The following is a 144,179-nucleotide window of genomic DNA, read 5'->3' on the forward strand; positions in this document are numbered from 1 at the left end:
CCTTTTACCGTTCTTTTTGTCTGGCTAGTGCGCTGTTTTATTTTTTCTTCATATGCAGCCTATAAAACACTCATCTCTTTTTAATGCACACCCAAAAACTCCAAAAGGAACTCTAAATATTCCATGCAGCCTATGTGGATATCTAAAGGAAGAAACACGGGACAGAATATTTAAGCACTTTATGGATATGTTTAACATAAAGTTCTGTGCATCGTATGTGACTTTTTTGTATGCATGAAAGAACGGAAGAACTACTGCACTGGAGATTGACTTTTCTTTCCATTTCCTACAATGCAATCAAACTGTTATCTCCATGTACCAAAAGAATTAGACTTCATATCAGCCATTATTTTTAATATCCCCTCAGTGGAGTGCATGGAGTTCACACCAAACTGATAAAAATGTATGTATCTATTTCCATTTTTATTTTTACTTAAGATGCAATTTTTGTGCCCAGCAATATATAATGTATTAAAATACATCTTTAAATATATTTTAAAATATAAAAAAACAAACAAACAAACAAACAAACAAAAAAAAAACAGTTTGAAATATTTATATATACACTTTTTTTTTCTTGGTCAACACACACACACACACACACACACACACACACACACACACACACACACACACACACACACACACACACACACACACACACACACACATATATATTGACCTTGATGCCATATATATATAAAACATAAAACAGTTAATTTGCCCTCATTTCAGTCCAAAAACAATACATCCCTAAATGTCACATTTTAAGAAACAACTTTATCTATCTATATGTACATATAACACTTGTTTTTAACACATAAAATATAACACATTTAAAACCATAACCAAACTATAAGATACTAGAAGACTGGAAATAGCATTTTCTTGCAATTCTAAATACAAATCTTTGTATTTCTAAAAGTACAGAATGTACTGTCATGTAAATGTATTTGCTGGTTGCTGATATCCTCCTTCCTCAGATTGAGCACTTTGATCAAAACTTTGATCTGAAGAAGCCATTTCACATGGTCAGAAGATGAGTGAGGAAAAGGCTACTTCCATTAAAAGAGGTATTAGTGAGCATTATAGTGTTAATCCAGGGGCCTTCAGTAACCTGGTAATCTGGATTACAGCATGTGCAGATCATCCTGTGGTTTGGGCTGGTGACCCTTCAGTCCAAGACCATCTTCATAGTGCATTAGCATGTTTTCTGTACCATTTTAATATTTAATCTACTGTGAAGCTGCTTGAGTAAACACTCGTATGCCGTATGCCTTCCTCTGCTCTGAGTTTCTCATTAATATGTAATCTTTTGCAAATGTTTAAGTGCCCCAAGGGGCCAGTAAACACACTTATTTCGCGTGCATAGAGAAATGTGCCATCCTTTCCATAGTTAATTTACTGGAAGTTTTTTACAGGGTTGCTGATCAGGTCAAAAAAACTTCAAGAGATAGTCCACACACACACACACACACACACACAAAAAGATATTCCATTATCATTTACTCGCCCTCATGTTTTAATGTGTTTCTTTCCTCTGCGGAGCATGAAAAAAAAAAAATACTTTGAAGCATTAAAATTTTTTTTCCATTGTGTTTTTTTCGTCCTATTTTTTTTTCTTCATGCGGTGGAAGTCAAAGAAAACTAAAAAACATTTTTCAGTTTTGTTAGCAACATTTTTCTAAATATCTACTTTTTTATTCCACAGAACAAAGAAATGCATACAGTTAAGTCCATCAAAACAAGTTGAATTCAGCTGCTCTTAAGCAGCTCTACAGGTTTGGAATAAGACGGGAATAACATAAACCATTTTTTTGGCTGGAATATCCCTTTAAAGAGTACATTTTAAGTTCAATATATCCAGGGAGAGTATAGAACCTGCCAATACGAACCATTGCTTATGAGAGGAAAGCAGCTGGAAGTTTGTGGGCTTATTTGCCCTCTCCAAGGCTAAGAGCTTCCTGCCGTGGGTGTATTTCAGGTCACCTCTCCATCCACTGGAGAAGAGCTATTAAACATCAAGCAACAGTTTCCCTGAGCATGGCTGGTCATGTGTCAGTGCTCTACAAGATTTTCTCAGTGGCAGATCAATTCAGCTCAAAGCAGAAATGAATATGGAATTTGTAAAGGTACTCATGAAAACAACAATAAGCTGCCAGCACCAGATGTCATGATTAGGTTTTGAACAGATGGTAACAAATGAGGTACCATTAAATGAAACAGACTTGTTCCCAAATGAAATATGAATTGCACTGCAGAATGGTGCATGCATATATATATTCTCTAACAAATTACATTTGAATTGAAATAAATACTAAGCAGATTACCATATAAGGTTAAATTATAATTGCACTACGAGGTTACCAAACTACTGAATTCATATGTATGGTTCCTCTATATTGTTCTACATCAGGTAAAATACTGAATGATGGTAGTTGCATGGCATTTCAATGAATACCATGATGCATTAGGCCTGTATATGTAGTCTAAATGAAGTCTCTTGGGGTGGGCATATTATACCGGCACAGCTGCAGATGTGATGGGAGGTCAACTCAGCCAGTGGCCTGCAGGGACGTGCTGTTTTCACCTTATGGGGCAGCACTTGTAATGGCATGGCCTGTTCTGCATTTACACACCAGGGTAACATGGAGGTTTTTCCTTCGGGTCTCCCAGAAGGTGAAGTATCGTCATGCCTCTTACCTTACAGTAAAACAATATGCAATTCAATTGCAAGGGAATTATATTCATATTATATTCATTTTACAAACATGTTAAAGACACTATGATTATCAATTAAAACGAGGCAGAGGTCGTCTGTAAAAATTAACTGTTATTTGGCAGTGTTTTTTATTCAGATTATAATTGCAGAGACAGCAGACCTGGAGTAATGCGTCTTTCTCACAGGGACAACAGTGACATTACAGAAGCAAAGCCACAGCTGAGGGCTGCCCCAGGCTGGGACCCTGCTCACGACGTTTGTGCTAGCAGCACAGATTCTTACCCACTACACAGCCTGTGTGGGTCTGTATCTGCATATGCTCTGAGGAAAGGGTAAACCGAGAACAAAAATCAATATTTCCCTCTTATTAATGCATGACTAATCCTTCATTCAAATATATTTGGCATTCTCAATTCCACATGCTCTCTCATTCAGTTTAGAGGAAATACTCACTCCAATTATTTCTGTCTATGAATACTTATAATATTTTTGAATATGGGGATAACTGAACAAAAATGTGCGATAGATAGATAGATGGATAGATGGATGGATGAATGGATGGATGGATAGATAGATAGATAGATAGATAGATAGATAGATAGATAGATAGATAGATAGATAGATAGATAGATAGATAGATAGATAGATAGATAGATAGATAGATTTGTCAATGGACAAGTTCTCATGGCTCTGCTTTCATTATGTAAAAAAAGTCTCTGTCAGTTAATGCGAGACCCAATCTGACATAAGATGTTTTGAAATGAGATGCTTTTGAAAGTAGCACATGGCTGAGTGGTTGCCAATGGTGATTAAGTGAAAGTGACCCATATAGAAAACAAAGCCTAGTTCTTTAACTGAAATACTAATGGTAGACACAGCACATAAAACACATGATCATCTAAAATCATATTCCTAGTTGTAGTAAACTTAGAATCGGTCTAATTAAGTTTTCCCATTTTAAAGAACCCTATAAATGAATATGACAAATAATTTTATGGGAATAACTGACTCACACAGTTAAGTTATAACATTAATACATTTCTAGGGTCAGAAAGAAATGGTAATGAAACCTACATCATATTTTTGTGTGAGAAATCTTAATTAACATTGCAAATGTAAAAAAAAAAAAAAAAAAAAAATAAATGACTTTTTTACATGATTAATTAAAATACCTTCATTCGGTGTTCAACAAAAGCAAGAAACTCATACAGATTTGGAGGGAGAGTAAATGATGACAAAAATTATTTTTTTGGGAAACTAAGTTTAAAACAAAATCAGTGCTTCTAAAACCTTGAGATAAAGAAAGAGTCTAGAAAGGACTAGAATTAGGCCTGCAAATACTTTAATTTTAAAATACAGTAAAAGATGAATGTAGACTTGTTTAAATGCTTTGGTTGTTGTACTGGTATTCTATTCCATCTGTGTAGTCCTCATGGGACAGCTCTTTCACAGGGGAACTTTGTAAAAAAATATTTAGCATCTCTTCTAAAACATTGAATAATGATTTTTTTAGGGTCTATTTGATGTGATGCACACAGCTCAAAGCCTAATTATGTTTGAAGCATCTAAAATAAGAATAACAAGTTCAGCCCAAATTTAAGCTCTTGTAAGCTTTGCTTGTTAACAAAATAAACCTTATAAGCCACTCAGCATCAACACTTCCAAGCAGGGTTAATGTTATAAGGTGCTCCACAACTAGTTGAGAGGTATTCAGATTAGTAAAGGAACAACTATATTTGATGCAGACCTTTTCAGCCATGCCATCAGTGTAATGATTTTGGAATATCAGCTCTGATTAAATATTGGACTGCATGTTCTTTTTTTAAAGGTAGCACTGCCACCTGTTCACTATTACAAAACATTTAGCCTACTGTGGAGAGGCATCAAGCATAGCACAAAATAGAAGGTTAAACGATTTATTATAATTCTATATTATATGAAAAACATTTTAAAAATAGCCTAATATTATACATTTTATAAAAAAGTTATTGGTATAGCTATTAAAAACAACCTACTTTTAAGAGACCTATAAAAAAGGGTATCAAATGGTATCTGCCAACCAATCACGACAGGTTTGGCTGATCTTCCAGGATGTGAGTGCTAGACTGATAATTTCACTGGCAAGCATTTAGCTACTCCTATTTAAACTCGTATCACGGATGACGGGCGAATAACGGATCGCTGCTGCCTTCGGAAAATCTCGGCATCTCCATCACCATCACTATCAGCATCATCACCGACAGCGACGAACATTACACGAGAACAGCTCCGGCGCGATTAGAACGTTCGGGCGTTTGTTTACATTCAGCCTTCGGAGAATCCGTTTACATTGCTCTCTCTCGGAATGCCTTTGTGACGTCATGGAGGTAGACGTTCTGTTTGGAGTTTTAAAATGACCACCTGTTATGTTTCAAATGGCATTGCACGTTGTGCAAAAAGAAGAAGAGAGGCGACGTTTTAAATTCATGCGGACATAGCCTGCTGAAGCCTTCTAATCTCCGGCAGCGCAACTAAAGCCGTTTAGGGATCCATTTAGTGATAAGCCCGACTGCTGCTGTCTGTCTGCATCAACAGGGAACATGGATGGTGAGGAATTTGCAATGACGAGAGCGATGATGATGATGATGAGTGCACTTGTATGACTGCTCTGCTCCCGTGGAAACTAAAAGACACTATCATCCAGCGCGTTTTTCACTAGTTTTGTGGATTTTCGGTGAAAAACCTATCCGTAGCACCGCGCAAACATGGGCAAGGACGAATGCAAGACCATGTTGGACGCGCTCAACAAAGTCACAGCTTGCTACAGGCATCTGGTCATCGCTTTGGGGAGCACATCTGATTCCCAAAACCTCAGAGAGGAACTCAAAAAGACCCGAAACAAAGCCCAGGAGCTGGCCGTGGCCAACAGGACTAAACTCACGGCTCTTCTGAAAGATAAAAACATCAGCAAAGATGATCGAGCTGAATACGAACGCCTCTGGGTGCTCTTCACCAGCAGCGTGGAGCTCCTGGAGGTGGACATGAAACGGTCCTTGGAGATCGGACAGGATTTTCCTCTTAAAGTGCCAACGAGACACCTCATCCAGACGGGAATGACGGGCAGCACCACCACCGTGGCGGCTCGAGCCATGAGCGTCCAAAACATGAAGTACGAAGCAGACGCGAACATCGACACCGTGGACCTCAAAGAGCTGGAGACCGAGATCGCTCAGGTGGACCAGATGATGGAGGAGATGGAGATGAAGGTCCAGGTGGCCCCGTGGGCAGTCGAGGCAAAGCAAGAGGCAGGAGCCGAGTTGAAATCCACCGTCAGCGTTGGGAATTCATCGGTTGGTGTCATCTCCATCTGTGAGGAGGAACCCAAAGAAACGGTGGAAGGAGAAACTGGGCTGATGAAAGTATTTGCAGTGATCATTTTCACCGCGGTTTTGCTCATAGCTGGAATTCTGGGGTATCTGGTGATTAATCTATAATGGATGAAAAAGATCTATCTGGATGACAGTGGCTCAGGGCTTTAGATTTTCTTATGGAGGAAGCAACACGTTGCTACGGTTGGTCTGTGAAATTGTGGGGTTGATTTATGATGCTCTTGGTGTGGAGATAAGCAGATCACCTCAATGGGTATTAGTAAAATGCATCAGTGTTTACTTTAAAGGGAATACCCAAAAGGAAAAAAAACTCTAGTGGTGGTCTATCATGAACGGTTCCTCAACTCATGAATGTAAAAACTGGACAGATCACAACCAGAAGTAGGATTGTCTCATAAAAGCTTTTATTTTAGCAAATTAGTATCCTAAAATAACTGTCCCTCTCACTATCTGGCAGGTTCACCACTCGGTAAATGAATACTACAGCTTTTGTGACCCTCTGTTAGAGCATCGGAGGGCTGTGCACATTACACAGGTATTTCTTTCACAGTTTATATAGGAAGGTGACATATATTTAAGGTTGCTCATCATGTTTCTGCAGACCTCCTGAGGATTCACGCCAAGATATTCTTGTTAGTCCTTCTGCAAGCTGTCGGTTTATGTTTCTGAAGATAGCCCATCTTTGACTGCTTGTGCTCTTAGGTGTGTTCTGAAAAACGGTCTATTATAGTTTATTTGTATATATGAATTGTACTTATGTTAAATGAGTGTATATACAATATATTTATTATAATAAATGAAGTAAATGATGCTTGTGTTTTGTTTGGGTTTCAAGGCTGTTCTCTTCAGCAAGCACTCAATGGGTGGTGTCTCATTCCACACTGCCTTCTATCTTTTCTTTAACCTTATTTAGCCATATAGTCTGATCTCTCTGGTGTCTCGGAGGCACTTTAGAAAACCATATTAGTGCTGATTTATCTTACGCAATCAGATCTTGAGTGAAGCTTATATAGTCATTGTTATTTTTAAATTCTGATCCACTTAGTTTAGTTTTTTTAGTCTTCAGGATTAAGTTGGCAGATAATTCTTGCTGAACTAATTAAAAAGGTGTTAACAATTTACTTGTGTAGTCTTACAGTGTTTCTGCGCCACAGGCCATACATTGTATTTTTGACTTTAATGTGATTAGCTGTTAGTCCTCTTTAAACCAAAGGAAGATTTGTACTGCGCTGTGCACAAAGCATCCTTTACTGCCTAATGGTAATATTGTGTGTTTTCTGTTCATAAACCTCATTCCTCATGTAAATTAAATTATATGTCTGTTAAGGGCATGAAAAACTTTGTCTAAAACTTTTCCACTCACAGTCTGTTAATTTCATCATAAGCATCTCCTTCTACAGTGTAACCAGCTTTTACTCAAGTTTGATTGATTAATTAGTCTCCCGCCGTGCCGTGCGACTCAGGAGTCCATAATGATTGGAACAAACACTTGTTGAGTGGCGCCCTGGAATGGAGCATCAGGTAAGAAAATCGATGCCATTTAAAGGCCAAGGCAGGTATCAAACATTCATTAGGAAAGGCTGAGAGAGAACTGAAACTGCAGCAGTGCTCGTAAACATATGGGATATAACCTATATACAATCATTTCTTTATTTGTCTTTGTGTTCAGTAATCAAATAGAAAGCAAAATAGCAATTTTTGCAGTTTTCTTGTTAGTGAGCATTGAGCATTAAAACAACTAATTTAGCTAGTGAACATCAAAGTAGTGATATAAGTAGAAGCTTCTAGTGCTTTTGGGGAAGTTTGGGGATAGATTGCATGGATGCATCAGTTTATGTTTAGGTATTCAAGTATTTATTACATGGGTTTTGTTTACTTTGCATTAATGAGGGGTACTCACATGTAATAAGAATGATAATTGATAATCACGTGAAATTTTACTTTTGCTCTTTATTTCTTCTGCTGGTTTGATATTGCCAATTTATTGTTTCCAGTATGGATGAACAATTTTTCTCTTACAATGGGGAAATACCAAATAAGGTTAGTTTCTAACTACACAGAAAGATAATATGAATTTATATCAATTGTTTTTGAAACAGGTGGACAGAATATTTACATGCTTTCAGATTCATTAAATGTCATAACTCTTAAAGATGACTTTGTTACCTTATCATTCTAATTGTAGGTTGGATAGAAGTTTAAATTTAGGGTCATATGCATATGGAAAAATCAGGATATCCTGGAAGGCTGTAATAATTTGATTGTCAGACCTGGAAAAACCATGCACTTTTTAGATTATATGCTCTCTCTCTCTCTCTCTCTCTCTCTCTCTCTCTAAACAAATTAATTTGGAAACTGTGTGTGTGTCAAGAAAGGTCATAGATTGATATGCACTGGTAAGATGTATTTTCCAAACCTGTAGAGAGTTACTTCAAATGATAAAATATGAACAGAAAGTACTGATTGCTGTTCAGGGCCTTTTCTGACAACGTTTTATTTTAGATTTTGTTGTTGCTGCACGTTAGTCTTAAAAGCATTAAAATGCTGGCCTGCCACCTAGTGGACAAATACAAAATAGAAAACGTGCACCTTTTTAATACTTTTTTAACTTTTTATCAAACTTGATACTTCAGAATTCACTACAGTACTGCAGTATATCTTACACATTCCATGCTAACCCTTAGTTGTTTTGATAGGACAGTGTTTATTCAGCTGTCTTATTCAGTTTTGACCTGTTGAAAAATGGGTGCTAGTGACGGTGAACTACAGTGAATTGTAGCCTCTTCTTATACAAGGGCTTTATTTGACTGAAAACTGAACAGGTTCACTGAAGGTGAAAATTTGAAGTTGAAACATTAATCAATATTTTAATCAAAAATGATTTTACAGAGCTAAGAGGAAAATGTTTTTTTCTATAGTAAAAGTTTTTAGCAGTCTTTATATTGATTTTATGTTCATGTTTGAATCTTTCAGTTTTTTCTATGAAATCAAGACTGATGTTCAAATCACATATTCCACGTTGCATTTTTGATGTGGTTTCCTCATACCAGTCTATTATTGTAGTACAGCAGTTTACTTGCCCTTAAGTGGCATGTGAAAACAAAAAGAACAAGTAGTTCATTTCAGTTGTCTGTCATGCATTCTTTTCTTGTGTAAGTGGGCAGTTCTTTACGGTAATAAACTGTGGTGTGGATCAGACTTCAGGTTGTTAGCAAAAACTTTGGGTATAATAGAGATATCATGTTTGCTTCTTTTAGGGATTAAACCAGCAATTTTAGCACAATGATATGATTAAATCATACACAATTTATACGTTTCATTCTTAAATGCTGATTAGCTGCTTAAGAAATATTTATTATGATCAATATTCAAAATAGCTGTGTTGCTTAATATTTTCAGGGAAACCGTATACTTTTTAGGATTCAGGGGAATATAACATTTTAAAAGAACAGCATTTATTTGAAATATAAATAACATTATAAAAGACATACTTAAAATCATCCTTAAATGTTTGAATTGTAGTATAAACCTGTCTTTTGAATTGGATATAAAAACTTAAACCCTCTTCTGAGAAATCATGGTTTAAATGTGAAACTCACACTCGTCAAAGCAAAGCTTCTCACACACTTGCAGATCATGTTATTGTCTCCAGTAGAGGTTTACAGGTTCAGAGATTTGCAGTCCAGTGCCAAATGTCCTGTGTCTGACAGCAAAGTTCACTGTGGGTTGGAAAATCTTGATGCAAATAATGAATATCTCTGGATTAGCAGATTATAGGTTGCTGTATATGAGAACATTTCCTGCTTTCTTTGCTCTTTTCCAGTTTCTCGCGTGAGAAACTATATTATCTGAAATAAGATATAAGTGCACTTAGACAATGCCTGTTTGCTTTCTGAAATACCACCAGGTTTACCAAGAGTTCAAGACTTGAACAGAAATTCTTTCTGGACTGCAGACTTTGAAAGGTACTTGCTGATGCATTTACATATAAGAGTTGGAAGCATAGAACTGCATTAGGCTTGAAATCATGTGACAAGATGAAGCTAACACTTTCATTTTTTTTTTTCCTTTGCATGAAGGATGCAGCATGACAGTGATGGAACTGTGTGATGAAATGAAAGATCATCGAAAACATCCAGAAAAGCCTGAAAACCGAGAATTTCAGACTTGATGGGTGGAAAATACTTTTATGATCGATGGCACACGGATTAGATTGAGATCACTTTTTTTTTTTAGAACAAGTCAAACATGATTTTACTACAATTAATAGTCATTTTAGCCTGAATAACCTTATACTTGCAGGGTTTCTGAGAGCCTTAAAGTCTTAATTTACACTTCCACAAATGAAATGTTGCATGCACTGTAAAAGTTTATATCTTTGTCAATATTTTCCAGTACAAATGTCTAAACTTCCATAAATCAAAATAGATTTAATTCAGATGCAAAATGAAGATAAAAGTTTTTTATTTTCTTTTTTGTGAAAAACTGATTTTTTTTTTGTTTATGAACAAAGTTTATGCTTAAAACAAGATGGGGTAGGAAAACTTGTTTCCCCTTTGAATTAAGTTTTCAGATGAATTATTTTGGCAGATATTTGTCATTTTGTTATCATAAACTCACTTCATTTTGATACATTTCTCAGAAAACAAGACTTCTTTTATGCGTAATTTTTGCGTCTACATTGATTTAAGAATTTTTAGACATTTGCACTGGAAAACAAGACAAATATATTGAGGAATAATATCATGTTTGTGCAGTGTGATCAAATCAGGCACAGTAAAAGTTATTTCCATTTTCTAGTTAACCTATTTTTTTTTGTATAAAATGAAACAAATAGTAATTAAGATTGGTTGTAAGTTGTATTTTCAATCTTGAAATGTGAAAAATTCATGTTGTCCATAATGACGTATTGTGTTCCCTTCAATTCATTATCTAATTAAAATTTTTTTTTTTCTAAAAAACTCTTTTAGAAGTTTTTAATTTACTTCAATTAAACCTGTAGAAATCCTGTAGTTATATTATGTTTCAAAAAGCTCTGTATTTTATTTTGATATTCTTTTACATTGTACATTGAGATGTGTATTGGGTTTGAAATGAATCCAAAATAAGATAAAACGACTTTCTGCTTTACACAATCTCAGAACATTTAGTTTATATTTCTATACATTACAAGTAAGTTTCACAAGCTGAATCACATTGTGACAAATGATATCAGTGTCTGACATTAACTGACAGCTGTATTAATGTTCTCCAATTCTCTTTCATGAGCAATAACAGAACAGAAAGTGATACAATAGCTCCAATTAAAAATTCCAATGATCGCCCGTCTGCATCAGAACTTGCTATCAGCCGAGTGTAAGTTTACTGAACAGTTCTTGTGCTGATAGTATCTTATTTTTGTCATACTATCTGTGACTATTGTTCAATAGAGTGCACAGATTCTTTGTGTTGATAGTGTTTTGCGCCTGAATGCTAATGAGTTGAACGCCTGTCAGTGGACTGTGCTTTCCACCCATGCATTTAAAAGTAAAACAAAAACAGACAAAAATATTTGGTGTTGGTTATTTTTGCTTTCATTTTGAGGACTCGTATGATCAGGTGCGATCGTTTCGTCAAGGAGACATGGTACGTAAACATATACTGGAACAAATGTTAATTGATCAGTTCCTTACAATGCAGTGTTGTGCTGACAAGCTTGAGTTTCAGAGTCACGCCATCACATTAGAAGCTGCTTTGACAATTGATGTGTAGCCTCAGTGTAACTCCGCAACCTGATGAAGATCTGCCCCAGAACTAATTACAGCTTGCTTTGTATGTGTGTGTAAACTGGAACTGAACTTGACAGTTTATATGATTTCATTTGAGTCACATGTTGATGTGTTTTTTTTTAAAGGCCAACTGAATTAAAAAAAGGTTTTGTTAAAAATGATTATGGTTATAAATACGTGCATATATACATTGCATACTATATTATTCAGTTTTCTTCTGGATTTTTCATGGTGAGTACATTTCACATTGATTTTGATTTGTTTGGTGTGAAAGGTGTTTACCGTTGAACAGGTGGGTTTCAATGGATCAGTCTCATAAATATTTTCATTCAATTTATTTTAAATATATTTTACATTTATTTTATTTTATTATATCCTGACTCCAGAAATATCAGTACAACACAATACTGTCATTTCAGTCAGCATAACACTTTAAAATACAACCAAATCATACTATATGTTAAAAATTTTCATGGTTATTTTATTTATTGAGCCAATTTGGCGTGAAAGCATTTCTTATGTTCTTATGCCTTTGGTGAAAATAAAAACAGATGAAAACAACAATATACTGTAGAAGCTATTCATTTAATTATCTTTGTGAATATGCATTATCTAAATTATTTTTAAATCAATCTGATACTCATTTTCTTTTCTTTACATGTTTTATTGTCATCAGCAAAAAAGTGCAATATCAGAGATACACACTAATAGACAGAAACAGTGACATTTAGGAAAAATAACTCTAACAACCATTTATGGATTATAAAACAATATAAAAAAAGAAAGGAAAAAAAGAAAAGAAAAAAAGACCAAAGTCATACAAAGCCAGAATCTTCTATCAGTGAGAAAAGAGGACACATTTTTTGTATTCTTTGAGAAGATCCATTAAATGTCATCTGATTTAAGAGCCTGATATTTGACGTCTGATCTCCTGGTTCTGTAGATGAGAACACCACACACCATGCCAACAGCTGCAAGGAGACATCCCACAATGAAAACCAGATTCAGGTTCAAGACTGTGGAGGACACTGTGGAAAAAACACAAAAATATCTCAGTCAATACATCATAAATACTAATAAAATATATGAAATATTTCTATATATTAAATTATATTTAAATATTTATAGATTTATAAATTATAATTAAACAACTAATTTATTTGAAATATGTATTTTTATTTTATTTCAATAGAAAAGACTTTAGAAATATAACACAAGACATTTCATTGAATGCCCCTTTAAAATAGTATGCCATACATAATCATTCTAATCGAATATGTTGTCTTGTTTCTGAGGTTTTACCTTCATGCTCCTCTACGCTCCTCTTCAGCCGCAGGGGACCCTGGGAGACTAAGTGACTGCCGGTCTGGATGGGAGCCTCTCTTCTGTGATGGTGGTGGGCCGGTGGAGCGACTGTGCTGCTGACGCAACCCTGAGAGCAGCGGGTGTTGGGATTGTTGGCCTCGCACAGAATCACCGAACAGCTGAGGAACACCTAGGGAGGAAAAGAGAGATGAAGTCATGGCTGTCTGGAATACTCAATTCTGATTGGTCAGTAGCAGCGTTATGTTTTTGTACAGTATGTTGGCTGCTAAACGACTTTCATCATAATCCAGTCAATCAATCAGCAGGTTTTTACCTGCTCGTGCATTCCGATGAACTGGAAGGCTTGCAGGCCGAAGCGGACTGTTGGCTCGTGGCTTGTGTAGAACTCAACGGTTTCATCCAATATACACCTGAAGAACATAATCGATATAGAATTAATCTGATAATGCTAATGCATCTGCAGCTCATGGTTGATTGTTTCTTACCCGTTTTGGATAATTGTGTAGGGTGTTTGGTAGTTGGGGTCATTGTATGGTGTCGCGACACAGGATTCGACAAAAAGCTCGGTGTTGTTGATTGCAGACTGGGATTCAATCTGCATGTAAATCATCTCCCCAAGCTCATACTCTGCCGGATATGCAGTCACGTCGATTTCTGTGTAGTAGTTTTCTGTTTTGAAGAGTCCGAAGCTGTAGGTGAGGGTACCAAAGCCTTTCTCTGTGATGGTGGTTATGTGTCTGCGTGCGGTGAACTGCAGTGAGATGTTGTTTTTCTTCTCGTAACGACAGGAGAACTCAATCTCCACCTCGTGCTTTCTGGTAATGATGCTGTTCGGGTCATCGGTTGAGAAAATTTCATTCTTGAAAATGATGAACTCTTCATCCTCCTGTAGAAGCGAATGGAGAATGAAAAACTTTTAAACACACCAATGAAACATCAAACATGAATGTCCAAGCTTCTGTTTTCCATACAGCAAAAGTGGATGGATCTTATTACCAAAAGCACCAAAAAACACCTCAAATGATGGAGCTTTCTCAGCTTTCAATGTTCAAAAAGAATTCTGACTTGTGTGTTAAAGGGATGATGGGGAACTAAATTGGTTCGAAAGTACATGAGGAACATTTAATTTTTGATAATTTCTTCCTTTCTTTTGAGCCTATGAGAAGAGTTTTACCTCAATCATGGTACCACAAGCATTGAGGGAGAAGTTTGCCAACACATGAGTGCCATTTGAGTCCAAAGTGCAGGCGGGATCATTGAGTCGCAGATAGTCCTTGTGGAGCCCGACAGAGTGCAGCTGCTCAATTTCAACGACCATGTTGTTTGCAGTGCAAATCACATTTGCTTTCACTGTAAATGTGTTCAGTCATTAGAACTGATACCCAAATTGTGCAGGCAGAACATAGTTGTCCAAGTAAAAGTGAATTACTAACCAGTCTGGCGTCCAACGGTGATGATGACACATCTCATTTCAGACTGATAAACGCTGCTTCTGTAAATCAATAATAAATAGTAATATTTATGGAATGTATGAAATTCAGTTCTGCTAGATTTTAAATATGAATAGTTTACCCACCCGCTGATGCTCTCAGCAATGAAACACACGGGAAAATGATCGCCGAGGTCGTTCCTCATTGGTGTCCATCTGATTGCATACTCTCCAGTGCTCAAAGCGTGCTTAGTTATGTTCAAAGGACCGCTGATAATGACATCAGTAACCCTGAGAATGAAAAATAAACCCATGTTATACACCCATCTAAAAATTGAAATAACTTGATGCATTGATTGCATTCACATGTGTATTACGTTGCATAAGCTGCTGCAGCCTTCACCCGGATTTCCACTTCACGGAGTGGCGTAGCTTGGATTTCATCTCCATTGCGTGGCGTTGGTGACACAAAGTGAGGTATGTAATGTCCCTCAGTGCAGGAAGGAGCAGCTGAATCAACTGCAGTGATACAAATGAGAAAGACACACATTAGCCACACTGATACTAATAATATGTTCAGGTGATTGTTGAGAAAGCCTTACCGAGAAGACTGAATTGCAGAGGGAGCTTGCTGAAAGGTTCGTACGACCGCTGATGTGAAGTCATGGAAGTTGTGTACTCTTGAGGTGGTCCTGTTGTTGTAGTTGTGGTTGTGGTCTGCAGCCACCACCACCATTGGGCCGATGTAGGTGGAGCAGCCGTTGTGTATTGCTGTTGCCACCACCACCATGGAGTAGTTGTAGGTGGAGCGGTGGTCGACTGCTGGTTTTGCCACCACAACCACCATTGTGAGGGAGTAGTTTGTTGCCACCATGGGACAGTTGTGTAACTTTGGTAATACCAGGGGTACGGTGTCGAAGTAATTGACCTTCGGTGTCTTCCACCACTCAGAGAGCATCTGTAAGAGCTGGAGCCATCAGTATAAGCCAGAGTGGTGTGCTTCCTGGGGAAATCCTCCACAATCAGCTCAAATCCGTAGACGCCTGTTGTGGAGGCATAGCTGTAGTCCAGTGTGCAGGCACGCTAATGAAGAATTGAGATGTTCAAATTAATATGTTTTTCCTTATTTTTTTCAAAAACGGTTCTGGTAGCTTTTATTAGGTGATTGATAGAAGCTGCCAGAATACAGGTTTCTTACTGTGTGGAGATAAAATGAAATTACTAAAATAATCACATCTGTTGTGTAAACATATTTTGTAATGAGTAATCATTTTATTTCACGAATGCAACACCACGAACACAACGTTTGCTGTTTTAATGCCGTATTTGTTTTACTTTACTGCTGAGCACGTGGAGGTAAATAACCGCTCTTGCTCTCTCTCCTTTTTGTCTTGTCCGATGCATTCTAGTGAATTAGTTCGTTTTAAACGCTTCTCCTTATTTCGTTTGTAGCTTTAGAAAGTTTGATTCATTCCAGTGAATCTTTTCAAACTAAATAGTGTGAAAGACGGAATCATTCTGATAAACTGTTTCATTCTGACCGTTCTAAATGAACAGCTTTTAAAAAATTCAGCATTTCATTCATAATAAATAATATATTCTTACATTCTTCTCTGTAGGTATAATACCTTGGTCTAATAGGGTTTAGCCTATTCTAGTTTTTATTTAATTCAATTTTGTTTTATTTAGTAGGCTATAAATGTATAATTTTTCAAGTTTAAAGTTTTTCATTCTGATTTGGATTGTCATTCAGAAACACACTAATAGGCTGCAACCATATTTCACAAAGATTCACCCACAGATCTCTGGCCTTCCCACTGGTTCATAGCAGTATAAATTACATTATTCTGGTAATATTTTGCATTTCTTACTTGATCTAGTTGGAAACCACTAGGTTGGTCACATGTGGCACATTCAGAATACTGCTGAGCTCCATATCTACATCTGACCTGGTCACCATCTGGGTCATAGGCTATCAGATGATATTTACGAGGACAGTTTTGGGGTACACTAAAGGATACAAATGTAAATAAACAAATATATAAATATATAAATCATATTTTTATCACATTTTCAAATTTAAGTTTTAACATGCATTCTCAATTGTGTTCAGTAAATTTAAGACTAACCGTAGAAGCTGTAAAGTAGTGGTGACAGGTGAGCGGTTGGGTTGATTGGTATCAGCTCTTATGCCTAGATCTACATGTGCTTTGAAGAACCACGAACCAACACCATTGACTGTAGGCACCCAGCAGCACGAGGAGTCCCTGTGGTACAACGGTGTATTTTAGATAATGTTGAATGTACATTTCAATATTCATTTGAAACAAATTCAGTTACTCACTGCAGGTCAAAGGGTGTGTTTCCATGGATGTTTCTTGTGACAACATTTTCTGATTGGCACCAGCTGTTGGTGTAACCACTTCTGCCGTTAGAGCTTCTGTCGATTTGACCTTCTACACTGCTGGATTCATAGCCACAATCTCCAGAGGCGCAGGACCACCAACTAGACGTACACCAGTCATAGGTTCGCTTGAATCGAAACTCAACCTGTTGACAGAACACCGGTAGAGTCAGAATACTTGTGGGTAGAATTCATTTTAATTTCACTTTTCACATTTGGTGTTATAGATCATTAAAAATGCAAATCAGTGACAACAAACACAGCATTATATCGTAACAAATCATAATATAATATGATTTTCTAATTAAACTGTTCAAATTATACATATAATTTTAAGAGTAATAGTCATCCCAGATATCTCTGTTTAGCCAATTAATGTCAAAGTTCAGAGAGAAATACTCTTCATCAATAAATTGTTTTACTTTATTTTAATTTATTCTTTAAAATTGACGTTACTTTCTCCATCTGATTTATTTCCATGGTTGCTTCTCCCCATTTCTGTCATTGATATATTAATACATTGCATTAGAGTTATATATATTTTTTTACATTTATGTGCAGACGACCAAATCAAGTATAAAATATTATTTTAGCTTATTGACTTGAATTAACCAACCAACATCTAATATTTCAAATGTATTCTTTTGTTATTTTATTCTGTATGCATAAATAATGAAAAAATTATTTCTATTAAGTTCATTATTTAAAATTGTTTCTGTATTTATGTAAATAAAGGGCAGTGTTGCAATTCCGCACTTTTTAAATACAAATAAAAAATAAACTCTCACCCTCATGCTCCCATCTGCATTGGCTCCTTTAGGGCTGAAGGTGACTGAGCCTCCATAGTGGTGTCCTGCTGAAGCAATGGACACCAGAAGCAGAAGATTCAACACCACAGCTGAGGACATCATGGTACCTGAGCCCCTGAGCTCACTTCACCTGTGAGACGCACCTGAGCAGCAGCTTTTATACATCTCAGGTGAGCAGGAATTCAGGGATGGGTTCAAAAGCATTCTCGTGCGATGCAGTGAAACACACACACACACACACACACACACACAAAACAATTTGAGGGTAGTTAATTGCTTCTTCTGAGAAGTCACATGATCAATTCTGAAACTAGCCATTGATCGGAACTTACTTACAGCACACACCTCTTCAATCACATGCAAATTATTACATTGTGATGAGTGTCCACTAAGGGCAAGATGCTATGTGAAAATACTTTTTTTATTGCATAGCTTCAATGTTAAATACTGTATAATTTCCATTGAGTTAAAAAATAAAATCTCATTGCCAAAAAATGGATAACACTCCATTTTCAAGTACACATTTGAGTATCCTTTTGAATATTTTTTAGCTCTATTATCTTTTTTTTCCTCTTAATGATAGCACTCCTACATAACAATGACCTGACATAAGATATAAATCTATTTAAACAATAGATGTTTGCGTTCTCAAATGCCAACCGACTTAAACACAGCGCAGTGAAAGATCAAATCTCAAACATACAACGATCTGAAATGGATTTCAGACATAGACGAGTGTTTCCTGATGCATTTAAAGAATAGCTTGAATTGAAACTCAACCTGTTCATCAAACACTGGGAGAGTCAGAATATTTGTGGGTAGAATGTATTTTCCTTTCTCTTTTTACATTGTGGTGTTATAGATCAATCATTAAAAATGAAATTCAGTGACAACAAACAGCATTATAATCTTAAAAATCCTTATAATATATAATTCATAATATAATATAATTTGCTAATTAAACTGTTGAAATTGTTTTCATTCATTTTTAAGAGTAATTGTTATCCCAGATATATCTGATTAGCCAATTAATCTCAAAGGTCAGAGAGAAATACTCTTCAAAAATAATAACAGTTACTTTATTTTAATCTATTCTTATCCTATTTTAAATATGGCATGTTACGTTCTCTGTCTGATTTATTTCCATGATTGCTTCTCCCTATTGTTGACATTAATTTATGAATACAGTGCAGTGCAGCATTTGAGTTATTTTATTATATTTTATTTTACATTCATGTGTATAGGACCAAATCAAGTGTAGATTTTATATTCAAAAATATTATTTGAAATAACCTGTAATCTGTCATCTGAAAAAGAAGGAAAAAAAGATGTAATCTGAGCATTCCAGGCTGGTCAAAGAGTCTTTCACTATCGATTACTAAGAATTTATTCAAAGTACTATAGGTTCAAGGGAACATGAAAAAAAAAAAAAAAAAAAAAACAAACAGCAACAACAACAACAAAACCTTTATATTGTTATTTGGAAAAAATAAATAAATTTTAAGACTGTCAAGTGCACTCTAACATACAAAATTTCCAACAATATGTATTTTCCATTAACATTTGTTTTATAACATTTTATAATGTATTTTAATTCTTATCTATCCAGCTCTATTTTCAGTGTTTTATGTATTGGAGTAAAATAATTGGTATTTTGTACTTTCTGGATGAAATCAAATTCTCAAAAAGTGTACACACATTTCTTGAAATGTAAAATTTATTTTATTACATTTTATCTATGCACGCAGTTTTATGTGGGTCAAAATTGGTTGCAAAGTGGACCAGATTTAGGCTGATCTGGCTACACAGGACGTCCCAAATCCTTCCAATCTATATTTAATTACATTTAATTACAAAGATCTTGCAAACTCTGTGTTCATGTAGAATGCAGAATTGTAGTTTTGAGAATTCAGGTTACTGTCTGATCCGTATATTAATGAGATCTGATGAATGCCATATGATTAATGACTAATTCCCAAGACATGGAGAAATCTTATATATCATAACAAGAATAGTCCTTTGTCCTACCCAATCTTTAAAGCCACAGGTGTATTGTGTTTAGTTATTTTTACTTTAGTTTCACTTCAGTAAATAACCTGTTCAGGCACAATGTTATCATCATAGAGTCACAGCAAATATACACTGTACATGTCCAATTAGTTTTATTTATTAATTTACATATAATTAAATTGATTTGCATGCAATCTCTAAAACATGCCAGTGCAGTTTGTTAACATTAGTTGATGCATTATCTTTTGTAACAAGGTTCAACACAGTCTCAATAGGAAGGAAGAAGGCAGGGGTCGGCTTGTTGCTGGGACACTCGTTTATTCAGTAATACAAAATAAGAAAAACACGATGCCCTCTGGGCGTAGACAGCAAACGATTGCTTAAACACGGTCAATAACTTCAATAACTTTAAAGCACTGTTGTAGCTTCCCTAGTGCAGCACGAGGTCCCAGCGTGTCTCTCTCTCCTTCTCTCTGCGGTGACTCGGCTTATATCCGGTCTCTCCACGCCAATTACTGCAATCAAACACACGTGTTCGTTAATTGCATTTGACCTACTTACGCCTCGCTCTGCTCCCTCCGTCTCTCTCCCGTTGCGGATTCCGCTAAACCACGCCCCCCTCGCCACATACCCCCACCGCCCGACTCAGGCCGGGGAGCCGTCCGGCCTGCAGCCTCCCCCCCCCCCCCCTCCTGGAGAGGAAGTCAGCCACAGCCATCTGTACACCCGGCCTGTGGATCACCTGAAATTTAAATGGCTGTAAAGCTAGATACCACCGGGTGATCCGCGCGTTGGTATCTTTCATGCGGTGGAGCCACTGCAGAGGAGCGTGGTCCGAACAGAGGGTGAACTCCCGCCCCAGGAGGTAATAACGGAGGGTAAGAACAGCCCACCTGATCGCTAGACATTCTTTTTCTATGGTGCTGTACATCGTCTCTCTCTTAGAGAGCTTCCGACTGATGTACAGCACCGGCCGTTCTTCCCCCTCCACCTCCTGGGACAGGACTGCGCCCAACCCTCTGTTCGACGCGTCTGTCTGCAAGATAAAGGGGAGAGAAAAGTTAGGTGCATTCAGGAGCGGTCCGCCACACAGGGCAGCTTTTAACTGGGTGAAAGCCTGCTGGCACTGCTCCGTCCACTGGACCGTATCTGGTGCCTCCTTTTTAGTTAAATCAGTCAGCGGGCTAGCAGTATCCGAAAAATTAGGTACAAACCTTCTATAACACCCTGCCAGCCCCAGGAACTGTCTAACCTCCTTTTTGGTCTTAGGCCTTGGACAAGTTGCAACTGCTGCCGTCTTATCAATTTGGGGACGCACCTGTCCATGACCCAAGTGGAAACCCAGATATCTTACTTCCACCCGCCCAATTGCACACTTCCTCGGATTAGCCGTGAGCCCAGCCCTCCTCAGCGTCTTCAGGACCGCTCGCAAATGCTGCATATGTCGCTGCCAATCCCCACTGTAGATGATGATGTCATCCAGGTAGGCGGCGGCATATGCAGCATGCGGACGGAGAATTTTGTCCATGAGACGCTGAAACGTGGCTGGAGCCCCGAATAGCCCGAACGGAAGAGTGACAAATTGGTGTAACCCGAACGGCGTGGTGAAAGCTGTTTTTTCTTTGGTCATGGGAGACAAGGGGATCTGCCAATAACCTTTAGTTAAATCCAGCGTCGAGTAAAAGCGAGCCGAGCCTAGCCGATCAAGCAATTCGTCCACCCGGGGCATTGGATATGCGTCAAATTTTGACACAGCATTCACCTTTCTATAATCCACACAGAACCGCACGGAGCCGTCTGTTTTAGGTACTAAGACGATCGGGCTCGCCCAGTCACTGTTGGATTCTTCTATTACTCCCATCTCTAGCATTGCCTCTAACTCCCCCTGAACCACCTTTTTTTTATGTTCAGGTAATCTATACGGCCGGCTGCGAACTACCACGCCCGGCTCGGTCTCAACATGGTGCTGAATGAGATTCGTTCGACCAGGCAGGGGCGAGAACACATCAGCAAAGGCTGCTTGAATGGACTTGATATCAGTGAGCTGCGATGGTGAGAGGTGGTCTCCTCCAGGGGCCAGAGCGAGAGATTGGGATTTTGAACTCGCTTCTGGACCGAGATCCTCCTCCCCACTCACTACCGTCGCCAGCAACACTGATTCCGCCTCAGACCATTTTTTTAATAGGTTGAGGTGGTATATTTGATGTGCCCCGCCCCTATCCGTTCGAGCTACCTCATAGTTAAGATCCCCAACCCGCCGTGTGACCTCAAAGGGTCCTTGCCACTTCGCGAGTAACTTTGAACTAGAGGTAGGGAGTAATACAAGCACTTTATCCCCCGGTGCAAATTGACGTAGCCTAGCCCCCCTGTTGTACAACCGACTCTGTTTGTCTTGAGCCTGCAACAAATTCTCCATGGATAGCCGCCCCAACGTGTGGAGTTTTGTTCTCAGGTCCATGACATATTGAATTTCGTTTTTGCTAGCAGAAGGTCCGTCCTCCCAAGTTTCTTTAAGGACGTCAAGGACCCCGCGGGGCTGGCGCCCATAAAGAAGCTCGAAGGGGGAAAACCCCGTGGAGGCTTGCGGGACCTCCCGTACAGCGAACAAGAGGGGTTCTAGCCACCTATCCCAATTTTTGGCGTCTTCCTGAACGAACTTACGAATCATGGATTTTAATGTGCGATTAAATCGCTCGACCAGCCCGTCTGTTTGTGGGTGATAGACGCTTGTTCGAATCGATCTAATGCCCAATAATTCATAAAGCTCGCGAATAGTACGTGACATAAACGCCGTGCCTTGATCGGTGAGGATCTCCTTTGGGATCCCCACCCGGGAGATTAATTGAAACAGTGCACTCGCCACACTCTTCGCGGAGATAGAGCGGAGAGGCACTGCCTCAGGATATCGCGTTGCATAGTCCACCAGAACTAATGCAAAGCGGTGTCCTCGTGCTGACCGCTCTAATGGCCCGATGAGGTCCATGCCAATTCGTTCGAAGGGGACCTGCATTAATGGAAGGGGGCACAATGGTGCTTTTGGGGTGGCCGGTGGATTCACCAGCTGACATTCACGACAAGCCGCGCACCATCTGCGCACATTCTCGTGAATGCCCGGCCAGAAGAAGCGGGCCATGAGACGGTTTAGTGTAGCCGCTTGCCCTAAATGCCCGGCCATTGGATTACAATGAGCTGCCTGGAAAAGCATTTCCCGGCGGCTTTTAGGTATCAACAACTGGGTTGTATCTTGCTTTGTCTGGGCGTCTTGGGTCACCCGATACAACCTATCTTTTAAAATTGAAAAGTAAGGATAAGAGAGCGGTTGGTCAGGGAGGAGAAGCTGTCCGTCGATCGAGCGAACCTGGTCAAAAGCATTTTTTAGCGTCTCATCGCGGGACTGTTCCAGGGGAAAATCATCGCGCTCCGGGAGGATGTTCCGCTCGGGAGCACTCGGTTCCCCTGCAACAGGTTCCGGTGGTTCCGGTTCAGCCTCTCCCACCTGCGCAACCGCTACTCCATCCCTCCCTTGTTTCCCCCAAGAGCCATCCGAACATAAATACCCCAATAATTCATTAAACGCGGGCCAATTCGTACCCAAAATTATCGGATGCCTGAGGTGCGGGTTAACGGCCACCTCTACTCTATGTTTTTCTCCCCTAAATTTAATATCCACAGGCAAAATAGGGTAATTCACCACTTCCCCGTGTACACACCGAACCCTAACCATGCGGCTATTATCCAATGCCTTCGGATGAATCAGGCTTTGATGGATGGAGGATTGGTTACATCCCGAATCCACCAAAGCCTGATATGTACCCCCCCTGATACTCACTGGTATTTGGTATAAGCCAGCCTGATCGAGGGCAGCCTTTGGCGCGTCGGGGACCCGGATCAACGTCCCCACTTCCATCACCGGACACCTATCGATAAAATGCCCTGGGTCCCCGCAACGCCAACAGGCCGGCCCAGACTTTACCGCCACCCTGGCGGCAAGAAGTAGGTCAAGCGATTGGCGAGGAGAGAGCGGAGAGGCCGGGGCCTGGGGAACGGATCCCATGGGCGAGGTCCCACCCCTGGGAGGAGCCCTGGGACCTGCTGGTGACTCAGCCCCGTAATTCGTCCTCCACCTCGGGGCTAGCTTCGACGGAAGCCCCCCACGGGACCTGGGGAGAGGGACAGATTTAGGGAGAGAGAGGGGAGGGGAGGAGAGAGAAGAAGAGAGAGAAGCAGATGGTAAGGGGTCGCCGACCCCTGGACACGCCACCATTTGGTCTTCCGCCAGCTGGATGGCCTGGTTCAGCGACGTCGGGCGGTGGCACTGGACCCACTGCGCTGTCTTCCTTGGCAGCTTGGCCACGAACTGCTCCAGTACCACACGATCGATCACGTCCTCGACGTCGCTACTGTCGGCCATCAACCACTTGCGGCAGGAATCCCGGAGCTGCTGTGCCATCACGAAGGGCCGGCCAGACTCTTCCAGGGTTAGAGTCCTGAACCTCTGGCGATGTTGCTCCGGAGTCCGACCGACCCGCTGGAGGATGGCACGCTTGAGGTCCTGGTAGGCCAGGAGGTTTTGGACTGGCAGTTGGTGAGCGGCCACCTGCGCTTCCCCGGACAGCAGGGGAATGAGCCGCAGGGGCCAGTCCGCAGGGGGCCACCCTCGAGCCTCTGCCGATTTTTCAAACAGGTCCAGGAAGGCCTCCGGGTCATCCTGAGGCCCCATCTTGTTGAGCGGCAGAGGAGATGTCTGGTCTTTAAACGAAGGGGTGGCCCGGGCCTCCCGGTCTACCCAGCTCCGGAATAGCTCGCGGTCTTCATGCTGGGCCCGGAGGAGCGCCTCGAAGCGTTTGTCCTGCTCCTCCTTGATCGCCAGCATGTGTTGATGTTGTTCCTGATGAAGACCGGCGAGCGACTGGATGATGTCCGCAAATGGCGTACCTGACGGAGATTGCATGGCGGCGATGCTCTTCTTCCTTCCCGGGTTTCGGCACCACTGTAACAAGGTTCAACACAGTCTCAATAGGAAGGAAGAAGGCAGGGGTCGGCTTGTTGCTGGGACACTCGTTTATTCAGTAATACAAAATAAGAAAAACACGATGCCCTCTGGGCGTAGACAGCAAACGATTGCTTAAACACGGTCAATAACTTCAATAACTTTAAAGCACTGTTGTAGCTTCCCTAGTGCAGCACGAGGTCCCAGCGTGTCTCTCTCTCCTTCTCTCTGCGGTGACTCGGCTTATATCCGGTCTCTCCACGCCAATTACTGCAATCAAACACACGTGTTCGTTAATTGCATTTGACCTACTTACGCCTCGCTCTGCTCCCTCCGTCTCTCTCCCGTTGCGGATTCCGCTAAACCACGCCCCCCTCGCCACATCTTTCATTATCTAAGGATAAACAATTATTATTTTTATTTACTGGATTGACATAATCATAATCTTTATTCATCGTTCATATCAGAAATTGTATATTTAAATGTTGTAAAAACAATGTTTATTGTTAGTTTATGATAATGCACTAGCTTACTGCCAACACATCAACAAAGGCGTTTCTTTATGATTAACAATGAAGCCTTTTCAATGTATTTTGATTGACATAACTATAATAAGTCTATTGCTAGAGCTTGCACCAAGCCATGACAACATAACAGCAGCATTATAAATCATAAAGATATTTTTATGTGACAGTTTTAAACATTTTCATTGTTACTTTCACTCTTCTAAAGTGGAATTTAGTTAGAACACAAGTTATAATATTCTAAAACAAAAACTATAACATATATAGATATTTAATATCTTTTTTTACATACATAGACTGGAAGTGTGTTTGTGTGGAAAATGTGAAAAAATGAATGATTATAATTTAATAATAAGAAAAGGCTTGCTGAGGGCTGATTACCAGTGAATAGGACCCAGATGCAATATTTAATAAATCCAACCCTCCCACATTTGCCTGAGGCAATTATTGTAATCATATGTAGCCTTAGATGAACGTGAGCAGAGCAGTTTAATTTTGCTTTATTTGTTTGACTTAGGTTATAATCTATGTTTTATGTTATATTTTGACACTAATCACCTTTTTCCCTCACATTATAATTTATACTTTAAATATTATTTTGCTAATTGTTAATTCCTGTTCATTCATAATGCTATTCATAATGATATATATTCATTTCCCTTATTTAAATCCGCAACTTAAAATATTGTTTAAAACCGTATGCAGAAATCAATTTCAACCAACAATATACTGTATGTAACAATGTCACTGTATGTGACATAATTTAACTTAAAAATTTATTTTTTTTAAATAGTTCAATTATAATAAAATTATTTTGATCCATTTTTGCCTTTATACTTTTAAATATTTTTCTTAACTTGTCCACTATCTTTTTTCAATGACCTTTAAATAAATAAATAAAATGTATTTTAGCAAAAACATGCTAGTTACAAGTCAAATTTACATAAAATAATTTAGAATTATTGTGTATTGTAAATAAGTCAAACCTTATTGAAAAGTTGGTCAGAATAGGCCCATAGTAAGTGCAGGATAGCCAGGTAGTAAATGCATGATGTGCAGAACAAAACAGAAATTATCTTATCTCTAGAAATAGAAACAGCCAGAACAACAGGAACAATAGTAAAACATAACCACGTAAAATAACAATGAACAAGAACAGGTGAACTTAATTGACTAACAGGCAAACACTAGGTCAACAATCACAGGAAACTGGAACAGAACAGAATGTGACAAATACCAACGCATAAAAGTTGGGCTCAGTTGCTTGATTTGTTGTCTTAAAGTGAAAACAAAGCAACTTTGTTTTTCACGCAGGCTGCAGAAATGTACTGGTAACCACTGTCATTCAACAGGTGTGTTGTCTGATACCAGCTGCACGTCACATTTCTTTGGCTCAACTGAATGCTGTTGATTTTTAGCACAAGGGTGTGCTACCTAACAACTCTTTTAGCTTCTCTTTCAATTTCTGTTCATCACAAATGCTTCATTTTGTAAACATGTTTCAATGTGAAAACAGTGGCTTGCTTACATTTGTTTGGTGTCATCTCTTAAACCTTTCATGGAGACATTTGCACTATTATTTGAATGAACTGAATTTTATTACAAGTATGGTTATGTGAGACTAGATCTTGTCTTGGTGCTTGCCTATATTATTACACAGTAGCTGAGTAATATAGCCAAATAATATCTCACAGTTTACAGCATGCATACTGTAAAAAATGAACTAACCTAACTGTCGGGTTAAATTTTTAAAATAGGGGAGAGCGGGGTATGTTGTCACACTTTTCACAACATTTACTGAGCACCATACATCAAAATGGTATAAATCTCATACCAAATGAAAGAAGGAAGTCTTGGGCACATATTTTGTATTCATAACATCTTTATATCTTATCTCATTACAGAGTTGTAGAATGTTGAATAGTGAGTGTGCACTTGTGACAATTTGCCCCATCGGAGGGTAAGTTGTCACACTAGGGCGGGTAAGTTGTCACAATAGATTATCTAAAAATAAGAACACAACTACTTAATTGTGAATATTGATTTTAATTTTTGAACTCAAAACAAACTGGAAATGTAAACATCCGTGCCTGGAGAATCTGGAAAAACAATTATTTCAATCCAAATAATGCACATTTCAAGACCACTTTACTTTGAACTTTAAACTCAAATGTTCTATGGCTTTCACATAAAACCAGATAACTGAATGAAATGCTGCAGATAACTTGCTTAACTTAACATGTTTAACCTCTGAACAAAACAGATGCCCTGTATCTGACTAATAGGACTCATCTCCAGAATCACAATTCTGACACACATAAATTGCCTGGCCTGAAGTGCAAGCATCATGGGCCCAATTGCTGCATTTTACACATTTTACCCAGGTCTCCTTTGGACGACTTTTTGAAAATGGCTCTACACAGACCAGGCAGAAGCACTCTTCATCATCTGATGATGACTCTTGCATGATTTTTCTTCTTTTAGCTGCCTTGTTTTTCATAGGTCCAGATTTCTGCTTCGCTTTCTTTTGAAACAGCGTTTTGCTAGATTGAGGCTTATTCTTTTCTATTTCTAGTTGCTGCTTCACTGGCGTGTCAGTAAGTATTGCTGTTTTGCGTCATTTTCTTCCTTTGCTGGCTGGTTTTCGAGGGCCGGCTTTTGGATATGGCCGAATGTCCTCTGGAGTTGGTAGCCCACTGTCAGCAATAGCATTGCTGGGTAAGGGTGAGCTGGTGATAGCAGAAGCATAACTCGGTGTGCTCGGCACTGCAAAGTTGGTGCTGGAGCCTGACATGGAAGGGTTGGTGCTGGAGCCTGGCAGGGCCGAGTTGGTGCTGGAGCCTGGCATGGAAGGGTTGGTGCTGGAGCCTGGCAGGGCCGAGTTGGTGCTGGAGCCTGGCATGGAAGGGTTGGTGCTGGGGCCTGGCAGGGCAGAGTTGGTGCTATAGCCTGGCAGGGCAGAGTTGGGGCTGGAGCCTGGCATGGAAGGGTTGGTGCTGGAGCCTGGCAGGGCAGAGTTGGTGCTATAGCCTGGCAGGGCAGAGTTGGTGCTATAGCCTGGCAGGGCAGAGTTGGTACTGGAGCCTGGCATGGAAGGGTTGGTGCTGGGGCCTGGCAGGGCAGAGTTGGTGCTGGAGCCTGGCATGGAAGGGTTGGTGCTGGGGCCTGGCAGGGCAGAGTTGGTGCTGGAGCCTGGCATGGAAGGGTTGGTGCTGGGGCCTGGCAGGGCAGAGTTGGTGCTGCAGCTTGACAGCGCAGGATTCTGAATGGGGCGATCTGTGGCGTAGGATGGTGCAAACTCGGTTTCCATAAATACATCTCTGTTGTAAGGTTGAACCCCAGCCACCCTAAAGCCAGCCTGAATGTTTAAGGGGGTTGCAGCCAGAGGATAGGCAATTGCCACAATCCCAGGTATGTCATAAATCGACATTGTCTTCCCAGGGTTGTTCCTCATCCAGGCATCACATGCGCTGTTGATGTGCCTCTTTAGTGGCCTGTAGACAGACCTGTCTAATGGTTGGAGCCGATGTGAGCAGTGCGGTGGGAATGACAGCATGATTATGCCATTTTCTTTGGCATAATTGAGTCCATCAATGGACAGATGAGACTCGTGGTTGTCCAAAAGGAGTAAACAGGGCTTCTCCTTTGAGCACTTTGTTTGTTCACTGAAATGTTTCAGGAAGTCAACAAAGTGTGTGTCTTTCATCAATCCAGAGGAATTTGCCCCTCCTTTGCTGCCAGGTGGCCCGTTGATCAGGAAATGAGCACGGAAGTTGACACGGGGGAAAATAAAGTATGGAGGTATACTATTCCCTGTGGCTGAGACAGCACAGGCCAGTGTGACAAAGGTTCCTCTTTCCGCTGAGGTCAGTGACCCTATTTGTTTGAATCCACGTCTGGCCACCACTTTGTCTGGTTTATGTACAGTGGTGACCCCAGTTTCATCAACATTCCAAATGTCTCCTGGTCCAAATTCATATTTGCGTAACACAATCTCTAAGTTGTCAAAGAAAGCATTAACATTCTTTCTGTTGAAGCTACTTGCCCTGGCAAGGCTAGTTGCCTCTGGCTTTCTCAGTGACAGCGTTGTATGCCGCTTTAAGAAGCCTGTAAACCACTCTTTGCTGGCCTTTTCTTTTTCTGACCACAAAGGTGCAAAATTCAGCTGGTGTGCCACAGCAAACTGGTAAGCAAGCTTTCTGACCTCACTTGGCGACAGACCAAAATAAATGTCAGCTGACCTGGTAATATACTCAACAAGCTGCTTTTCCAAATCAGGTGAAAAAATCTTCCGTGGCGTTGTATAACCAACTATTGTTGTTGGCATGTCTGTCTGACTTTCAATTTCTTCTCTGGTAATCTTTTGACAATACCGAGTCAGAGTACGGTAATTTATGTTAAAATCCTTTGCTGTACTTCTGATGGATTTGTTCCGCAACTTTACCTGCCTGACTGCCTTTAACATTATGTCAGGTGGTGTACTGCCATGCTCTGTCTTTCTTTTATAATTTCAAACCATCTTCCTTCCTGTCTTTCCTTCCTTAATTCCTGATTTTCCTTCCTTCCTTCCTTCCTTCCTTCCTTCCTTCCTTCCTTCCTTCCTTCCTTCCTTCCTTTCTTCCTTCCTTCCTTCCTTCCTCCCTTCAAACAACTTATTGCAATTAGAAATAAATTACAATATCACTATTTATCATGTTTTCTGAGCATGTTCGATGTGTTTGTTTGTACAGGGGCAAGTTGCCCCAAAGTCATTGAGACAACTTGCCCCATACTTACTTGTGTGCTAATGTGGTCTAAATCTCAAGTTTAGCTCATCATATCACTTTAGCTAAAGTATCAAAAGACACGTTACTGTCTCCTCTATTTTGTGCAAAATAATCATTTTAAACATTCACACCTAACAAAGTTGTATTACATAAAATGTAAAGTGATTTTTTTTTACTTTTTATGCAGAAAAATAAGAAAATTGTGCTAACCTCAGATTACAGTGATCTTGACCACATGTGAACAGGAAGTTGACTATAGAAGAAGAAGTCACATAAAGTGGCTATTTGATTTTTGAGATAGAGCCTCTAGTGTTGGAGTTATGAACAGTGTGACAACTTACCTGTGTGACAACTTACCCCGCTCTCCCCTACTTTTTTTTTTAACCTAAAAATGGCTTCATCCAGTGCCATTGTTTTGTGTTATTGTAAAATAAATAAATAAAATGGCTTAATCCATATTTTACCCAAAGTTGGGTTGAAACAACCTAGCAATTGCTCTGAAATAACTTTAAAAACTGAATCAGAATAACATAATTTGAACAAAACAACAATTGTAGCAATGATGAATCAAAATGTTTAATGCAGAAAGTATAAAATAACACTCATTTAAAAGAAATGAGGCATGCTTCCAGTTATTTTTTCATGAAGAATAATACCAACAAAACACATAGAAAAAAAGTTTCAACATATAAAATTGCAAAAACATCTTAATATATAAAAAAACTATCTCACAGAGATTTTTGTGCAGTTTTTGTTTAGTAATTACACAAAATAAGTGATTGTATTGGTTGTAAATTGATGACTGATTTCTGTTACTAAATAAATTGTAGTTTAATCTGATATGGTCACACTTTAGTAGCGGGACCAATTACAACTATACACTAGATGCTTATTAGCATGCATATTACTAGCATATTGTTTTTTTTTTTTGTACCTTTAAAGCACATATTATGCATGACAGTATTTTAAATCCCCTATCCCTACCTACCTAAACTTAACAACTAATTACTAATTATTAATAAGCAGCAAATTAGAAGCGTATTGAATTAGAAACTTATTAAATTCATAGTTAGTGGTCAGTTAATGGTGAAAATTGAGCCCCAAACTAAAGTTTGACTGCTGATATATTCCCAATCTGTTTTAAACTCACATTACTAAAAATGGGTACAAAAAGAAAGAAAAACACACTTTGACCAGAGACTCCCATCATCAGAGCTGTTTGAAAGCACACCAAACAATCTGCTAATTCTGTTTTCAAAGGCAAATACAGCGTTATGCTTTGAAAATAAAAAATAAACAGATCTGACATAACTAAAAGTCGTGTGATGACACAGGTTTGTATCTGATCTTTTTCTCTCTGGCTCTGCTGACGATCACTCCACACACCATGGCTACTGTTGCCACAAGACAAACAGCGATGACAACAAGGTTTAGATTTAGACCAGGGCTTACGGCGACCTCTGAAATGTGAGTAAAGTTTGAAACGGTTAACACCATTTAGTGTACACAATCATCTGTTAGATAAGGTGAATGAAGGATTTGGCTTACGAGATGCGCTCCTCTTCAGCCGCAGGGGACCCTGGGAGATGAAGTGACTGCCGGTCTGGATGGGAGCCTCTCTTTTGTGCTGGTGGTGGGGCGGTGGGGCGACTGTGCTGTTGACGCAGCCCTGAGCGCAGCGGGTGTTGGGATTGTTGGCCTGGCATATGATGATTGAGCAGCTGATGAACACCTAAAGGGGATAAGATAAGGGACAGTGACAGAAGGCAGGGTTAAACAGGAATATTTCTATTTCGTATTGTATCAGAGTATATAAGAGAAAACCCTGCTTTCGGAAAAAAACATTACTATTGGAAGTCAGTGGGGCACAGCAACTGAAATGGAAACTGAAAATGTGTTTTGTTTGTGAGTGTGTGCAACTCTAACCTGGTCATGGAACCCAATAAATTTGAAAGCCTCCATTTCAAACTGGATATATGGTTGGTGACTTGAGAAAAATTTAACTGTTTCATCCACAATGCATCTGAAATTAAAAAGCACTTTATTAATTTGTGCGACAAACTGATTAGACAAGTTTATCATTTAGCATTGGCATGAGTAAAAAGTGCAAATGATCAATAATGTTTGTGGAATCTCACCCATTCTTGATGATGGGATAGGAGACTGGGTAATTGGGATTATCGTAAGGAATAGCCATACATGACTCGAGGAAGATCTCTGTGTTTAGGACTGGAGTGACGGGCTCAATCTTCATGAAGATCTTGTCGCCCACATCATACTCAAGTGGGTAAGATTCTGGATGCCTGCTGTTCTGGAAATTTGCTGAAGCAAAAAACTCAAACTGATAGTTGAATGTGCCAAAACCTTTTTCTGAGATACTGATTGGTGGTCTGTGAGTATCGAACTCCAGAGTAATATTGCTTCTTTTCTGGTACTTGCACTGGATTTCAATTTCTAGGTTATCCTTTCTGGTTATAATGTCCCTGGGATCATCAACTGTAATGATTTTATTCTTGAAGATGAGTTCATCATTGTTCTCCTACAAAGAAACAGATGTTGTTAAATAGTTAAGCTCTGTAATTCATAAGATCTGATTGTAAATGTTGATGATAAAACTGCTCACCTCAATCTTGGTGCCACAGTCATTTAGAAGTGTGTTGGTGAACAGGTGGGTACTGTTAGTGTAAACCCGACAAGACGGATTTATCAGTCTCAAGTGGTCACCATGGAGGTTTTTGATGGAGGATCTCTTAATTGTCACTGACATTGAGTTTTGAGAGCAGGTTACATTTGCCTCAGGTCCTGAAAATTTAGATAATAGACATGGACCCATAGTCAATTTTTATTTCATTTAAGTAAGTTAATGTCATTTTTCACTCATGAATACCATTATCATTCATTAGCCATATTTATTTGGGTCTGCATTATCATAAAATTGAATTAAATTAATGGATTTACCCACCTTTACCATTCACCTTTGCAACAACGCACCTCATCTCAGAGTGGTAAATATTAGATCTTAAATAGAAAGGTTTTTTTTTATCAGCAATCATAATGTGATTATAAAGTGGTAAAAAAAAATACATTCACTTAGTAAAATATACCCATGTTGTCCTTCTGCGATGAAGCAAAATGGAAAATGTTGGCCATAGTTTTCTGCAGTTGGTGTCCAGTTGATCACATATTCCCCAGTGGTGGTTTTGTACTTTGTGCTGTTTAGAGGTCCACTAATGATGACATCAATGATTCTAGATGACAGAAACCACAATAACAAAACAAAAAGTTTAGTAAGTAATAGTAGTAGTGCACAACCATGAATAGGCTACAACAAACTACTGGTGTGGACTTCTGAATTTGGGCAAAACCATCATAGACATCAAAACCTCTTTAAACTCCTGCCCTCTGGAAGGCACTACAGAGCACTGCACACCAATTCAATGGCCAAATTTAGAATAACATACTATTCTACTGCTCTTACTTTCATAGCTTTATATCTGCAAGAAATAATATAAGTAGTAAGCATGGCAGACATATGTAGTAGTATGCTTATATGATATTCAAAATTCAAGTATAAGCTTTAAACTATTTTTTTTTTTTTATAAAAAGTTTTTCTTAATACCTTGAAAAAGATGCAGATGCTTTCACTCTGATCTCAAGCCCTTGATTTACACGAGCATTCAGTTGTTCTCCATGATGTGGAGTTGGGTGGAGAAACCTTGGTAGATATTCACCCTCAGTACAAGATGGTGCTGGACCATCAACTGAAACATATGCACAGTATATATTTAATCAAACATAGGAGTAGGATCATTCTGAAGCATACTTTACACTAAACTTCCCAACAAACATACCTTGAAGCGAAAACTGAAGAGGTATTTTACTCAATGCCAAAGTTGTTGTTTTTGTTGCAGTGGTTGTCATTGGAAATGTGGTTGTTGTTTGTGTAGTAGTGGCTATTGTTGTTGTAGTAAGTTCAGATGTGGTCATTGTGGTTGAATCAGTTGTTGTGGTTAAATCAGTCGTTGTTGGTGACATAATTGTTGACTCAGTTGTTGTAGTTAAATCTGTTGTTGTGGATGTAGGTGTCGTTGTGGTGAAATCAGTTATTGTTGTGGTTGGATCAGTTGTTGTTGTGGTTGGATCAGTTGTTGTTGTGGTTAAATCAGTTATTGTTGTGGTTGGATCAGTTGTTGTTGTGATTAAATCAGTTATTGTTGTGGTTGGATCAGTTGTTGTTGTGGTTGGATCAGTTGTTGTTGTGGTTAAATCAGTTATTGTTGTGGTTGGATCAGTTGTTGTTGTGGTTGGATCAGTTGTTGTTTTAGTTAAATCAGTTATTGTTGTGGTTGGATCAGTTGTTGTTGTGGTTGGATAAGTTGTTGTTGTGGTTGGATAAGTTGTTGTTGTGGTTGGATCAGCTGTTGTAGTTGACTCAGTTGTTATTGTGGTTGGATAAGTTGTTATTGTGGTTGGATCAGTTGTTGTTGTGGTTGGATCAGTTGTTGTTGTGGTTAAATCAGTTATTGTTGTGGTTGGATCAGTTGTTGTTGTGGTTGGATCAGTTGTTGTTTTGGTTAAATCAGTTATTGTTGTGGTTGGATCAGTTGTTGTTGTGGTTGGATAAGTTGTTGTTGTGGTTGGATAAGTTGTTGTTGTGGTTGGATCAGCTGTTGTAGTTGACTCAGTTGTTATTGTGGTTGGATAAGTTGTTATTGTGGTTGGATCAGTTGTTGTTGTGGTTGGATCAGTTGTTGTTGTGGTTAAATCAGTTATTGTTGTGGTTGGATCAGTTGTTGTTGTGGTTGGATCAGTTGTTGTTTTGGTTAAATCAGTTATTGTTGTGGTTGGATCAGTTGTTGTTGTGGTTGGATCAGTTGTTGTTGTGGTTAAATCAGTTGTTGTTGTGGTTGGATAAGTTGTTGTTGTGGTTGGATCAGTTGTTATTGTGGTTTGTAAAGTTGTCATAGGTGCCATAGTGGTTCCATGATAATAAGCATCACGTCGGTTTCTGATGAAACTGATTGGAAATTTTTCATTTGAAGGCTGGTTGGTGTAGGACAGAGTAATCTTGCGAATGGGGAAATCCTCCAGCACCAGCTCAAAAGAATAAACTCCACGGACCGATGTGTGCAAATATGACAGAGAACAGTTATGCTACATTTTGAAGAAAATAAAAAAAAGTGTGAATGAAAAATGAAAGCTGTAACTGAAATACTTAAGTAAAATACTTGTGTGTAGTTTGGTCATCCAGCAAATATGTACATGTTTAAACCCAGACATAAGAACACAGGTCAAGGGTTGAAATAGCTGCTCAAAGGTGTTAATATACTTGCAGTGTTTTATCCAAATTAGGTTTTTCAAAGGATTTGATAGTTTACTGCATATATGTAAGTTTATGTATACATATGGTTCTTACACTGACCAAACTGCCTTCCTCATATCTGAAATAAATTTTATGTCCATGGTTTAGTCATTCCTAATATTTTTATTACCTCATTCAGTGTAAAACCAGCAGGTTGGTTGCAGATTCCACACTCCTGGTTTTGTCTGAGTCCAAATCGGCATGTGACATGGTCACCATCAGGATCAAACGCTAAAAGATTGTACCTCCTGGGACAGTTCTGAGGAACCCTGCAACACAAAACAATATGGCATCATTACTGTAGCGTAGAACTGCATGACTTTATCGTGTTGAATGCAAATCATGAAAATTAGATAAATGCACACTATAAGCTTTTATTAACTCTGTTAAACAGCTGGTTTACCTGAGAAATGGTAGGGTGGTGGATATTGGCGATCGGTTGGGCTCTGAAGTGTCCGATCTCACACCAAGGTCAATGTAAGTGAGAAGACTCCAGTCTCCATAATTTGTGACTGTGTTGTAGATCCAGCAGCAACTGCTTTTGCTATTGTAACATATAAACATTTAATATTTGCACTTTGTTCAGATCTGCATTGTTAGAGAATGATTCGGTTGTTGTAAATATATTTACTTACAGGATCTGGAATGGGCTGTTGGTGGAAACCATCTTTGTTATCACTCCCTCAGACTGACACCAGCTGCCGCCATTTGGACTTGAATCTACTTTACCAATCACAGTACTGACATCATTTCCACAGTCTCCAGAGCTGCATTGCCAGTGATCATATCCATTACAGGAATGGTAGGTTGTCTTGAAGCGAAGCTCAACCTGAAATATTTTAATTATAGTTTGAGTATGCAGTGTGTAATATTTACAACAGTCTATTTACAGAAATGGTAAATGGACTGCATTTATATAGCACTTTCAACAGACCACATGGCCATCACTCACTCACTCACTCACTCATTCATACACCGACTGTGGTGTCAGCCATTCAAGGCACCATCCAGCTCGTCAGGAGCGGCTGGGGTTAGGTGTCTTGCTCAAGGACACCTCGACACTTGGTTAGGTGGAGCCAGGGATTGAGATTAGGCAAATAGACTGGTGACGTAGGTCTGCCCGTGTTTCTCAATACAAAGTACACTGATTTTGAACATGCATCCTCAGTAGTTTGGACTTTGCGCATTCGACTCGGTAGTGTGATGTCCTCGATGTCGCAAATCCAGTAATTCTGCAAACAGCAGCGTACTTGACAACATCAGTCTGCCCGTCGTGGCTACTGCAATTTTCTTCACTGTACATATACAATAAAACGAAATAGGATATCAAATACCACTACCTCCTTTCGTTTTCATATGAACATGATAATAGCAGCAGAAATTTACTTAGTTCAGGGAAATGTGTATATATACAGTCATTACAATGAAGCAAAATATTATTTAAATTTGCCTTTTTTATTTTCATTTTAATATATAGATAAATTGAATACAGACCAAAGATTACCTGTTAGATTTACCCAAAACGAACGACATTTTATGTTTAAACACTAAAGAGACATCAGAGCCAGAGGCACATATCAGAAGGTCTAGCCGAGGTGAGGCTGCTCTATGCGGATACATGAGCTCTGAGCTCCCGCTGATCGCATGGAGCTCACGTCTCCGAAATCGGTGAAACATTTTAGGAGTATTGCCTGAAATACTTGTAAAATTATATTTCATGACACAATAATAGTAATATTTTGAAAATGATCAGAAGAAATGGTGGCTGAAATCACAATGCTGCATGAACTCAACCAATCAGGATGTTAAGCACCCAAGTCCCGCCCCAAAAGTTCCAGAACACTGAAAAAAGTAGGGGCAGGTACTTTCTGATGTGCATTTGTTTACCCGGAACTTTATTAAGTTCCTGGTTCCTGTGGTGGAAACACAAAGAGTACCGGCCCAAAGTACCTAGTTCCTGGGTAAAGTTCCTGCGGTGGAAACGCGGCTTTGTACTATAAAACACTACACTCTAGGGGTAGAAATTAATGAGGGATTTATTATTATGGCAATTTACAGTAGATTTGCTTAAGTTGCATCAGCCTTCTTTTTATGCACTTTTTTCTTTCAGCATTGAGCATTATAATCAATCACACACATTTCTTTTGAGCTTATGGATGCAGTGTCAAATCAGAGGGATTTTTTATTCATCACTGCAGAGAACACTGGATTCCTGATGTGCTCACTGGTAGAATTCTAAATCTACATTCACAAATTTTCTCATCGAAAACAACAAAGTGCAGAAAAGATGCATGTAAGAGAACTACTACCTGCTATACTGTTAAAAAAAATCTAAATTATAAACCCATAATAAATAGTGTGATCTTTTAAGTGAAGATGGAACTGTGTTCTCATTTATTTATTTTATTTATTATTTATCAATGTTTTTTTTTTACTTATCTACCCTAAGTAATATTTACTGACGGATGTTATATATGCGTTTGCTATATTTTTATTAATTGACAACATTAAATTTAGCAAGCTGCAGAATAGGACCACTGAAGCATTGTAATGGGGGAAATAATTCCTTATTCTTAGCACTTGAATAATGTATGTGTAATAATAATTATATTTTGTCAATTTCTGGTGACATTTGAGGATTAAGTGTTTAAAGAGATGTTTTGTTTGAACACATCTTATGTCACCAGTATGGTGATTAGTGTTTCTTAAAGATAAGTTTCTTCAGTTTTGTTGATTGCATTTATAAAAAAATCAGTTATATTCAAGTTTAACCAAATAGCTACTTGATAGAGGTTGACACATGGCTTTGAAGAAATAATGTTTATCAAGCATATGTGTAGCCAAACTTCAAAATGCAGGTTTATTGAATTATTGAATATAAAAATAAAAAATACAGATTCACATAATTTGTTGCAACACAAAGATGTACATATATGTAATTTCTTAAAGTGGTTAATTCAACTTTTAATAAGCTTACAAAGGTTAAAATAGTAGCTTGGTTGTTAAACAGGGTGTGGGAGTAATGAAATACATGTAACACCGTTACATATTTAAAATACAAAATCTGAACAATGTTATAGTTACATTATAAATGGGTGACAATCAAATTACAGTTACATTCAAATAGAATTTTAGATAACCAAAGTGATTACTTTGATTTTAAATGTCAGTTATTTATTTTAATGAAGACGCATTTTTAACGAAATTTAAATGAAATCACTTGCTTGATTCCTGAATTAATCTGTCCTTTTGAATGAATCAAATTATTCCATGACTGTCTTTAAGACAGTGCTTTGCCACTACCTATTGGCAGTTTTAGTTATTAATATTTAAAAAATACTTTCCTCCCATCATTTTTTTTGTATATTCAAAATTTTATATTTAAAACATTAATCTCATAGCAATATTAATGCATTTATAACCATTTTAAATGCATTCATGCAACCCATTTTTATTTAGATGAGGTTAACATAAAAAACAAGACATCAAAGTTAATATGCCCCTTACCTTAAGTGTTCCAAAGTATTCCAAAGTATTTAGATTAAAATACTCAAATTAAGTAATCTAATGAAATAAGTTACAAAATATTTTTAAAGCATGTATTTTCAACAAAACACATTTTAAAAGCAACATTGTTGTCACATTAATCTAACTTTCAAAAATGAAATGAAAATTATAAAAATCATATATTTTTGCTAAATGCTTTAAAATGAAATGCAAATAAATCTAATATTTTGTTTTACACTTTATTATAATTCACCCAACAATGACTATGGCTGCTATTGATACAGTTATAATTCAGGAATTCTCACCTTGTATGATCCATCATGATTCCTTCTTGGGTTGAAGGTCATTGAGCCTCCATAAAAGTGTGATGCTGTTGCTGTAGTGACCAGCAGAAGCTCAGCCAAGAGCAGAGAGGTTAGATGCATGCTGATCAGAAGTGAAGTGTACTGCATCTGGGAACAACTTTATGTTTTATTGTATCTGCTGGAGGAAATGACAGTCTATAATCTGGCATGATTACCAGTAAAGGAAAACACTGCTAAAGAATGATTGGCATTTTTTTTAATCTTTCATCTTTGAAGTTGGACACACTGCACAGTACTGTGACCACAAGACTGAGATATAAACTATGTTAAACAGAAATGGGAATCAGACTCTCAATTAACAGAAGAAGTCTGGATAGATATACTGTATGTGTTACACAGGCAAACACAACAAACTTCAGATCCTGGCAAGAGTTTGGAAATGGAAGGAATTTAATAAGTTTCTTTAACTCCTAAATTAACAGCAACACTCAGAGGCTAACAGAGTCTGGGCCTTTGTTGGCGGCAGTGTGGAACCTAAATGGCTAATCATTTCCAGATTTTTTTGGACATATTCAAAAATACAACGTTACTGGCATGACGTGGAAGCATAAATTGGAAAAATATTAGGGGAGGAGTTGGATTTTTCATTCATGACACTGTACCAGAGAAAAATACATAAAATATCCCAAGGTTACGTATGTAACCCTAGTTCCTCGAGGGAACGAGATGCTGCATCGAACGCTTTGGGGAAATGCCTTTGGCGAGACCGACTCTGAATATCATATGCAGTCTGTACAATGGAAGGGCGTGGCATCACGGGCGTGGTGTCGTAGCAACCAGGAAGCTATAAAAGCACGTGCTGGCTTCAACTTCGAGTAGGGAAGCAAACACCAGCAGGGGTGCCAGAAGTATGGCGATGCGAGGCAGCATCTCATTCCCTCGAGGAAAAAGGGTTACATACGTTATCTTGGGACATTCGTCTTCAGGAACTCGAGCTGCGTCAAACACTTTGGGGAACGATGTGCCCACACTGCCAGAATTCCAAATCCCTACCTAGTGTGTGTCCGTATCACAGCTAAGGCGAGAGAACAGAAGAGCCAGGAGTGGCTCGCATACCTAGATCATAAAATCTGACAAATGTAGAGGGCGTGGACCACCCCACAGCGTTGCATATGTCCAAGAGGGACACACCTGCTAGTTCTAGACAGTGATAAAATACTCTTAGCAAGCAGTCGAAATGGTTCCAGGTTGACCCTCCAACAATGGATCAGTGGTTGGGAATTGTAAACTAAATATACTGTATGGAGAAACTTGCATTTACTGTTACTGACTTAATTTGGAAAAATGTAGCAGTGGGAAAAATGGATTGTGTACACATATCATTGAGGATAAGTTTGATGCTATACTCCAAAGAATGTATGAAAAATGTATTGTCTTGAGGTTGTAATGCCCTTTGTTCCTTTTTTTCATTAAAAATAAAATTATATAATTAAATATATTTATTTTAATATTCAATATACAAACATATTCTTGGACTTGCATATCATAAAATGAATAATACATTTTTTTTTTTTAAATAATTTGCACAAACATTTGAATTGCATATGCAAAAGAATTCAACCACAATCTCGCAGCTGACTCAATTGTTGGTGGCATTGTCTTTTAAATGTTTTTCTTTTTCTTTTTCTGTTCTTACTGGTAAGGTTTACATATGACAACCTGGAAAGAAAGAAAAATAAACCAGTTGAGCTAGATGAGCAAATGAATTCCCATACAGACTGTAAGTGATGCTGAACTTCCTTCTAATCTGCAGCTCATCTTTGTGGAATCTGGACTGGGCCACTTATGTCAATCATCAGCTGTACATGAGGGTGAATAAAACATGTTCAGATCTTATTTTAAGATCTTATTTTTGTTTCTCTATTAAAAAACAATTGTTAAGTTAAATAAGGAGCATTGTGCTTTTAAAAATATATGAAAATCTATATGTAAAACATGGTTTGGAAGCAGTGGCAGAGTTTGGTTCGGTGTAAGTGTCAGAAATCAAATAAAAGCAATATCAAAGAGGAAATCAAGGGAAAATGACCTGAAATTGTTAGTTACATTTCTGAACAATATCACTATTTAAACTCTGAAATATTTGGCTCTGATTAGTTAGTTGTCTCATTCTAGCTGTCAAATATTTTTGAATAAAGAAGGCTAAATATAATGCTTGTTTAACCGTGTAGTTAACCCCAAAATGAATCATTTGCACATTTTAAATTGTTTGTAGATTTTCTTATGATGCAAGTGAGATATATTGTTACTGAACTTGTAATTGTAGTGCACAGTAGGGTTATTATAGTTAACTAAAATTAAAACCATAAAAAATTTGTTACATGAAATAAAATAAGCATGAACTGAAATAAAATAAGATTATATATATGTAAGTGCTGGGCAATGATTAATTTTTTTATCACGATTAATCACATCATTGTCTGAGATTAATCGCAATTAATCACATTGTTATGCACTAAACTGATAATGCAACCAAAAGAATGTGTATTGTGCACTTTTTTCATTTAAAAGTAGGCCTACTGCTATATAAACAAAAGTTTGATAACATTTGGTTTGCAAACACTTTATTTTCCACTTCCTCCAAAAGAACTGCAATTTCATGCTTTGAAAATTTGTGTAACACATGGCTGAATGGCGATTCAATTCAATTCAGTTCAAGTTTATCTGTATAGCGCTTTTTACAATATAAATCATTTCAAGGCAACTTCACAGAAAATTATGTTTCTACAATTTTTAGTAGTAGCTTATAAGTAGTGACTGACTGTCAGTTTGTGCGCATATGAAAGGATTTTTCAGAAAAATTTATGCAAGACGTAGTCAGCCAGACGATAAACATTATTAACAGTAATTATTATATGATGCAGTCACACTTGTAGCAATATTTGTTAGTTCTGTTTGTTGATTCAGGGTTAGCATCATCTGGGGTCCTCTGAGGGGTCAGCATCATCTCTTCTCAGGTGTTCTGGATCCAGACTGGAGCTTGTGTAAATCCTACCACGGGATGTAAAACAGAGAAACAAATAGAGACATCATTAGCATAGCTGCTGTTCCAACAAAGTAAAATTAATTAGCCCACGCTAAAGAATAAGAATGCACATTTGATCAGATGCAACTGCAGTCACAATTTAAGAGATATTATTTGAATGCTTGGTGAAAGAGATGCGTTTTTCATCTAGATTTAAATAGAGAGAGTGTGTGTGAACCCCGAAAATGATCAGGAAGGCTATTCCAGAGTTTGAGAGCCAAATGTGAAAGTCCTTTGGTGGACTTTAAGACAAGGATACTTAAATAGGAAAAATTGACCAAAATAATCAACAGGTGTCCACAGCAATTTTACCCTTTGTCCCACCTCATTCAAATTAAGCATCTGTCCCGCTTTTCATTCGACCCTAATAAATACACGGACACGTCCATGGGCGTACTGTTAACTAGGTCCAATAGTTCAGAGGAGAGCAATAAAAGTGTTAGTCGATAGGCTGAGTCTTACATCAATCAAACTGTTGACTGGTGCACGAACGCCTCAACAATCTCAAATTGAAGAGCATGCGCACTGTTCGGTCAGGTTAAGCAGCCATGGCCAGTGTGGCCACGAAAAAGAGAAGATGCACTTTTAATAGCGAATGCACCGCTACATAGCCTACTCTTGCATTTTATGCAAAGCAGTTTTTCTGTGGGACATGGTGGAGAATACGACGTGAGCGACATTGTGCATGTGAGTACCACAGAAAAAAGCACATCATCAAGATACATGCAAATCAGTGCAATCGTTTTACAATAAACCAAATGACCCACAGTCTGACATAGTTTGGGCAGCAGAAGTGATGAGCATTTATCATGCCGTACATCACACACATTTATATCGCTCGACTGCAGTAACAAGTTAGCCCCAGTCATTTTTCCAGATTCTGAAATAGCTAAGAAAAAGCTGTAGAAACTTTGGGTGATATTTTGGGACAGGTAGTGTCTTAATTATTTCGTCCGTGGGTTTAAAAAGAAATATAGGCAATATATTACAGAAAGCTTGAAATGTCTACTTTTAAATGAACATATTCAAACCAAAATAAAAAGGATACTCTCTGATTATGTAATCCATATGAAATGTGCATTTCTCTGGTGTTCATGGCGAGTCCGCATCGTCAACTTCATCTTTGCAGTGACACAGCAAACACCAGTTTATTACTAAACAATTAAATGAGTCCTTGCTAATTTAAACACATTCATAATCATTACTTTAACCGGTTCTTTGTGGCAAGCCTTATGTGTGTGGTCATAACGCTTATTATAGGCTATAGTCTATTTAAGTAATTAAATTAATATAAAGGGGCGACGCATTTACTACTTTTAAAAAATGTGGGTCAGGAAGCGGATTGGGTACAAAATTTTCTTTTTCTTTTTTTGCGGTCCGAGTTGTGTGCGGGTTAGTTGAAAACATCGGTCGGGTGCGGGTTGTTTATACATTGAACCGCGCATCACTGACTCCTACGTAACGTCATTTCTAAAGGGTAATTCGAGTTGAAGAAAAGAGAAAATAAAACCATATTACTGTAGGTGGTGGTATGTGCTCATGGCTCCAGTCAGCCATTAGATCGAAGAAGAAGAAGAACGACGGCTCAAACCAAAGTAGTTTGAATGATGGATCTGTGACACAGGTACCATGGTTTCGGGAAACAGTCGTGACTAGCTAGTTCCATAATGATGCATCGTACTATGGTTAATCTGCGAGTTGTACGGGAAACGCACCCCTGGTCGGCTTGGTAGCCAAGGTTCACATACAGTAGTCATAAGCCACTATTATTAAACCGGTCAGTATGGTAGTCAAGGCTCACATAGCCATAGGCCACTAGTGTTAAGCCAGTTGGCGTGGTAGTCAAGGCACACATAAATAGTAATTCATCCGGTTCACATGGCTCTTCGGAGCCGCAGCAGTACATATGTCTTTGTCATAGATTTACTTGTTGGGGGGTGTTTTGTTCTTGTTTTGGCTGGTATTGTCCCTTCTATGTCTCCTGCTTTATGGGTGGTTATTTTATGTGTGTTATATTTGCAGCAGCAATATTTCTTACATGCTCACAGCAACCTGTTATGGATGTATTGGCAGTAGCAAGGCTTGGGTTTAGCAGCCGCAGCAGCGTAGCAGATCTATTCTGCCAAGACAAAATACATGAACATTCTCACGTACATTACCATGCCAATCCCTCTGAGAGTTGTCATGACAGAAATACATACACACACATACATACATAATGTACACACACACACACACACACACACACACACACACACACACACACACACACACGCACACACACACACACACAAACAAAGTACCGGTGAAAAGTTTTTCAACAGTAAGATTTTTCATGTTTTTAAAGGAAACATCTCCTCATTTATTTGATCCAAAGTACAGAAAAAAAGTAAAATGTAAAATAGTTTTAACTATTTAAAATTTCAGTTTGAAAATATTTTAAAATGTCATTTATTCTATTCATCAAAGAAACCTGAAACATTTTACTTTTATTTTAGCTAGCATGTTTAGAAAAAATTCTTATTTTAATTAAGTGTAATGACAGTTAGCCCTAAAATGTTTATATACTGAAATAAAATTTAAATCTAAATTTTTAAATAAAGTTTTAAATAAAATAAATAAAATATGACAACTTTAATTTGCAAGTTTCAGTCTAAACTAAATTTTGTGATGACTTATCTGACCGTTTCTGATTGGCCACTGCATTCCTAGGCTCAACATAATCGTATGTGATTGTTATAGTGAGCAACGCTGTAAAACACGTAAAAAAATAAAATACGATGTAACATGAGCAGGTCTAAATGCAATACAGCAATCAAATCTTTTCATTTAATTTAGCTTTTCACTAGTTTCATGTTTCAAGTATTATAGTTTTATTGAAAAAACAGGCCTACGTCAAGCGTGGCCTTTTCAACATAACTTATTACGTGAAGTCACGCATTTTGCTTATAAAGCATATACTTTTTTTTATTTTATTTTATTTTTTAGAAAATTACCAATTGTTTCACTATAAAGACCCTTATTCCTCGTCTGGTATTGTGTAGAGCCCTTTGAGGCTGCACTGAAACTGTAATTTTGACCATTAGGTAGCCGCTGAAGTCCACTGTAAGGAGAATAATCCTGGAATGTTTTCATCAAAAATCTTAATTTCTTTTTGACTGAAGAATGAACGGCGTAAACACCTTAGATGACATGGGGGTGAGTAATTTATCAGGAACTGTAAATTTGAAATTGAACTAATCCTTTAATTCATTTTAAAACGTATTATGTTTCCCTTCTACTTTCACTAGCAGCTCATTATAATGCCCGTGTATTTTTGCATATTGCAGTCAATCATTTTATGCATATGACTTTATATGACATTTAAAATTGTGTTCTCTAATCTGCTGAGATAAAGTGGATCTGTAGAAAAAAAAGAAAAAGGAAACTGGATGCATTTTAAAGACATGTATAATCTTTCTGAAATCTTACATACAAGAATATTCATGTACTTCCTGCCCTGCAGCTTTTCCCCCCACTTCATTTATCATCAGGAAGTTTTGCTTTCCCATAGCTCATCTGATGTAGGTGACATGAAAGTAAGATCATTTTTGAGATTACTTATTATTATTATTATTATTATTATTATAAGAGCATTTCAGCACTGAGCTTATAAGAAGGGTTGCTGCTAAGATGCTGGCCTAACTACATTAGGCCTAGTTTAGATTTTTCTTTTATAAACTTCCACATTAAATAAAACACAGTCATGATGACTAATTGGAAATGCTCCAGTATTTTTGAGATCGTGAGTGACGATCATTGATCATTATCATGTAGATTAACTTAAGTTGATTTTAGATGCATTTTATCCATAATCGTTATTCATATAATTAAAATGTAGACTTTTTCCTAAATTACTTTGACCTACATTAAATGATATTGTTTTTGTCATCTGAAAGAATGGAATAATTTTTATTTGTATATTCTTTCTTTTCATTAAGATTTTAGTGAAGAGTTAATATATCATTTCAGTAAAAAAAATTTTTTTCCATAAGTGTGAGAATATAAAAGGGCTGAATTCATGAAGATTATGTACTTTTGTATAGGCTAGCAAGTCCCATGAAATTTAATATTTTAATGTTATGCAATAATATTAAAATCATCTAATTTACGATTTGCGTGTGATTTATATCAAGAGGGGAAGTGTGTGAGTGACAAAAATGCTTTAATCTCATTCTAAATATTTTAGTTTTATATGTGGGCTGCTTCTCTACTGAAAGCAATACTTTATTTCTTATAATGACTAATGTGAAGCAGTACGTACAATAATGCTTGAATAAACACTTTCTGCACATCAAATTGACCAAGGAGGGTATTTTTGCAAATAACCACACACCGACACAATAAATGCTTGAATGTACAGTTTATTTTAAAACCAAAATTCATTAATAAATGTTTGTTATTACAATAGCCCTGGAATGCCATCTCATTCTCAGTAAGATTATAAGTGAAGTTTCATGTTATCTATAATTACACCCCAATAAACGTTATGTTTCATTGACGAATGATGTGTGAAAGTAAAGGAAGGAAATAAGTGGCAAAAAAAGAGGATGAAAGAATTGGGATAATACCAGCCACACCAATAGTCATTGTTGTGCGTTTATACCATTTACTTCAATAACTGTTCATTTACTGCTCATGTATGGGAAACTGGAAAGACTTTTACAATTTATAATCTGGAAGGATGTAGTTCTCAAACTGGTCACTACAGTATCTCAGAAAGGGGACAGTAGATGCATGCGGTCAATAGATCTGGTTCTTCTGGCATTATATACCAGTATTCCCACCAACACCGCAATGGAGACAACAAAGAGTCCTGCAAAGACCCCGGTGCTTGTGCTCATGTGAAGAAATCCACCATCATTTGAGGCTGCAAAATGAAAGAGCAACATCAAAGACCATGACATAGAAATCATGGCAAACACTTTACAATAATGTTTCATTCATGAACATTAGTTAAAGGAATAGTTCACCCAAAAATTACATTTAGCTAAAAATGTACTCATCCTCACTATGTTTTGGGTGGACTGTTCCTTTAACAAACATTATCAGAGATGAAAATATACCACAAGAAATATATTACTTATTGTTAGTTAACATTAGTTAATGTTAATGGTTAATGTAACCAATGTTAACTAATACAATCAAAGTGTTACCGAAATCATATCACAGTCATTGTTTAAAGGAATGATTCATACTTTCAATCAACTATTCTGTTAAACCATATTCATATACCAGCATTACGAGTCTGTCTCGCCACTTGCAAGGGACCCTGGGTGATGTAGTGCCTGGCAGTTTCTTGGCTCACATCTCGCCTACGTCTGCGTGCAGCTTGGCCCAGGCAACCTTGGGCACATCTGGAGTTTAAGCTGTCTCTTGCACACAGGATCACGGAGCAGCTGATGTACACCTGTCAACATGATTTTAGAGTATTATAGTGAAATGTGCCTGCTAAACACAAACACAGTTGTTACGCAGATGTGTTGTACCTCATCGAAGCCTCCTGTGAACTTGAAGGCTTGGATCTGAAATTCATACTTTGTGGAGGCACTTGGGTAAACCATTAGTGTATCATCCACAACACACCTGAAAAAACACAATCAAGGAACTGAATTACATTATTATTGCCTATTTCAGGAAATTTGGTATTGTGCATGACTGATTTGAAGGTAAAAAGAAAATGCAATATAATACACTTGTTGTTTCTTGATGAACTGAATAGTCTATATACACACTGAATAGTCTTTGCTCTTCAAGCCTGCAATTATTTGCTCAAAAATACAATAAAAGCAGTAATATTGTGCAATATTTTTACAATTTAAAATGACTGTTATCTATTTTGAAATATTTTAAAACACAATTTATTCCTGTTATGCAAAGCTATATTTTTCAGCATTATTACTCCAGTCTTCAGTGTCACATGATCCTTCAGAAGTCATTCTAATATACTGATTTGATGCTGAAGAAACATTATTATTATCAATGTTGAAAACTGTTGTGCTGCTCATTTTGTAGAAAAATAATATTTTTTCAGGATTTGTTGATGAATGGAAAGTTTAAAAAACTGCATTTCTTTGAATTACGTTCTGAATGTCTCTGAGTGACATTTTTGAGCAATATAACGTGTCCTTGCTGAATACAAGTATTAATTATGCTATTTTGAGATCTCTCAGCAGATTAAGTTTTTAGTGGATTAAATGCAATGACTAACTCCAACTTATAAATAAATTACAAATTGTTTTCTCTCACTAATACGTTGTAAACAAGTGTGTTTAGCACTGAAAAACACATCACGTGCACTAATACAAACATCAATCTTTAGCTTCACACTTGTTTTTTCCGCATTACTAAACCACACATGCAGCCACGGTAATTATAAATGGTTCTGAGAAAAGCCATTGTGAGGTTCAATAAAGCTTTGAAGGCCAACCGTGTATTTAAAGGAGACCACCTACTTTGTACAAGGGCTTGAACCTGAAACCTTTTCGTTAGCAGCCCAAAAGCTTAATCAAGCAAAAAAATTTTTTTGCAAAGTTCCTTCAGTGTTTTAAGCATTACCAATGATAAGCTTGGAATACAATGAATAGACTTCTTGGACTAATTATAGGCCTACTTACTCTATCATTAGTTCATGTTATTGCTCATGCGTATGGCTGGAAGACCATAAAATGGGCAACATCCTATTTTTTATTCTAAAAATGATCAAATCTGGTTCATTATAAAGTCTTACCCATCTTTGATGATGTCATAAAAGACAGCACTGAATGGATTGTCTTCAGGAGTGGCTCTGCAGGACTCAACGAAGAGAGTGACCTCTGGTAGAGCAGTACGAGCTTCAATGCCCATGTAGATCTGGTCCATCAGCTGAACCTGCACCGGATACAGGCTGGGATCCACCTGACTGCTGAAGCTACTGTCGGTGAAAACTTCAAACGCGTAACCAAACGTGCCAAAGCTGGATTCAGTGAAGATGTAGTCAGATTTATGGTTGACGTAGCGGTTGGAGACACTGGCCATTTTGGGATACTGGCAGGAGAAGCCAATTTTAACTTGATTGCGTCTGGTGATAACAGCATTCTGGTTCTCGAAGGAGTTGATCTCGTTTTTGAAGACGATGAAATCTCCAGTGTCCTGGTTGGTGTTGAAAACAAAGACAAAAGAGGGAAAAATAAAGAGAATGTAAGGGCCTTCAATGCAACACAAATATTTTACATATTAGTTGGCATACATCAATGGTAGTGCCACAGGTGTTGAGAGACATCGTGCCCATGATGTGGGTCTCATTGGCGGTAAGGGAACAGGTGGGGTCTCGCAGTTGGAGCCAGTTCTGGTCAATACCATCCATTGTTGCTTTACTGACAACAATGCTGATTCTGTTATCTTCACAGATGACTTTTGCTTCACCTTGAAAGATATGATACAGCATTAAGTCACTGGGGTATTTTTTATGTGACTTGCATTTAAATCATCAAAAACATCCAGGGATTAAATTTAACACAATTATGTGAATGCAAATGCTTCTAGTTACGCAGGACTTGCACAATGACTGACTGACTCACTGCATTCTAGTGGACATTAGCATTTAACTTGACAGTTTATCTAACTACCTGAATAACTGGCTCAAGGTTTGTTAGGTACAGCCACAACAACACAATGTACAAGCTAAAGTTGTTTTTAGTGGTAGTGATGTGCAGTCAGTGACTCACCAAAAAGATTTGTTCATTGAAACATTCAGTGGCTCTTTTTTTTGTAAGTTACATTGTTATGTCAGTAAGTGTTGATAAGTGAAAATATTTGTGTTTCATGAGTGAATCATTTAGTCAAACCGATTCATTAAAAACAATTTTGAGTTGTTGAGATGTTGACGACCAGTAATTTAGAATTTTATTAGGCTGCATATTCATGTAAAAAAAAAACCATTAAAGTAAAGGACTCTAGAAATAATATTAAAGCACCTTTTTCTCCACAAATTATAACAAAGCAGCCTAAATAAATTATAGCTTTAACATTAGCACTAGTTGTGAACTCTTTGTATACTTCAAGTTTATTTTATTAAGTATACTTAAGTAAAATACACGTATAGTTTTAAGTACACTTTATGTAGCAAATATACAAATATCAGTGTTCTAGTAGTATACTTGAAAGTGTACTATTTCAATACTCCTTGGGACTAAATTGGCCCACTTTCTAGAATATAAACGTATAGACTTTATACGACTCTATAGACTTTATAAGAATAACAGTGGTAAACTTTGAGTGCACAACTAGTTTACTATGTTTTTAGTTTGTACTGCAAAAAAAGTGAACTTATAGGTATACTGATAGTTTACTAATTAAATACTTGTAGCATTTTTAGTACACTTTGAAGTATAGTCTCAGTAAACTAGTAGTTTTATACTGCAAGTATACTTGTAAGTTTTCTTTAAAGCTGCAGTAGGTAACTTTTGTAAAAATATATTTTTTACATATTTGTTAAACCTGTCATTATGTCCTGACTAATCTGTGAAAAAAATCAAGCTCCTCTGGCTCCTCCCAGTGCTCCTATTGCCATTTGCAGTTACTGACCGCTCCCGGTAAGAAAACAACCAATCAGAGCTGCGGTCCTTAACTTTGTTTGTGTTCAAAATGTAGAAAAAGGTATATAATAAGCGAGTACACCATGACTCCATTTTCCAAACCGTGTTTTTAGCTTGTCCTGAATCACTAGGGTGCACCTATAATAAGTGTTTATATTCGGACTATTTTAGATTGCTTCGGGGGTACCGCGGCGGAGTAACCCAGTACCTTTGTGATTCTTCATAGACATAAACAGAAAGAAGTAGATCCGGCTATGATGTTCTTCCGCAAGACAGCAAGGAGTTCTGTTTATTAACCGCTAGAGCGTCAAAAGTTACCAACTGCAGCTTTAAGTGAACTTTACATCATACTTATATATACATACCGATATATATCATGCACCCCTATTTTAGATTACATGTGGAAACATCTGTTGTTTCGGTTTCTTCTTCACTTGTGTTTTGAAAATTATGTACAGAGGATGTGTAATAGCGTGCCCTACAGTATAACAATAAAAACATGGATTCCCGGAGTATAGCTCAAATATATTTAGAGTTTTTTTTTTAAGTGTAAGTCAAGTATGCATAAATGTTATTTTAACTGAGCAGTACTTAAAACACATTTCTGAGAAGTACATAAAAAGTATACTAAAAGTATTCTTTCCTAATTTTTTGTTTAAAGGAAGTAAACTAATAGCACACATGAATAACCTTTTTTTTTATAAGGGAAACCTTCGAACATTCAGAAGTCATATGCTTCAAAAGGACGAAACGTCATTGAATGAAACGAATCATTAGGTGCAGATGCGCGAATGATTCATTCACTTCGAAAAACATTCATTCGCAAATAATTTTTCTCTGTATTTAAATACTGTATTTAAATTTAAATACAGGTTCCTGCTATTTTATTTACCTGAAAGAACCCTTGCTTTTGCCACAGCCACAATGATGCACCTCATTTCTGACTGACTGATAAAGAAAACACAGACAAGAACTGATAAAAAACTATGCAGAGACCATGAATAATCAATTTAAATATAGAGCCCATTTTACCTGTGAAGTGTGTCTGCTGCGAAACACACAGGTACACGACGGTACAGATCCGTCTCCTGTGGAGTCCAGGTCAGTGTTGCCACCAAAACCCCATTATTCTCACTTGTCAGAGTCTTAGACATATTAGAGGGGCCGCTGACCTGGAAGTCATAGATGCTACACAGACAGGAGCAAAAGAAAGATCAGATAACATTACTGTAACTCAATCAGCAGACACATGAAAAACCTGATTTGGCAAACATTGACATTCGAGCATGTCAAAGTATTTTTCCAGCTGGATCTACTGATAAAAAAGGAATTCAGTTCAATTCATCTACTCAGCAAAATCACGCCACTTAGAAATGAAATGCAATAATTTATTACAAATCTATGACTGTCACCAAAAACTAAATGCAATCGAATCTGGAGGTTGCAGTAATGAAAAGTTGGCTTAATAAATATCTAAGATGAATATTGTGATTCTTTGTGTGATGAACACAAAACATTCTTCAGACCTGCTGTCCGAGATCTGTGCTCTGAGGGTGATCTCATGCACCTCTCCCACAGCGGCATGATGCACATCTCCATGTAAAGGAGTTGGTGTCAAGAAACTTGGTTTGTTCACGCCTGGTACACAACCCTGAGATGGTGGAAGAACTGCAAGATGATGTAGATTGTGTTTAAATACACAGAAATGCACAGTATCAGTGCTACACAATTCACAGCAGACCTGAAATAAAAGCATCCTATACACTCATAAAATTAAATGTTCTTAACTGCAATCCGCGGCAGACATTTAACATCCACTAAAGCGTTTACGTTTTTTTTTATAGTAGAACAAAAGCTCTTTAGATTGATTGTTCTTCACAAGAAAAATGTTTTTTGAAATCTGTGGCACCACTGTCCACTGAACATTTAATGTAAGTGGAGCATAGGTGTTCACTTCTACTTTCTGATAAAATTCACCATTAACCTGTTCATCCACAATTTTTCTTTTGACATGTCTTGCATTGTTTTAGCTTCTCCTACTGACATGCACTCTCTCAAATGACAGAAACCAGTTGTTCAGGTCAATTGAACACAGATGAATGTTGTTGTGGAGGTGATCAATGTCTCGAATATTGGTAAAATAATACTCTAGCTCTATACTGTATATCTATATTCTTTCACATGTACTTTTGACTTCCAATTTTTCTTTCTTTGGGTTTAAAAATACATTCATCAACAGATTAAACATTTTATACCTTTTATCAATAAATAAATACATACATGTATAAATAAAATAAACAAAAATAAATTCTGCACAGACTTTAGACTTTTATATACTAGCAATATATTTCCTTGACTTGCAGTCAGTTGGGATTACTGCATAAGGATTCCTTACGCTGTAAAGTTATTTATCAAAACTGGAAATAAAACTGATTATTACAGTACATTTTACAAGAACATTTTATTTTAGTTTTTCTACTTAATTTTTTTTTACATGTGAATCAATGTAACTTGCTGTTTCTTTGTAATTGTTTGTTAAAAAAATTAAATTTGTTTCTACAACAAATCTTTACTGTACTTTGACAAATTAATATATCTGATATTCTTTCAATTCATTTGCGAGACTTTGTATGTAAAAAAAAAAATATTTTGTTCTTAATGTTTTCCCCTTTTCTACTTAATTTGAATCCATTTTTGTGATTTCTTCAATTTTTTTCTGAAAAGCTATATAGAAGCTTTCAAACTTATTTTATTGCTTGAGGGAGAGTGTTTGTTTGGCCCATAGCAGATAATGTGATTCTCACTCACTTTCAACTGCAAACTGCAGAGGCACTTGACTGAGTGCTGTTGGGTTACTATCACTGAGTGCATTATTGACTGAGGAGACCCCGCTAGCGTCAGTCACAGTTATGTTTGAAATGGCATAATCCTCCAGCATGAGCTCAAACACATGCACACCTACGTCCAGAGCATTTTCTCTGTGCAAAGTGCACGATTCCTACAAAAAAGAATAAACCATGCACATTCCAAAATTATACATTAAAAGGTCAAAATGTGAAAAGGGTCAAGGAACTTAATTTTCCTTTCTTTAAGTTGAAGAGTTTGGCATTAGAAAGCATCACCTCTTGAAGATGAATGTTTTGATGTTGATGGCAAACTGTGCAGTTGGCATCATTAAACCTGCATCTCACTACATCGTCATCTGGATCATGTGCCAGCAACTTAATGCTCTGGAAGCAGTTCTGAGGAATCCTGTGTATTATTAAGACGATGGAGCAAGATTATTTATTTACAGAAATGAATGTGTCTGTAAATGAAAATGCAAATGTAAAATATATATATATATATATATATATATATATATATATATATATATATATATATATATATATATATATATATATATATATATATATATATATATATATTTATTTATTTATTTTTTTTTTTCACGATGTCATTTTAAAAAGCAGACACCTTATGTTTGGAATTACTGCTGAAACAGGGGATCTGTTCGGAGACTGAGTGTCAGATCGACGTCCAGCATCAACATGAGTGCGCAGCGTCCATCCACCGACACCATGAACATTATCCTCCCAGCAGCAACCAGAGGAACTGATAGAGATATTTAATAATATGCATGTGCATTTTGTTAATACATCATTTATTTTTATGTGTTTAAGTACATGAACATATAATTTATGCACTAACTACAAAACTTATCCTTTAACGTACACATTTTTCAGATCATTTGGGATTTGTTTTATTTTTGTATTTATTTATTTGTATGTATTATGTGTATTTTATGATTACAGTGTAAGACTATCAATAACTTAAAGCAGAGCATAGATCTGTTATATAAAAATTCGTCAGAATTACCTCAGAATGAATGGACCATTATTAGTGACATTGGTGGCCATGTGAACCTCTGATTGGCACCACAGATTTTCAACTGCACTGTCTGTCACCACAGGCCCAGTGTTAGTGAGGATGCCACATGATCCACTCTCACAGATCCAGTCAACCTGAGAACCACAGGGACCCCTACTGGACTCTCTGTAGTAAAAGTGCATCTGCCAAAAACACATAGAATAGACCAGGGCCTAGTTGTCACATGATTTATATAAGACATTATATCTTTATATTAGTATTTTTTTTTATAATGAAAGGTTTATTTTTGTTACATCTTGGACTTAAAAAATAAATTAAAAAATAAATGAAAATTAGTTCATTTGGCATTTACTGTAATTGAAATAAATAAGTTTAAGTTAAAGAATTAAGAATAATAAAACTGAAAATAAATTAAAGCGATACAGAAGTGTGTAAAAACAATAAAATGATGAAAGCACATAACAAAATTATTATAAAAATTTTACATGTGAAAACTGTAAAAGATCAACACAAATGTAAACTATCAATAAACATTTATATTATAAAAACATTATAATATAATTATTATTAATAATAAAATAAAATGAATGACAGTAACACACATAAAATACAAAATACATTTAAACAAATTAAAGTGAGATTCATTAAGTTGTAACATTTCAAAACTGGATTTACCTCCACTGATCCATCTGGAAATCTGTTTCCAGGGGTGAATGTCAGGGAACCCCCATAGAAACCTAGAGCTGGTCCCAGAGCGAGAGCCAAGCTCAGGAGCTGCAGCGCTGTGCCGTGTGCCATTGTGTCTGTCGGAATCACACAGTGAACAATGCTATATACTGAGAAATGGGTGGATACTTTCTATTTGTTTGAGTTGTTCTACCAGCTGAAGACAAGCATGTGATAAATGACAGGAATCACCTTCCTTAAAAAGTTACGTACACATGGATAATTTTTTTATTTTTATTATTTTTATTTTTTTTACAAATGTATGCATGTTGAATTATTTTTCTTACTGTTCAAGAAGGTTAAAATACAGTTTAGAAAATATTCTTTTTATACAAATATTATTTTTCGTATACTATTTTTTGCAGTCTGCATTCCAAACTCATTCACATTCCTCAAACATGATACCAGATATTTAAAAGGCTTTTCAGAAAATCATTACCATCTGATAAAACAGAATATTAGGCCATTGTTTACTTAATTTTATGTCATTTGAAACGGATTCTTTTTTTGCATGTAATACAAAAGATGTTAAGCAGAATGATTCAAGTCTTAATCGCCTTGCATTTCATGTGTGAACATTTCCACAAAAAGAAACAGACACTGATACAGTCAGACCATAACATTCCCCAAAATCTCCTTTTTGTGATCAAAGGAAGAAAGAAGTCATAGGTTTGTAAAAACACTTTTAGATCAGCCTTTCCTTTAGGGCAGGTTGTGACTTTTGAAGAGCATGGTTTAGAAAATTGAAGACGAATGTTGACTTCTCGTCGTCTCATGAGACAGCGTTCATTTATCCTAATGTAGCCTACAAACCGCCGCAAGTGGCGATTATCAAGGTCCAAGCACGGCCCATTGAGCAATTGATGTTGAGAAGACATCAAAGTTGACATCAAAAAACAGGTCAAATATTCAAGTCCAACTGACCTCAAAAACTTTTACTTTACATTACATACATTCAACCAATTTCAGTGTGGGATTAACTTCTTATTTTTCACCCACTGGAAGAAATGTACTTAAGTTTAAAATTAAATTATGCTTTGTAAACATATTCACAGTGTCATTACACACCTTGACAAAAAAAAAAAAAAAGAAATAATAATAATAATTATAATATATATATATATATATATATATATACAACTCTGGTCTCAATGTTGAGATACTGTATGTAAATTAAGCTATTTAATTAAAATGTAACATTATTTCAAATGGAATTGTTTAATATACATATTCATTTACAGCATCTTAATTATTATTATTTTTTTTTTTACCTATTTACTGATCATTTTTAGCTTTTTTTTTTAACCATATGTGCCTGTCCCACACTTTTGAGACCTTACAGCAATAATGAAAATGGCTTTTATTATCACACTATATCAAAGACAAACAAGTCTAGTTTCTCTAAAAACAGAAATGAGCACGTGAGCACATCGCTGACAGACCACCTCACAACCTCACTCACAAGATATTTTCTGTGCCAGTATTCATGAAGCTTAGTAATTCTGTACTGTGAACTACATCTTAAAAACATGTAATTCAATATTTAGTTTATGTCAATTAAGATGCTAAGAGTTAAAACTAATGTAGTAGACCTTGCTAGCTGCCATAGAGCCTCAATATTAGCAAAAATGTCATTTCCGCAACATGTCTTTACTGCATCAAAGTTATGTGTTGCAGTAAAGGCCTTGTGTTGCGGTAGAGAAAAGTTCAAGGTTTATTGTATATTAAATTTCAAACATTCAATCTATTGTAAGTTATTATAGCACCACCTATGGTCTGATCGGGGGGTGTGTGTGCACCTGAGTAGAAGGGGAGATCTGGGACCATCCTGCCAAATTTGGTGTTTCTAAGACTTACAGTTCTGGCTGGCCAGACACTTTTAGGGAAGAAAAAGAAGAAAATCAGTATGAAAACAGTAGGGTTCCGGCTCCTTCGGTGCTTGGACTCCTAATAAGGTGACGGTGTTAAGTTGCCTTTGAATTAAACAGAGCCAACTGCCTTTTAATAGACTTGTTTACTCAGAAACAATAGCTTTGGACACTTTTTATCACACCTCATATGAAAAAGTGGAGAGGAAAAGAGTGTGAGAGAATATAACAAATAGCTAGTAATTTTTGTTTTCAAATTGAGTAATAAGAAACAGTTGAAGTGAACAAAAGGGTTTTGTGTAATGCAGAACATCACCAGCAAATTTACCTCCTGCTGCGTTTGTCTAAACAGTCAAAGCGTTGTTTTATTCAGTGTGAATAACATTCCTGGAGACACTTTCAACATCTTCTGTGACTGTATATGATTAAAGGGTTAGAATAGACAAATGCTATGCATTTACATGATCAAAAACCTGTTGTAAAAACATTATCATTACTATCCACTTGACTTTATAATAATAATACTACACAAAGTACGTATGTGTGTGAATGTAATAAGAAATGACTGAATATTATTTCATTTTTGTATACGATTATATACAATGCCTTGTAAAAGTATTCATAACCCTTTGTATTTTTGTTTTATGTTGCAGCCTTATAATAAACTGCTTTTTAATTTACACTCCATATAACATAATGACGAAACACAAAATAGATTTGGATCAACTTTGCAAATTTATTAAAAAATAAAACACTGAAATAAGTACATAAGTATTCATATCCTTAAACACAGTAATTAGCTGAAGCACCTTTACAGCCTCAAGTCTTTTTGGGTGAAGTTTTGCACATCAGCATTTGGCAATTATCTGCCATTGTTCTTCTTCTCACCTCTTCACCTCTCAAGCTCTGTCAGGTTGGATGGGGGCAGATGCACATTTTCAGGTTTCACCAGAAATATTGTCCTGTTGGGTCATTATCATGTTGTCTCTGCAGTTGATGAGCAGAGCTGGTTTCCTTTAAACATGATGCTAGGAGTTGAGGTTCATCAGACCAGAGAATCTTCTTTCTTACACTCTGAGGGTCCTTTAGGTGTTCTGTTGCAAATTCCAAGTTGGTTTATATGTGTTGTAATGATAAAAACTCCATAATCATCGTGAAGAATGAGGCGGGAACCAGCGGACAATCAAAATGAAACTTTAATTACAAAATAAACACAAAACAGCGCATCAGCCCCTCATGGACGACTGATGAGCACAAATAAAAACCAAAACATAAATAAAGCCCAGGCCTGGTCCTCTCTCGTCCTTCACTGTCGTCGCTCCAGTTTTATATCCTTCCATCTCCTCCGCGGGACTCTAGACCGGTGGGTCGAGCAGGTGTCGCTCATCTCCAATCACTCCCCCGGCCTTGCTCCTTGTTCCCACGGCCCCCGGCCCCGCCCCACTCCTCATATGTGTCTTTACCAAGGAGAGGATTGAGTTTGGCCACACCTCCATAAAGACTGGATCTGTGGAGTATTGTAATGATGTTTGTCCTTTTGTACGTTTCTCCTATATGCATATAACTCAACAGACCATCAGTGACCATCAGCTTCTGTCTAACCAAGGCCCTTCTCCAGGGGCCTTGTTGCTCAGTTTGGCAACTTCTTCTTCCACTTCTTCCATTAAGCATAATGGAGACTACATGATACTGAGAACCTTCGATGCAGCAGATTTTTTCTGAAATCTTTCTCACATGTGTGGCTTGATGTGATCCTGTCTCTGATCTGTACAGGCAGCTTTTTGGATCTCATGACTTGTTTTTTGCTCTGATATGCATTTTCAGCTGTTAGACCTTTTATTAAGACGTGTGCCTTTTCAAATCATTAAAATTAACTTGCCACAGGTTAACTCCACTTGAAGTGTAGTAACATCTTCAAGCAATATAAATGCTCCTTACTTAAATTTCAGGATTATTTAAGAATATTTATGCAATTAAATAATTTCATTTTTTTGACAATAAATAAATTTATCAAATAACATAGAAGTGTGTGATAAATGTCTTTATTGTCAAATGAATGCTTTCTTGCTAAATAAAAGTATTAATTTATTTTTAACAAAATAAACGGTGTTCAAAACGTAATGCCATATTTTTACAGTAACAAAAAAAAGAAAGAAAAAAAAGTATTTCCATTTGCATTTGAAGATATGACCCACACTGCGAATTTCCTCGCCTTCTAGACATTCTTGGAAACATTCTCAGGCACACGCCCCTCCCATGAGAGCGAATCTATTTTGATTGACATGAATATTGACCAATCACAGTAACCGAATGTTTGAAAGGGGCGGGATTTCCTTCAGCTTCATCGCTAGATGATCTGCTGCAGCTCTAGGTGACACGTAACTAAAGGTGCGATTAGGCCGCTTTAAACTTCAGATAATTAGTAAAAAAGTCTGCTTTTCTTTATGTAGAAAACTCACCAGAGCTTCGTCTAAGCACGAGGACCGACTACAACCGTATTAGTCACTTTTTTAATCTGCTGAATGTCTTTGGAAAACTTGACGAAGCGTGAGACTTTTGTAAACATTTCAGATACACAAGTCGCACGAGCAAACGTTCACGTATATAATGTTTCATGAGGAGTCTCGGAGAAGACGGAGTTGTTTCTATACTGAAGAGTGAAGAGAAAATCATTCCCGGGAAAGTTTCTTTGGAATCCAGGAGAGCAGGGAACATGGGCAACGGGGTGTGCTCCAGGAAGCAGAAGAAGATTTTCCAGTCTCTGCTGATGGTCACGGTGGTGTTTGGGATGATTTACGGCGGGATGTTTTCTTACGAGATGCACAAACAGCTGAAGAGGACAGAAGAGATGGCTGTGAAATACCAGCAGCACCAGGAGTCTCTTTCAGCTCAGCTTCAAGGTAAAATAAAACCCACGTCGTCGCCATGACGTCACGGCGCTGTAAACATTCTAAAAACTTTGGAACTTTGGCAAGTTTTTGGCCAGCAAGCTCTGGAACTTTATTTACTGTGAGCGACCTTGCTGTTGGTTCTTTGATTGTGGTGTTGTGGTTTAGTGGTTAAAGCTCTAGAGAGTTCATCAAATTTTGGGTGTAAATCAGGTAAAAGAATGGAATGTCACATGACACGATAGATGACATTTTTGAGTGCATACTGACTGACTTCTCTCACGTTTTAAAACCTGTTCATGGAATGGGTGGGTGGTGTTGTATATTTTGCACATTTATCTTTAGAATGGAGTGGGTGGGGGGTGGATGTTACACACTTTTAAAATATAACCAAAGGATTGTATAAAATGATTCCATATGGCCATGCACAAATTTAATGTTTTGCCTGGCACTGATGTATATTAAAGAAATGCATTCCTGCAGTTTGCAAACCCCTGTTCATCCAAATCATATTTTGCTGCAAATTCATCTCTGTTGCAGTTCACACACAGTGAGGTGTATTTGAAACTGATCAAGAAAAAAAAAAAGTTAGAAATGTTTGCTTGTTTTGTGTGTGTGTGTGTGTGTGTGTTGCTACTGCAGTGATTCCCTGCAGGCAGCAGCCGCTGAAGATGCTCATTTTTATGCAGAACATTTTGTTGGCAGCTAGCTTGTTTCAACCTGTGCCTAAAATCACAGGCTTTCATTTTATTGTCCCACAGAGATGGGCTTCTCTGTTTGTGTGCCTGTCCAAGCTCAGTATGCTTGCTGCTGAAAGGGCATAAAGAAATGGCCTTAGATCACAAGCAGATCTAGAGAGCGTAACCTATAGTTTTATTGCTTTGCCGTAAATACTTAGGGCTCAATAATAAGATTTTAACAGGTAATATATATTTATATATATTTTTAATCTGTTAAATTTTTTATTCTTTTACCCAAAGAACAAGCACACACACACACACATTTAGTTTTTAATTTTAGAATTATTTTTATAAATAATTATAATTTAAAAGTGATTTTTAATAAATTTTCGTATTTATTCTGTTTATATAGCTCATAATTGTCATGTCAACAACATATAAATATTATTTGTTAAAATTTTAAATATTAAATACAATTTAACTTATATAATTTATATAAATAATTTATTATTTTTTATTTTCCTGCTGTAAATACTTTTTTATAATTTAGATGTGCAATTATGATACAATTCATTATGCTAAATTTAAATTATGCATAATTTATAACATACATTTTTAATTCTTATATATTTAAAAAAATATATATAGTAAAGATATTATAGATTTTTATTATGGGCTTTGGAATGTGAGATCTTTAACCTCGTGGGTCTTTTACATCCATTTTACAAACAGTTTTATTTTTATTGTACCACTAGGAGGTCTAATGTTGAGACTGTGTTTGTGAGTCAGCTGTGATTACTGCCTTCAAGTCATAATCACTGCACAACCTCTTTAATCAGGATAATGAATCAGTACTTGATGTGTCAGTAATGTAATGATAATTGTAATGGGAGGATACAAGACCAGGCTCAAGGGGTCCGAGGGTGCAGACCATGACATCACTTTTAAGAAGCAACCTACAGTTCTGGACAAACACAAAAATGGGGAGGGAAGGCTCAGTCAGACTTCATTTCCTGTGGCATTTCAGATTTTAGAGGAAGGCTGCTGTGCACATACACAGCTCATGTTACATATAAAAAGTCAGTGCACTCTGGGAGCAGCAGGGGCAACCTTTCATTCTGATGCCATTAGAGAGAAATTAAGAGGGTCGAATGTGGCACTCAACGGGTCGGTGGATCACATAGTGCAGAGAAAGTCTTCAAAAATAGCTCAGCTCACTTTACGTTTAGATTCTGATGATTCTGTAAAAGCTGGTAGTTGTGGTGTATCTAGATTTTCTTTTTTCATATTCTTTTTTTAAATCGTGTTATTTTTAGCATGTTATTTGCATGTGAATAGATGCTGTACTTTATAGTTTGCGCAGTAAAATCATTATTTGCATAGCTAAATTTAAAATAAATTAAAGCGTATATATATTTTTATAACATAGCCACTACTATGTTTTGGTGTTAATGTTGGTTTTTGCAAAATAGTTTTTTTTCGTGTATAATGAAAGGAGTAGTTGAAAGTTTGTTTTTCAAAGTTTTAAGTGGCATAATTAAACTGATTTAGTGTTGTATTCACACAGGACACATTATTGCGTTCATAAATAGCACACAGTGCACAACACAATGTTTCAAGAGGCAAAAACACAACATTCATAGTGCTATATATATATAAAAAAGACACATGATATGACACGACAGTCAAACATATTTGTTTGCAGTTTTGCATAGACCAGCAAGTAAAAATAAAAACATCAGCTGTAGCAAAAGATAACAAAAAAAATATCTAAATCACCAGTTTTGTGCAATAAAAGGTTGATGCATTTAAACATGAATGCTAGTATCCACAACTTGTGATAAGAAATGTGAAGGTGGTGAATGATTGTTACATAAGCAATGGCATTAGAGAGGATGAATTTAGAGTTGCAACTTCTCTGGTTGCAATACATTACAGCACAGTAAATCACAGAACAGTGTTGCTAAAAAGTTGCCTTTTACACTGAAGTTTGAGTATAGCTGTATGACAGCACACTACATCCAAATCTTATTCTCTCTCTTGCTTCCTCTCAGTTGTGTACGAGCATCGCTCCAGGTTGGAGAAGTCTCTTCAGAAGGAGCGGCTGGATCATAAAAAAGCCAAAGATGGCAAGTTATTTTTTTTAATAATACATGACCGCATCCATGACTAATAGATGTAGAGGAAATTCTGAAGTGTAATGACATCCTGTAGCTTGCATGATGGATAAACTGGTGCAGCCCAAAGCCACTATGTTATGCCAAGTGTCAAGTTAATAAGGTCTGAAGAGTTTTTGGACGCCTTTAAGCCAAGCGTTTAATGCATGACTGTCATTGCAGTGAGAATGAAATAGTAGCATGCAATACTTAATACCTGTAACACTTGTTTTTGCCTTTTCCTCACAGATCATCTCATGTATAAACTAGAGGCTCAGCAGTCTCTCAACAAAGAAAAGGTATGTTGTTTTGTGAGCTACAGCATAAGGGATGGTTTTCATAGAGTAGAAGTTGTGAAATGCAGGAGAAGTTTTTCAAGAGCTCATGCTCATGCCCTGCAGTCAAATACTCATCTGGTAATTTGTATGTGAATAGCTCATATGTTTCTTGGATATAACAGCCTGTGGCTCTCTGGTATGACTCTTAGATGTGCCCCGATGGCTTACAAAATGACCAGGTTTCTTCGTATTTGTTTCTTACAGCAAGATGCCAGCGTCAGGTTTAATTCTCTGCATTCCCAGCATCAGATTTTGAAGGTCAGTGGGGAAAACACATCTACACAAAAATGATGGTTTGTTGATGTATTGTGAAATATGCATGCCTTTCGTCCCACAAAAAACACAGATGATTCACTGTTGTGTGTGTGTGTGTTTGTGTTTATCATCCAGAACCAGCATGATGATCTAAAAAAGCAGTATTATGAACTACAAGAGCAACATCAGCTAAAAGAAGATGAACACAACAAGGCAATAGATGAACATAAACAGAGACTCGACCAGCTTCATCAGAATAAAGAGTCGGAGATTTCTAAGCTCAAAGGTATTCTGTTCTCAACCATCTTACTCTTAGCAATCACACAGCAACACCCTCGGATCCTAAAAGAATCACGGTGGTGTGTCTCTTTTTCTCTTTTCTTCTGCAGACAATATATATAACCTACGTGAGGAGAACAAGCAGCTGAGAAAAGCACATCAGGAAGTCTATGTGCAGCTTCAGGACACCAGGGTAATGCCGAAAAGCACTATGGGTTTTGCTTTATTTCAGCACAATCCTTCAGGAATAGCACATAATTATTTGTTACGGTTATTGGTATGATTCAAATGAATGGGTGAATCTTATGAAAATTCTCCAAAAATAAATGCATACAAACAAACAAACAAATAACTAAAAATAAATAAAATATGTATATATGAAGTATGAAGAGTAGTATGGAGAAGCTGAATATTTTTTTAAGGACCATTAGGAATTTTTAATTTGTTGCATGTTTAAAGCACTTCAGTATAAAAAAATCATAGTTCGGTTTATTTCTTTATTCCTGTATATTTAATTAAAATGTAGTAAAAAATATTTAAATAATATAATATAAAAAATTATTATATTTCTTTAAAACATTTTACTATACTTATCAATAAAAAAAAACTACAATTACCAATTTAAATAATATTTGATTATTTTAATATATTACAAAGTAGGGAAGAATTGTGCTTAATTGTTATGATTTAGAATTCATTTCACATTGCAAAAAATATGACGGTTTAAAAAAAAAAAATTTTGTGCAATATTTTCTTTTGGCTTGTGAGGTAAAAATATCGCCGTTTTCATGAAATTCACCTGATTATAATTTATATATATATGTTTCCCTGATCAGTATTTTTGCACATCATTCAGTTGTATTTGTACACACTATTCATACAAATATTCAGTGTGGTTGTCCTGAATGCTTGTATCTGAGCGTTGCCTGTGATGGTCCTTCTTGTAGCAACAGCACAAGATCTTAAAATCTGCCCATGACCAGCTTGTGTTGACCCTGGAGGACCACAAGAGTGCGCTAGCTGCGGCCCAGGTTAGGGTGCGTGTGTGTGGAAATGTGCTTTAATCAGGTGGAGTATGTGTTTCCTGTGCATGCATGCTGCTGACCGATCAAACACTGTGCAAGGCACATTCTCAGGGAAATACAAGTGCAATTTCACACAGCTCATGTAAGCACTTTGCAAATGGTGTATATTTATCTCTGCACCCGTATTAATCAGATTCATAGCTGAAAGTAGCATTTCAGGACTGAACCTGTTTTTGCTGCACAGAGAAAATTATTTGCTAAACTTAGCAGGAAATATGGTGAACATGAGCCGTAAACCTACTTATCAATGTGATTATTTCCAATGTTTTGCACTTGAATAATTAGCCTTACTGCCATAACTAGTTGCCACTTCCATAACATAAGTCTATACACAATATGTTTACTAAAAGTAAAATTATTTGCACGCTTTGTATAGTGTAATTTAATTGTCATTGAAGCTCAAAAAATGTAAAATATTATTTTTTTTGTACAAACATACACATAATAATTTTATAAAATTTTATTGAAATTTTAAATTAAGTTTTATTATAAAGTTATTTGATTTTAGTGATTTTAATGTTTTATTCATTTTGTTCATTTGAGTTATATCATTGTATTCTTTTACATTTTTATTTCGGTTTTAATTATTTTAGTACATCAAATTGATTGATACATTCAAATTTTATTTCAGTTAACTTTTTTTTTTTTTTTTAATCAGATTTTTGTTTTATGTTAGTATTAAGTAAAATGCTTTTTCTGGATAGTTTTAGTTGACTATAATAACGGTTTATTATCCATTAGATTTTTTTTATAGAAGAAGTTGTTTTCTTTACAAGAAACTGATTATATTATTGTAATAAATGAGATGCAAATTATATTTTAAGCTAAAATATTTGTCTCCAGTGCATATTTTTCGGCCTTGTTTTGTTTTGACTAATCAAGATCTTTGTACGGTCCCTATCAAAATAGTTAAATTACACACACACATATAAATATATATAATGCAAAAACTGTATGTGCTATGTATTTTCATACTTAACAACATATAGCAAACTCCATTTACATTTACTGTAGGCTGCAACAATTAAGTTGCATTTCCTGTGAAATTTGCATGAGAAATTTTATTTCTGGGTCTTCGTAGCAAAATCAGTGGCCCATGAGGTTAGGATGCTGCCAATGTAGGCAGCATATCAACTCACTAGGGTTTGAATCAGAGCTAATATGTTAACCCAGAAATCATTTTGTTTTCTGCATAGCGCCGCATATCAATTCTGCAGAGAAAATGCTTTGAGTGTGAAAGCAGCACCTTATCCTGCGGATGCAGTTAGACTGCAGCGCTGCTTGCTTGAGCTGTGTCAAACAGGCCTTAGCCTGCATTTCAAGTCCGGTCGCATTCCACAAGGCCATTGTGATCTCTCGCACACACTCTCTTTCTTTCACTCGTTCTACAGAACTTCTTGCCCTGGTTTAGTATGCTAAAATGTGCATGACTCTGATAAGCAAACATGCTGTACTTCCTGTTTACTCGCTCTCGTCTCTGCGGCTTTGTGAAAGCAGATGTACAGATGCTTGTTAATTAGGACTGTCACTATCTGCTTTCTCAGGATGATAGGGAAGGATGCTGGGAGGCAGTGGGTCTAACGTGTGTGTGTTTTTGCACTTGTTCCCACACATCCAGCGTGTTATTTTCCTTCCATATGCTGCCAACACTTGGCATTTAACCAGAAAAGAAGAAACAGGTACCCAAGTAAAGGTGAACTGGGTGAAAGAAAGGTTAGATTAGGATTGCGAGTGTTTGGGTAAGAATTGAGGGTGATAAAACATTAGTGTGGTTTAAAAGAATGTCATTTTGACATCATACATTAGCATTGTGCCACTAACACTAATTTTAATAGCTCTTCTTCCCTCTAATTTGTTTTTGCATCTATTCAAGCTTTTGCATGTCATGATTGTTTATTTGATGCACCAGAACAAGATGCAGCATTGCATTTTTTTTTGTTTAATATGTGCAAGCCTGAATCTTTTCAGACTTTTACATTCAATTTAAATTAATATTAATTTTAAAACCAGTGCAAAAAAAATATGCTATTGAATACTTTGATTTAATCTCTCTCTCTCTCTCTCTCTCTCTCTCTCTCTCTATATATATATATATATATATAATATATATATTATTTTTTTGCAATTAAATAATTGCTGCTTTCTAAATATACTTTTTTATATTAAATTAAGAAGTCAAATTAAGTTTTTGTAATTTTCTAAATTAAAAAATCTAAATAATAGGTTTTTGAACACACCTTTTCATTTTAAAAAGTATAAATATAAAATTAAATATTTATTAAATTAGTAGATGTGTTACACAGGGTTTTATACTGTAAGTAGTTGAAAACATACTAAAATATACTTTTTTTTAAGGTTTTATTTTTAAATCGTAATATATTTATTAAATGATTAAATATGCATCACATATTTAATCACAAAATCCTGGAATCTAGCTTTCTAGTGTACAGTTCACTTTAAGTTCTTAAAGTATTTAGATCATTATTTCTATAGATTGCTTTGGTTTTCTTTCTGTTCTTGGTGTCTCGTTTCACTCATTTCTCTCTTCTGCCTTGTGTCAGGTTCTTGATTTCAGCTTGCTTTGTTTGTTGCCTGTTTCAGTTAACCTCCAAATATTTCAACAGTGTATATGAGGCCTTCATTCTAATGTGTGATGTTGTACTAAATGTGGTTGGTCTGGATGGATTACAGGTTCAGGTGGATGAATTTAAACAGCTGAAGGAAACGCTCAATAAGATGCCCAGTCTGAGACATGCTGCAGGGCAGCCTGAGCCGCATGTAGATGCTAAGCACATCCAGAACGGGAACGCAGAGGAGCTCCATCAGCGCCAGGACCATCAGCCAGAGGTATTAAAGGTGTTAACACATCATGCATTCAAAACGGAGGTTTTTCCCGCTCATGTCACTGGTTTGAATGGTCCGTCTCATGTGGATCTCGTCAGGCGGGGAGACATGATGAAGTTGAGAAGCCTCAGTCACACCACGGGGAGGAGGATGGAGAAATGGGAGGAGCTGAGGAGCGGAGGAGAGAACTGGCAGAGGAGGAGATGGAGCAGGCCGGGCAGCCACAGAAACTGGAGGAGGAGGAATTTGATGTGGCACATAATGAAGTGGAGGAGGAGGAGCCACAGGCCAACCAACCAGATGAAAATGCCCTGGAGAAGGAGCAACATCACGCTCGTCAGGTCAGCACTCCGAAATCAAACGTTAGAGCAGGGATGCCCACAATGACCTTTGATTTGACTAAATTTCTATAGGAAAAAAACAATCAAACAATTAACTGACATGTGTGAATGCATTTGTAAATCTTTGGATATATAACCTGATAATTTGTAATAATGAGTTAGTAAACAGTCCATTGTTTGGCTTTTTATTTGTTTGTTTTTTTATATATATTTTTAGTTTCAAATTTTGGTTTTAGTAATTTTGTGTGATTGTATTTTTGAAATTTTTATTTGTTATTAGTTTTTTACTATTTCTGTTAAGCTTTGATTTCCTTTTATTTCCAGTTTGAGTACGTTTGAAATTTAGATTTACATTTTTTTTATTTTGCCATGGAAATATCCTCAGATGCTGACATGGCATTAAATAAGCAAGTACTCAAACTAGTTATTTTAGAACTTTTTTTTTTTTTTTTCAGTTTCAGGAAGACCATAACCTTGATGCATTTCCTATTTATGGTTCTAATTTGTCTTTTTGCTGTAATATAATTTTTATATTGAAATGTACAGAATGTAAGTGGATTTCACTATAATGTAACATTTAATTTAATACAATATTCACTTTTGGCCCACAATCCTCAATCACGTTTGCTTTTTAGCTCTTCATAGTAAAAATAGTCAAACATATGGGCACCAGTGCATTCGACAAGTTACCAATTAAATGGCAAGCCTAGTACATTACTGTTCAGAAGCTTGGGGTTTTGAAAGAAGTTTATACAGTAATTTGATCTGTTTTCTATCTGAAAATCTATTACAATGGAATTTATTCCTGTTATGCAAAGCTGATTTTTCAACATCATTACATAAGGCCTTCACTCCTCTGTTCTTCCCCCAGGTGGCGCCAGCTGAGGCTCACGCGCAGGTGGAGCGGGTGAAGTCAGCCTACGAACAGCAGAAGGAGCAGCAACGTCTGGCTGCACAGCTGGCGGAGGAACGCAGACAGCTGCACCTGCGTCAGGAGACCCTGCAGAAACAGCAGCTAGAGCAGCAGAAGGAGAGAGAGGAGAGACTGCGTCTGCAGAGAGAGAGAGAGGACCAGCAGAACAGAGAAGCTGATCTCAAAGAGCAACAACTCCAGCAAGAAGTGCTCCGGTCAGACACCCTCCCTGCAGTTATGCAGTTATGAATTTATTTAAAAAAAAAACAGTATTATGAATATTTAAAAGAAGCAAAAACACTATGAGAGATTGTTTGTTGCAGTGATTTCACCAAGGATTGTAGGCAACAAATCACTGAAATGGTTGCAACAGCAATTTATTGTTTAAATAATATACATTAATGGGTCGAAGACAAGACGTTCCATTTCAGTAGCCACATCAAATCAAATTTACAAAAGTAATTATATAATTACATAAAAACATAAAAAATAAAAAAATTTGATGCCTGAAAACCCCCTTTTCTTTTTGATCCAAATTAATAATAAAAAATTTGTTTAATCTGTGATCAATTACATTTAATTTTAAACAAAAATGGCAAAAAACTGTTCCGGTAAGCATTTTTCTGCATTAATCAATAATGCATGTTCACTGGCTTTTTTACAGTTCATTTCACAGAAATCCAAGCCAGGAATCTGCAATGGTTCATTTGATAAGTTCTTTTATTTTTTTGTATTAATCAGGAAAAAGGCACAGTATGAAAACATGGATGCTGATATAGTCCAGGGAGAAGAAGATCCACAGATAGCTGAGGAGAAAGGTGACAATTCATGTGCTCTGATGATGTCATAGCACTGCTACTTTACTCAGAAAAGGGACTTCTTCAATGTCTGATGCAATTTCACTATCTCTGCATTGTATTTTAAATTTTTCTCTATGATTTGTAGAAGAGAATGTGCACCATGAGGAGCCAAGGCAAGATGAAGCAGAGCATGTTCATCAGGAAGATGAGGTGTGTTACCTTATGTTATTGGTATCACATATACATGCACCGGTGTTCAAAAATAAGACTAGGTTTGATTAGGTCCTTAATATGGGCACTGCTAAAATTTTTAGTTTTTTAAATATTACTAATAACCATGTGTGTGTGAATGTGTGTGCTGATGATCAATATGTTAATTTTACAGCATCCTATAGAAGCAGATGTGGATCCTGAGGATGACCCCAACAACCAGGGGGAGGATGAGTTTGAGGAGGCGGAGCATCAGCAGCCCCACGAGGAAGAGGAGGAAGAGGCAGCACCTGTTGGCCACCCTGACATGCACCTGGCCGTAGAGAAGCAGCACCAGCCGCCCGCCGATGAGCAGCTGGTGGTAAGTGACCATGTTTAATATGCAATATGTCTGTGCATGTAGTTCCACACTTTTGTATAAAAGAAAAGTATACATTGATTTAGTTTGAGTTTCACTGTTGTTGACATTATTTATTATGCAGCTTAGGTGGTCTCAACTGAGTTTTGTGTATTTTGTGCAGATGGCTGGAAACCCAGACCAACAGGAAGATGCTCTGGATGAGCAGTACCAGGAGGATGGGGATGATGAGGTCGGATAACAAATGCAAATGCACACACAGTCCTAAAACATATAAGAATTGTTATTTGTTCTGGAACTTTAATGTATTTCTCTCTCTCTAGGCTCAGGATGAGCTGGTAGATAATCAGAAGCGTAAGGCGGTGCAGGAGGAAGAGGGAGACCCGTATAATGAGGAGAATGGAGAACCGGTACAAATGATTTATATTTTGAGGCTTGTTGAGTACAGGTGTGCTGTAAAGTCATCAGATTTACACCTTGAAACAATGCAAGGCAACTGCATCATAAAAGCACACCATAACAACCAACTATGCTTGTGTTATATATTATATACATTATGCATGATTACATGAAACATATTTTTAACTGGATAAATATTTTATTTATAGTGAGTACTAGATGTCCCACTTTCACAGTATAGGTCTGAAAGTTTGCCACTAATGTTTATGTATGTTTGAGGAACTTTTGATATGTAAAATTTTTGTTTGATTGTGTCATTTTCCACGCTGTGTATGCTAATATTCAAAAATGTGGGGTCAGTAAGATTATAAAAAATAAAAGCATTAAAGTGACAATAAATTTATATTTAAATACATCCCATACATAACTATCTTTCAACCAGTCTATATAATTGTAAATGACACAAATTACCAACTTATTGTAGAGTATCAAAAATAGGCAATAATTTAGTTTCTTGTCAAAAAAGTTAAGCTGTTTGCTCCAAGACTGTTCAAACGCTTCATGGAGTCTGTCGCTGCAGTGTATCACACAGAGAGTTATGTAGTGCTCACATGTGTACGTTTTCACTTCTTCTTTTGTAAAGCTGCCGCTGTAACTGTAGACTGGTGGCAGCGCCACAGTTGGGTGAGTCAGATCGATTTCAGCGTCCTCATCGGTGTCCAGTTACTACCATGAGTCCATCCTCCATTTTCACCTCATCTCTTAGATTCAGGGAATGTTTCTTCACATCTGTGCACTTTTAAATAGAAAGGTCACCCAATATTCAAATGTGTCATAAAATATGTTGGTCCAAACCCATCACTTTATTTTTTTCAGTTAAACAGAAATTCGAAGTGGATAGAAACAAGCTACAATATGTGAATATTTTCCATTTCTTTGTGTGTCTGTCCAGGATGAGGCCAGAAATCAGGACGTAGCAATGAAGCAGGATAATCAGCCCGCCCTGCATCCCAATGACGAGAACTACGAAGAAGATGAGGAGGAAGAAGGCGGCAACGGAGATAAACTGCCCGATCGCAGGGCAGAAATGTGAGGTGATTTGAAAAGAAGGACAGCCAATCGCTGCCAGCTGTTTGGATTGGGTTTCCCACCCAATATTCTTAAACATTGTGCCAGAAACGCCTCTGTTGGGTCCTGATGAATAGTAAACCAGTTTCAATCCTGGACTGTGTGGCTCTGAAACGCTCAACCACTTACAGACCAAACGCCCTGCTGTCCACATTTACTGTACATCTTTCTATCGATTCTCGTGAATAAGTCTCATTTAAATGCTCTTCTATCTTGCCTTGGATTTCTTCGGCTGGATGATGAATCTGAAAGCACAGATTTGAACCACCAGAAACTCTTGCACTGTAAGTTTTGCCAAGTGCTATTTTTTGGTTACTTGTGCTCCACATGCAAGATATATTCCATCTTTGAAGTGAAACAGCCTTGTTTTGGTAGTTAAGACTGAGTTTGATGGACAGGCAGCAGTCACCAATCAGCATTGAATCCTCATCTGGCCCCGCCCAAACTTATGGTGTTAATTAATCCATCTTTTTGATGAATAATTCAGGATGGCTTTGGCAGGGAGCTTGGGTCAAAAGATGTCACTACATGAATGTTTACATGTAATTCAAGCAGATAACTGTAGCTGTCCAAAGCTCAAGTTTTTAAAAGTTACTGTATATGTTTATTTACAATAGTTGAATTATATGCTGCCTAGATGTGAACCAAAATCATTCAGTTAAATGAGTGCTTTTCACTAAGTGCCTTGTAGAGTAGAAGAACATTTTTTTTGCCCATATATATTGCCAGGATGAATCAGTTCCTGAAAACTTTCTCAAATGTCTCTGTTATGGAAACACATTTTTATATATATTTTTTGTTTTGTTTGTTTTTGATCGGTCAACTACTATTCTAGTATAAACTAGTACTAGTGCTACTGGATCTGGTCCTCGACGTCTTATTGTCATGGTTAGACTTTAACATGACATCAGACAGAAGAGAAATGAATGCCACATCGAAATGAGAATTAAGACGACACTATTCAGATGTAGATTTTTAATATTTAATATGTGAAGAGTAAAAAAAATGCTGGATTAGCTTAATCAAAATGATTTGTTTTGAATGTATGCTAAATCACTACAATATTGAGAATTTGTATTTATTTTATTTTCCGGGATGCATAGGATTTTTAGATTTATTAATATTGGTAATAAACAAAGCTCTCCTGTTAGGTGTTCAGCTTTAATATTTTATATTTAAAACAAATATCTGTATGTGTATAGATTTTTTTTTTCAAGTTAGGTAAAAGAAAGTAAAATGTAACTTTGTGTGTGGTTTTGTTGATAATGGTAATGTGAGCGGAATAAAATGTTATTTGAAGGACTTAATGCTCATCCTCTTTTAATCTTGCATAAAGGCTGGCGGGCACACTGATGTTTTGATGTGTGGTGACCTTGAGCAGAGAGGAAAAATCTCTTAGTCTGACATGAATTTAAAAATGAACCCAAAGCAAAATAACACTGCTTTCATCCTGCAGTTCCTGAAGACTGATGAGAAGCTGAAGTAAGTGACATAGGGACCGTTTAGATTCAGGCCGCAGCTCTGAAGTTCTTCAGTCAGAGGAATGAGAGCTTAAGATGAAATAGTCCAACAAGATCAACTGAGATCATCCCAAACATGGTTTTCTGCCTCCCATCAATCATAAAAGTACAAAAACTGGTTATATGTTGTATTTTATGTACCAATTCCTCTCTGTATCTTCTGCTATTCTTGATTATATATATATATATATATATATATATATATATATATATATATATATATATATATATATATATATATGTATGTATGTGTATCCAAAATAAGTTTATATAATATATGTGTGTACTGTGTATATTTATTGTGTGTATAGAAATGCATATATAACTATATATTTTGAAAATATTTAGATGTATTAAAATGTTTACATTTAAATAATTTATAATCTATATAATTATTTTTTATAGAATTATACTTTTTTTATTATATGTACATGCCTGTGTGTGTTTATTTATAGAGAAGGACACACAGTGCACACATGTAAAAAAAAAAAAAAAAAAAAAAAAAAAAATATATATATATATATATATATATATATATATATATATATATATATATATATATATATATATATATGCGCGCGTGCAGCTGTGAAAAATGCACTCTGTAGGGAAGCGTGGTTCTGTTCCTGACAAACGAAGCCGCTTCACAGATTTAATAAACTATAATTTTCTCTTCTCTCTTGTTTCTTTCTTCTCCTTCTCCTCAGCTCGGGTTTCAGCGGCGCTGATATTGACACCAAAATTAAAACAAAACACTGAAGCGCATATGAATTAGTGATCACCACTGAAAGGATGAGCTGAACTTCACTGGAAGATGGCGGGTCGGCTACTGAATGTGTATAAAGCCGTGAACATATGCGGTGGTTATAGTCAGTGCGTCAATTATAAAGAGTCTTTCAAGAGTCCTTTTCTTAAAGGAGTTTTTTTTTTTTTTTTTTTTTTTTTGCCTTGCATTGCCTTGTGACTGCAGTCGATCAAGGTTTAAGTCGCACTCATTGCGTCCCAGATAGCACAAGTAGGCCTCAAGATGTCTAATGCTTAACGTGGCTTATAGCATTAAAACAGTGTTTTTAAAATACCAAAAATAAGCATTATTAATAAACCATAATTAATAAATAATTAAGCCATGTTAAGTGTTTTCCTTAATTACACATATATCCTTTGTATTCTGGCTCATCTGCTTGTCTGTACATAGTATGTTTTATTAATAATGTTTACTGAGTTTGGCCTTTTAAAAACACTGTTTTAATGCATTTTTCACGCTAAGCATTTTAGAATGACCCACAATGATATACAAAACAAGGCCAATTTTTTCCAAACCCAACCACTGTTACAGTTTTAATTTCAATCTAAGATATTGTTTCTACGGTTCAGTCCACGAGAACATGAAATGCTTAGCCAACAGGTGCTGTGACATCATCAGTTATCTGCTGCTAACAGTGTCACATGACTGTATCTGATTTAATCTCTGTGCTTCTTCTTCTTCACACACTGTCAGGCGGGCATCAGCTGATACCACCCAAGAACAGACTTGTCTGTCAAAACAGTCCTCAGGACAAAGTGTGAACCGAATAAAGGGTTGGCTGGTCATTGAGCAACCAAATAGTCTGAATTACACGCAGCACGAACAGATGCCTATGATCCGTTCTGTGAGTAGCTGTTCAAATGTTTGATAGATAGTCTAATCTTGGTAAAGTAATCTTGGCTGCTGCTGTCTGAAGTCAATGCAGGTTTATTTTGAATACATGAAATGTGAAGGAAAGGTACAAAAACAGCTTTAATAAGTCATATAAATATATTTTTAACACAACTTTTATACAAGTGCATTTATGGAGCTTTCGGTTCACTCTGACAGTACAGCACACTGGATCTTGGCTTCAGGTTCAGCTGTTTCAACATCAGAGAATGGTACAAAATCTGGACGCTGCCGGTGAAGAGGGAGGCACGGAATCTTCCAGTAGCTTTGGGATGCCATCCAGAACTTGGAGTTTTGGCAAACAAGAGAACACACTGCAGAGGAAACGAATCTCAAGGTTAGATTAGACAGACTTAGAAATTATTCGCTTGGCTCTCTCTGAACCCTTGAAAAGATCTATTACATTTTTGGTCAGCTCTTTTTTAGTAAATTATGATATTATCTTCTGCCATAGCTATTAACTTGGGACATAATGTGATTTTGGAGACAGACACTGTATGGCTTTTTAGATTAATTAAAAGCTGTAATTAGCTGAATAGTTTTAGTCAGTCTGCTTTTTGACAGCAAGTTATTAAAAGCTCAGTGGTGGTCTTCTATATACTCTGGTGAAAAAATGCACTCAACTGCTTTGATTGTGCAAATGTAGTGCACTTCAAATCTTAAAGGTATATGTAAAAAAAATCTACTAGCAGATAATATAATATGAATTCAATAAAAGGCAACTTAAGTGTACTTGAAGATTTCCATGGCTATGTTTCTTTACAAACATAAAAAAACAAAGTTTTCCCAAAAATGAAAATGCCGTCACCCTCAAGCTATTCCCAACCTGTACGAGACATGTTACTGTGTGAAACATAAAAGATATTTCGATACTGTCGATAAATAATTACTGGCAGCCATTGGTCTCCATTTTATGGAACAAAGTACTATGGAAGTCAATGGCTACCACCAGCTCTGGTTACCAGATTTTTCAAAACATCTTATTTTGTGTTCAACAGAAGAAAATTCTTACAGGTTTGGAACAGCACAACACATCAGAAGAAATTTCACAGAATTATGTACTTAAAGGGGTCAAAACACTCTTTAGTTCCTCTATTTTGTACATTTAATATAAATCATTTTAATATAAATTATTTCATTTTAACTGCTAATAAGATGCAGTCAAGTGTCTGAAAGCATCACATTCAGTTCACTCTTAAGTTTGTTAATTAAAAAATATTTCTGTAATAAATGGTAGTCTTTTCAAAAGCAAGCTGACACATACTTTTGGGTATAACTCGAAGAAACATCTTTTAGCTGTGTATTCCTCTCACCGTGAGCGGTAGTCCTCCAGAAACTGGCAGGGGTTGCGTTTGAGGGTCAGAGATCGGAGCGGCGTGCTCCTCAGCAGGGACAGTTCGCCCAGAGAGGAAATACTGTTTTCAGACAGGCACAAGTGCTGGATCTCAGGAACCTTTGGCAGCTGACGAATGGACGTCAAGTTGTTCCGGTGAAGATTCAGGATTTTACATCTATAGCAAATGCACATTCTCAATCAAGTTTTGCTAGTAATATGTCACAATGCTCTATCTCATATACACAGATTGTATCATTGTCATTGCACTAGAGATGACAAAACAGTAAAGCAAGCAGGATTAATGTCTAGTTATCTAGTGTCCAAATAGCCACTGCAATTTACTAAGAAAAAAAAAAGTTTTTGTTTAACTTTCGCAAGAACAAAGCACACCATTCCAGAATATCTGAAGGACAATTATATAATTAAACAATTAAATAAACTTTTTTTTTTCAGAATTACATTTACATATTATTAGAAAAATTGCTATGCAAATTGAACCATTAATAAGTAAGACCCATATCCAAATAAAAAGTTTTTTTTTAATGCTGAGTGTTGATGCTAATACATTATTAACAGCTTCCTTCTTACTGTAAAATAAACGTGTCATATGAGATTACAGCACGCAGCTAAAGTTGCACTACATGTATTTTTACACAGCCATACACATACTGTTACAAAACAACCAATGCAATATAATAGGCCAGCCTCCATGGAAAGATCAAGAGGGAGTGTGTGTTATATGGTCCACACAGATCACAGATCTCCATCTAAACTCACTTAAAGTGTCAGCAGCATTCAGAATGATGTTCACGTGCACTCAAACGTTCAGTTGTTGTAGTGTAGAGGTTAGTTTGGTACCTTGGCAGTCTGACAGAGCTGAGATCTCTCAGTGCGTTATCCACCAGCTGCAGACGCTCCACCCGGATCAGTCTCCTCAGGATGCGGATGAAGTTCTCCAGCTGGTACGGATCTCCTAAGTCCTGATAAGACAAGTTCAGCACCTGGGGTCACAGAGAAAGAACCGTAAACGCAATACGAAGATAACCAGCTGAACGCTAGACAGATTTCGAGATTTCAAGCTCACCAAGTCTTCATTTATTTATTAAATAAGACAGTAAAAACAGGAATTTTGAAGAATAAAAAGTACAGCATTTGACTCTTTTATAAGATTTTAAATGCCTTTAAATGCCTTAAATGCATTTTGACCCTTGCTGAATATAAAGTATGAATTACTTTAAAGATAGATAGATAGATAGATAGATAGATGTCTCACCACACAGTTCTCCCAGTTCTCCTGGAGTCTCTCTTCCCATTTCTGTCCTTCATCCTCCCTCCTCTTCCTCCTGCCTCCTCTGAGAAATATGTCTTCACTGTTAAGGGACAGCTGGTCTTCAGCAGGCCCTGTTTGACGGTTGATGTATGTTCTGTGATTCTATTATGGTAACACTGAAAAAAGATCTAAAAGAAGGGTGACCCCGAATGACCTCTTACCCTCTCTGACCCTGGGGCAGGCGAGCTGGTCTCCACGCACATCATGCTCCTCTAGCAAGTGCCACGAGGCAAACCTGAAGCGGCTGGATGGCAACTGCATGGAACAAACACAATGACAGCATTCAGTGTTCATATAGACAAGTGAGCTGTCAATCAAACCACACTTGACAATTCATGAATGACTTTGAATTGACTTACTGGAGTGGCAACGATGCCAGAGTCTGGAGTCAGTTCCACAGAGAAAGGAGTGTGTGTGTCGCTTAACTCAGAGTAGTGCGAGTGAGACTTGGGAAAACTTTCACTGCTGGTGTTCACTCCAGAGGAACTAGAGCGAGAGCCATTAACAAATATTACACAGGTCTAATGCTTAAAGGGAAACTCCACCCAAAAATGAAAAATAGCCCATGATTTACTTACATTCAGGGTATCCTAGGCATGTCTAAAATTCCTCATTCAGACGAAGACAATCATAGTTGTATTAAAAAATGTCCCTGCTCTTCCAAGCTGTATCATTGCAGTGAATGTTGCCTCTGTTTTTGAAGCTGAAAAAAGGGCATCCATTCATAATAAAACTACCCCAAACGCCTCTGGTGTGCTAATAAAAAACAGCTAAAAAAACAGGGGCACTATTCACTGCCATTATACAGCTCAGAAGAGCGAGGACAGTTTTTAATATAACTGTGATTGTGTTCGCCTGAAAGAGGAATGTCAGACACGGCTAGTAAATCATGGGCTTATTTTCATTATTGGGTGAACTATCACTTTAACGAAGATCACAGTCTAAAATAAAAATTTTAATCACAGTTTCAGTATATTTCTAGCTATAAGTGAATGTTCATTTATAATGGAGTGCAACCAAAGTCTAAATACAAATATTTAAATACAAAAAATGTGCACAAATAGAGACAAGTGCTTGTTTGTATCTCAAAGCCTAGTGAGCCGACTATCTAGAAGGGGAAAGTGTAACATATTAGGCTACATGAAATTCAAGATATTAATCATATGTTGCACGCACATAGGCTGCCCCGGTGTGCTGCCTATGTAGGGCGCTCAGCAGGTTTTGAGACACAACCTGTGTGTAACGAGAGCCTGTGCGTCCTTACATCCGCTGGGCTGAGGTTCTGGTGTAGATTACCGTGAACTATGCACCCTGATCCAGATTAAAGCCACCCACGACACCCGAGAACAATATATCAGAACATTTTAGAGTTTCAGCTCACATTTTAACGCTGTTAATGGCTATTGATGATCTAGTAGTCATGTGAAACCGCTGCCTGTAAATGCACACTATTTTACAAAGTATTTACAATAACATAGCCTATAACACTTGTAACATGGCAATCGTTTATATAATGTGTTTATAATTGTGGCAATATTATAATAATTGATTTTTAATCCATTAATTAATTAGACGTAAAGGTCGATCTGCATGTGACAATTTCCATAAATTATGCAGAAATGTATATCAGCAGTCTTCTAAAAATTATTAAAGCAGAGAAATTGAAATTAAAAGCCATATGAGTCGGCTACGCGTTTCTTATCGGTCCCAGACAAGTGTTCAGAAATAAAACAGCAAATGTGCTCCATATTAGGAGATATTTTTCAAAACTGTTCCTACCTTTCGGACATATCCGTTGGTTCTGACAGATCCCTTTGGCATTTGACACGCAGAGAAGTGAGTTATTTACAAGGAATGCAGTGCGGTTTCCCATTGATGCTGGATGAACAGTGTGCTGAAGTGCGACAGGTGAGTGCGTGTGAGCTCTGCGCATGCGCGAGGATATGCGCACGGAGGTCAGTCAGGGCATCAGTGTGGGTAAGGTTGCACTTCACTGACTTTTGGAAAATGCAATACAGCTGTGAAATGTTAATATACATCTTAACTCATTTTATGCTGTATAGCTTATAGTAATTGTAGGCTACATGCAGGTTTTATGTGATAGACCATTTTGTAGGCTACTTTTGAAACGGAATGTCACGCCAGGACATTTTAAATGATCTGAAATGAATGAACGGATGAATAAATAATTAATAAGAATGTACATTACTCTTTCAGTAAAAGCAAAACTCAAAACTTGAATTGCTATTACAATCAGTCAAACCAAAAAAAAAACAAAAACAAAACATCGACTCTATTTGCAAATAACATGGATGCGCCAGTCGGTGGCGAATTTACCTTTTTGTGTGAATCATTTATTTGTTCAATAAACCGATTCGTTTACAACATTGAGCGTATTATGTAAGAATCATATATGCATAAAGTGCCAAACCAACTTTTTTTTTAAATTAATTTATTTGCCTAAGTTTACTGTAGCCCATCTGTCTCCACAGGTTAAGATCAATCACAGCAGATTGTGCTTTGACTTCACAAAAACAGATGGTCTTCATCATGCTTTGAGTCTTATCTCCTGCAGCAGCACACTTATAGTTATGATGTAAGCATTTCACTGCAAGCATCTCTCATTTTGATAAAACATCAACTATTATCAGTGCTTTAAGTGGGCCTGTATGCACAGGTACTCAGTACCGGCACTTCCAAATATAGCTCTTGAGCGTACTGCCACCTCTCCGTGCGCCCAGAACGTGCTTTTAACGTACCAGTACATTTGCCTGCGCTACCGCTCTTCAGAACGCCCTTCACAATGCACGCTTCCTAATTCTTCCTAGTTCGGAATATGGAGCGTGAATCATTTGAACCAGTTCGGGAGTTCGGAGCGGGTTCGCGAATCATTTGAGTCAGATCGGGAGTTCGGAGCGGGTCCGCAAATCATTTGAGTCAGTTCGGAAGTTCGTGTCGGGTTCGCGAATCATTTGAGTCAGTTTGGGGATCGCGAATCATTTGAGTCAGTTTGGGAGTTCGGAGCGGGATCGCGAATCATTTGAGTCAGTTCGGGAGTTCGTAGCATAGACAGCGGGTTCGCGAATCATTGAGTCAATTTGCGGGTTCGCGAATCATTTGGATCAGTTCGGGAATTCGTAGCGGGTTCGCGAATCATTTGAATCAGTTTGGGGATCACGAATCATTTGACTCAGTTTGGGAGTTCGGAGCGGGATCGCGAATCATTTGAGTCAATTTGGGCATCGCAGATCATTTGAATCAGTTCGGGAGTTCGGAGTAGCCTATAGACAGCGGGTTTGCGAAACATTGAGTCAATTTGGGCATCGCAGATCATTTGAATCAGTTCGGGAGTTCGGAGCGGCTTCGCGGATCATTTGAATCAATTCGAGAGTTCGTAGCGGGTTCGCAAATCATTTGAGTCAGTTTGAATGCAGTAGCTCCCTCTAATGGTATTTTTTCAAAATCCTTTTGCACATTTTATTTATGTTCAGTAGTTCTTTCTAGCTCAAGCAAATCCACAAACTAATAAAAGGATTTATTATTAAGGTCGCCTGTTGACTGCTGTATATAAAACCCCTTCAATATAGTTGTTGTTACCTCAGGGGATGAGGGGAGTCATAAAAAAAAAGAAAAAGAATATATATATATATATATATATATATATATATATATATATATATATATATATATATTTGGCTATAATAGAGTAACGGCACCTCTCTTTTGGGCCACTGAACTAGTTTCAGTAGAGATGAAACCCAGCTGGTCTTATCATTCTGCTCAGTTTGAACACTGCTTTGAGCATCTTCTCATGCTTAGGCAAAGGACAAATATAATCTGACTGACATTTACCATGCAAAACAGCACACCTGACATGTTATGAATATTACCAACCTGACTCGATGTGCATTTTTCCTTTAACAATAATAAAACTGTTATAATCAAGTGCATCAGTAAACTAATACATTATTCTCCGTCTTTGAGGTGGATAGTTATAGTTTTTAATAGAGGTTATTTTGCACATCAAAACTGTGTGCTGACAGTGTGTAAACAGCACAGAGGCTTTCTCTGTATCTATATTTTGCATCAACTCTAAAATTAAGCACAAGGCGACAAGTTGAAGACATTCATCTTTAATTCTGAAATAGAGAATACAGCTGGTATTTTTTTTCATCACTTATTCTCAAAAGCAGTCTCCACCGGTTCGCCTGAGTCTCCATGGCAACAGCTCTTCACTACCTGTACATTCGCAACCTTTCATTAAATCAAAAACTCATATTTATATAATAAGGCATATTAGTATGTCAGCAGTACTTCAGCCATGTTCCAAACCAAAAAAACAGAGGGAAAAGAAATCAAAACACATTAAGTGATATAGAGAAGTGCTCACATTCTTGCAATAAATATCAATGTTTTTTCTACAGAACACAATAGCAAATATACAAGAGAAGGAATACAGGAACGAATGATGCTGGTGTGGAATAAGACGCGATCGAACGTGAATGAAGGGGTTGCAGAGACTTTTCATATTTACAGCTCTGTACTTCCTGGTGCAGTTAAAGCTTACGAGTATCAAAACACAATCACTTTTATCATATAAATATCCCGTTTATATAATATTTTCTGGTGTGTTTAGAAAACCATGGCGACGTAATGAGCTTGCTTTCCGTGATGATGTTGAAAATAAGCGTTAACTCGGTTGAGTGTCACATTGTGAATGCTGGGCATTTACATGTCAAAGTTGTTGTCGAAGGGCTCGATGACTTCAGGATTCATAACTCTGCCCATGAAGAGGATGGATCCTATGAAAACAAATTTAAAATTGTATTGGAAAAATTGGAATGTATCAGATTGGATGTTAAAAAAAATTATAATAATAAAATAAAATAAAAAAGATATATTTATTTATTTATTTATTTATTTATTTATATTTATATTAACATCCAATCTGATACATTCCCAGAACAAATATCAAGATAATACACATTACTAAAATATGTTTTGTGTAAAACATGTTTGTAATTATGTGAGGTCAGTAAGATTTGTAATAATTTTTTATGCTTTTATTTATATTTATTTTATTCAGCAGGGAAGCGTTAAAATGATCAAAAGTGACAGTAACAACATTCATAATGTTGAATAAACGGAGTAATTTTGAAACTGAAAAAGTATATCAAAGTTTCAACAAAAAAATATTAAGCAGCACGACTGTATTCAACATCAGCTTTGCATTACAGAAATAAATTACATTTTAAAATATATATTAAAATAAAAAATATTTTATGTTTTTTTAAATATTATATCACAATATTACTGTTCTTACAATACTTTTGATTAAGTAATTGCAGGTTTGGTGAGCATAAGAGACTTATCTTACCGACCCCAAACCTTTGGTTTGAACACTAGAGTATATATAGGTTTGTGAAGATGGCGTGTACCTGTTTTTCTGTTTCTGATGACGAAGAAGAAGGGGTGGTCAGCCATGACCTGTGGGTACAGCACCAGCGTCCTCGTCAATGCAATCATACCTGTAGAAGGGCAAACAATAGTGAGATATGCAGTGCCAAAAGACATGTATGTCAATGTACTTTTTCCTTTTTTGCTATTTTATAATAAAAAAGTTTTACATTTTTTAATTAAAATGAATTGTGCTGTTTTTGTTAGGCTTAAGATAATTGTAAATGTTTATTATTTAATTAAAAATCTGAAATTTCTCCACAGCCAACAGAGCACATGAGAATTTCAGCTACTAAAAGCATTCTGTATTCATTTATATGATCTTCAAAATGACGCTTAATAATGATACTATTTATAATATAGAATATATAAATAGGTACACTAATTAAGTAATTAATTTGATCTGAAAATGATCCAAACGTAGCATGTATCCAGCGTGAATTTTACACCTCTAGGGAAATTGGCTTGGGATATTTTAATTTCTTTTCATAATCTCACACCTTTTTATTCATTTTTTATGTCTGTGCAGAGCTGAAAACTAATATTAAAAGGATTTAACCAACACTATGTGATGACTCAAATCAGCCTTTCATAAACCTTAATTAAAAAAACACATGTTGAGCAGGAGGGGGCGCTTTAGTATGTGTGAATGTACAAGATACTGTACACAAAGCAATTTACTGCAGTGAAGGCGCTTCGAAAACAGACAGAAAAAAGAAGGACAGGGAGAAAAGCAAAGGACCACAAATGGTAAAACTGTGTAACTGATAAACAGGGCTTGGAAAGACTACATTTTAATTAGAAATGCAAACATTGATTGAAGTGTGGAGGCGGACAGAGTGAGAATATTAAATCCACAATGTTATTAAAGTAAAATAGAGATAAAGGTCACCTGATCCTGCTGCCCCCTCGGCCCCTTCCTCCGTCACCTCCAGGTAAGCCTTCTGCACAGCCTTCCCGATAAACAGATCCTGTCCATCTGTAGACAAGCAGAAAATGTAAATGAAAACAAGACTGAATATGCTTAACAAGTTATTTCCATTTATTCATGAGCTGGTGTAATCAGGGATGCAGAGCAGAGTATAATGAACATACAGCTGAGCTCATTCACAGAGTATAGTTTTATAGGCATTAGGGCTGCACGATCATGACAAAATCATGATAGTCGATTATTCCCTTGAAACTGTAACTGTGAGTATTAATTACGATTATCACAATTTACACTGAATGATGAATACATCATAGTTTGATGCAATTGCATGCAGTATTTTTGAATGAAAATAAACAATGCTTTTCTATAGTATTAAGCCTCAAATATCAAATATATACATCAAATTGTTTTTTTTTAAATGATAAAAAAGTAAAAATATGAATGGTATTTTAATATTATACTAAAAATAAATTAAAGTAATGGGAAAAACACTTAAGATAACGTGTAGAAAAAAACAAAACAACGCATCTTCAGCATGCAGAATAACATAAGTGGACTTTGAATGATTAATATGCGATTTGAACGATTATGTAATTCTGGCATCCATAATTGTATTTAGAAATTGTATTAGTTGTGCAGCCCTAATAGGCATATTTAATACAAAAATAGAAAAAAAATTAATCAATAATAAAATAATAAATAATAACATTAAACATTGAAAGGTGTCAAATAAAACAATAAATTGAACAAGAAAAATCAATAAAATAATATTGAAAACTTGTCAGAAAGGTATTTTTGTATTTTAAAGTCTTTTAATTTTTTTATTTTTTATTAATATTACTATATTTGGTGTGTTTAAAATATCTAGCTGGTGTTGAAGTCACAGTAAATCCTTGTTTTATATGACCTTTTGGTTTAAAATACTAATATAAAAAAAATATATAGGAAATGCTATCACATTTCTACACAGACTGTCAAAACTGACAGTAGATATATATATATTTTTTTGATTGTTAAAAAATAAAAACAAAACAACTGTCATTTTCACCACACACAATACAGAAACATATTTTATTATTATTATTATTATTATTATTATTATTATTATTATTATTATTATATAGTATATGGTAACTAGTAAATATGCTGGAGAATATGTGAGTGAATCACCAGCTCAATGCTGGCTGGTTTCCGGCAGAACAAGTGTGTTACATCCCGTCCTTGAGCATCTGTGTGCGTGTGTGGAATAATGGATCGCTCCCATAAGTCAGTGCGTGTGTTTTATCGATTACCTGTCATCTCGGCTGTCATGGCTGACAGATCGGCATCTTTAGTGAAGATGTTCTTGATACCCAGCTGCTGCAGTGTGTCTCTCAGATCAATCTTTTGTTCCACCTTGAACCTAAATATATCCAAATGATCAGGTCAGTGTGATCCAGAAACAAGAATACAGGTTTACAGGAATCAAATCTAAAATCAAAATCATCACTGTGTGTCTCACCTGGGCAGGTAGACCTCCACCTTCTGCCTCTTGACGTTGTTGGCCCACTCCTCCAGCAGCTGGGCTTTGATGATGGGCTCCAGGGAGGCCAGAGGAACCTCCTGACGGGGCAGAACCATCATCATACTCATGTCTTCACCTTCATAGAGCATCTCCAGCACCTGGTACACTCCACCTGCTTCTGTGGTGCCATCACTGAACTCTCCTGAGGATGGAGAACATGACGAGGTTAGCCATTACTTTATACTCTGTGTTTTGAGAGGATGGAAAGGGCTTCAGTAAGATGAAGGAGGATCAGTGTTATTTTAGTTTCATTAATGTTGTGTATTCTCAGAGTTTTTGTTTATTTTTTTCAATTCGATTATTTGTATATTTTCTGTTTTCACTTTGATTTTAAAGTACTTCTATGTTTTTGTGTTTTTGTCATTTTTACTTTATTTAAATTTGTTTATATAGTTTTTTTTTTTTATTATTTCTTATTTTTAGGTTATTTAGTCTTAGTGCTTTTAGTTAAAAAAAAAATAAAAAAAATAAGAAATGTTGCCTTGTCAACTAGTTGAAATTAAATAGTTTTAATTCTTATAATATTTTATTTCAGTTAACATTCATTTTATTTCTTTTTTTTTCTGGTTTTAGTTTAAGTTAAAAATAATAAACCTGAAATGCACAACACAATTAGTGTGACTTATTATATTACTGTTGTTGTTGTTTTTTTTTTATAATATTTTTTAATTAGATTTTCTTTTTATATTATATCTGCTTTCATTTTAATTTTTGGTCATTTTGTTTTGTGTTTTTGTCATTTTTCTCATATTTAAAAGTTTATTAAGTTCCTTTAGCACATCAAGTTGAAAAATATTGCATTGGAAATGATTTTTCTTATTTTATATTGAACATTTATTTGTTTTATTAGTTTCTTTTAGTTTTTATTTATTAGTTTGTTTAGTTTTAGTTAGCTCTAATAACCCTGGATCTGGTTCTGAAAGATCTTATCTTATCATATTATGACATTTAGCCATAAGTTTTAAAGTTATGATTCTATACCATTTATGTAATGCATGTTTTCCTGTTTTGAAGAGCTACTGATGCAAGTGTTAAAGACCGCTCTGTGTCTCTGAGTAATGCGACTCTGTACTGTATCTCTATCTTCTCACTTTCACAGACGCTACTCTTGCGTTTTCCCTCTCAGTTTGTGCTGTTGCTCTGTTTACTCCTTCAGTGTCTCCCTGCTCCACATTTACCTTCATCTCTCTTTCTCTTTCTCTGTTTTGTCAGAGAGATGGATGAGACAAGCGCACTGCAGTTATTCTGCAGGATCTGTAAGACTCGGCTCAACCAATCAGCAGTGAGCCATGCAGAAACTATATATACTGTACACAGTACTGTTTGTGAAAGAAGTCTCTTATGCTCACCAAGACTAAATCATTTATTTGATCAAAAACACAGTAAATACAGTAATATTGTGAAATATTAAAATAAGTTTTCTATTATAATATATTTTAATATGTAATTTGTTCCTGTGATCAAAGCTGTATTTTTAGCATCATTACTCTAGTCTTCAGTGTCACATGATCTTTCAGAAATTGTTCTAATATGCAGATTTGCAGCACAAGAAACATTTCAATGGTAAAAACATTTTTGCTGCCTTATATTTTTGTGAAAACCATGATATGTTCATTTTTTCAGAATTCTTTGATAATAAAAAGTTTAAAAGGACAGCATTTATTTGACTTAATTAAAACATTAAAATTGCCTTTACTCTTACTTTTGATCAATTTAATGCATCCTTGCCAAAAAAAAATAAAAAAAAATAAAAAAAAATAAAATTACAAATATTTACTGACCCCAAAATTTTTGGATGGTTGTGTTTGTATAGTTAAATAGAATAAAATATTTAAAGAATTATTTGTTATGGATAGAGGGAGCATTGATCAGGCCTGTATAATAACTTTTGTAATTGATTTTAAACTTAGCTTGTCTGCTTAAACCTCTGCAATCATTCTGTAGGAAACTTGTACGGCGAATAACAAAACAAATAAATCTATTCTTAACCTATTCAAGCCTGTTCGTACCGTAGTAGAAATCTCCCTGCTGGTACATCATCAGGGTCTGAACTTCGCTGCCGTCATCCTTGGTGAAGGAGAAGGTTCTGGTGTTTTCTGGTCTGAACTGGTTCTTCCAGCTGCCTCTGAAGTACACTGCATTCGCTAACATGATCATGGTGGAGCTGCTGAAGTCGTCCGCAGACACCAGGTTCTGGATTTTGCCTGCAACAACAACAAAAACCCAGATCGAAATAAATGCTGCACTTCACAATCCTCTCGGTCTCCGAACAGGATTCTCTTCAGTGGCATAAAATCATCTCTCTTCCAAAGCTCTGGGATTTGTGCTGCTCTCTAACAGTCCTCCTGCAAACGCCAAAGCTGACTGTGAGAAAATGGATCTGCCTGGAAATGGCTCGGGAATGTCATTATCATGCAGAATATGATTGAGCTGCCATTATCTGCTTTACTGTCCTCCTTCACTAAAGTCAGAGTAATTCCTCTTAATACCATCTATTCATTTTAAAGAGATTTTTAGTTGAAAGTAAAATCATTCTAAATGGGATTATAAACTATTACGATATCCAGTGGTTAAATGGCATATAATCTTAAAGGTAAACATGGAGACTCGTTTTATATATACAGTATATATATTTCCAGCATCCTTAAGTGACAGTAAATACATATATAACATTATAACATATTTCTATTTAAAATACATACTGCTCTTTTGAACTTTCTATTCATCAAAGAAAACAGTATTTTAAATGTGAAATATTCTTACAATTTTTGTGATTTTATTGTATCTTTTAAACAAAAAATGCACCCTTTGTGAGCACAAGAGACTTTTTCAAAAACAATAAAAAATCGTACAGACCCCAAATGTATATTCAAAGTTTAAAACTATACGTTTTTCTTTCCTTCTACTCCCTCTTAGCTTTGAGGCCATCTTTGCACATCAATACAAGAATAAAACCTTTTTTTGTCAAGTCATTTCATTCAGGTCTTGGTAAATAACAAGGATACGGTTTCAAATACATATCTTTGAATAGATTCTTTCCTCAGTGATGACAGATGACTTACTCTCCGTGTGGTTCAGCACCCAAGAGTTGATGCGTTCAGCCACAGCTGCTGATTGGCTGAAGTCCACCGTCTCCACCTCTGCTTTGAAGAACTTCTTCATGAGCTGCAGGAAGTCCTCGTTGAAGTGAACCCCCGTCTGCAGAAAGAGGGAGTTGGCCAGCCGAACCACGTACTGCTCTTCATCCGTGGACAGGGCCTGGGTCAGGTTACTCAACAGAGAGAACTCCTCATCTGAAGCAGGTGCAGACGAGAAGACAACACTTCTGTATAATGTGCTGCAATATTACAGTCGTGGAACTAATAATGCCATTCAAAACTCAGAATCTCATTGTCAAGAATGTCTCTGGGTAATAATTCACTCTCTCTCTCTCTCTCTCTATATATATATATATACATACTTTAAACTACAGTATTTGTATACCAAATAGTCTGTTTTTACGATTGGGACTGTTTGATTCATGCCTTTATAACCTCAAAACAAGGTGTCAAGGATACGCGGGACTCAGATGCAGGTAACAGAGTTTATTAGCCCACACTGGGCAAACAGGAAAAAACAGAAGAATGGCAACTCCTCAGAGTAGAACAAAAGAGACCCCTCAGCGGGGACCAGTCCAAGCGTCTTCTGTGACGCAACGTCAGGTCTCATCCACCAGAGCGTCGTTGGGGGACGCAGCGTCAAGTCACACCAAAATCCCTGAAGGAAAGGACAGAGTGCAGAGAGGAGCTGGGGGTCAGGTCTCAGAAGATCCAAAAGAGAGGTGAGGCAGGGACCGGAGGCAGAACCAGTCTAGACTGACAAGAGCAGTACCCGGGGAAAGAACACAAATCCAAAAACACGACAAGGCAGGACTAGGCAGACAGGTTGAAACAATCACACTCGAAGCACAAAACAATCACAACGGTCTGACAAAAGACAGAGCACGAGAGGAACTAAAATAGAGGAGAGCTAATGAGGAAGGAGTGGCTACAGGTGTGACGGAACACAGGGAATTAAGGGTAACGAGTGGGAGGGGGAAGAAACACTGACAGCAGAACACATGAGCTGTCAAAACAAAACCCATGTGTTCTGAGACTAGACACACAGACAACAAGACAAAAATATAGCAACACAGACCTAAGTCATGACACAAGGTTTTAAAATGTTTGTGAACTTTCAGCCTAATTTTAATTTCAGCCAAATTCCTCATGAATGTAATGCAAATAAACAAATAAACACCTGGTCAATGTAAATGAAATGTTTTACTTTAGACCATTTATTGTATTGTCTTTGATGTAGAAAATTTGTGTGGAAAATTAGCTTAATTGTAATAACATATTTTTATATGTGTATTAAAAAAATCTTAGTTGTTTCAAAATAGGCTTCATTTTTGTTTTATGCAAAATGTTCATGTATTAATTTTATTTTCTTTGTCTTTCTCTAGATTTCTTTGGAATGATACCCACAACATACTTTAACTCAAATGTTGTCCTGTTATGATTTCTCTCGGAACTGTTTTTTTTTTTTTTTTTTTTTTTTTTTTTTTACATGCCATGGAAAAAATTAATAGGAAATCACCGTTTCGGCTAATTGGAAAAAAGACTCAAAAGTTAAAGATGAAAGAGAACAGTTAACCCCTCATGCTGTTTTGCAGATAACCGTATACCTTCTCTGAATTGACTGTAGCCCACAGCCTGTCTGATCTCCTCTAAAGAAGCGCCGCGGGCGCCCAGTTCCACCATGCCCAGAGCCAGAGCCACGCTCAGGGGCGAGAAGATGATGTTCTCCTCTCCCCCCGTGATCCGGAGCTGGTGGTACAGTCTGACCGAGAACTCTGCCGTCACATCCTCGGGAACGTCTGCCGCCTGGCAACCGCACCCCCGTAGCAACATCAGAGGCAAGAGTCCGAGCAGCAACATGGTAAACGAGGGACAAGCTGAAGAGAGAAAGAGTGAGTCAGAGTGAAGGACATGGTAAATACAACCCCAAGCGAATAAGAGGAATCTATATCATGGAAATATATTCTAAGTTCTAGAATATGCTAATGTTCACATTCCAGAACTTCATTGTTTAGCCAGAACATTACAGAAACTAAAGGCTGGAATATTCCACATGACCTTTTCACCAATTTTTTGCAGTTTGGAAGAGCTGGCAATAGTTGCCTAAAGTGAGAGCCAGTGTGCAGATTTTCAGATTTCACAATAAATGTAATAGTGCATGATGGCCACAAACTCAGCATCAGACATTGATTCAGTTCAGACAGAGGATATTAAACGGGTTTGAGCCACTTTTAGAACACATATTGTTTTCATTTTTACTGCAGTCTGTTCAGATTTTAAAAGTCGTGTCGTGTTTTTTCAGCCTTAATGATTAGAGGTTAGAGGCTTAAAGAACCCAACAGTTGACTGTAGCCATTGATTACCCAATTATGGAAAGAAAAAAATACTGTAGAAGTCAATGGCTACCATCAATGGTTTGGTTACAAACATTCTTCCAAATGTTGTCTTTTGTGTTCAACAGAAGAAAGAACATCATACAGGTTTGGACAGGGGCGTAGAATTAGGGGGAGACTCCAGGGACGTGTCTCTACCAATATCCAGCGAGTGCCAAACTGCCCCTAGCAATAATTTTGATCAAACATATATTTATATGTTTTTGTAATTTTGGACTCATCTGAAACGTCATGCTATTGATATTACCTAAGAAGTTAAATTAAAGTTTTATGTAGAAAAATGTGTGCTTTCAATTTATCAGTGTACAGTGAAAAAAGTGACTTTTACTGAATCCACTAGTAATGAATCTGCTGTATTACATCAAATCATGTTATTCAGCCATGTGAGTACAAGAGGGAAGTAAATTCTTACAGATACTGCTGCAGTTTTAAATTACAAATGCATGGAATTTGTGAATAACTTGTTTCACTCTGCATAATGGAAGAAAAAAAAGGTAAACAGTCTTGCTTTAACACGGGGTTAATGCCTCTGCTTCTCCCTCTGACTGTGCAGCTACCGTTCAATACACCAGCATATACCTGCTCATGCAAGCGAACAAACCCACATATGCACCTTCATCCTCGCGTGTCACAGTCTCCCTGCTTCAGTCGTTGCCTGGCAACAGTGTTTTCCACACAAACTAAGAATGCATGGGAGAATGTGGCCTTGTGCCATTGTGTGATGTAGAGAAAAAGAGAGAGAGAGAGACAGAGAGAGTGTCTGTGTACAGATTGGGATCAAGTGTGTGTGTAGGTAACAAGCATGCACTGCGTAAAACTACAGTACAGTATGTATGTTGTAGAATTTGATGTGTGCGCCATATGCTTCTTGATATTTAGATTCATCTGTTCTCATTCCATCAGCTCGGATTCTCTTGGTTTCAGACCTATGCGCGCAGGCTTGTGTAACTGGACCTGACCCTGGTGACCGAGGTCTGGGCTGAAAAACAGATGGCCGCTTGTGAACGCTGGGGACAAGAGAAGGCACACGTGAAAACAGCACCAGACCTGCCTGGCCTTTCGCTAACCCCTGCAGGATTCTGGACAAAGGTCTGACGGCCACCTGGGAGAAGTCAACGAGACCACCAATCACACTAATGTGCCCAACCAGAAAGAAATTAGCTTAAGAATAAAATCCTAAACTGTCCTTTCTGGTCTGTCAGGTGAAAATTATAAAAAATGATATGCACCACAATTTGAGATACCATTATTTAGGTTAGCATAAAAAGTGAGGAATGAGTTAGACGGCAAAGCTGAATATTTTTCTTAGAGAAACTTCTAGTGTTTTTATTACCTCAAAGCACTGATATCTCAAAGTCAAAGTCTGCTTTTTTGTCAATTCTGCCACATGTACAGCACATTCATACAAGAGAATTAAAATTGCATAATTGTCAGACCCTTGGTGCATATAGTTAACACTAAACACTAACAGTAGAACGTAAAAATGCAGATAAATACAACACTTGATGTTGTGCATGACTAGCCGTTCAAAGCACTTCATAACGGGACGGTAGTCATTGAAGCAGGATGGAGACGGCTTCTTCGGGACTGGAATGATACACGCCCAAGAATGTTGTCAGGACCGACAGCTTTTCGTCGTTGATCCTGCTGAGGGATCTCCTCAATCTGTCCGGGGACAGCTTCATCACCTGGTCACCGGAGGAGGCGGGGTCTTCTGTGCAGTTGTGCTGTTTTGTGCCTAAAAGCGAGCAAAGAAGTTTTTCAGCAGGGAGATGGTGCTGTCACAGGTCTGTGGTGGGGTCTTGTACTAGTCCTTAATGGTCTGTATTCCCTGCCACAGGCTCCGAGTGTCTCTGCTGTCACTGAAACGATGGAGAACTGTCTTAGCCTCTCTGATGCCGCAGGACAGATTGGCCCCGGCTGTCTTTAAGCCCACCTTATCTCCAGCTCTGAAGGCAGCGTTCTGAGCCTTCAGGAGTCTGTAGACCTTCCCTGTCAGCCACGGCTTCTGGTTGTCCCGGATAGTGATGTCTTTGTGATCGTTACATCTTCACATACATTTGGTGGTGGCATTGAGAGTCTCTGTGCTGTTATTGTATGTGGCAGCCTGCTTAAAATCTGGCACTCATATAGAGCAAAGTCGAGTCAAGCTTGTTAGAATCTGCTCAAGTGAAATCAAGTGCCACAAAACTCTTTCTATTCCTTTCGCACACACACAGAGATTGTTCTTAATATGTCGTATATCCACCAAACCGCCTTCAAACTGTACTATCAAGCGCATAGTCAAGACGTTTCTGAAAATGGGGCAGTGTAGGCGACCTTTTCTAGCTCTTACTTTTTCATGCTTTTCATTTTGAGCCGGAGCTGAAAAAGTAGAGAGTAGAAGGATAGAGAGAGAACATAGTTTGTTTGACCAGCTAAGAGCACCATGAAGTGAAGTTGAGTGAAGTTGAAGTTGAGCGAAGATTTTAGTGAAGTTGAGCATGTCTTGCTGGTAAAGTAAATAAAAGGCCAAGTGGAAACACCAGTTTGAAAAAAAAAAAAACAGTGATCAAAAAGTTCAGCACCGAGAAATGAGATTCATTTTGACTATATACTTAGTTTGTTCAGGTCTTAAGCTACATTACTGTATTAATATTAAGGAATTGTCCATATGCATTTGATGTATACATACAGATGTTTTACCTGTATTTTGAATTGTGCAATGCATTGCATTGTGTTAAGGGTTAATGGAAATATCAGTATAAAATAATGGATAATGTTCTGGCAGAAAATTATGACTTTTTTTGTTTATTTATTTACAGTGTGAATATTTCTCGGGGAGAGATGTATTAAAATAAAAATTATAATATTACTTAATATCAACTCAATTTTGTTAAGAAACCCTTTGGATAAATAGGAATGAGAAAATGTGTGTGTGTGTGTGTGTGTGTGTGTTTGTGTGTATGTGTGTGTGTATACATATACATATACATACATATATATATATATATGTACATTTATAAAATTTGATAAATCAAAGGTGGTATGGACAAAAGTCTGAGAAGCAGACATCTCCATTTGTTCTCCTTGTAATCTCATTGCCTTCTAGACGAAACAACTAATGTATTACAGAGATTTCCATGTTGATTTTTCTTTTCTAAGCAAAGCAATATATTATATTTGTCATTTTTAACAAGGTAGGCAAATCTAAGCAAACAAACATTGTTTTCCATCAAGTTCGGATTGGAGCTCTTATGTCCCAAAGATGATCGTTCATTCCTACAGATGGATCTGTCATCATCAGAACAAGAAACACGGTTGGTGGCACCAGAACACTCCATCCACATCCATCAGCCTCCTTTCTCCTGACAGGATGGCCCAGATAGAGCAGAGCATGCTGGGTAAACCGGCATCTCTCTCCTCTCCTGGCTCCAAAAGCCTCCAGAGGACAGACCCAGTGGTGCATTGCTGTTTAGAAGGGGACACGGAAAAAGAGGACGGAGCGGAGAAGGATTTGACTGCAGGTGAAATGTCGAGCATACATTGAGGAATCGGAATGAGACCAAATATTTAGATGCAGAGGAGAAGACACACTAGTTGAGGAGTTAAAGAGCCATGAAGTGACAGCGCTGTGGTCTGGGAACTCCACTGGAGACCAGAGAAGAGCAAGACATGGGTCAGCTTTAATTACACTCTATTAAAGCGATCAACACCCACAGGAACCTGCTGAGCACTGCTGGACAAGACAAAACACTGTTCTTCATCCTCAGATAGAGAACAGATGCATCTATACATGTATTATCTAATAAATAAATAGCATGCCTAAACTTTTTTATTATTATTGCAAAACAAGAACAAAAAATGCATGCAATCTCAATGTCTCTAAAACATTTACTTAAGACAGCTACTGATATATAGTCTTACTGGGTATATCAAATAAATATCTTTATATGCAACTTCTTTAAAAGTGCGTCTAAATGACAAATAAAAACAGCTAGTGTCAGTGACGTCACAAGGACACTAAAGACTTTTTATAATATGACCTGGGCCACAAAACCAGTCATAAGGGTACATTTTTTTTAAATTGAGATTTATACATCTGATAACTGAATAAATAACTGATGTACACATATGGTTTATTAGGACAGGACAATATTTAGGCTAATTTACTGTACAATATCTGGGATACAACTTGAGAATATGGAATCTGAGGGTGCCAAATATATCTAAATATTGAGAAAATCGCCTTTAAAGTGATCCAAATGAAGGCATTTTACTAATCTATAAATAATATATTTACGGTATTAAATGTATAAAATATCTTAAATGGAACATGATCTTTACTTAATGATTTTTGGTATAACATAAAAATTGATAATTTTGACCCATACAATGTTTTGTTGGCTCTTGCTACAAATATACGTGTGCTATTTATGATTGGTTTTCACACATGACAAACAGACATTCACCAAAACAATAAAAACCTGCATTATAACTGATATAGATGAGGGTCTATATTAAAGCAGACCAATAAATAGATCATTTATTTATATATACTGAGAGGGGGGGAAATGTTTTTCATAATGATACGTAATTTTTACTCTGGCTCTTTTGGAAGAATCCATTACCTAAAAAAATAGGGGACAAAAAAAGCCTCTGGTCCAAAAAGTTTCCTGACTCTTGGTTTAGTAGTTTGTTGCATTGCCACCTTTGAAGAGACTGTAAAAAAGACTTTGTGTTTGTTGTCTGATTACAGAAATAATCAATTCTTCCAAGTGAATCAAACACTTAACTGCGAGACTCAAATCAGTATATTTGCTGACTGACTGGCTGTTTATATGACAACATGGAGTTAAAGAGATGCATCAGTAGCATTTTATAACACGCAAATAAAATATGTCGCTGCATTTCTGTTTGTTTAGTTGTTTGCTTCCTGGCCAGTTGCCACCAGTAAAAAGATTGTAAAAAGTCTGTGTTTTGCAAGAACTGTTTATAATTGATTTCATTATTAAAAAGAACATTGAAACAGCATTTCAACTATCCAAAGATTTAAGTATTTACAGGATTGTTAATGAGCCCATTAAGGATGCATAAACGTTAAGAGAAATCTGAACTTAATTCTTTATGGTTCCCGTCTCAGTCCAGTCGAAAAAAGTTCACCTAACCGAACACATACACAGATTGCATGGGTTTAGGCAAGCTCTCATCCTCCAGCAGTCCTGTACCACCCTGCAGGTCAACACATGACGGCATGCATCTCTCATTAGAGGGTTAGCATCTGGCTCGTCCTGACAGCGTCAGTGTAAGAGGCTTTAACCGCAGTATGTGTGTGATGTGATCTCCTTCAGTCTGCACTGGCACAGCTGGAAAATAAACAAAGCCAGTCCAGAAATCACTGCCACCACATAAACCACCAGACAGATGCACGTCGCTCTGTCCTAAACGATCATCTTCGCATTCTTATGCTAGCCACACATCTCTCTTCCCATCTGTCTAAGTCATTTGAAAGTCATTTCCATCTGACCTATGCTTGCACTTCCTTAAAGAAACAGTTCACCCAAAAATATCATTTCTGTCATGATTTAATGCTTTCCAGCAAAAATCAAGCAATTCGTTCGCATAGCATACTGCAATTTATAACTATGACTACATAGTGGTAAAAAAGCACCATAAAAGTTGTTATAATTGCTATATTCCACATCTTGACTTAATAATACCTGTTCATTAACATGCATATTTTTGGTTCCACATGAAGAGAGGATTGGAAAGAGGTGAATACAGAATTGCTTCTTTTGGCTTTACCTCTCTCTGCCAGCAACCCAGAGTTAAAAACCATTTATCCCAGGTTAAAAGGCAGGGTCCCTTCTCTCCATGTGCTGACGAGAGAAGACGTGACTCAGAAATACAGACGTCCTTCAAAATCACCCCCCGAGAGGGCCAAACACTGACAAACCCAATCGCTCAGGCACTGCCAATGCTTCAAATCTCCTCATCAACTCGCACAAATTTAGTGAGGTTTATCAGCAACAGAAGCAGCCTACAATCAGCAATGCTTCCATATTAATTAACTGAAAAGTCCTGTAATTTTAACTACTTAATAATAAAATAAAAATTGTCTGGATTCACTACAGCTTATTTTTTTATCTAATGAAATAAAAAATCAGATTGTTCATGTTCAGATGGTTCATAACAGCTATTTATTAAAATTATATTAAAATATATAAAATATTTAGATTTCAAATATATAATTTTTACTGCAGTTAGTATATGCACATAAGACTACACTCAGAAATAAAGGCACAAAAGCAGTCACTGGGGCATGTGCCTTTTCAAAAGGTACACTTTTGTACTTAAACGGTCCATATTAGTACATATTAGTACTGACCAAATGACAGCTTTTATACCTTTTTTTCTGAGAGTGTATGATACAATCGCATGCCAACCTTAAAAACCTGATCACTTTTAGACAATTTATGCAAGGATATTATAGCAATTAATTTTTATAAATATATTCAATTGAAGCAAAACTACCTTGTGTTTACACACACACACACACACACACACACACTCAAAAGCATACGTATTAAATGAGTGTGATCTTCTCTTTTGCAATTCATCTACACAGTGGAGTGTGATTTTTGTCCATCCTGCTTCCCATCAAACTGCAAATCTCTTTATTATTGCACGAATCGACTGATTATTATGGATGGATTCTGATGATCTTCTCAGAAGCAGAGAATTAATTGCTTGGCAAATAACTGAACAGCGATCAATACGTTTAGAAAGGCCATAACAGATGCTCAAGGAACATGTTCAGAGAGCAACAGTAAAGTTCAATATATTCTGCACGCTTAGTGACACAGCCTCTGAGAGAACGCAGATGTTTTTAATACTCTTTATGCAATCTGTGCAGTCTTGAGTCCAAAAGATCAGTTTTAGTGTGAAGACACAACTACATCAGACCTGGGAAAAAATCCCTTGGTTTATGTAGGCCTTGCTAATGCTAAAACCTGACAATGAGCCATCTCATTTAAGCTATATTTGGCTATATTGTATTGTCAAGTGAAAGTTGCAGGTAGAGTTACAATCTGTTGGCTTACTGATTTATTTTTAACTATGAGTATAAGCAATGATAACTGATGCTTGTGTTATTAACACCATTTTTTAGAAAACATTGTGCAATATTTCATGTCTTGTGTTGCTAACTGTGTCGATACATTTGAGAAAGCACTTGAAATGTCACTGTTATTCATGCTTTCAAATGAATGGCTCATGCACGCCTGCAAACCAGCAATCAATCTGGGAATCAATATGCACTGATTGAATGTGACCACCAAGGAGTTCACATGTATGTGTGTGCTCTAGACCTGAAATATGCTGCAATTCCATTACAACTCCTCGCACCGTCATGCAGTTTGTTTTTTCACCGTTGCTTTTAAGTCTTTTCTCTTCATCCTTCTCCTATCGATCGCTTGCTTTCATTGCCTCCATACTCAAACCGATTGCACTTTAACACCTCATTTTGCCTCCTCCTCTGTCTCTCTCTGTCTCATATAGTCTACATTACACGCTCTCCAGCACACCTAATCTCCACGTGAATGAGTACCACAGAACAAACCGACTATTTTACACCAGCAGGAGCGAGGGGGGTTTGGAAAGGAGGTGCGTCCTCCATTCTGCTCTCCCCGAATGTCTCATTTACAGAAACATGAAATAGGATTTTCTTGCAGGACATGATTTACGCATCCCCTGATGTGGGCATGCAATGCTGTCTGCGGTATCCACATTAAGTACAGACATGTTAATTATTGAATCCAGGGTTTAAAAATAGAAAATGAAGAAAAGAGCCAAGAATGACTAACAAGACTTATCAAGACAACGAGGAAAACTAATAGATGAATAATATTAAAAATAATAATTATCCTGAATTATCTCCAGCAAGCATTGTGATGGTTTTATGTTGATGTTTTTGGTTATTTCTACCAATTGAGATTGTTTTTGTTGCGGAATATATTTCATGTAAAACTGCAAAAGCCTCTAATGAATTAAATAAATGTTTTTATGAATCTGAGCAGAGAAACATAACAGGGAGGTTTAAATGGAAAATTTATAGAACCATCACTTGTTTTTAAAGGACATTCACATATGCAGAACCTCTCTTGTAGCATCATACCAGATATAACATGAATTATAAAACTTGCAGAATTCATTACGTATGGATGTCATTTGGATAACATGAATAGACGATGCGTGGATTTCTCTTACCGTGAGAAGTCAAGAGAGAAATGCTGATGCTCTGGGATGCTGATGTTAAATCCTGCTCGTCTCTGCACCCTCACACACCTTTATTATGAGAAGCAGTCCAGCCCCTTTTTTCTTCTGATTGGTCAGGCTTTAAATCGACATTATTTTGTCTTTTGTTTGTTATATTACGCGTGATTCTTTGTATGAAACTTATATGGTTGCATTAAATGTAACGTTTTAAATATATAAATAAATATTAACCAAAAATGTATATGAATACTGCGATATGGCGAAACAGACGCCAGTCTTTTTTAGGCACATCGTGAGGTTTTTGGTAGTTGTAGTTTTTTGTATAGCCTCTGCGTACAGTCTTGCACCGTTTGAGGTCGTTTTGAGGACTACAAAACGTCAGACGTCGCTTCGTTCTATCGCCTCGCTATTCGCTGATTGGGTCTAACCGACTCGTAGCCCCGCCCCTCATTCTTCAGATTGGTCATGCAGAAAACTTCCGTCTTTGGCGAGCGATTCCACACAGAAAGGAAAATATTCAAAAGAGTTACCTAGCTAATCAGCAGTCAAATAAACACATATACACGAGCTTAACACAGGTAAGAGAGGCTGAAAACGCACTTTTGAACTATAACTTGTAATTAACGGTCTTCATTTCGCTGGGATTTCTATAAAAAAATAATTCGCTTGGGACTAGCAGTCACCTAGCTAACAGAGAGTTTAGCCATCCAGCTAATCAGATCTTCACAATAGATCAGAAACTAAGAAAAGTAATAACGTTTACATTTGTTTGATTTGATGTTTTATTCAATGCCAGATAGCCCATCTTAGGTTAGTATTTTCGAGGCCTCAAGTTGTATTGGAGAGTAAATTCGTTTTAAAGACAGCAAACGTAGGCCTGCTGAAGACTAAGACAAAATATAATTGGTCAACAATCAGGTTTGGAATGACAACATTTACTGTGAATTAGCTCTTGATCTTATACCAGTAATCCACCAGAATCCGATTAGATGGCTGTTATATCATTACAAATGTTGATATCATAGATACATTTCAACCCAGACGTTAGGATCAGGCTGAACTGCGGTTTTAATAAATATGATGACGTCACAGTTGGGTGTAAACCTGAAACATCTCGACAGCTTGAATCAGTCTGGCAGTCGTTCACGACGTTATTTGATTAATGTATTTATGTTTGATTGAACAATTTAGTAAAGCTGTCACTAAGCTTGTTCTTCAGTCGATCTTCAGATCTTTCAAGTGAATGAAATTGGGCTCATTTTTTCACATGTTTTTATAACCCTCAAAATGGTCTAATCCAGTTGTGTAAGAGGCAGATAAAGTTCAATGTTTATATTGTGTGGCAGAATGATGTTAAATCGAGTTTGGAAAATGGAAGGAGAGTTGCTTGTAGAAGATATATATATGGAACATAAAAAAATTTCAATGTATAACACCAATTATATTCTTTAATTGGAATCTTGAGTGGAAGAAATGCTTGAAATTTTCAAGTTTTTTTTGTGCGTCTTTACTGAAAAATAGAGCAGGAGAATTATGTTGAATGACTACTGAATAACTGTGTTGATTCTCAACTGTAATATGTATCGAGCCAGTCAAGATCAGATTCAAAAACTATCATGTTCACCTCATATTTATTCATGAAGGCTGATTTTAGTGGTGAGCTGGTGTGTTGTTTACAGTAATTTGATTAAAAATAATGATTTACTAAAACAGAAACACAACAACACTGCAATAACCAAAGTATACCATTGTAATGCATAGCTGCATTATTTTACGATGATGTGGTTTAATAATTGGCAGAACTTTCCCTCACTTGACACTAAACATGTTGATTCACTCTCTCTAACTTACTGAATCTTTTATGCATTATAAGGTATAAACATAGTTTAGGATTCACTTGCATTAGGGCGTTACCCGTTTCAGTGCCAAGGTCAGACTCTGACTAGAGACACTAAGGAATCAGGTGTTGGTTGGCCTTTGTCAGGAGGAAAGATGTGAGTCATTATAATGCATATGTAACCTGGCAGCCGTGTTTTATAAGAGGAGTGCTGGTATTTCCAACCATAGTCCTGCTCTATGTGACGACGTCACAGCAATCCCTCTGAATGTCACCCAGATAAGGCTGCCTCCCACCGCGGGGCCAATGGCCTTCCGATCAGGTGGGAATGACTCACGGCCTCCTGTCCATTAGTCTGAATCGACGGCATTGAGATAAGCGTGCTTCACTTTCAATGGTTTGTAATGTTCCTTGTAGCTTGAGAGGAACCGTGACCTTCTGCAGATAACAACAAGCGCTATTGTTCCACACGTGTTGGGTGAAGGAATAAACACTTTGGCATGTTGTTGTGGATGTTGAGAAGAAATAAGAAACTATCGAGAGTATCGTAACTATGAAGGTTTGAAATAATTCTAATCCTATGCAAACAAGGAAACCTAGAATACAATTAGAGGAAATATTGGAATCATAATTTAATTTTTATTTTTTTTCAGAGCTGATGAATGATAAAAACAACAAAAGCCAATCAGAATCCATCATGCCTTTAAAGCGGCAAAATAACTTACCTTATTATTCATTGGGATGCTTCTTGGTGAAACAAGCCTTTTTTTGTTGAATTTTATTTATTATATTGTAAAAAATGGACTGTACAATTTTTTTTTTTATATGAGATATTCCAAAATATTTAGCAATTTAAAATTTCTATAAAATTCTTTGTTAAAAATGTTGATGTTACAAAAGATGCAGTTCAACAATATTTTGGAATCTAAAATCAATATATTTCAAATTTGAAGTTGGTATTACAAATATTGAGGTTCCTGTGACTTTTGAAATGTTATACTAAATATAGAATTTTCACAAATTTATAAATTCTTGTCACAGTATTGCATCTATCACAAAAATAGCCACCAAGTATGGAACTTTAAGACTTAGCTTTTGTCAAGATTATAATGATAATGATACGAGACAGTAATGATAATGAATGAGAGATTAAGAATCCATGTACAAAACTGTGCAGCCTGTACTTATAATAAACAGAAGATTATTGTACATTGGTGCGGACACTAATTCTTTAACGTTGTTTGTGTGAATGAGCTTTTATTTACAGTTGAATTGAGTCATGTCTCTCAGTATTGTCTTTTGGTCTGTACAATCCAAAAAGACTAATTCAGAATCTAACCATAAGGCAAGCGCTGGCCACGTGTCTCATTCCTTTAATCTTGAGGCGCCTGAATCGCCTAAATCTCACCGAAAACTTGGCGCTTTCCCATGGCTATCACGTCTACCTTTTGAACGCAAGTTGAAAATGTCATTTCCTTACCTGTGAAATGAAATCCCGCTACCCTTTTATAATCTCTTCCTCATTGGTTTCCCTTTCAGCAATCGTCTGGGCCCCCCTCATCGCGAGCCCCCAGGAGTGGACGACGCTCCCCCCATCCCTTCCCGCACCCTGACAAAGATGACAATGGAAGAGATGAAGAATGAAGCAGACACGACCTCAATGGTATCCATGACGCTCTACGCTGTGATGTACCCTGTCTTCAATGAGGTACGGTGGTCAGTCTCTGGTAGGAGAGTGTTCAGTTATAGTTGTGTTAAAAATAAAGTAAAAACGGTAATATTGAGAAATATTATTACAATGTGAAATAACTATTTTTTTCCCATTTGTAATAGATTTTCTAATATAATTTATTCCTTTGATGTATAGCTAATTTTTCAGCATCATTACTCCAGTCTTCAGTGTCACATGATCTTTTAGAAACCATTCTAATATGCCGATTTGCTGAATCATTTTATATTAAAATAGAGATCTTTTGTAATATTACTAATCTTCATACTCGCATATGTGCACAGTTGACACAGCCTACACGTGCTTCTGTGGATTCATTTATGTTTAATTAGAGGCAAAATCTACACCTACAACCGACTATATTTTAATTTTAAAGTGGTGATAATGACTGTGTATAATGTGTGCGACACTAAAACCAAACAGCCTGCTTTATCTTGCAGTAAATTAAAATGGCTTTTGTGTGTGTCACAGCTGGAGAGAGTAAATCTGTCTGCGGCACAGACTCTGAGAGCAGCTTTCATAAAGGTGAGGAAATATGACGGGATTCAGTCATTATCATTTCTTCATTTTAATGTGTCAGAAAATCCCCTTCAGTCCATCCGAATTTCATCTACATCAGGTAGAAATCGAAAAAGATCCCATTTACTTGTGCTTGATTCTTCAGTGCATGTTATTCCAAAGAAATAACATGTATTCATAATCTTTAATCATAATGTAGGAACATTCTCCACCTCTAAAACGACTTTGCTTTTCTGCACATCACCAAGGCCTCAAAAATAATATTAGTCAGGACTTAAATGGCTATGTAGATAGTGGTTTTTGTTTTCTTTGCCCTCTTGGAAAAGTTCTAAAGGCAAAAACTAAAGCTGGAATCTAAACTGTGAAGGAAATATGTTTAAAGCATTCTCATATGACGGCTAATTTTACATTTCTTATTCAGTAACTTGGCCTATCCTGATTCACTTGATCATAACAGGGCATTTGTATATAAAGATTACATTTTAAACATATTGTACCTTATCATACATAGTAAATGATGATTTAGGGATGTGTATCATTTACTCTTTATCGATATCAATACGATTTTCGATACTATTTGGTGCAAAAAGATATGAAGTGAAAAGTTGTTGAAAATTTCAAGTTATTTTAGAATTGCTGAACTTTAGCAGCATTAATGTTCTTCATTCAAGAGCAGTGAGTTATTTTTTCTTGAGTTTTATTTTATTAACATTTAAAGGAATCGTTCACCCAAAAATTTTAATTGTGTCATCATTTACTGACTCAAGTTGTTTTAAACCTGAATGAGTCTCTTCTTCTGTTGAACATGAACAGTTATTTTGATCTAGATATCACATGCACGTCGAGAAAATCTCGGCCGCATCATTCAGTGAAGGACAATTAACAGAGATAAAACAACACAAGATGTTTGCGCTTGCAAATTCTGCTTTGTAAATAGCAAATTTGCCATGGCGCGAGCGCAGCTGGCTCTTAAAGGGAATGGGAAATGACCCTCTGATTAGTTTATTGAAAATTAAGAGAATAGAGACAACCCGTTTAGACCCGTTAAACAAGTAGTGGATTTGGACACGCCCTGAGTGGACTTGCGCCATTTGTAAAATATAAATATTGTTAAAATGGGGACCACTGTAACAAAAACAACCATTTTAATTATAAGGACCATTTTTTGGTTGATCGTGAAAACCTTGACTAACTTTACAAGTGGATCACAGGGGAGAAAAAGGATGCTACAAAAGTGCACTTTCAGTTTTGATTTGAGTCTTCTGGGTTTTACTTTTCTTCATCTCTCCTGAAATATCTCGCTTACCATGAGATTTCAGCAAGAAAATCATAATTTTTCTGCTTTTGCTGTCTCTGCTGCCCCATTTGGGGCTTTGTAATACTGTTGTGTAACAGTCATATAAACCATAATGTTAGAATCACGAAAGCACACATTTTCATTTTTATTTTTATTTTTACTTATGTTAGTAGTAATATACATAAAATATTGATTAAATGTCAATATTTAATAAAATGAAATGACGTCTCAAGCTTGAAGATATGAGAAGTTTTTATATATTCATTGTTTTCAGCACATTTATAAAATTGATACATATTTTAGATATCAGAAATGCTGTAAGCTTTATTTGTGGTTGAGTTGGACTGACATGTGCTCTCTGTTCGTTGATGTCAGGCAGAGAAGGAGAACCCAGGACTGACTCAGGATATTATCATGAAAATTCTGGAGAAGAAGAACGTGGAGATCAACTTCACTGAGTCTTTATTACGCATGGCTGCCGACGATGTTGAGGGTGTGTATGATCTTCCATAACTTTGAAGAGCAGAGGAACATTGTATATGGTTTGCAATGCAAAGTGTTGTTAACCATGCAGCCTCGCGCCTCTAGGGGGAGCTGTTTCCCCATGAATTAAAACCCAGTAATAACTGGAATGTATTTTTTTCCTCATAATTTAATTCTGTGCTTTTTGCAAGTGTTTTTGACATGTTCAGATTTATACTGCTAATGAATGCGCAGACACACACACAGGGTTTTCCGGGTAATGCTCGTTTGTGTTTATTTGAAATGTAAAGAATAATAAATAAATTATCTTCCAAATTGAATCCAAGCCCATAGTAAAATCCTTGTTTTGCTCTTCCTCTTGTAATCTATCCTCATGTACGCTGAGGTGCTTGACTGCGTTTTACAGAATAATACAGATGTTTCTGGACTTTTATTGTGTTTTTTCATATGGTTGTCAATCAAGATTGGCCATTAAAAGAAGTCATTAAGTGCATCAGATTTTAATGACAGGTTATTAGAGGCAAGTCATCTGTTGTTGCTATAATGACTGAGTGTTTCCTGTGGGCGTGTTCTTTGTGTGCAGAGTACATGATTGACAGGCCTGAGCGGGAGTTCCAGGACCTGAATGAAAGAGCTCGCGCTCTGAAACAGATCCTCAGCAAAATCCCTGACGAAATCAACGACCGAGTCCGTTTCCTGCAGACAATCAAGTGAGAGCGTTATTATGCCCACGATCACACACACATACTAACAAAAAATTCCCCTTTTGCATCATGGCTTGCGTTTCATTACGTCAATTTTTTCGTGTGTGCTTGCCCCGACAGAGTTTCTTTTTGAAGTATTTATATTTAATATTTGAAGAAACGTCTGGTTCTTATTTCACCCCAAACTAAAAGAAAGATCGGTAATGAAGCATTGCAGTAGGTTTTTGTATTAATTTTTCTTCCAAAATCTAAGAATTGTATCTGTTATATGTAAACACGGTAAGTGTGCATTCACCACTATTACTTTTTCATTCTCCAGGTCATAAATATGGTTGATAAAAGCATATAAAGTCACAGGACTGAGACATTCATACAGTATTTTTAAACATTTGTTTAATTGACATTTACAGAGATATAGCCAGTGCCATAAAAGAACTACTGGACACGGTGAACAACGTCTTTAAGAAATACCAGTACCAGAACAGAAGAGTGAGTGACCAAACACACACACACACACACACTGTCATTATGAGATTGATACAGTCAGTGTACTGTATATCATCATCTCTATCCCTCACTTGCTGAAGGAAGAAATGAAAATGGCTTTGTGTTTTCCAGGCACTTGAGCATCAGAAGAAAGAGTTTGTGAAACACTCAAAAAGCTTCAGCGACACTCTCAAAACATACTTCAAAGACGGAAAGTATGGACATTTTAAGAACAACCTCATTGTCTTCACCTTTATTATTTGCCTTTTTCATATAGATTTCTAATGAAAAGTTCTTGGTAGAAAGTTTTCAACAAATAAATAAATAAATATAAAACAAAATACATATATTATTGACAACCTGCCTTAAAAGAATTGTTTATTTTCTTGCATTTAACATTTGAATATTATACTGCATAAAAGCATGGACAAATGCTAAATTTTAAAGTAAAAAATATAACTTATAAGTGATATGCATTTGTTAACAAATAATAGAATAGAAAATTTGGGCTCTGTAACATTTACTTTTTTTTGAAAGAGGTCTCTTATGCACATGAAGGCTGCATTTATTTTTTTAATGTAATTTATTCCTGTGATTTTATTCAAAGCTGAATTTTCAGCATCATTACTCCAGACTTCAGTGTAACATGATCCTTCAGAAATCAATCTAATATGCTGATTTGCTGCTCAAGAAACATTTCTTATAATTATCACAGTTTTTTCCAGGATTATTTGCTGAACAGATACAGTAGAACTGCATTTATAAAATAACATAAATGTCACAATTTAATGCATCTTTAAATCTTACTGACCACAAACTTTTGAACTATAGTGCTTATTGTCGTTACATGACTTTAAAAGTTAGAATCATTTTAGAGCAGAGGCAAAAATGTAATATTCTATGAACTCATAATTTATGTACTTTCAGTCGTTCCATCTTTTGTAAATGAGAATTTCACCCACAAACAGAACTTTTCTGGCCATTTTCAGCTCATCAATCTAATATGCTGATTTGCTGCTCAAGAAACATTTCTTATAATTATCACTGTTCAAATCAGAAGTGCAACAAAATTTAGTGCTAACCTCTAAACCAACTCTTTGCCTGAAGAACCCTGAAATTTCACGGCATAACATTTGTACTTTCATTTGTCTTCTGATCTAATTTGTATTCCTCCCCTCTCTGCCTTTGTTCCAGGGCAATAAACGTGTTTGCCAGTGCCAACCGGCTCATCCACCAAACCAACTTGATACTGCAGACCTTCAAAACTGTTGCGTAGGAGTCATAGAAGTGTGTTTTCTTTTTTTTTTTTTTAAATAACCTTTATATGAACAATGTAAAAAAAAAAAAATCCTTTGGACAGTAATTTATGATTCTTGTCTCCTGGCGGTAACACTTTAGGCTGGATGGCTTCTATTATGGTTTCTAACCCCATCTAAATCTAATCTTCTTCATGAGCTGGAGCGACCGTCTAGCGTTTCTCATATCCTGCGCTTTACAGTCACTCTATCTCACTTGCTTTCTCCATCTGTCTCGCTTCCGATATATTTTCATTCTGTCCAAGAGAAAGCCAAATGCTTGGGGACCTTAACGGGACGGGACACGGGGCGTCCAGACGTGCTTGTAAATGCTGGGGTTTAGCTGTCTCCTCTGATGCTTCAAACTTGAATGAGAGATGTATATTTAATAGAGATTTGGTAACAGAATTGTTCAAATAAACACCGCACATGTCAAACTCAAGTTTTGGGAGTTTTTACTTAATTTTTTTTTTATCCCTATTTCAGCTTCACTATTACTGTTGCTCATACTTAGGGTTACGTTTTTTTTTAAATCCCTTACCTCAAGAATTAACCCTTGGTTGCACTTTGGAAGTAATTGATACTTCGGTTGGGGTTTTTGTCTGGTGGCATTATATTTCAGATGGAAGAAAAAAACAAAACATAGACTGACTTTGAAGAAGATTTTTAATTGCATGCACAAAAATGAGTTATGTTTTTGTCATTTACTGAAATTAAACCTTAAGCCATTTTAGATATTTTACCTAAAGCAAACTTTAAAAGTTTTTTTTAAGTTGTTACTCACATTGAAAAAAAGCCAAGGAAAGCATTGATATTTTTGGCTGCTAATTTTGGATAAGTTGATAATTGCTGTATTTGTCACAATGCATTTTGGGATTGCCTTTCCCACAATTAATTTTGCATCTGGAGTGCCTGTAATGTTTTGATCCGTTTTATTTTATATGATTTATGTCTTTCTAAGTAAAGATATAAGGCAATTCATTTTAAGATTAAATCTATCATTTCATGATTGAGTTAATCAAGGATTCATAGTCTTGTGTGTTTTCTGTAAACCAATTTAAACTTGAATAAGATCCAAGCTTCACTTTAACAATCACATATTGTCTGAAGTGTGTGAAGCTGCTGCTAGGCATTTGGAACTTTTGCTTTACCTGGAACTGTAAAATACTTTGTGTGTTGGGAGTACTGTGCTCATCTCTAACATGCTTTTCTCCAGCGTTAGTGTGAAGGGAGGAATGTCTGGACTCTGGCCATACACAGTCCTCCTGGTTGCCATGAGACATGAAAGATTACTGGTGATATGTGTGGGCTTTGACATTGCTGACAGTTCCTTCTTACTTTCTGGACTTACGTCTACTCATGCCTGGCTTACTTTGTCCAGCTCATGGAAGTGCTCTTCTTACTCCAGGTGCATGAAGTTGAGATTTGCAGCAATGCAGAAATCAGTATTTTTCAACATTTATATGCATACAGCCACTTAATTTGTACATGGTTAGGTAGTAAAGTTTTTCTTGCCACCCAACATGTTGCATTCCCTCTGTTTTATTAGTTATTATTATTATTATTATATTTTCTGTTGAACTGGAGAAAAAATACCTTTCATTTACATTTTCATTAATGCATTGGATGAATGGTTTTATCCAAGTCTTTTTGCATTGCATTCAGCTTTGGAACTGAACCTATGACCTTAGACGTTACTGTTTTAATTACATGAGCACATAAGAAGGTCCTTCAAATGCTGTTTACAATATATTTTACAACTGCCACAAACCAGTTTACTTATGATTGGATTACTGAGGAAGTCATTTGGGAATTTATTAGGAAATTATGAGTTCCTTTTTTGTAAGTTATTCAGAAAACAGCATCATTTAATAGCATGCCTGGATGTCCATAAAGTTTCCAAAAGAGGGTTCTCTTAGCAGTGTAATCGAAGGATCATTCTTGGTTCACCAGAGAACCTTTCAGTGAACAGTTCTTAAAGAAACCATTTTAATAATCTAAAGGAACCTTTTCCACTATAAAAAAGAGAAAAACTTCAATTAGTTTTTATGTTTATTATCTTTTTTTCTTTTCCTTTAGGATCTCAACACCTTGAGAACTTTTGACTTTTAAAAAGCCACTTAGAGATTCTCCGATACTTGCACAGTTCTGAAAATATGTACGTCTGTAGACATCTGTGTGAATATACTATAGATGTACCCATTATATTCTTTTAGTCTCCTGGAGTGGAGCAGTTTTGTCGTTCCTCTTGAGGTTCTTTCCTCTGTAGCCAGACGGCAGTGCATCAGGATCATGCCTTATTCACATCATGTCCTACTGCTTCTCCTCAGGTGTTCTCCCTATTGCTGTAATGCATTATGCATGTTCCCCCGTATGAACTTGAGGCCTTCTCCAGTGCACTTTGATTGACAGCTGTTACGGAGTGAAACCATGGAGACCGCGAGTGTTTGGGATGTCTGCTGACTGCAGAGGACCTTGTGATCATACAAAGGCTTTTCTCGTGAGAGGGAATATTTTTACGTGAGCGGCAAGGCTTTTGAAGTCCACTTTGATAGAGCATGTTTGAGTTTTAAAGCTCTCTATTCCAGCTCAGAATGCATTAGGTGGCTTTTATAGGTGACGTCTGATCTCGGTGTTTACTGAGTCTCGTTTCTGCCGTGGTGTGTGAAACATTAAACTTGTTTTGGCACTGAAGTGTCGAATATCATTTTTGATAAAAACCATTGAAGAGATTGAGTTTCCACCAGTCTCTAAATGAATAACTCGAGGACGTAAAGTAGATTTGCATAAATTGCATAAAAAAAGACTGAGTTAGAAAAAGTTTCCTGATTGACTTTTGGACAAAATTCTTTCAGTCTTTATTTATTTTTTTCTATTTTTATTCATAATAATAATATTAAATAGTGATACATTTTCATCAAGGCAATGTTTTTGTACAGTGTAAAAATAATAAGCTGAAGTTCATGAAAAGTTTCATAATACATAATAAATAATATATATGAATAATAATCAAAGCTATTGTTTTAATGGCTTTGCAAGCATCATAAAATGTATATATTTACTAGTAAACAAAAGTGTATTAACTGGCTTTTAGGGATTTTTTTATTAATTCAATTATATCTTTTTTTGTTTTCATAGAAGTCAAATTTATCAGTAATATATTTTGAATAAGGCAATAGTTTTGCACAATGTACCTTGTTCAGTCTCAAACTGAATTTTGTGAGAAAAATATGCATTAAAAGTTAACACATGAAATAATTATTATTAAAATGCATTTAAAATAAGTTAACTTCAACCTAAACAAAATTCCACTTAAAAGTTAGATTTTTATTATGCACCAGTAATAATCAAACATTATGATTTGAATGGCTTAGCAAGTATTTAAAAATGAGTAAATTCACTAATATGGTACTAACTCATTTTATTACATGCAATATGTAACAAATACTGCTCCTCCACAGTGGAGCTTGATGGTCATTTGGAGTTTGACTATATTCCAATGCATTTCAACTTCCTGCATATCACTTTGAGAAGTTCCCGTTTTCTTTCACCCAGAGGTAATGCAGGTAATTAACACATCACTGCCTGTGAAACATGTTGTGCCGACTCCCGTTTGTGCAGATGGGAGTTTGAAGGACGCTGCATCTCGCACCGCCGCTGTTCTCCACTTCCTGCATATCAATTAATATGCAAATTAGTATTTTTTTTCTTTAATGTCTTTTTGATGTCACACCCAATGAGTTTCAACAGGGCAATTAGAAGTTTTAACGCCTCACTAATATGAAAGATCATATTCTAGCTCTTGCTCTCGTATAAGTGCATGCCCTCCTGTTGAATTCTATAAGAAGCGCTCGTTTTTCCAGCAGGCTTCCATCTTGTCACTCATCCGGTGCGGTGATGAAGGGCCTCGAGCGATTGCTCACTTCAGTGTGTCGGTAGCCGTCAGCACTTCTTTTTGCCTCTCGATTCGGCCTTGTCATCAAATGTGCGCGTGGGATATCGCCTCCAATCTTCAGCCAACATGTAGATGAGTTGTTGACTCCTTTTTTCTTTCTTTGTAAAATTTTGTTTAATATTTTCCCACTCCACGGAAATCATGGCCTGAGGCAAATACTTGTGCAACTTGCCAGGGAGAAGCATTTTCTGGGGGTTTTCTGAAGATGTTATTGACAGACACGCACAACTAGAAGTCGACGTGAGTATTTTGGGCCTGAAGCCAGGATGCAAAGGCTCTGATGCAGGCCGTTATTGTTATTTGTCATCGTTACGGTAAGGGGCTGTAACTCGGCGCTTTATATGCACCTCACAGCATGAAGAAGGCAATGTGCGTTCATTTCTCAGTGTTTGGATACCTTTGCCCTGGTAGATAGCGAGAGGAATGACGGAAAGAATGGAATTTGAAGCAAACAAGACAAACAAACCGAGAGAACGCAACGGAACATGAAAAAGACTGGTTAATTGAAAATTGTGGGGTGCTTTATCTCTGTAGCTGTGGGCGGGATCCTTTTTGAAGTCGCACCTCCTTGGGGAATCGTCTAGTGTTCGGGATTAGACACGCGGCACGTCTCAGTGTGTCTCTGTGTGTGTGCAGTCCCAATCCTGTTGGCACTCTGGCCTGATAGATTTCCCATAATCCCTCTTGAGTATACGGCGTCAGCGTTTGATTTTCTTCAGTTTGGAGTGTTTTGTTTGTTATGTGCACATCCTAATATCACTATATAACACCAGTCTGATACTCATCAAGAGCCAGTGCATCTCTGAGCTCTAGGTCAGGAAGCAGATTTTACATCGGATATCCAATACAGTGGGAAACAATGTCAGTTTATATAACTTGAAATGTTACAAATGTTTCAGTGTATATATAGAAATCAAGATTCATGAATGCTGAAATTAAACTCTTCTTTAACACATGCTAACAAATTGAACAGCATTGTGAATTGTTACCAATAAAACAACATTTCTTTTAATTAATATTCATATAATTAATAAGGGAGTGCACGTCAAGACGTAATTTGACGTGACATGACTGACGTGATATGGGAAGGTTCTTTATTGGCAGGTTTAATGAAAAATCTTTAACATTTATGGATCCACAAATCACAAAAGATTATTTACAGTGGAAAATGATTATTTTAGATGATTAAAAAATAGTTATTTTAAGAACTGATCACTACAAGGTTCTTTTTAATATCCATGCACCATTACATATTTAAATGCAGTTTATTATTTGAATTTTGCATTATTTTCTCTGCTGTTTTTTTCCCTCTCCTGTCTCATTAGTTCTAGGTGATTTAGGGTTTCAGTTTTTTGAAGGTAAGTCTCTGGAGTCACCCCCATCATCTTTACCTGTGTATTGAGTTTGTTTGTCTCCTCCACTCACTGGATCACTCTACACCTGCTGCTTCCTCCTACTTCCTGTCCACTTTGTCATTTTCTTCCTCCTCTTCTCGTTTACTGAACTACCTGCTGCTTTACCTTTCCTTGAGAGAGAAGATGCAGTGGCGGCCATTCTTATTTAATACGCATGAATGCATGTATGTTACATTTATAAACAGCAAGTGAAGAATCTTCATCAAGGGGAAAAAATGTGGTTCCGTTTCTCCAAAGAAGAAAAAACAAAGAGGAAGATGACAGAACCGAGAGATGCTGAAGGAGGGAATGAGACTGTCGAGGTGACAAAGAACAGAGGAGGCGTCAAACAGAAGTGCAGAGAAGTTAGAAGATGAGATTGTGGAGGAAAGAAAGGTTTGGGCTGCGCTCGAGAGAATTTACTCAGGTTTTATTTTTAACATAATCAGCAGGTGATTTTCACTGTTTTACGGTGTGATATTTTTAGAGGAGTTCTCTCTTACCTGTTCTCCAGTGCCGCTAGAGTTATTTTTGCCCATTATCAGCTGGAAAAAAAAGAACGTTAGATATGCATTCAGCATGTCGCTGTAATCTCTCGAAAGCGGTGTCATACTCGGACGGTAGGGGGCAGTGTGGAGCCGCGCATCATATTCCACAACTTTGTGACGTTCGAGTGGATTTCACTGCATTGCGTTGCATCAATGAAATATTTACATAATGATTAAGAGTGTTTAAGCGTCACTATAACTTTTCAGTAAAATGCTATTTAAAAAAGGATCTAAATTGTAAAATTGCAAATGAGATTTCTTTAATATAGCCAAGCACTTGTTTATTCTGAGATTAAAGAGAGATCAGCTGTAGGATTTTATTCAAGTCTGTTAAGGCATAAAAATATATATCCTAGTCTTCTCACGTCAGAGTCTCAGAATAGATTTCAAACTTGCCAAGACACACATTTCAGCAGCAGTGTTATTATAGTATTATATATATATAGGCTTATAGTTTATATAGGCCTGGTGTGAGTCGAAAGAAAGGTGGAGGCATGTCAGCACCAAATCAAGACCAATACTTGACCCTGCATGCCTGCAGAAATCATTTCATGCATGCAAAATGATCTTCAGGATGTAACAGAGGTGTGAGTGGTCACTCAGACTGTGAGGAGCTGACTTCATTAAGTTGGCTTGAGAGCCAGGAGACCAGCTGTGAAGGTGCCTCTTTCCAGAGCACACAAACTGGCATGTCTGCAGTGGTTCAAAGAACATCGCAGGTGGACAATGAATCAGAGGGGTAAAGTGCTCTTCACAGATGAGTTCCAGTTCTGCATGAACTTCCTAGACAGGTGTAGGAGGGTCTGGCATTGTCCTAGGGAGAGACATTTCCCACAGATTGTTGTACAGCATGACAGTATTGCAGGATCATCAGTCATGGTTTGGGCATCTCCATGGGTGGAAGGACAGAGCTTGTCATCTTCGAAAATGGGAGCCTGACAGACCAAAGGTATAGGGATGAAATCCTGAGACCAGGTTTGCGACCGTATGCTGGTGCAGTGTGGCCAGATTTCATGCTTCTGGATGACAACGCCAGCCCACATCGAGCAACGCTGGTGACTGAATACTAGGAGGGCATCTCAAGAATGGAATGGCAAGTCCGGTCACTCGACTTGAACCCCATTGAGAACCACTACAGTCAAGAGTGTAAGCATGTCAGGTCCCTCCAGGAACCCGTGTGGAGTTGCAAACAGCATTGCTGGATGAATGGCAAGCCATCCCTCAACAGAATATCCAAAACCTCATCTTAAACATGCACGGGCGATGTGAGGCTGTGATCAGTGTCAGAGGTGGGAACACTGACTACAGACTGGTTGTCTCCGTACATAACGTTTCTTGTTTCTTGTTTCTTGTTCATGACTTGTTTGTCGCATTTGTTTAAACTGTGCAATTCATGTTTGTTTTACACCATGAACTCAGATTTTTGATCTGCGGTAACGTGCAATAACATCTTGTTTTGTTTAACTAAAAAAAGCTTTCTTTCCTGTTTTGGGTCCTGCTACCAGCTCTGACACTTCACACAACGTGAGTACAGTATAGTACAGTATCCAGTGCATCACCATTATGTCCATTGTGCTAGCTCCTTGAGGCACTCCAAAGGCACTACACTGCTGCGCTGCAGGCAGTAATGTTTAAGAGGCATTTCTAATCCATTGTGACTTGAGGTGAATCACAAAAGTACTGAACAACCAACAGTTTTTTTGTTTTTTTTGTTAGGTTCTCTAGTCTACATGAATGTGTGACAAGCCACTTCACACCTTGTGACAAACAATCATGTCTGGGCACCATCAAAAGTGATGAGGCATGAAATTCCTTTGATGGCAACACTGATTAATAGCAGACTTACATGTTATACATGAATTTTGAACAATACACTTTTTTGTCTTAGGACAAGACTTCAGAAACTTCACACTGGACTTCAAGCAGCGTGGATTCTGTGCCTCTCCAGTCTTCCTACAGGATCCAGACCTTGATTTCCAAGTGAAATGTAAAATTTTCTTTCATCTGAAAAGAATGTTTTTGGGCCACTGAGCAACAGTTATTTTTATTCTTACTCCAGGTGAAATGATTCTGATGTTTTTTTTTCTGGTTCAGAAGTGCCTTGGTTCTAGGAATGTGAAAGCTGTAGCTCTTTTCCTGAAGACGTCTGACTGTGGTGACTCTTGATGCACTGACTCCAGCTTCACTCCACTCCTTGTGAAGCTCTTCCAAATTCTTTAACCGGCTTTTCCTGATAATCTTCCCAAGGCTGGGATCATCCCTGTTGCTTGTGCACCTTTTCCTACCACACTTTTTCCTCCCAGTCAACTTTCTATGAATATATTTTGATACAGCACTCTGTGAACAGTCAGCCCTTTCAGCAATGACCTTCTGTGGCTTACTCTCTTTGTGGAGGGTGTTGATGTTTGTCTTCTGGACATCTGTCAAGTCAATAGTTTTCCCATAATTGTGGTTCTAAACTAGCCCAAGAGGTACCCGGTATTTATACTCAAAATTAATCTAACTAATCAAGCTCAAAATTGAATATTCTATTTTTTGGAGAAACTGAATTTTATTTTTCTAAGATGTAACTAGTAACCATAATAATAATAATAATAATTAAAAAAACTCTTTAAATATTTCAGTTTGTGTGCAATGAATCTACAATATAAAAAAGTTTGCTTTTTTTAATTAAATTCCCCGAAATAAAGACATTTTCCATGATATTGCAATAAGCGATTTGGGTGCTTAGAAAAGCGCTATATTAATGTAAGGAATTATTATTATTATTATTATTATTATTATTATAATATTCTAATTTTTTGAGATGCACCTGTAATGCAGTTTTTTAATTAACATATAAATAAAATTTTTAGGCTAGTTGTTAAAATATATTCAATTACACACTGGTTGTCGTAGGGTTTCATAATGCCATATTATGGCATTTAAAAAGTGTCAAATATCGTGCACACAAAAAAAGGCAGGTGCACAGAACATATCCATGCATGGAAAACCAAACTCACGAGGAAGCATTTTTGCACTGCGAGTGCCCAGAACAGTAACCCAACCCACGGCTCACTCGTCAAGTTACCTTTGAAAACGTTATGGCATAAATCAACTTTATAGCTTCCTCATTGTATGACAACAATTGTCTTATTTGCATCAGTTTTTATAATTAATTATAGGAGGAACATCCTAAAAAGCTGGTACCTAAATGAAACAGGAGAGTTTCATAATTTTCCTCTGGGAATATGAGAGAAAACCAGAGGACAGTAACTTGTCAGTTCTGTACACTAATTGAATACTTGACTGAAACACCGCAGTATTGTGTAATCCATGATGCTCTCGTCCTGCTTCTCAGGTCATTCGTGGGGTTTCCAGTGACGTGTTGGCTGATGGATGTGGGTCAAAAGGTCAGCCAATCTACCCGTTGTCATGGCAGCACTGAGATTTCAACCACAGCGCTGGATGATAGGCGGACGCAAGAGGTCAGAGGTCAATCATACATGGCTAGGTGAAATGTTCTGCAGTGTCACATGCTAAAACTATTTTATACTATTTAATTCTGTAAAACGATTGAATATATATAAGCCATTTAAACAGTGTTTGGTTTGCTAATTGCAGGCTGTGAGCAGGAAGTCGGCATCATATAATCTGAAAAAGACTGTGTTTGTTCAGTTTTTTCTTTGGTTCTTTGAGCATTTGTTTTCTGTGTGTCAGTGTCTGACAGCAGCTTCATCTGTCAGTTTTTCCTCTCATACTGATGGAACAAAGTCGTTTGTTGTTGGTTAAATCACTTTTATTGTCGAGACACTGTTAGCGCGGTGGGTTGTGGGGAGAAGAACAGGTAGAGCAGCAGAGACCACGGTGAGAGGGAAAATATTTGTTTGGGCTTGTCTTTTGCCTGTGGTTCTCAAGCCCTCTCTCTCTCTCTCACACACACACACACACACACACACACGGGATGGTGCTATTTCCTGAGGCAAATCCCATCTCATCATCTCCTCCAAAAGCACAGAATTGTATCTTTTATCTGCAGTCTTTGTCTCTGTCTTGCTTTGTTTCTTTTATCTAAATATTTTCCCTTCTTTTCAATATAGCTGACTCTATTAAGGAAAGTTGATTATGAAATCATCATTATTTTCTCACTTTAAAGTCCTTCCAAACCCCTATTAAATAAAAATTGTAAAATGTACCAAGTTTAGTGTCAGTAAAAAGTGATTTTGTCAAAGATTTACATTTAAAATTCCTGTTTTCTATTTTAATGTTTTAAAATTTGATTTATTCCTGTGATCAAAGCTGAATTTGTCACATGATCTTTCAGAAATCATTATAAAATGATTTCTTCTTTTATTATTATTATTATAAATGCGGAAAACGGTTGTGCTGCGTCATATTTTTGTGGAAACCATGATACAGTTTTTTTTTTAAGGATAATTATTTTCTTTAATGAATTGAAATAGATCTTTTGTAACATTATAAGTGCCTTTACTGTCAATTCTGATGAATTTAATGCATTCTTGCTTAATAAAAAATATTAATTAAAAAAATAAAATCACAAAACTTGCAATCTGCAAAAAATAAAAATATGACTCTGACTGTGAAGTCAGTTACAAAAATACAGGTAAAAGCAAAATCCATACACAAAATTCACACGTAATACTTGTAAATGAATGTAAATGTGTTAAAATGACTGAACTGCTGTGTTCATCATTTTCCATGGTCGACATCTTTCTCGATTATGATAGGAGTTTTTATTCGCCAATGAAGTAATCTTACTAGTCATACTTTTAATATATATCTACCATGGAAAAGTTTAGGGTCAGTAAGATCTTTAATGCTAATGAAAGAAGTCTCTTATGCGTTTATTTGATCAAAAATACAGTAAACCTCACATTTCCAGTGTGGACGTCTTTCTTGATTGTAATGGGAATTTTGTTTCGCCAGACTTAAAAATACACTGCATGACATTTTCCCAGTAATTCCTGTTCTGGATATCATTATTATAGCATTAATTATACCGTTCATGTCCAGCAGTTTTAGAGCCCAGTGTGGAGGTGATTTATTTATTTTTTTAACGTGGTGAATGTCCCTGCAGTGACTCTACTTGCCGGTATAACCACCTCTCATCTCTCATTCCACCCGTGTGCCGCTGTCCTCTAGTGCCCTATTGCCCTCTCGTCTCGCTCCAGGTCATTTTCTGGAAAATAAAACCAGGGGTGTTTGAAGAGGCATCATCTGTTTGACCAGTGTTATTTGGCATTTTATCATAAGGTGTTAAAATCATGATTTTTATCTCTGTCCGGGTGTCTCAGAAAGACACGAAACAGTTTGCATTTATGTAAATAGCAGTCTGTCTGAGTCTATGTCTGTGTGTCTGTGTCGAACACTCGTGCTCATCAAAGTTGATCTCAAACCAATTCGTCGGGGCACTGGAAAGCAATCTGGGAATGATAAAAGCTTCATTAATAGCTGCTCTGGTTTTTATCAAAGCTGGCTGTGTGTTTGTGTGTTCACTTCCTCTCTGTGATGCTGAAATGCATGTTGCTTTCCTCCAAAGGAAACAATACATATTCTATGGCGTAATGAACTCCGGTTCAACTCCACGAATACACACACACACACACACACACACACACACACAATCTTCACACACATCCTTTAATAATGCAGGTTATCTCAGACTGCACAGTTGTTTCAGGAGGCAAAAGCATTTGTTGCTCAATGGTTTGGGGTTTTGGGGTCTTTTGTCAATGATTACATAGACTGAAGGAAATGGTTTTCTGATTGGCCACCTGTGACTTCTACAATGTAAACTTAACTCGATTGGCATGCATGTGCACTTTCTTATGTGCATAATAAAATAAAATAAAACTCAAATTTATATTTATAGTTATTTATATTTAGGTTTTTGTTGTAATTGTTTTATTTTTTATTTGATGTATTAGTTTGTTTTTTGGTGTGTTTTATTTTATTCTTTGCTTTAATTTACTTTTATTTTATTTGATGTATTTTGTTTATTATCTTTTTCATTTATTTTTTTAACAATTTTTTTGCTTTGCTTTTGCTTATGCCTTTATATTATACATTATGTTGTGTTGTTTTTTTATTGTTGTTTTATATATAATTTTGTATTTAATTTAATTTATTATTATTGTATTTATTGTTTTATTGTGTAAATGTTTTATTTTATGTTGTTTTGTTGTTTATTTTGATTTTAAAATTAAGTATAAGTATTTTGTAGTTTTTTTATTTACAAATTTTGTTGTTTTTTGATAGAGAGATTTTTATTATTGTTATTTTTGTTTTGAATAACAAGCTGTGCATTTTATAAGCAGACTTGCATCATCATGTCAGATTTTGCACTGGTAAGCACCACTCACATTTTCTTTATAAATCTAGTTTAAACTGCATTATATTTTTCATAGATTAATGAACCATGTATATCCTACATAGTATTTTGAAAGCTGTAGAAAGATTACACCAGGGTTCAGCCTGTCCTGCAATTGAAAACTTCACAGAACACTGAGGGGACAATTAGAGGGTGATAAAGTGGAGACGAAGAAGCATGCAAAACATTGTGTGTGCATCTGAAAGAGAGGACGCACTGCAGCATGTACGGAGCATAACTAACAAGCTATTTGAAACTTTCCTCCTGTCTGGATTATCCTGATGCTCAAATTATATTTGTTTACTGGAGCGACCCAGGCGAGGATAGCGGCGCAGTGAATCTGCATAAGAGAGAAGCCTCTTTTGACTGTTCCTCTCTTCATCAATATTCAAACTCACTGGGTTTTTCTCTCACACAGACATGGCTACGAGATCAATGCCTGCGGCCAAGCACACGTCAGGACTGTGGCTGCACGGTGTAGTGAATTATCATTTTTCATTGCTCTTCAAGTGTTCGTTGACTCTACTGTAAATCAGACTCTATGATTATGCTTGCAAAAAACAAACAAACAACAACAACAAAAAAACATCATCAAAACAATCATCATAAAAGGGCCATGAGAGTTGTCCATTTATGTCTCATTCAAAAGTTTTAGGTCAATAAGTTTGGAGCGTTTGGAAAGCTGTGACATTACCGTGAGGGAAAAAAAACCATCATCCAAAACAAACCATGGCTAACAGTCAGTTTCGGCCGTTTATTTATGATCCAGAATCAGATCCCGACGCTGAAACTGAACGAGAGCAGCAGCAGCAACGACAGCAGCAACGACTCGCTCTGAGCGGGGCTCGAACCCGGGTCTCCGATGGGAGGCGGACGCACTAACAAAAAGGCAGAGATATTTTAAGCAGTTTTACTCACCGCATGTGGTTCCAACACACGATCGTGACCCTTTTTCGTTGGGACTGCATCATCCTTAAGAAATAAACGATACGCAAATCCGTCGTCAAACTGGGCCTTGTTTGTAAAACAAGCATCTTCGAAATGCAGGGAACAAACAAAAACACTTGCACAACTCCGTTGATGCTCTGTAAAAATAAACTCCATCCACTGGTCCCTTAATGCTGTTTTTTTGGTAATCTGTGCAGGGTTGTCTTGCCCTGGCAACCAAAAACACACTTCTTTTGTGACATTTCGCTCTCGCTCTGATCAGTGAAGTCTGTTGTGCTCTCAGTGCTGTGCTATACGGGAGCGCACGCTCTTCCGGCAGATGTGCCTCAGGACCCATATAAGGAAATTCCGCTCCATCTAACGTCACACAGAGCCATACTCGAAAAAAACTTTCTGAAACTTGTGACAAACCGAAAGGAGTATTTTTGGAACAGAAATACTCCTTCAAACGTACAACTTAATTTTTGAAACTTTGTCCATGTTTAGCATGGGAATCCAACTCTTTAACAGTGTAAAAAACTCAGTATGCATGAAATAGCATTTCACCCCCCCTTTAAGCTTAAAGCTCCATTTTCCATTCATTGTTATTACATGTTAAAAGACCAATGGTTTTATTCAGAAAATTCTTCTTTTGAGCTCCACAGAGTCTTACGATCTCAGACCGAGGGCACTAGTTTGAGTAAATGACAGAATTTTTATTTTAAGGTATACTGTAAAGTACTCCTTCAGTCACACATTAACATTATGAAGTACAAGGTTTAGTGTATGATATTCACTCAGGAGAGTTGAGACGCCGGCCACTGCCTTTTCTGCACACCTCAGCGGCTGCATTAGCACCCTGATTGGAATGGATGACTAGCGAGTACGGGACAGTTGTTTGGGACCTTGAATAAGTATATGGCCAGTGAGCAGATGAATAATGGAAGCTGAGTGCCATGGCTCATTTTCTCCGCACCAGAAGCCATAACACAGACATCTTTAGCATGCCTCGTGTTGCTCTCATGTGATCTGCGTCTGAGTTTGACAAGCACAATGAGAACTTTTTGGAATGAGAGTTTGATGGTGTTTTTTGTCATGAGCTGTGACAATGAGATATAGACAGCGGAAACTTTGAGGCTTGATGGCAAAACCTTTATAACGTATGCATTTTGCAACTTAACTGAGCTGTCAAATGCTCTTATTTTCTTTCTTCTTTCAACCAAACATTTCAGTGAGCAGAATATCAATAGAGTTGACGTTTACCTCTTTGGAAAGGTCGCTCGCTGCTTATTCTTCCTCCAGATCAATTGCTCACCCATGGATGCTCTGCAGTGAATGGGTGCCGTCAGAATGAGAGCTGATAAAAACATCACAAAAAGTAATCCACACCACATCAGTTATAATCTTGAAAAGCCAAAATAATGGATTTATTTCTACAAACACAGAGCTTTTTATTTAATTAATTTTTTTTTTACCTTTTTTAACTTCAAACTGTTGCATCTGAATCAGGAAAGAAATCTGCAGAGATCAAGCCACGTTTACAAGCCAAAACGATTTTAAACAAATATATTAGCAGTATATTATGGATTTGGATATTAGATGCAATGGTTTAAATTTAATACACCTTAATGATCAATTTGTTTTTTACAAATACGCAGCTTTTTCTTCACAAGATGTTAATTGACGGACTGTGGATTCTTGTCATGTTTTTAGCAGCTGTTTGGACTCTAATTCTGACGGCACCCATTCATTGCAGACCATCTATTGGTGAGCAAGTTATAGAATAATACATATCTCCATGGCCATTTTTTGGGTGAACTATTCCTTTAAGAGGTGATTTTGGTCAGAACTAATGGACACAATTTCATATTTCTCTCTCTCTCTCTATCAGTTACTAACAAACCCAGGAAGCTTTTTAGCACCACTTTAACAAACATGAAGAGCAAAGGATGCACATTAGGTGTGTAATTGAATCTTTATTTGTGTATTTTATCATCAGCCGCAGAGAATGAGGAGAAATGTTGTTTGGTGTCTGTCTGCTCATAAACTGACTGAATGAGTAGTGTATTCTGGCAAGCTTCATTGCTGTTCTTCATTAAAAGTACATAAAATGAGTACAACGATCACATTTTAAAACTTATGATTTATACTAATTTGCTTCTGACATAATTCTTTAATTTTTCATATTCAGTGCTTGAAGAAAATCCAGTGCTCATTATGTCTTTATGGTCTCGTTAATTCATGCTTAACTTGTAAATACATTACAATCATTCCGACGTGACTAGAATGCACCGTTCACCAAGTCCTCATTTTGCTCATTTATTTGCTTCATTCTGGACTCTTCTGTCTCTTGTAATTTGACAGACTTCAGACCTTTTTCATGGAGTAGCAGCTTCAAGATGAACACATATGATGATGGTACAGTTGAAGTGTTTATATTGTAAAGGCATGGTGTTAAGTTTGGGTGCAAATTTTGGGGGTTAGAGTGTTTTTTTCTTGAAATAAATGTACACTTTTATTTAACAAGGATGCATTAAATTGAACAAAGGTGACAGTAAAGACATGTATAATGTTACAAAACACTTCCAATTCTGTATACATTCTGTTCTTTCAGACTTCATATTCATCATTGAATCCTGCAAGCAATAAATAAACAAACAGCAGTATCATGTTTCCACAACTGTATTAATTTATAATTAATAATAAATAAAATAAATAATAATAATAATTATATATATATATATATATATATATATATATATATATATATATATATATATATATATATATATATATATATATATATATATATATATATATATAATAGTAAGAGTAAAAGTGTTTTATTCACATTATTTTATATCCAGTGCTATTGTATATTGGGCAAAATATATGTTGTAAAAATATAAAATAACATGTTTTTACTGCATTTTTAATCAAATATTCAGCCAAATAGTTAGTATAATTGAGATATCATAGGTTGATTTTGAATTTGTTTTAAATTATGTTTTTTTGTTTTAGATAAGGTAATTTTAGGTAAGTAGTTCGCCTTAGTAATTTTGTTGTTTGTTTTTGACTTTTTTTGTTTAGTTATTCATTATTATATAGACATTTTTTAAGTCTGTGTAGTTTTTATATCAGTTTTATGTTTAGCTTAATCAAGTTAAACAAAATGAAAATATGGAATGTAATGAGGATCTTACTGAAGTCAAAAAAGCAAATAATAAAAAATATTATAAAATAAAAATTAATTTTATTTTAGAATTTATTTTTAGTTAACTATAATATGACTAAAATGAACAAAAACTGTATATTTGTGTTAGTGAACTTATACATAATCTTAATTCTTAGTCCTAAAAGTTGTTCTTCCATAGGAGGGCAGATCTAGTGTTGTTTCCAAGTTCCTCTGGAGGAAATATCTTCTTTTGAGTCCCACTAAATAAACAACGTCATGATGAGAGAATTTATGTTTTGGGTGGACTGTCCCTTTGACTCCAGGTTGCTTCAGGACATTGTTTCTTACATCTACTGTAAGTTGCTTCAAATGGAAAAGTGTCAGCTGACTTAATGATAATAGTGTAAGCTGATGCACATCTTTCAAGTTAGCCATAAACCTCCCTCTCAGTTATATCCATCGATTCTGCTTGTAAGCACAACTTTGTGACGGGTGAGAAATGTTCCCGCTCATCAGCGTAACTGTTGGATGTCCCCTTTTGTCCTTGAGAGACGAAGCGGGCCTGACATCACAACAGGGTGATTGATGACTCCAGAGAGGGGTGTTTGTCAATTCCTCATAACTTTGCCGAAATATAAATGCTCCTTCCAATGAGGATGGATTGGATATTCATTCTCATTTTACTGCTTTAACAGCTCGTGATAATTTGTGGCCTCACATTTAGCTGTTGGACAGCACGCTTGTTTGATGTAATGGCCTAACAGACCATGTAATGGATTACTACCGCAGTTCAATACCCGTCTGTCTCTTTCTGATGAGATGCAACGTCGTGTTTCAAACTTCTTTGCCTTTTGTAAACTTAACTTTGTGGATGGGGTCAAAGGTCAAGCTGGTTTGTTGGTGTTCTACACTACTATAATATGGAACCATAAATTGCTTTGACAGCGTGTTTTCTTTATAGCAGATCCTTGCATATATAATGTAGAATAATATTTTTATTACAAAAAAAAAAATTTGTTTCTGGTCTGACAACTGTAGTAGACCAATTTGCTTTAATTACACACCACAGCTTCATGTGTCGCAGTATATGTGCTAACGGGTATCACAAAAACGATCTGCTGTCATGACCAAAATCTCAGACTGGTTTAATCAGTGTTATTTATCATTAAACATCCAGAAAACTGCTTGTATTTTAAGATTAGAAAGATGGAGGAGCTGATATTTGACAGTGTACTACCTTTGTGCAGTTTAAATTACATTTTACATTTTTAAGATTTTTAAAGTCAAGTCAGGTTTGTGTTTATTGATTATACAAGGTAATGATTTTTGAATATGTTTTTATGCTTCTTGTATTCTTGGTATTTTTATTGATGCTTTGGTTTACTCCTGCCCAGGGAAAGCAGATGAAATTGAGCTCTGTAGCTAATTCTGGGGTAATACTTTATTATCCATTGTCCCTGTCAAATAAAGAATAAATAAAAATAACTGAATACAGCCTAAACATTTTATTTTAATATTGCTTTAGGTTTTTATTTATTATATTTTATGTATACTTTGTCTTTTCATGTTAGATTCAACATTTTGTAATCAAAAGGTTTTTCTCTTTTGATGGCGAGTTAAAAGAGATGTGTATTTTATTTTATTTTGCCATGCAAAAATGACATTTGTAGTTATTTTTATAATAATTGTTTTATTTAGTTTGCTCTTAAATGTACACATTTACCCGTGAATGGATTTTTTTTTGGAGATTTCAGCTTGATTTTTTAACTTAATTTTAGTTTACAAATATTATTTATGTATTGCTCTTAATTGTAAACATTTCAAAGTGAACCAGTAATTTGGTTGCAGCATTTAAAAAAAATAATAATAATAATATATATATATTTTTTTTGAATGGAATATTTTGCTGCATAATTTTATTACAATTTTATTTGTTTGTGTGTAAATTGCATTTTAAATCCCCTAGTTTAATTTCTTGAAAGAACCACATTAAACACACTTTTGTGTATTATTTGCAGAAATTAAAGTCTCGATTATACAATTTATGTCAGGAACTGACTTATCCATAATTTACGGAAAAGGGCAGGCCATGATATTACCTGAATGAATTTAAGAGCACTTAGAGCACAGCAAGATTCATGCTTTCTGTTTCAAATGCATATATTATTTATGACTGTACATTTCCTGTTAATAATCTGTGTGATGAAATATGGAAGAGCTTATTTACATCCCACATTTCTCCTCTGCAGGAGAACGCGCGTATGGAGTCAGGACAAGCTGTAAATGTGCTGGATGTAGAAATGTGGTAATCTGCTCTTGACAAATAGTGAGATTAACCTCCTACATCATGCTGAGCTGAATATGTGCACTTGAAATGCAGATGCATTTTTAATAAGGGGCCGAAAGCTTAAGTCAGCATTAGGATGACCTCCGGATTCATTATGTGAAGCTGGTAACTTCAGCAAGGTTTGGATATATATATTTATATTCCACTTTTATCCTTTGATCCAGTGGCCTAATTTCATTTTGAGTTTGATTGCAGAGACTTTAGTGACATTTGAAGTTCTTTCACGCACTGACAGAGCAGAAGGTAATGGATCGCTCAGATTTATGAGATTTCCAGCGGATATGAGGAACATCTCGCAACTTGAGAACTACATCAGGGTTAATAACTCCCTGAGGATCCCCGTGAGACCAATTATTTTGACAGATGTAGGGGAATCAGGGAGATTTTCATGTGTATCACAGGAACAAATACTAAAAATGTGTAGCTGCTGTTTTCATTTTATCTCTGTCATGGAAACACAATTAACTCGGTTTACTTAGGTTCACGCAAAAATGAAAATTTGACGAACGTTTACTCACCCTCAGGACATCCAAGATGTAGATGAGTTTGTTTCTTCATCAGATATGGAGTTTAGCATCACATCACTTGCTCACCAGTGGATCCTCTGCAGTGAATGGGTGCCGTCAGAATGAGAGTCTAAACAAATGGTAAAAACATCACAATAATCCATAAGTACTCCACACGAATCCAAACCATCACTAAATATCTTTTGAAGCCAGATGCTACACAAAAAGTGTTTTTGTCAGAAACAAATCCATCATTATGACACTGTAACTTTAAGACAGACAGCCACAAGCTGTTTATTAAATGAGCATCCAAATGATTCGTACCTCCTCTTGAGGATTCGCGTGTGTGTGTGTCTAAGCAGATGTTTAGACAGAACTGCTGGTCACCTGTTTGTCCTTTTATACTCTGTCTGTTTCTATAACAGCTGCTCGGTTTTGGCTGTACATGCAGCTGACAGAAATCAAGAGGATTTTAAAGAATATAGTTTTTATATGACCTTTATTCTGGCATGTTCAAAGTTGCTGAATACTGAATAATAATTGATGTTTAAATGTAGGTGATCATATGTTATTGTGTTTTAGCTTGTTGCATCATGGATCATGGTACCATGATGGTACAGTAGCTGAACAAATTCAGAGTTACAGGATTAGTTTAGAGTTGACAAAACCAAACCTCTCCAATCTGGCTTTGTTGGTACCATGATGCTGTTCGTCAACTTTCTTTATCAACTCAGGCTTTGATCCTGAGTTTGTAGAGCGCGTGCATATGAATGTGTGACATCACTGGCGAACAGCCAATCACGAGCCTTGCAACACAAAGCAAGTTTGATTTACTTCTCGCAAGAGACCCAGCAAGATTCAAAACTAAAGGTTAAAGGTTTTAGTAAAGGTTAAGAGATTGAAGAATATGACAATTTTAAACGTCATATGAAACATGAAAGAGGACAAAATAAAATAAATAATCTTGCTCTATCAGTGCAGTGCCAAGTTAAACTTGTAAACTTAGTTTATACATTTGAAAATATACAGTATAGTGATATAGACTCAAACGTGTAAGGTCAGATTTTTTATTTGTATAAATAGTGCAATCTATTGATACTACAGCTTATTTATATTACATCATCTGTATACATTAATATTTAGTTAAAATAAGCGATTTATAATAACTGTTAAACTAAAATTGCTTGTGTGTAAATTTTTTTTTTATATATAAAAAAGGAACACTTATGAAAACAAGCAGAAATGTATAAAGAGTTTAAAAATGCTTTAAGAATGTACTGTAAGTATGAAGTGTTTGGTGCCTTTTTGTATTTCATATAAACTTGTGTGCTTAAGAACTGATCAACACACTGATGGATGGATTAAACTAGTGTCGTTCATGAGATCAAGACAATCTTTCTAAAAAATTGTGAGAGAGTTGAAGTGTTGTCCTCTATGTTTGATTTGCATCTGTCAGGTATGTTTACTGCTTTGAGGACAGATGTGCTGGAGAAAGTGGAGGATTCATGTCGAGCCATCAATCCACAGTTGAATAATTTGCATGCAGGTCCAACATACCACTTGTCCTGGTTACTCAAGAAGGTTAGAAAATGCAGGATTCTGCTTTCCTATTATTGTCAAGTAAAGACTAAGTCAGAGCCAGAATGAAAGTTCTGAATTTGGTGGTAAAAAAACAAAAACATTTACCAGATATTATTGCATAGTAATAATGTATTATTATTAGTAATAGTAGTAGTAGTTTTAACATTGGTCAACCTTAATGCTGTTTTATAGAAATGGTCAGACATGCAATTTGTAAAGTTGAATAATGTTTGGTAATATTTCTTTCAAGCTTCCAGTGATTGTGTTGTTTTGTAGAACAGTAGCAGAGAATCCAGCTGCATCGGATAGATTTACTCCTCTCTCGTCTCTTCTGTTTGTGTGTGTGTGTGTGTGTGTGTGTGTGTGTCCAGGTGTTGTGTTGTGGCAGGACTCTGCTGAACAGATGCTATGGTGTGTGTCTCTGCATACTGTGATGCTATCACCCTGCCCTTGAGTTAGCACATTAACGAATTCCTGAGATCTCCTCTCGAGCTGTTTGTGTGAGTGTCCATCTAGTCCTCTCTCTCTCTCTCTCTCTCTCTCTCTCTCTCTCTGTGTGTGTGTGTGTGTGTGCCTCTTTGCTAAAATGCTCCTCTTGCAGCAATTTGCTTCATGCTATCAGGATGTTGCTGTCTGATCTGCGGTGCCAGCAGTGTGTTGACTTAATGACATATATTAATAATATTCAGATTTAGAAAGTGTTTTCATGTAATGTGAGTATTAGCATTTGATTTACACTCACTAAACACACAGGTAAAGATGACATGCTAATATAAGTTGGAAAGCGGTTTTGGCTTAACCTACATTCACTTCAACTCCAATCTGTTCAGTCCTCACTCATCAATTATTCCTTTCCGTGGTGAAGCTCTTGCTGCCAGAATGTGTGGCTTTGTGGTAATGATGACAAAATGTGTATTATTACCCTCTACATGCTCTGAAGAAACCATAAAATCACTTTAAAATCAAAATCAAACAGCAATGATTATTAGTATTTTTTTTACAATTATTTATTCATTTTAGTAGTCTTGCTATTTTAAAAACTATAATAATAACTTTTATTATTGTTGTTGCTGCTGGTGGTATTATTATTATTAAATTAAACATTTTATGCTATACTGTTTAATTTTATGTATAACATAATTATATATTATACTATATACTATTTGTATTAGTATTACACTCATATGTGTATATGTGTGCTTTATAAAAAAAAAAAAAAATGATTTAAAGATTTAGACTGAAAGCCACAAAATTTGATTTGATTTCATTGGAAACTGCTGTCATTTTGGTTAGTTTCATATTATATAGTCAGCGATTTCATAAATATTCAGAGTTTCCAAGTTGTAATTATAAGTTTGACAAAAATATGGATGATTTTACTGGTCTGAAACTCCTGAAGTAACCCCAAAATGATGTGCACAGAGCATGTTGTGATACTTGCAGTATCTTTAGAACGATTTATAACAGCTCTGCAGTTAATTAATAAACTTAATGACCTCTGCATTATTGTGCAATGAGTTCTCAGGTGGAGATCTGTAATATATGAAGGAATCCAAATGGGCTACTACAGTCTTTTTTTCCTGCAGGTACAATGAAACAGATGTAGTTATCTTTTTGAAACATGAAGCAATGCAGGATTCGGGAGCTGGAGTATATAAGGCTTCCAAAGCAAAGAGAAGAACATTATAAATCGGGCTACCAAACTCAACCGAGATAAGTTCCCCAACTCGATTTTGCGCGGGAAGCAATTGGGTCAGCGTTTGGTCATGTGCCAGTCTGTGGGAGAAAAAATGGGCGCAGTTCATCAGAGCAGTGATTCTGCCGTGAATAAGACCATCCGTCCGTTACCAAGCAACGGTTCCGCTCGCTCCATCATCAGCGCCGGCCCGGGAGACGGGTGCACAAACGCTGTTATTGATGGCTCCGTATGCCTGTCTAATCTCTTGGCTGACACAGAGGGTTTAAATGACCACAAGAGAAACGAGGACAGACGCCCACGCCGCCGCACGCCGCCTGTGCCCCCACCAGCAGAAGAGTCAATTAAAATGGAGGAACCTTTGGATGGGAGCTAAAAGTCAAGAAGTCAATTACTAACCAAATCATTCCTGTGTGTGACCTATTCCAGATGCTGAGTGCACCTGATGCTTCTGGAGTCCTGATAGTCAGGAGGCGGTCACTAAATGACCCACATGTTGATTACAACTCAGCTACAGTGTAAATGCATGCTCTATATAGTGCAAGTATGCAATGTTTTATATTACAGCCTGTTGCTACCCATCAGGCACACAACATCACAAGACATTGATATTTAGTTAAATTTCAGTTGTGATGTAGGGTGACCAAAATCCAATGTCAATTCAACGTCTAATGTCAAAGTTAATTTGATATCCAATACTGACTTCAGCTGACTTTGATATTTGTTTGTAGGTTGTGTAACCAAAATCCAATGTTAAGTCAACTGTGGGATTCAGTCAATATACGCCCAACATTTACAACAATAATAATAAAAAAAAACCTTATAAAGGAACACAAAATTAACACCCATGGTTTCTGCCAATATAGAGTTCTTACGAAGCAAAACAATCTGTCTGTGCAAGAAACGAAACATTTTTTACAACATTAATACCTGGAATCTATACGTATCCTCTGGAGTGATGTCAAATTATTATTATTTTTGGTGAACTTGATGAACCAGTTCGGACTGAACCAGTGATATGCTCATGTGTGAACCAAAGACTTGCATGAAGGGCTGAAATTAAGGTTTTAGATTCTCATTGTTTATGTGAAAAGGTTAGCTCATTAAGACTAGATTTTTCATTTTAGATGCTTTAGACGTGTAAAATATACATCCCCCTTCCTCAAATCTTGCTCTGGAGGTCCAATGCACTGCAGTGTTTAGCTCCAACCTGATCAAAGTCACCTGTCTGGAATTATCTAATGATCCCAAAGACATTGATTGGCATTGATTAGCATGCTCAGGTGTCTTTTATTAGGGTTAGAGCTAAACTCTGCAGGAAAGTGGATCTAGAGGTCCAGATTTGAGGATCGCTGATATACATGCTTCACATCATTATTGGATAATTTAATAATATAATTGCATATAAGTTTTATAATTGCATGATTGTGTAAACAAACTGTACGAAAATAAATAAATCGTATTTTCCTTTTGCCAGAGGCTTTGGATTACAGGTAATAACGGACTGTATTATTATCGTTGTTATTATTAAAACTTTGAGGCGTACATTCTACTTTACAATAGTAATACATTTATGAAATAATTTCTTTAAGTTAAGCCAAATGTTTATTTTGGCAGGTTGTAGTGACGTGACCTTTGAGATTCCCTATGTACTGTATGATGTTTGGTAAAGTGACTCTCAAAGCTAAGCAGCTCTGGAGATGAAGTTTTTGTGTTCATGACTTCATATAGTGAAAACAAAACATTACACTTGTTTGACTTCATATATTTCAATACTATTTTTTATTTTTTGCAGTTTAATATTCACATAATATTCACGCTAGTCCATAATGTGATTTGATTGAATGTACAGCCATACTTTCATTTGTTCATCCAAATTCATTCCGCATTATGAAGTGAATTCCATTCTCGACTGCATTCCATTATTTAGTTCATATTTTCTGCATCATGGAACTTGCAAGGCGCTATATCTGTGTAGTAAAAAGGTGAGACATTATATGTGCAGTCAATGTCCCTTGAAGAGGACCATTTCCAGAATCTGAATTCATCTTCACATCATGAAATGTATGAAAACCATTAAAGGTTGCACAGACAAAAAACACATTAAATGATTTATTTTATGTCCAAATTCATTGTCATTTATGTTCAAGTTTTCTGAACTTGGACTTGCAAATTTGCACATTATAAAAGACGTTTGAGCATATTGACCTCAGTATGAAATTCTTGTATTGGCAATACAAGTTTAAAAGGATGCAGACTTAAATTAAGAAGAGACACTGTGGTTTACAGTTGTGGGAAACTGATGTAGATTTTACCATTCTGAATTTATAAAATAATAAATAATTTGGCACACCTAAAATCTAATGTGACTATCACTTTAGTCTTCATATTTCTGTTCACTGTCAGCTGTTTTCTTTTCTTTTCTTTTCTCTGGCTCTTCTAAGAGGTATTACATGGGGTTTCTCGATCTCATTACTCATGATGTTCCCACTCATTGGCGTTTGGCCCCATTTTGCCACCGTTAAGACGGGCTGTTAGATGCTGCGGTTTCCCTTTAACTAATCTGCTAAAATGATCTCAGTAATGCATGCTGGATGAATGCTGCGAAACTCATTATCATTCTCGCATCACTCCTTTTGCAAACTCGGAGCTGCCTGAAGAAGCATGTTCAAGAAGGGGGAAAATACGCCACTGCACTCATCTGAAATTCAAATTCTCCCTGCACAAATTATTTTAGACCCAAATTCTCAATTAATTTTTTTCCACAGCGCATAATATATGTGCTGCATACAGCTTTTGGCAAAATATAAAAGCTGTAATTGCCTTAAAGGGAATTTTGTAGCCTTGTGCTTGTATTAGCATTTCAAATTGAGTTATGTGCTTAAGCAGTGGAGACGCTCCTGGAGCTCTTTTCAAGAGAGCACTACCGTAAAACTGCAGTCAGACTCGTTATACTCCAGTATTTGTTTGAACACTTACAAAAAGTGTCCTACCATTTCAAGAATGTTTTTTCATTAGAACAGATTTGGAGAAAACCTCTGCAGTGAATGGGTGCCGTCAGAATGAGAGTCCAAACAGCCGCTGAAAACATCACAAGTGTTCCACACCACATCACACTCCTGTCCATCAATTATGTTTTGTGGAATGAAAATATACATATTTGTAAGAAACAAGTCCATATTTGGGAAGTTTTTACCCTCAAACAAATCCTAAATATTGCTTTCTTCTTGAATGAAATAGCAGAGAAATCTGCACAGATCAAGCACTGTTTACAAGCAAAAACAGTACGCAACCAATCTAAACAAAAGCGTCTGTGGATTTTGATGTGAGAGGACAACAGGAGATGGACTTTTCCACTGGAGGAAGAGTTATAATCGGTTATGGACTCGTCTTTTGGCCCCAAGCAACAAGTTTCAAAGTTAAAATGCCTAAATGACAGATTTGTTTCTTACAAAAATACAGAATTATGCTTATCAAGATGTTAATTAATGGAGTGGAGTGGTGTGTGGATTACTTGTGGATTATTGTGATGTTTTTTTCCAGCTATTTGGAAACTCAGTCATGAGTATTTTGTAATATTAATGTAAAAACTGTAAATTTAATTCATGCACATGTTCCTCAAGTTACTTGTTACTTAAAAGGTGTGCAATAGCATATAGATTATCCTCAAAGCTAGAGACAAACTAAGAACCACAAAAGTAATTTTTAATTCATGCCATCTTTAATATTCTCCCCTGACACCCATTTCAGAAGTGGGTAAATTGGGCAAATAAAATGTCATGTCCTGTAAGATTAATAAACGTTAGGAAGATCTCCTCCGCCTACTGCAGGCCTAACGATCCTCTGCACAGTCACAACATTAACGAGGCGTCAAAGATGGTGTTTTAATGCCCACTCTCTGTCCTTCCTCACAGCACTCACTGATGTGATGCCATTATTGTTGTTTGTTATTAAGCAATTTTATATGAGGGATAGAAAAAAAATACTTTAATTGAATTTCTGTTCAAATCACAAGTGCAATGCTGAGGGGGCTGAAATTTATGCAGATTACTCTGTGTGAGAAAATGCTTCTCTCTCTCTCTCCCTCACACACACACACACACACACACACAAACTCCCAGGAATGTAGTCTTGCATATGCTCAAACAGGAACATCATATTTTATCCTTTGCACACAGAGGCAATGGAAATGAAATGTATATGAACAATTATATTTCTGCAGCAGATCCCAATGTCATTTTAATGTTAAACATTTCCGAGCTTTCATGGGGTTTACACATTATTAGTATTCTGTGTAAAACACACTGTGTTCATATGGAAATCCTACTGCATGTATAATGCAATGGCATGAATATTAATGTCTTCATTAAATGTTCATCTGAAATGTCATGTATATGTATGTACAGCATTCTGGGGATTTGAGGTCAAACACACTCTGTTGGAAATGCTTAGTAGAGAGTGAGGTAGAAGCTGTGAGTTTATTCGGGACGATATTCGTCAAAGGGGTTGCGGGTTTCACATTGGATGAGTTGTTTCTTTAGCCCAGTTGTATAGTTGCTGATGTCTTATTAATGACATACCAGTGGAAATAATCTCTGTTGTCTTCTAGCATGATGACTTCTTGTATTTTGTAGGCCAAGACCTGGAAATGAGCTGACATTTTCAGCTTCCCGTTCTATTGTTCCAAAATGAGTTTTTGTTTTAAAGGTACTGTTTGTAAAGTTTTTTTGATTACTAAGATATTTAGGAAACTTGCTAAGTTTACATACAGTACTTGTTTCTCTAAAAAAGAAAGCTACAGCAAATTATTCAAATTTGAAATATGTGTTCCGTACCGTAATGTCTGTTTTTGTCTTGATCTGCGCCCACTGCCAGTTTACCCAAATGTATTTTGTCACATCAGGTTGCGAGTTGATGGAAAACACAGTGTACTGCAACCATGAAAGCCAGTATATGAACTAGATCACAGACTGTACATGAAGCACCCATCTAAAACATTGCATGACCAGAAGAATATTAAATTCAATTCTTTGATTTCCAGGCGTTCATTCCTGTTGTGCGTCCTCAATTTGGCAACCCCGGGGGGCCGGGCAAACAACACTTTACAATATTTTTAATTTGGACTTACACTAGCTGTTAATACTGCATCCTTAAATGCCTGAATAATTTTTTTGCCAACACAAGCTTTTTTTTTGTTGTTGACATAAATAACATTATAGACATAAATAACATTTATCACTATAATTCCCTATAGGAATTATAGTGATAAAGCATAACCAATAGTCTACCCTCTTAGAAAACCAGAATAATGTTAAATGCTTTAAATAAAGCACATACTCACTAGTCTATTTATGTACTTTGAAACCCTCTGGCATGATCACCTCATAGACTTCCGTTATAACTGTGTTACTGTAAACATGTTTTTCTTTGTTTAAGAACTAAAAAGAAGGTGAACTGTGTAGATTCATAGAGGTGGTTTGTAAGTCAGCTGGTCTATTACCCCTGAGGGAGGGAGGTAGATTATAGTAAGTGTAAAGATAATATGATTGGACCATCCTCATTTGCTCCTTTTTATGCAAATTAATTCTGAAAGCACTTAGAGCTCTTCATTAAGTCGTTAGCATTGGATTGCTGATTCAGATTTTTATTTGCTGTTTGACTGCCAGTAAACATAACCTTTCACGCACTGCAGCTGCTAATGGAGTTGTCATTTTGTAATATATAGGATAACTGTCTAGGATTTCCACCAATTGGGCGAAAAATTGAGCTTTGTTTGTGAAAAGGTGTATGAAATCTTTCCTATACATACCAGATTCATAGCTGTCATAGCTGGACTTTTGACTATTCACAGACCACAGTGTGATATTTGTAGCCAAGAATGGATATGTTTGTTGGAAAACAAACACAAAACATGTGTTTATATGCTTTCATTGATTCTTGCAGGTTTTGAATGACTGCCTCTCAACAAATTGAAAACCTATTTTATTATTATTATTATTATTATTATTATTATTATTATTATTATTAGATTTTTAATATTTTTAATTTTAAGATTTTTGGCTTGTTTTTTTGGGATCTTTTATTTAAATTTACTAATTTATATAAATTTAAAATGTTATTATTACATTTTTTAAATGTGATTCTTTTTGAGGAAGTAAAGTTAATTTTTTATTTTATTATTATTATTATCATCTTTTATCTTATTATTTTTTATTATTTAATTTTCCAATTTTAAATTACTTTTATGTTTTTTATTTATTATATTATAAAAGTGCCATTTTGGATTGTCTTTGGACACTTTTATTTCTTTTTTATATATTTTTATATTTTATTATATTTTATTTTATTATAAAAAAATTATTCAATCAATCAATCAATTAATATATATATATATATATATATTTTTTTGAGCAGGTACACTTAGACATTTTACATTTATTTTTATTTAATTGTATAATTTTATTTTTAAATTAAACGTGCCAATTTGGATTGTTTCAGCCTGCTTTTTTATTTTATCATTAACAATTTAAATTGTATTATTTAATTTTTCAATTTTAATTGTTTTATTTTATTTTTGAACAAGCATACTGTTTTTTAAAATAATTTGATTTGATTTTGATTTGAAAGGTGCCATGAGGTGCCAAAAGGGTAGTTTTGGGCTGCTTTAACCCCTTTATGTGCCATCTTGTCCACAGATTTCACACAGTAGCCATGGAAGATCACTAGCTCAGGTATAATACATGCAACAGGTTGCATTTTCACAGTAAACGCTCAGCGTGGCTCTTGAGAAGTCTGGCAAGCTTCTGGTCCACAGAGCAAAGCTGAATGATAGTAGTGAAACAAAAGAGGAGGGAGTCCATTAGTGAGACGTCAAGAGATATATATTTCAGACGCCTGTCTTCTTCATTTCTGCGTAGAGGTAACGAGATCTGAGACTACTTTTCCTTCTCTGTCTCTCAGAGCGCACATGTTTTTTTGTCTGTCTCTTTGCTCAGATAAGAGTGGGGTTTCCTCTGGACGGCGGGCGATCGGAGAGATAAACAGGCTGAGAGCAAATGGAATCTGAAGAGAACTTGTTCAGGAGACTTTTGTGTGGGAGCACAGATGGGGAAGAGGTGTCAAAAGTGCCTCTTCACGTCTCACTGCCGGCAGAGGCAGATGAGAGGCTCGGGAATGAAGTGGTGGCCTTTACTGGTAATAAGAACAAAACACACTTTCAAGGAGAAGGCACATAAAGAGAAACGCACTGGACTCATACAGTGAACTGCACACTGACGAAGTCTGGACAAAACAGAGTAGTATTTTTGACAGAAGTGAATAAAGACCTGCTTCTCAGTTGTTAAAGCATGATGAGAATTCACATACTGAAAAAAATGTAACCCTTAAATGCACTGTAAGTCGCCTTGGATAAGCATACCTTCCAGATGAAAAAGCTTTAAAACTGACATTTATTTTCTAGCATTTCCGAAGCCTATGCTTTTCCTGAATGTCAGGGAACATTTGAACCTGTGGTTGAAGGCTCAGAGATGACAGGTAGGACATTTTAGAGACTTTAAATCCCAAAGTTACTCAGCTTCTCAAGCTGAATGCTCTGCTGACTAATGCATCAAACTGATCAAATTTTGATAACTTAAAAAAAAAAAAAAAAAAAAAATCAGTGTTGACATTTGATAATTAACATTTAATCACTTATTAAAATATTTTTTTATTAAGCAGCAAATCAGCATTATATAATTATTTCTGAAGGATCATGTGAGAGTGAAGACAGGAGTAATGGTGGTAAGCTTTGTTTGTATTACAGGAATAAAATAAAAACAGTTATTCAAATTTTATAAATGTTTGACAACATTGTTTTCTGTATTTTTGATCAAATAAATATAGCCTTGGTCAACATAAGAGACTTCTTTACAAAACATTAAAACATTTCTTTCCAACCCTAAACCTTTGAACTATGTTGTATTTACATTTACATTTAAATTTAAATTTAGTCATTTTTAGCATTTTTTTTAGCACTTTTATCCAAAGTGACTTCCAAATGAGAACAATGCTGGAGGCAATCGAAAACAACAAAAGAGCAATCTATGCAAGGGCTATGACAAGGTTTGTTTTTGTGAAAAGTGGGCTTACCCTAGCCCTAACCCTAAAACTGTATATTCTATGGCCCTACACCAACCCTACACCTAACCCTAACCCTCACAGGAAACTTGCATTTTTACTTTCTCAAAAAAACTCATTCTGTATGATTTATAAGCGTTTTGAAAAATGGGGACATGGGTTATGTCCTCATAAGTCACCCTCTCCTTGTAATACCTGTGTCATACCCATGTCATTATACAGAGTTGTGTCCTGATATGACACAAAAACAGGAGCACACTTTCTCACACAGGTTGTGATACTTGAACAAAAAAAAGTAATGCACATACTTTAGAATCCGGCCTGGGAGGCAGCATAATATTACTGGCAACATTTGAGAACAGACTTTGCCTCAGGAACTCACTTATAATGCTATAAATGCTGCCTACAATAGCAGCTCAGTAGGTTTTGGAACAGAGCCATTATTCCTTATAGCAATCTGCCATAGCTCAGAGTGTCTGACAAATAAAGATGCACAGAGAGTCTCTTCATGTATGGACACTTATTTGAGTATTTGTCTTTCTGCCACTACCCTCTGTGTGTGTGTGTGTGTGTGTGTGTGTAGCAGGAGTGCATCAGAGGTCTGGGCGCTGAACAAAGAGACAAGCTCATTAGAGTTTGATCTGTTCAGTGGAGTGACTGACTGCTCTGTCTCTTTCTCTCTCTGGCTCTTGACTGCAAGGGAATGTGGTCCTAATGATGTGATTCCTTGTCTCTGATCACCCTCTTCCTGACTCTCATTACCGCAGGGTGGCCAGACTGTCACAGCCCGCCCGTGCCCACATATGCCCACTTACTTACACACACTTCAGAGTGATTAGGACTGTGGCTTAGATGTCTGTGTGCAGTGAAACTCGTTCGCACCGAACCCTCAGTGGACTGGCCTGTGGGGAAGAAAAATCACATTTGAGATCCATTTTATATCTCAGTTGTTTCTCCCACATTAGTGATTCCCATTTGGTTTTGCTTCAGGACCCAGATATTGGGCATCCAATAACAACACAACATAGTAACAACATTGTTTATCGATCATTGCTAACAGTTTTACTGCAGTAAATTAAGTAAATTGTCCTTTGAATTGACAATTATGAATGTGTTTTATTGTACACTGTCTTTGCTGCAACAAAAGATTTTCTCCCTTCTTTAAAGTTGTTTATTTTACTATACTAATTACATAAATACTGTACATAAAGGCCACAAAAGCAAGAACCATTTTTAGAAGCTTTCAGTTAACAGTTCTTAAAATACCTTTTTTGTCTTATACCGTGTGTGTCTGCACTGGATGTGAGTGATGCAGTGCGACAAAATACTACAGAACTCATTATAATCAGTGATCCTGTCTAAACTGGATGCGACGCGACATGTCTGATTTAATAACTACTGATTTAGACACTGATGTTAAATGGAAACCAAATGTTTACTTTTAAATCTTATGCTTCTGAAATGTTTCTCTTGAAAAATACGGAAGGCCGTTACTGCTACTAAATGTAAAAAAAAAAAAAAAAAAAACAAATTATCAAACAATATTTTTTTTTTTCTCAAAATTGTATGATATAAACTCTGTGGGTTGAAAGGTCAGTATTGCATCTTAGAAACTCGCAATTGTGAGGAAAATACTCTGAATTGTGAGTTTAAAAATGCAATTCTGACTTTTCCGAGCTCTGAAAACTTGGAATTGCAAGAAAAAGTTTATACCAAGCATTTATGAAAGAAGTCAGATTTCTGAGATGTAAATTTACAATTGTGAGAACAAAATCAGAATTGTGAGATTAAAACTCACAATAAACTTTTTTTTTATTCAGTAGTGGAAATGGGCATCCATAGGAAAAAAGACATTCACATGTCTCCAGTTTCTCAAAAATGTTCTCTTAATTGTTGAGGATGTTTTTTTGCCGGATGGATGATGAACAGGTGTAAAAATTTCAAACTGATCTACATTTGTAGTTACATGTACATTTTATACAAAGCAACTTTAATTAAATGTTTATTTATTTTGCTTATGCATTTATAATATATTTTTTAACATTTTGAACAATTTTTACATTCTTAAGCCCCATTTACACCATGAACGATAACTATAAAGATAATGATATTAGCGTCCACACCAGCGGCCGATATCATTTGTATCTTCTAAACGCACGTGTTTCTGTCTCTTTAAATTCTCCAGCTCGTTGAAGCAGGATGGGTTTTGATTGGCTGCCAAAGTTTGTATCGTTCATCAGCTGGAAAAAAAAATAAAAATCTAAAAGTGATTCCAAAGATATAGCTTCTCTGTGCCTTTATTGTTATAGTTGTGGTGTGGACCTCAACTTTTCCTTAATATTGAGAACGATTTTTAGAACTATATATTTTTTGTTATATTTATAGTTATTGTGCTCGGTGTGAAAGGGCCTTTAAGGTTCCAAAAGGATTTGTTCCCCGCAACAATTTCATAGCAAAAAGAACCTTTTAGTGAACTTTTATTTTCTATATACCAAATTTACACTGCAAAAGTGGCACAGAGGCGCTTCTGAAGTGGAATTTAGGTGTCTTTACACAGACTCTTTAATTTTGCTCGGAGGTGGCATACTTGCATTTACACGGCATTTGATATTAGGGGCTGAGTCAGAGGTGTCTTAATTTAGTCTGGCTTTTGTGCTGTACTATATCTTCTTTACACAGAATTTTGGGCAAGCATAGAGATGCTTTAACTCAGCTGTGTCAAGATGCCTTTAGAGTAAGAATATTTGAGTAATCTGCTGAATAATTTTTAATTATAAATATCGTTTTGTGAAATGAAAAGGTTTCATAGATATTAAATGTTCTTTATGGAAAGCGTAGATCTTCAGAATACCATTCAGATGCATTCTTTGGACTAGAGACAGTAAACAACCACTTAGCAACATACTACAGAAACCAGTCAGAGCTCACCCCAAAAACAAATCTACCTTAGAGAACATTATGAGACATTTCATACTTGAATGAAAGATGATTGAGAACTCGATTAAATCAGAAAGTTATGAAAGAGCAGCATCTGGGATCAGTCGGTTGTGTTGGACCTGAACTTTGATAGATCTTATTGTGAAGCTAATGACATACAGCCGCATGTCAGTAGCGTATTCAATCTTTCTCTGGCTGATTTCATCTGCTGTGTCTCTCATTGCTCTTTCCCCGCTGTCTCTCTCAATCTTTTCTTTGTTATTTCTCCACCCAGCCCCTATTCTTTTACAGATGCTAGTCAACTTCTCATCTCGACAGCTGTCTGTCAGACCATCACTGAGGTTAATGAGGAGGGAAACACACTCTTTTCCCAAGCTATCCCTCGTCAACCTGCCACTTTCATCATCTTGACGTGAGGGAGAGGCCATTAGGACAGTGACAGATGATTATGCCGACCAATCGCCAGCTGAGATTGATAGATTGTGCATGTGTGTATAGGGTTCATTCATAAGAAGCCACCATTGCAGCCATCTTCAAGGTCATGGATTTATGACTAACCATTTTTATGTTATTCATATTAAAGGTCCACACTTTAACTATATCCGATTAATTGAGTTGCACAGAAGAAAGTCATATAGGTTTGACATGACATGATGGTGAGTAAATGATAACATGACAACATTTTTATTGAACAATATGTATTCTAGATCATTTGTTAAAACATTTAATCTCAATAAAAATATATGGAAAGACAGGTGCGTTCCAGAAACGCAATTAAAAGGGTTTCATGTGTGAAGCTTGCTAATCTTCATGCAGCACTTAAGTGACATGTTGTCCATTATGAGAACAAGAAAATAATTTCAATCGCCCTCAGGCAAGCACCTCAAATTAATGTTTAAAATATTCAACTATTACACGGTGTTGACGAAAGTGTAATGCAACTATTAAACATTACATGTGTTGCATGCGACTGGTAATGATATAACTGTTATCAAGCATGGCTGTGCAAAGTTATAACTAGGCCTTCAGAGAATCTGTGGACTGTTTGGAATAGTTTTTCTGTTGACGGTAAGGGGGAAATATGATAAAATGTGTTAAGCAGAGCTGTGAGGAATTTATGCAAAACTCTTCGAAATGCAATTATAATAAGGATAAATAAATAAAAGAGTAGTATTGGGGGATGTGTTGAATTTTGTGAATGCTGGGCATTAGAATTTATCTTACTATGTTAGTATCTTTCAACCATCATGCAATTCAGTTCATATACTGGCATGGTTAGCAAAGACTGGATGGACACAGAAGATGGGAATATTTATCTATTTAATAATTGCTCCAGACTATAATTTCAACCAGTCTGAATATATAAATGTTTTTTAGAACACATATTTTTTTCATGCATTTCCTAGCGACCAGGCATGTGTTTCTGTGTCAGTTTGTTGTCTTTGGATTAAAATAACAAAGTCGGCAAGTTAAAACTCATAAGTGAAAATAATTCTGATTATGTTATTTCAATACATGTACTTTGTAGCTACTGTAGCTGGAAACTTTTACCTTTCCGTGTTGTTTTTCTCCGCTGGTATAACCTTTCAGAATATTCAGGAACAGTAAATTTCTCACAATCTCTTTGATTTTAGTTTTTTGCAAGTGTTTATCCACCAGATCCCACTCAGTATAATTGTTGCACTCGTATTGGTTATATACATTTAGGTGATTTGCATTTAAAAATGTTAGAAAGAGTATTGGAATGAAAAAGTTATAATAGAACGCAAGGCATAGAAAATCTTTTAACTACTTTTAACTTGAGCTACTACTACTTTTAACTTGTGTTTTTGTTTCTACATTTCTGTGTTTTTGCATTTAAAAACATGAGACAACGGGGAGTAGAATGAAAAGTTAAAATAAGTTAAACTTATTTAAACAACAACAACAAAACAAAAAGCTAGACATGTTTTTCAATTTATGTTAAGTTCATGTTTATTTTATGTTAAGTTTAAGTTCAATTTATTTTTATTGCGCTTGTAACAGTATATTGGATCTGGGCAGCTCTTTAAGTGACAGCGGTCTAATATTCTGTCTGTCTTTCACTCATGGTAATCAAAAAACAAAAGGGAGACAATCTGTCACTGCTTTTGACTAAATCACTTTTGTAACTTTAATAAGAAGAAATATGTATTTAATTTACACATTGAAGAATATGTAGTGTTTTTATAAATTTGATTACTTCACAAAGACATATGTAGCATTTCTCATTTATTTGTTTCTATTGTAGTTTTTTTGTCGTAGTTTAGTTTCTTATTATTTAATAGCTGAATTTCCACTTGCCCTTACGAAAGGAAAATATATTTACCAATATATTTCTTAAAATATATTGTGATATATTGTAATATTTTATTTTCCCTTTTTATTTTCTAATATTTTATATATTTGAATACATTGAATAATATATTGATGATACATATATTATATAATATATTGCAAAATATACAGATGATTGCCGCTTTCAATATATTGCAATATATTGAAAAAAAAAAATATATATAAGAATATATGC

At 36.5% G+C, this 144,179-nt stretch overlaps 9 protein-coding genes across 13 annotated transcripts; 3 read left to right on the forward strand and 6 right to left on the reverse strand.

Moving 5' to 3' along the window:
* The first annotated feature begins 4,754 nt into the window (after positions 1-4,754).
* Positions 4,755-6,898, forward strand: LOC113118126 (regulator of G-protein signaling 9-binding protein-like). Of its 2 annotated transcripts, XM_026287052.1 has the most exons (3): positions 4,755-6,471; positions 6,548-6,625; positions 6,692-6,898. In XM_026287052.1, exon 1 carries the CDS (start codon positions 5,467-5,469, stop codon positions 6,193-6,195), a length of 729 nt encoding a protein of 242 aa, XP_026142837.1. In that variant the 5' UTR covers positions 4,755-5,466; the 3' UTR covers positions 6,196-6,471; positions 6,548-6,625; positions 6,692-6,898. The 2 variants fall into 2 exon arrangements, with proteins under 2 accessions (XP_026142837.1, XP_026142836.1); XM_026287051.1 differs by having other exon boundaries at positions 6,548-6,898.
* Positions 6,899-12,539: 5,641 nt separating this feature from the next.
* LOC113118128 (uncharacterized) lies at positions 12,540-17,971 on the reverse strand. Its single transcript, XM_026287053.1, has 13 exons — positions 17,806-17,971; positions 16,958-17,163; positions 16,743-16,880; positions 16,485-16,623; positions 15,216-15,696; positions 14,991-15,132; positions 14,761-14,904; positions 14,618-14,676; positions 14,359-14,534; positions 13,670-14,070; positions 13,498-13,594; positions 13,161-13,353; positions 12,540-12,886 (listed from the first exon to the last, which is right to left on the reverse strand). The coding sequence occupies exons 1-13, from the start codon at positions 17,926-17,928 to the stop codon at positions 12,744-12,746; spliced, it is 2,442 nt and encodes an 813-aa protein (XP_026142838.1). The 5' UTR covers positions 17,929-17,971; the 3' UTR covers positions 12,540-12,743.
* A 1,158-nt stretch (positions 17,972-19,129) lies between these two features.
* Positions 19,130-24,872, reverse strand: LOC113117991 (uncharacterized). The gene is made up of 3 exons (XM_026286853.1): positions 23,666-24,872; positions 20,568-20,872; positions 19,130-19,133 (listed from the first exon to the last, which is right to left on the reverse strand). Exons 1-3 carry the CDS (start codon positions 24,785-24,787, stop codon positions 19,130-19,132), a joined length of 1,431 nt encoding a protein of 476 aa, XP_026142638.1. The 5' UTR covers positions 24,788-24,872.
* A 5,789-nt stretch (positions 24,873-30,661) lies between these two features.
* On the reverse strand, positions 30,662-34,393 carry LOC113118765 (CUB and zona pellucida-like domain-containing protein 1). The gene is made up of 9 exons (XM_026288182.1): positions 33,968-34,393; positions 33,736-33,877; positions 33,221-33,364; positions 33,079-33,134; positions 32,740-32,918; positions 32,255-32,655; positions 32,043-32,139; positions 31,665-31,848; positions 30,662-31,576 (listed from the first exon to the last, which is right to left on the reverse strand). The coding sequence occupies exons 1-9, from the start codon at positions 34,149-34,151 to the stop codon at positions 31,428-31,430; spliced, it is 1,536 nt and encodes a 511-aa protein (XP_026143967.1). The 5' UTR covers positions 34,152-34,393; the 3' UTR covers positions 30,662-31,427.
* Positions 34,394-46,765: 12,372 nt separating this feature from the next.
* On the reverse strand, positions 46,766-55,682 carry LOC113118129 (pancreatic secretory granule membrane major glycoprotein GP2-like). Its single transcript, XM_026287054.1, has 13 exons — positions 55,554-55,682; positions 54,867-55,060; positions 54,465-54,602; positions 54,110-54,239; positions 53,796-53,985; positions 52,514-52,655; positions 52,020-52,175; positions 51,880-51,935; positions 49,640-49,815; positions 49,142-49,542; positions 47,901-47,997; positions 47,647-47,821; positions 46,766-47,281 (listed from the first exon to the last, which is right to left on the reverse strand). The coding sequence occupies exons 1-13, from the start codon at positions 55,674-55,676 to the stop codon at positions 47,127-47,129; spliced, it is 2,133 nt and encodes a 710-aa protein (XP_026142839.1). The 5' UTR covers positions 55,677-55,682; the 3' UTR covers positions 46,766-47,126.
* Positions 55,683-59,798: 4,116 nt separating this feature from the next.
* On the forward strand, positions 59,799-73,448 carry LOC113118130 (Golgi integral membrane protein 4-like). Of its 3 annotated transcripts, none has more exons than XM_026287055.1 (16): positions 59,799-60,372; positions 63,095-63,169; positions 63,446-63,495; positions 63,739-63,792; positions 63,925-64,075; positions 64,179-64,261; positions 65,016-65,105; positions 67,845-68,000; positions 68,096-68,338; positions 69,210-69,466; positions 69,993-70,069; positions 70,197-70,261; positions 70,437-70,622; positions 70,783-70,851; positions 70,943-71,029; positions 71,971-73,448. In XM_026287055.1, the coding sequence occupies exons 1-16, from the start codon at positions 60,087-60,089 to the stop codon at positions 72,109-72,111; spliced, it is 2,070 nt and encodes a 689-aa protein (XP_026142840.1). In that variant the 5' UTR covers positions 59,799-60,086; the 3' UTR covers positions 72,112-73,448. The 3 variants fall into 3 exon arrangements, with proteins under 3 accessions (XP_026142840.1, XP_026142841.1, XP_026142842.1); XM_026287056.1 differs by having other exon boundaries at positions 65,016-65,099; XM_026287057.1 differs by lacking the exon at positions 65,016-65,105.
* A 1,934-nt stretch (positions 73,449-75,382) lies between these two features.
* Positions 75,383-79,962, reverse strand: LOC113118766 (uncharacterized). Its single transcript, XM_026288183.1, has 7 exons — positions 79,808-79,962; positions 78,388-78,514; positions 78,190-78,283; positions 77,972-78,099; positions 77,557-77,699; positions 76,676-76,873; positions 75,383-75,676 (listed from the first exon to the last, which is right to left on the reverse strand). Exons 1-7 carry the CDS (start codon positions 79,816-79,818, stop codon positions 75,565-75,567), a joined length of 813 nt encoding a protein of 270 aa, XP_026143968.1. The 5' UTR covers positions 79,819-79,962; the 3' UTR covers positions 75,383-75,564.
* Positions 79,963-82,147: 2,185 nt separating this feature from the next.
* LOC113118131 (neuroserpin-like) lies at positions 82,148-99,823 on the reverse strand. Its single transcript, XM_026287058.1, has 9 exons — positions 99,719-99,823; positions 90,686-90,955; positions 89,043-89,273; positions 87,990-88,184; positions 85,918-86,122; positions 85,709-85,818; positions 84,378-84,464; positions 83,467-83,556; positions 82,148-82,830 (listed from the first exon to the last, which is right to left on the reverse strand). The coding sequence occupies exons 2-9, from the start codon at positions 90,936-90,938 to the stop codon at positions 82,757-82,759; spliced, it is 1,245 nt and encodes a 414-aa protein (XP_026142843.1). The 5' UTR covers positions 90,939-90,955; positions 99,719-99,823; the 3' UTR covers positions 82,148-82,756.
* Positions 99,824-100,155: 332 nt separating this feature from the next.
* LOC113118132 (programmed cell death protein 10-A) lies at positions 100,156-108,519 on the forward strand. Of its 2 annotated transcripts, XM_026287060.1 has the most exons (9): positions 100,156-100,305; positions 103,104-103,272; positions 103,765-103,818; positions 105,485-105,602; positions 106,176-106,302; positions 106,707-106,785; positions 106,915-106,997; positions 107,977-108,069; positions 108,181-108,519. In XM_026287060.1, exons 2-8 carry the CDS (start codon positions 103,183-103,185, stop codon positions 108,056-108,058), a joined length of 633 nt encoding a protein of 210 aa, XP_026142845.1. In that variant the 5' UTR covers positions 100,156-100,305; positions 103,104-103,182; the 3' UTR covers positions 108,059-108,069; positions 108,181-108,519. The 2 variants fall into 2 exon arrangements, with proteins under 2 accessions (XP_026142845.1, XP_026142844.1); XM_026287059.1 differs by having other exon boundaries at positions 107,977-108,519.
* Positions 108,520-144,179: the final 35,660 nt, after the last annotated feature.

The sequence above is a fragment of the Carassius auratus genome, chromosome 18 (genome assembly GCF_003368295.1).
Source record: "Carassius auratus strain Wakin chromosome 18, ASM336829v1, whole genome shotgun sequence".
NCBI classification, from domain to species: Eukaryota; Metazoa; Chordata; class Actinopteri; order Cypriniformes; family Cyprinidae; genus Carassius; species Carassius auratus.

Excerpts from the sequence above, each read along its gene's own strand:
- LOC113118126 (XM_026287051.1), top strand. The coding sequence starts at position 5,467 with ATGGGCAAGGACGAATGCAAGACCATGTTGGACGCGCTCAACAAAGTC.
- LOC113118131 (XM_026287058.1), bottom strand. The coding sequence starts at position 90,938 with ATGTTGCTGCTCGGACTCTTGCCTCTGATGTTGCTACGGGGGTGCGGT. Across the intron at positions 88,185-89,042 it reads GGTGCTGAACCACACGGAGA|GCAAAATCCAGAACCTGGTG; the intron begins GTAAGTCATCTG and ends TTGTTGTTGCAG. Across the intron at positions 86,123-87,989 it reads GCAGGGAGATTTCTACTACG|GAGAGTTCAGTGATGGCACC; the intron begins GTACGAACAGGC and ends CTCCATCCTCAG.
- LOC113118132 (XM_026287059.1), top strand. The coding sequence starts at position 103,183 with ATGACAATGGAAGAGATGAAGAATGAAGCAGACACGACCTCAATGGTA. Across the intron at positions 103,273-103,764 it reads TGTACCCTGTCTTCAATGAG|CTGGAGAGAGTAAATCTGTC; the intron begins GTACGGTGGTCA and ends TGTGTGTCACAG. Across the intron at positions 106,786-106,914 it reads ACCAGTACCAGAACAGAAGA|GCACTTGAGCATCAGAAGAA; the intron begins GTGAGTGACCAA and ends TGTGTTTTCCAG.
- LOC113118128 (XM_026287053.1), bottom strand. The coding sequence starts at position 17,928 with ATGATGTCCTCAGCTGTGGTGTTGAATCTTCTGCTTCTGGTGTCCATT. Across the intron at positions 17,164-17,805 it reads ATGCAGATGGGAGCATGAGG|GTTGAGTTTCGATTCAAGCG; the intron begins GTGAGAGTTTAT and ends TTCTGTCAACAG. Across the intron at positions 13,354-13,497 it reads TCATCGGAATGCACGAGCAG|GTGTTCCTCAGCTGTTCGGT; the intron begins GTAAAAACCTGC and ends TTTCCTCCCTAG.
- LOC113118130 (XM_026287055.1), top strand. The coding sequence starts at position 60,087 with ATGAGGAGTCTCGGAGAAGACGGAGTTGTTTCTATACTGAAGAGTGAA. Across the intron at positions 60,373-63,094 it reads TCTTTCAGCTCAGCTTCAAG|TTGTGTACGAGCATCGCTCC; the intron begins GTAAAATAAAAC and ends GCTTCCTCTCAG. Across the intron at positions 63,170-63,445 it reads TCATAAAAAAGCCAAAGATG|ATCATCTCATGTATAAACTA; the intron begins GCAAGTTATTTT and ends TTTTCCTCACAG.
- LOC113118129 (XM_026287054.1), bottom strand. The coding sequence starts at position 55,676 with ATGGCACACGGCACAGCGCTGCAGCTCCTGAGCTTGGCTCTCGCTCTG. Across the intron at positions 53,986-54,109 it reads AAAACATTCATCTTCAAGAG|GAATCGTGCACTTTGCACAG; the intron begins GTGATGCTTTCT and ends TCTTTTTTGTAG. Across the intron at positions 52,656-53,795 it reads TCTGCAGTTTGCAGTTGAAA|TTCTTCCACCATCTCAGGGT; the intron begins GTGAGTGAGAAT and ends ATCATCTTGCAG.
- LOC113117991 (XM_026286853.1), bottom strand. The coding sequence starts at position 24,787 with ATGCAATCTCCGTCAGGTACGCCATTTGCGGACATCATCCAGTCGCTC. Across the intron at positions 20,873-23,665 it reads CTGGCTTATACCAAATACCA|ACAGACGCGTCGAACAGAGG; the intron begins GTGAGTATCAGG and ends TTTATCTTGCAG.
- LOC113118766 (XM_026288183.1), bottom strand. Across the intron at positions 78,100-78,189 it reads CTGCCCCAGGGTCAGAGAGG|GGCCTGCTGAAGACCAGCTG; the intron begins GTAAGAGGTCAT and ends ACCGTCAAACAG. Across the intron at positions 77,700-77,971 it reads AGAACTGGGAGAACTGTGTG|GTGCTGAACTTGTCTTATCA; the intron begins GTGAGACATCTA and ends CTGTGACCCCAG.
- LOC113118765 (XM_026288182.1), bottom strand. The coding sequence starts at position 34,151 with ATGTCACCAACAACGACTGATTTAACCACAACAACTGATTCAACCACA. Across the intron at positions 32,919-33,078 it reads TGCAAAGGTGAATGGTAAAG|GACCTGAGGCAAATGTAACC; the intron begins GTGGGTAAATCC and ends CTAAATTTTCAG. Across the intron at positions 32,140-32,254 it reads TATCCCATCATCAAGAATGG|ATGCATTGTGGATGAAACAG; the intron begins GTGAGATTCCAC and ends TTTTAATTTCAG.